Consider the following 121,896-nt stretch of genomic DNA (forward strand, 5'->3'; position numbering starts at 1 on the left):
GTTTGCACAATACCAACCATATTAATAAAAAGGATGTACTTTTAAAAAAGTATAAAAGTTATTAAATATGTCAGTCAGAAATGTAATTTATTGTCACATTTAGAACACACAGCCTTGGTAATGTTAATGCTGTGCTCTGTTAGATAATCGTTTGTTATTAGGTTCATTGCTTATTTACGTTTTCTTGTGTTTCAGTAACTGTGGGCAGTTCAAATGGGAAAGAGATGGCATGCTAAAGGTAAATGACGTTTACATGTTGAATAAAGAACTGCATTTCTGTAGGTAATTATAATAGCTGTGGCATGAGGTCACAAACGGAACACAAAACGTATTGTGTAAAAGGTGGTGTGTTTTTTTAAATTGGATGGTGCTTTACTGAAGATATGTTCTGGAAAATCTCTGATTATGCATCTTTCTTTATTTCTATTCTGTAGCGTTAGTTTAAACATTGTTTAATCTGACTTGTAAAAAAACAATTGAAACCCTGATAGCCTGCTGTATGTACCTCCATCACACCACCAACTTTAAATAAGGGGTAAATGTACAGCAGTTGATCATCATTGACAAATAATCCACAACATTCCTGCCAACCTCAGACTGTAACAAGCCCCAGGCCCCAGAAACCTTTTAACTGGGTAATTTTACTGCGTAAAAATGTATTCAGGTGAATTTTGGGAGTTTGATACTTTTATCAGGTTTTACAGGTAGGCTACATTATTTTGTAATTTCATCCATCAAAAAGCTAAAAGTAGGCCTACTTAAATGTGTTTGATGATATACCGCAGTGTTTTTCAACCACTGTGCCTGGGGACCTTTGGTGTGCCCCTGAGAAGGGTCAAAAGTGTGCCCCTTGAAACTGCTTGAAAGCCAGTATTGTATTTATCATTTTAAAAATGATTTAAACTAGTGAAAACAGCCGATCTACAAGCACACAACGCCTCGCGGTGCGAGGCCTTGTGTGCTTGTAGATCTGCTATTTTCACTACTGTTGTGCGACAGCCTTGTATGATGAAGCAGGGCTTTACTTTGCGAAGAAACGTACACATTTGAAACTTGGAGATACAAGGTTTCTTCCCGACAGTGACGATATTTACACCCCCGTATTATGTTGGTGTGCCCAGGGATTATTGTGACATGAAAAGTGTGCCCATGCAGAAAAAAGGTTGAGAAACACTGATATAGCGTGTATCAACACACCATGATCCTGCATCATTCTGAAGGGGGTTATTTTGCAATAATGACCACTTCTCTGTACAATGTCACGCTAATTACGCATGGTGCAAAGAGAGTTTATTCATGGCTTACGAACCTCTGCATCCATAGCAGAACAGCGGTCTGTTATTCAGAAATAACAGACTGAAGAATAGTTGATTTAAAAAAATAAAAGCCATGTAATGATCCTCTTCAGGATCATTACATCATTAATGTCACAAGCCAGGCCTGCGAGTAGAGTTCTTCCATGTAAAACTCTGGTTCTCAACATCAGGTCTGGTGACCCCCAGGGGTCCAAACGGACACCTACAGGTCTGTAACTCTGAGAGTTAAAAAAGTGATGAGCATTTGACAGTGGAGATTGGGGTTTCAGTATAATATAGTTCTGTGATTCTCAACCTTTTTAATTTGAAAGATCCACAGTTTGATATGCATTAGACAGTCCACGGCCCAACATTTGATATCATTTTTCATCTCTTGAGATCCCAATCTACACTGTCAAATCCCCAGTGTTATTTAACTGTGAGAGTGTAGAAATGGGGGTCCGTTTGGTTCCATTTGTACACTCAGAGCTACAGAAGCGTAAGCGGTTCCATTTTGTACACTCAGAGCTACAGAACCGTAAGCGGTTCCATTTGTACACTCAGAGCTACAGAACCGTAAGCGGTTCCATTTTGTACACTCAGAGCTACAGAACCGTAAGCGGTTCCATTTGTACACTCAGAGCTACAGAACCGTAAGCGGTTCCATTTGTACACTCAGAGCTACAGAAGCGTAAGCGGTTCCATTTGTACACTCAGAGCTACAGAAGCGTAAGCGGTTCCATTTGTACATAGTTACAGATCCATAAGGTCAGACCCATGTGGTCCCCGGACACACCGTTGAGAATCAGTGGTGTGTAGGGATGGGACGATATGAAAATGTCGTATCACGATTATTGTGACAAAAGAAATCGCAATTTACGATATTATCGCAATAATCAAAATCCATTATCCTGGGGCGGAACATTTGCAACAACGCGTTGTGAGCTTGTAGATCTTCTATTTTTCAGCAAAGACATTTGATAGAGAGTGAAAAAAAGTCTGTATCGAGTACGTATATATTAAGTACCTTTTACCAATTATAGAGGGTTTAAGTGGTACCGGATATGCAACTCGGCAAATAAAAGGTGAATTGATCCCAGTGCATGAAGGAGGACGATATCACAATAAATTAAATCTCTACGATACGATTATTGAGTGTTTTTTTATCACGATAAGCGATAATATCGCTTATCGTCCCATCCCTGGTGGTGTGAAACATCATCACGTCAATGATCCTAACTCATATTTCATATTTCTCAATCCCAGGAGAAGAAAGGACCCAAGCTAGGTGGCGAGCTGCTAATGCCTCGGGGAGAGGAACAGGCCAAATTCCTGAACAGCATGAACTGACAACAGCCCTCCCCCAATGGTTACCTTCATCTTGTCATCTTCCTTGCTACTCACAAGGCGCTCACAACTTTGTGTGTCGGGGAAATTTGAGTATTTTTAACCACTTAAAAATGAACCGAATGTTCCACCTATTTTTCTTGGAACGTTCTCCTATTATGACATGCCCAGAATAGGGACAAGACACTAGGGTTCATATGATTTAAGTTTGTTAATGTTGTTAATGTTACATTTCCTTGAATAATTGACTACGTGCTATTGTTTTATGTTAATTATGGAGATCTTCCTGTGTGCTTTCTTAATTAAACAATTTGTTCTCAACTTCTGACCTCCTGCTGGATTTGCTGGAAATGAACTTATTAAAGTAAGTCATTTGAAGAGAAATGCTAATTTACTTTTGTGTTTTTTTTTTTTTTTTGCATTATTTGCCATCTAGTGAGTCTGTGTTGCTGTCCGGTAGAAACCTAATATTTTCAGTTTTTTGCCATTTTTCATAATTCAGTGCTATTGATTACCCTTCATGTCTGTGTGTTTTGGTTAAAAATGTAAATGTTAAACCAATGAAAAAAGCTTCTGACATAACTAGCTAACTCCATTGGAACCTCAAATTGTCTGCCAGACCAGCTAATTCCACCAGAGGGGTCAGAGTTACAGTAGCTGGTTTAGCTCTCTCCGCTGGGTGACAGAGCAGCTGCAGAGGCATGAATTAGCTTGGAAATCCATTGTCAGCTGTTCTTATCATTGATAGACAAAACCTCCTAACTCCACTTGAGCTGGACGTTTTTTCATCCTAAAATATTAACATTTTGGAGTTGGCTGGTTTCTACCCAACAGCAAAGATATACAGTATCTAGTTGTATTTGTTCATAAAATGTTCGGTACGTAAAACAAATCATCCTAGTTGTGAGAATTCATTTGATCAGAAAGGAGTGGACGTCAAGTCAAATGACTTGAGAGGGTTTTTCTTTTTCTTTTTTTTTACTTTTTTTCCCCCCTGTTCATATTCTGTTTTTGCATTTTTCTCCATCTCCTCTGTTTTCTCTTCTGCCCAGTTCTTGTGTAATATTTCCACTGGAATGTGGAGAGCCTCACATGGAGCCCAGACATCATCCATCCCATTGCTGATGAGTTCTCCAGGGCACTACATCTTCTGCTCTTTTAGTTCATCCACCCACTCTCCTCCCTGATCCACACATACTGCAAATACCTGGTAATGCTCATATGAATTATGACACACCAGGGCTACAGTATTTGCTATGGAAACCATGTCTTTATTTGTAGTTGTATTACAGTAGTGATCTTTGCTCAGTTTGCTGACAAAGACAACACTGCCACTGTCTCTGGAGATCCAGCAATTATCTGAGAATTCTGAAATATCTCATTGTGTAGTTTTCAAATGGAAAACAATAATATACCGTTATAGTAGTGTTAATGTATGGAACAGTAATATAAAAAGCATGCATACTTTAGCAGACAGATTGCTGTTTTAAGACTCTTAAGCTGAAGTTCTAGATTGCGTTCTTTATTACAAAAAAAGAAAAGAAAAAAAAAGTATATATTTTACAATTTGAGACATATTGCACCATTTAGGTTTCCTTGACAAAGCTTTATGAGGTGAATAGTGGACTGTTGTGAGGGGAAGGGGGGTGGTCTGTCAAGGAACATGAATCATGAGAAGGCAGCAGATTGACCACTGTACAACTGCTGGCCTCTTTCCAAGGTTACTGAGCATGCTCAGTGGCTCCAGTAGTAGCGTGGGTATTGGCCGTCGTAGTGGTACTCGCGCACCTGCTCGTTCTTCTCCCTCGTTCTCTCGTGTTGCTCTGTGGAGGTGGAGATTTGGGTCGTTACTGGCAGAGTTACTGAGAGAGATTATTTACGAATCTTGACCTTTTGTACGTAAATGAAGAATAATCATATAACATTTAATAATGTATTTATTGGAATTTGTTTAGGTTTTCTCAGTGATGACAAGAAACATAATATTTGTAATACTTGCCATGTAGAAGTTGTGCTTGGAATGTACTTCCAAACTCTACTTGTACTGTAGTTCCAAACACTACTGCAGGGTTCCCCAATTAGTTTTCCTCAAGGGCCGAATTATGTCTAGGGTACCAAGCCGAGGGCCACAACATTGCAGGGGGCGACGGTGGCGTTCCCACTACTCCAGCGACAGTTTTCGTCGTTGTCGGGTGAAAATCTTGTATGTCCAAAACAGTTCGTTTTGAATTTATCATATTAAAAATGATTTAAACAAGTGAAAACAGCCGATCGCGAGGCGTTGTGCTTGTAGATCTGCTGTTTTCACTACTTTTGTGCGACGGCCTTGTATGATTTGCGAAAGAACGTACAAATTTGGAGATACAAGATTTCCACCCGACAATGACGATATACTAGTGTTGTTGCTGCTCTTATACCACCATTATTACTGGGGTTGGTGTGGGCCAGACAGTTGCCCCCCGCGGGCCGCAAATGGCCCGCGGGCCAGCTATTGGGGAACCAATAGCTGCCACTAAACAATCTGCTAAGTTTTTTCATAGAGATGTTTCTTTTCACAGAATCAAAGGTCTTATGGTCATGATTCATCAGGCTCCCGGGTGGCTTGGTTCTAAGCTTAAAATAATTGATATAAATATTTGTGTTAATCTTTATGGGAAAAATGAATGGACAATTTTTTGAGTGGCACCAGTAAACCCACTGCTATGCACTATAGTTCCAAACATTACTGTGTAGTTCCAAACACTGCTGGATACAGTACTTCCAAACATTACTGTATATAGTTCCAAACATTGGATCATCATAGTGGGAGCTGATCAAGCACATGCGAGATCAAAGCGCGTTGTAAAGCTTTCTCTTCCAAACGGCTCTGGCGGTTACTGGCATTTGACACTTTCTGGATATATATTTAGCACACGATTGCATCTTTATTCTCAAGGCCCTCAATTTAGAAGCTGCTGTTAACCCTTTTCCCATTTAACAACTGGCCAGGCAACCACACAGAGAGCACTGTCTGCTGCGGATCGACGCAAATGGACACTTCAGGTTTAGTGTGAGACCTCAGGCTGTCATCTGCGGCTCAGTGGCTCGCGGGGATTGTGTCTTACCGTCACGCTCCTCTTCCACGTAGTTCTCAAACTCGTTCCTCTGCTCCTCGTTGTACTCGCGCCTCCTCTCGTTCGCTGACATCCTCACCCTCTGCTCGGCTGTGGAGGAAGAGGCGGGAGGGAGTGAATGATGTGAGAGACATCGGCGGTATGGTGGGGAAGAGGCTAGAGGCGTTTTGTTGTTGTTTTTAAGCAATGTAATGCTGGGAGTTCTAAACTTTTCCATGCCAAGGCCTCTGGTTGTGACCTCCCACTGTCAAATGGCTTTACCCCAAAAATAGCAGATCGACAAGCTTGTGATGTGTTGTGAGCTTTTTTTAAATCTTTTTTAAAAGGGCTTTTATGAGGGCTTTTATGCATTTATTAGATAGGACAGTAGACTGACAGGAAGAGAGATGGGGAGTGACATGCGGCAAAGGTCGTCCGGATCGGGAATCGAACCGACATCAATGCCTATGTGGCAATGCCTATGTGGTATGCGCCCGGTCCAGTAGGCCAGCGGGCGCCCCATATTGGCTATTTTTGACAACTTTTTTATTTAGACAATGGCATGTCCAAAATAAGCAGGGATGTAAGCTTAAAAGTAGTTAAACTGGTACACTAATCGTATGAATTGGAAAATACACCTACTACTTTACTATATATGTATTTTATTATTATTATAAAAAAAAATGGTGGGTGCCCTCCCTGGCACCCACCATTTTGAAAACCTGTGATGTAATTAGCATGCTACTACAGTGCCTCATAAATTATGCTTGTATGAGCTCTTGCATGCACAGGGGATTACAGAGCAGTTACTGTGTACATTTGACATTAGCACTTTATGCCAATATTTCAGTAAACATAGTCACACACACTTGTTTTCCTACCAAGTACTGTAATGTTTTGGGGCTTTAGCTGCAGGTCCTCTCCCATTCAGCTGTGGTGGAAGAAGTACTTTTACTTAAGAAAATGTAGCAATACCAAATACTGTTATGTAAAAGGCCTGTATTAAGAAATTGAGTAAAAGTATTGGATCAAATTATACTTGCAGTACAAAAGTAAAAGTACTAAAATGTTTGTCTTAACGTTTTCAAGAATAGCTGATCTACTAAGTTACTTTCCACCTCACATGAATAATGGAGGCCAGGCCTTTCTGTTTCTAATCTATTTCTCTGCACCTTTTTTCCATTTACAGTACCTTCTCTCTCTCATTCCTTGTCATGCCTCTCTCACACTCGTTTTCTGTTTATTGGTCGCTACATTGCAATCCTCAGCTCCTGCTGCATTCTCCCCTGCTACCTGTGCATCACTTTGCCACCGGGGTCACAACTTCAAAGCACCTCACTCGCCCACACATGCACAACATGCGTGGCAGGCTGTGTCCCCTCAGGTTCTCATGGGGTTGTGTTGGCAAGGGATATAAACAAAAGACCTGGCTTTTTTGTTCAAGGCTGCGGACTCATTTGGTGCGGTTTCAGCGGGGAGCTGTGAAGTGGACCACAGGAAGCAGTCTAACTTTAACTGAGGGAGACAACATCACATAGAAACTACTCCATAGTACCCTGTGACTCCCTCTGAAGCTTCCAGCTGTGTGTGTGATAGAGAGAGAGAGAGAGAGAGATAGAGAGAGAAGTGTCACTGCTCAATAGTAGGGCACATGTGTACATTTCAGGCAACTTCTTTTCTCTGCTAAGGTTTCACAGCTGATGGTCACTACCTCAAACCGTCTCGGCACATAGACATCAAAGCCCCTGCCCTTTTACTCGTCTGTAAAAAGTGCCCTCTCCAGACATGCATGCCGTTTTTACTATGGTGAAAGAATTGCAAATGCCCCTCTTTCCATGCCATACCTGAAGGCAGCATTCAAGAAAATGACCTTGTCCAAACTCTCCTGAACTTGAATGCAGCGTCTTATATTGAAAGAATTATTGAAAATAGCCGAAATATTCTCTGCACATCCCTGGTCTCGGCCATAAACAACCTGTACACATTCAAGTCAACACAACAACACACCCACACCATGATCTACCAAGACCACCTGCCCTCTGCCAGATCTGACACATTTCAACTGCCTACACACTGAGACCACTTCAACCACACTGGCTAAGTTGGTGCATGTCAACCACATTGCAAGTTGTTAAATACCCCCTCCCCACACACACGCACACAAACAAACCCCAGACCATCCACCAGCTCTACCTTGGTACTCATCCATCCACCTAACAGAGCGGCGGCTGCGACGCTTGAAGAAGTTGGAGGCGTCCGACTCGGGCATGAAGACGTGCCGCGCCGGCCCTAGGGTTCAAAAGGGGTGGGTGGGGGGGTAGCAGAGGTCAGAAAGCCACGGTACAGCAGGTCACATATAAGCAGTGGCAGGTGCGGTCATGGGAGAAAACCTAATATATGCCCAGCCGGGTTGTGTTTAAAAGGAAAAAAAAAGTGCATTCACCTTTGGTTTCCTCTGCCTTGGGGTCATCTCGTACCGCAGCGCTTTCCACCCCGCTGGAGACTAGGAGAGAGGAGAAACAAACGTTTTTTTTTTCCCACATCGCAAGCAGATAAAGATTTGGTTGTCCGTCCTCTAATCTACTGTTAAGAATTTGTGTCTCGTTATTACCACGCCCTCTCTACCCCCACCTACCTGTTCTTCAGCCCCCCCTCCCTCCCTCCCTCCCTAACCCCTGACTTTTATCCCAGGCCCCTTTCACTAACCGGTGAGGATGAGGAAGGTGGCGAGCAGAGAAAGTATGGTGACTTGCATCCAGGACATCTCAGAGGGGACAGTGGTGCTCTGCTGGATCCACAGCACAACTGAATGAGAGGGAGAGAGAGATTGAGGCAAGGGAGGGAGAGTGGGAGGAGAGAGAGAGAGAGAAAGAAAGAGTCTAATGGGAGAAGGGGGACAGCTGGAATTTCACTAACCCAGGGGAGGAGGAGTGGTATGGGGTGAAGTGAGGGGAAGAAGTAGGGGCTATGGAATATAACCTGAGGAAAAGCAGAGGGACAGCGCTCCAGTCGGTGTGTTGTTTTGATTACTGTAAGACATTCAAAAACAAACACTTTCCTGGAAATGCACTTGCATGACCATTTAACAAATCTCGAAACTTTTACATTTCAAGGTCTCCCCTTAACTCTGATTGTGTACCAATGGAACCAAATGGACCCGTTTGGGTCCATTTGGTTCCATTTGTACACTGTCAGAGTTACAGACTTGTATGGGTCCATTTAGACCCCCATAAAGGAACCCACAGAGTCCCTGGAATCCACTTTGAGAACCACTGCTTTATAAAACGCTGCAAAGTAACACATAGTGAGCTTGTGGATTGGCTATTTTGACTTTATTTTCTTTTTTCTTTATCACCTACTGTATGACATGCCCACAATAGACATGCCAGGTTGAAGGTGGTTTAGGAGTGAATGGGAGATTGCTAGAAAAGAGCTGGCATAAAGACAGTACAGTTCAGATATAAAAATATCTAAATATTCAATCAAGCAACTTAAAAACTGTTTGGGGTGCGTACAGAAGTCCAAGAAGATGTAAAAAATAAGTGATTTAAAGTAAAATTTCCCTTTAGCTAATAATATAATCATATTAAAATTAAAACTTAAATAAATGTATTAAACAGGATTTAAGAACAGTGTTGCAATAGGCAGCACAGTGGAGCAATGGAAATACAATATTTCCAAATAAAATATTTCCATTGCATTACAGAAAGGGAATACGATGGAAAAAGGAAAAGCCAACATGATTGACTAGTGATCCAGAGAGCCAAAGGTTTCTGAAAGTTATGAGACTGGATAGTTGGACAGAGAGGGAATAACTTCCCTCCAGAATACCTCCAGGAGGACACTCTCACATTCAGGTTATCTATCAGATAAACCACCAAACAACTCACTCACTCACACACTAACGCTCACGCTTATCTACGTTTATCTATTCACTCGCTTCAGCAACTGATCCCAAAGTTCACATGGTATTGGCCATTAGCATTATACCAACGCTGACGGAGCCCGAATTTCATTTCTCCCAAATTAAAGCTGTTTATTAGCGTTTTCTTTGCCTGTTGTCATGGTTACGGTCCGTTCCTCCAGGCCATGGGATCTGTAGCCCCACACACACACCCCTCTCTCTCACAGTTAGGAATGCTCTCTCTCTCTCTCTCTCTCTCACCAGGTGCGTTTGATGTGTGTCTCATCTTCCAACGGGTATGAAAAAAACTATGTGGAGCAAGCGCATTCATACTTATATTCACCTAAATTTGCTGTTAAATTATTTGCATCATAAATATACACTCCTCCATGAGCTGCTCCTTACATTATGATGCTCCCACATATTCTCACGTACGCACCACAGTAACTTTCCCCACAACCCACACTCTACACATATTTTGGAGCACATATCTTCGAACGGGTAAGGTCTAGTTTAGTATATATTTTCATTTGTTGTGTTGCTGCTGTCAGAGGTTTTACTCTTATGTACCTGTCCTGTACACAAGACATAACAATAAAGACCACCTCGTACCTTTTAGGCTTAGACCTTGACAGTCTTTCTTGATGTCTGCATTTATGAACACTGAGGTTCCATGACTTCAGCTTAATTTATACTTGCATACCATTATGTCTTCTGCCAAAAATAACTGCTTTTCAGTTAAATGTTTTTTAGCGAATGACACAGCCATATGACGAATGTCTGCTGAATTATTCTTGGTGTGCAAAGTTTTGTCTTGGCAGGAACCCATACTTTTTGGCAGCATCTCACAAAACCAGATCAATTGTAAATCTACTATTGTACCCTAAGCGCATTAGTTACCATAGGAAAAGGACATTTCTGATTTAGTATGTGTCTGTGTTATATGCACTTGTCTGTGCTACTGTAGTTGAGAATCTATTTCTCTTAGAAGGAAAATGGGCAAGGGGATGGCTGTTTGGCCAGCCTGCTCTACAGATGTGGCTACAGATTTTGGCAATAGGTGTGTCTGCAATTAAACCTGTGTGTGTCTCGAGCGCACACACACATGCTTTCATATCATGGGGATACCGGTTGCTGGAAGGGATGCACTCAAGAGCATGATGAAATTAGAGATCAAACATCACTGTTTTCCTAACACGTGGAGTTTTCCTGCATTAGCGTCAGACTCTGAGCCAGAGGTTCCCCTTTTGAACAAAGTGGCCTTTCTCTCCGTTTCTCATGGCTCAATACATTAGAACTTGCCTCGTACACCCATGCCGAGTTCTGCAGGCAGGTATTTCTTTTTGTTCCAGCATGAGAGACGTGGGCCTCAGCCAGGGAACAGCCAATCTCCCATTTCAAAAACACCCACCAGGGACGTGCTGGCCATTGGGAAAAGCGGGACAACTCCCGAACGGCCGGTTCATTCCCGGCCGCGGTCCCGGCCGGCCATTAGGAAAAAATGTAAAATAAAATGTCGGCCTTCGTTCCATTTTGGGAGCTGGGCGGCCAACAAAGTAAATCGTCACTGTCGTGGTTTCAAATTTATACATTTTTTCGCAAAGCAAAGCCCTGCTTCATCAGACAAGGCCGTTGCACAAAAGTAGTGAAAACAGCAGATCTACAAGCACACAACGCCTCGCGGTGCGAGGCGTTGTGTGCTGGCGTTGTGTGCTTGTAGATCGGCTGTTTTCACTAGTTTAAATAATTTTTAAAATGATAAATACAAAACAAACGGTTTTGGACATACAAGGTTTTCACCCGACAACGACAAAATATAAATCATGTACAGTAATTGGCCCACTGGCTTGTCAGTGTCACTTGTCATGATCTGAAATGGCAAATCTTTTAGTAGCAGCAGCAGCGCTATAGAGAGAGCTCTCTCTATAGCGCGCAATAAGGGCCTCTCCAACTCTTTTTCCCGGGCTGAATCAGGGGCCCAGCACGTCCCTGACACCCACTGCGCATTTTTCGGTCTATTAGTCTAAACGCTAGGCTAAAATTGGTCTCAAAGTGAAGGTTTTTTAGACGTCTAAGCTTAGATTAGACATTGATGGCTCACTGGGCAGACAGATAGAAAATGTTACCAGAAACCCTGGTAGCAGTTTCTCACTCGCAAAGTCTGTCCCTTCATTATGTTCATTTGAAAAGACAAAATGCATTTCTATCACATCCACCCTGTTTCTATTATAATTATAAATGCCCCCTACAGTAGCCCCACCCCCAATATCTGCATATCTGTCTGGGACAAGTTTTCATGAAGTTTTAGACCATATTCATGCGGCTTAGAGAGGATGGGGCTGCCTGCAAATCATGTCTGCAAAAGAATCATATTGGACAAGAGGTGGCGTTTCAGATGAATACAACACCATGTGTGTCACACACACGCACACACATGCAATTAAAGTTTTAACATAAGATTGAATAAACCAGTAGAAAGCTGCTCGGTATCAAATTACAGTTCTGTTTATTACTACAAATATTACAGCAAGAACTGAAAGGATTAAAAAGATATAAAACAAAAGTCGAGTTAAGGCAATAAGGTGCAAAATAGATTAGCATTTTTGTGTGTCATTAATGAAGTACTACAATTTTAAACGCTGAGACAGTTTCTCTGCTTGAACACATTTCCAATTCAACAAAAATACCACACACCACCATGACACCTCTGAATCATCCCATGGCTTGTCCGCCTCTACCTGTTCCCTGCATTTTCATCTCTCCAGTTCCTTACTCACTTTCACTCTCTCCCTAATGCTTTGACTGTCTGAAACACACAGTCCTGTCTAACATATTGAGAGCAATTCTTCTGTGTCATTTGTCTCCATTTTGATTTGCATAACAATCAAATACAACACAGACCAGTGAGGGCAAAATTATAGCCTGACCCACCTGCTCAACAAAAACGACATGTATTAATAAATGTGTTATGAGCTGAATATTTCCCTCAACATTCTCTCAACTTCTAATGTCACTTGTCATGTGGGTCATTCAATGAGGTAAAAGCCTGAACCCCCCCCCCAGCAACACACTGATGATTGGCTGTTGCGGATTGACTGGTCCACAGGTCAGTCTCTAGAGATTATTAGTTAACAATAACTATCTCCCAAAGAGCTTTCATTGATTTCCTCCTTCACAGGCTGGTCCTCTCCCCTTGCACCAGGCGGCCCCTTAAGGCCCATGTGTCCTGCAGCAGAAATATAAGTAAAGCGTAAGTCTACTGAACCTCACCCTTTTTTTAATGTATTATACTGTACAATTGCATTTAAGTAATAAAATCACACATCACACCTTGAAAGTGATGCTGTCAGGCAAATCATATTTCCTGAACGCAATCTCTTTCACTTCCTTCTCAATATTCTCCTGGGTTGTTCCCTTCACGTCAATGTAATAACAGTTGGCACTAGCATAGTGGCAGGAGATGGCCTGTAAACACGCACGCACGCACGCACGCACGCGCACACACAACACACACACACACACACACACACACACACACACACACACACACACACACACACACACACAATAGAGAGGGAGAGGAGGGGTAAAGCATTGTATAATGATTATTTATTTATTTTTACTTTCCCAAAGAGGTGAATTGACCATACTTATACGGCATCCATTTTGGTCTTATGTCATACCTCTGGGGCGGGTGGGAAATGCCACCCGGACCATTATTCTCACACTTTTTGCACGACCAATGAACACTTTTTGATTGGCACTGCACTGATAAGTATTATTATTTGTTTTATGACGAGATAACGGTGAGACACTTATGAAGCACTGACTTTAATGGTTTACTTTATTTGTTTGTACCTCCGTTTACTGTTGATCTGTATTGTTGATGGTTCTTTTTTGGCTTTGTTTGCATTGTTTTTTGCTGTACACAACAGTACTTCTTTCTTTTTCATACTCTTACCTGTAACTATGTAACCTTAACTGCTGTACCGTCTCTGGGTGACTGCTGGATAATAAAGGTATCTATCCATCTACATTAGGTGGCCAAAAGGCTGCCGTGTGACTATGGAGAATCTGTTACCTTGCGGAAGCCCTCCGTCTGGTTCATCCCCGAGCCATGGATCAGCAAAGGGTGGAAGAACACTGTGTCGCCTTTCTCCATCTCCAGGTGCACCCTGGGATGCTGAGGGTCATAGTCTCGTATACCATGATACATCTTATTTACGCCACCCTGGAGGGAGTAGAGAGTAGCATTGTATGCTCTGTAAAGTGTTTATATGTGTGTGCATGCACGTTTATGCATTTGATTTGTGCATGAACAGTACATATTCATGGGTTGCATTTGTAGTCCTACACCAGCCATTTTGAGGACCAACACAGGTGTTTTGATTAGCATAGAACATTGGTTCTATGCCAAGATCAGCCAAATTGAACACCTGTTTTGGTCCTCAATATGTCCGGTTTAGGACTACAAATGCAACCCATGAATAGCTCTGCGTGCGTGCATGCGTGTATATACAGTATGTTGTATGCATGAGAGGGCATACCTCCCAGTCTGGGTAGTCATGCTCTTTCAGGGTGCCGGTGTGTGTTCCTGGCAGAACGACCAGGCAGCCATTTTGCCTGGTGACCTTCTCCATGGCCGTCCACGAGCATACAATCTGATCAGCCGGACGGAAGGGAAAGTAATGCAAGTCCTGATGCATTGGGTGGCGGGACGTCTTATTACCTGATTTAGAAATGGTAACAAGCCATTAGACAATACATAATGTAACTAAGTAATACATGTGTAAGTAATGCATGTGGTCGGTAAACTACAGATCACAATATCCCATATTCATGTGGAAGGTATTACAGAATGAAAACCGGCACATCTTGTCCACGTATCCGTGTATCTCTGAAGGTCACGCCTGACACTGTGGTTCCCCTGACACATCACTGTGACATCACCTATGTAAAAGTCCATATTGGGTATTCCCCAGAATCCCTTTTATGCCCATATATGGAGATCCCTGATGTCATCAATATTAAGCCCATATCTAACATGACTTCAAATGGGAATGCCCATATATGGAGGAAGACAGCCCATATCTGTGTGGCTGGTTCAGACAGGGATCTCCATGTATGGGTACCAGGGGTCTCCTCTCCATATATGGGTAACTGGTATTTAATGAATATGACTCCTACAACATGACTCCTACATAGTTTCCCATTTTATTACATAGTTATAAAGTTAAGATTATCACTATTTCAGATTTGAATCTGAATGCCAAATTAGGCTAGGTGAAAATGTACGTATGAATTAGGGGGCTAGGTGATAATTTTAGCATAAGATGAAGGTTATAGTGAAATGCAGGAGGTGCTATAGAGTCCATGCATGTACTGTACCTGCATCTGGAGGTTTGTTGATCAGCATGGTGTGCATGGCCATGATGTTGGGACCAGTAAAACATTCCACATACCTAAGAATCTGAGCAAAGAAAGAATACTTCTTAAATGTTCAAGTTTCATCTGTGTCGCTCTTTACTGTTAAAGGTGTGTGTGTGTGTGTGTGTGTGTGTGTGTGTGTGTGTGTGTGTGTGTGTGTGTGTGTGTGTGTGTGTGTGTTAAAACATTGGTTCTCTAAGTGCTTGGGGGGTTCCAGGGAGCCCCCAGCAAAAGTAGGTAACATATAGCATCACAATTATGTAACCCCTTTATCCATTTGTTATACAGTATCTTGGCTAATCAGAAACAGCCGTGCTGCGAGCTTGTACATCCGATATGCTTGAAAATATTTACAAAAATGTCTACCTTTTCAAGTGTGGGTCCGCAGTCAAATACATATCAATTTGGGGGTCCTTGACATGAAAAGGTTTGAGAAGCACTGTATTAACATAGGCCTATAAGGCCGGATTTACACTGCAGTGAAATCCAGCCCAAATCCGATTTGGTTCTAAAATCCGATCTTTTGGCCCGACTTTTCACACTGCATTTGCAAGTGACACAGATCTGATCTGTGCGTTTAGACTGATTTTAACAGCGGCAGCCCAAAGCTGCACTTCGTCGACATATCTGCTTTGGTTACCGTGGTAACGACGTCGGCGTCATGACGTTACGTAACAACGTTTACATTTAGGAAATGCGACATAACAGACAGGCGACAACAACAAAACAAACACACGTTACAATATTGTAATGTGTGTCTTTTCTTTACTCTTGTGTTTCGCTCTTCTCTCTGGTTTTATCTATTTAGATCACGTGTTTTCTCTCTCCTCTCTTAGTTTTTCTCATATGTTCAGCGCCACGCTGTAATCAAATAGTAAACACTCGCGCTCTGTAATGACGTCATTCGGAGCTCCGCGCTCAGGTCGCGCAGCAAGTGACGTTTGGCCAGTTTGATGTGACTTGCGTATAACTCTATGGGGTGGATGTGGTTACTGGTTTCAGACTGAGACAGATGTCCTCAGATCCGATATGGATCGGATTTGAAACCACCTCTGGATGTGGTTTTTCAAAATCGGATTTCATGTGACCTGTCTGCATTTAGACCATTTAAAAAAAATCTGATTCCACTTTTGATGTGACTCAGATCTGATTCAGGCTAGATTTCAGTGGCAGTGTAAAGCCGGCCTTAGTTACCTGTATGTGCCAACAGTACCTGCGGTAATGTGCAATATCGGAACAATTCAGGGTCTTCCTGGAAGTCCTGGAGCTTGGAGACCGCCTTCTGATCTGGGACAAACTCAGACCTCGCGATGGACACGTCTCTCATCACTACCAGCCCGGGAACATTCACTTCTCGTCTGCAAATACGCTCAAACTCACCCCTGAAGAGCATGCACGCGCACACACACACACACACACACACACACACGTGCGCACGCACGCACACACACACACACACACACACACACACACACACACACACACACACACACACACACACACACACACACACACACACACACCAGTGTTGTTTTTGACAGCAAACTTTGATTTAGTTTTAGTCATAGTCTTTTGAATAAAATGTAATTTAGTTTTAGTCATAATTTAGTCCCCTGGAAAGTTTTAGTTTTAGTCTAATTGTAGTCGACTAAATATCATCAAAGATTTTAGGCGACTAAATCCACAGTTGATTTAGTCAACTGAAATGTATTTTGGCAGGCCTTGATGACATTGTAATGGCTGATTTTACACTTGGTTGCATGCTGAAAATAGTCGATCTACAAGCTCACAACGCGTCGCAACGCGACGCGTTGTGAGCTTGTAGATCTGCTATTTTCAGAGAGCAACCAAACATGAAATGACTCTTCTCCACTAGTCCCTCCATAAAGTTTTAGTCTAGTTTTTTATTTTGTTGACGAAATTGTCAATATATTTATTAGTCTTAGTTTTAGTCATCACAGCTTAGTTTTTATTTAGTTTTTATTTCGTTTTCGTCAGTGAAAAAAACACAGTCGACAAACATTTTTCGTCATAGTTTAGTCGACAAAAACAACACTGACACACACACACACACACACACACACACACACACACACACACACACACACACACACACACACACACACACACACACACACACACACAGAGGGATAGAGACAGAGTGTGTTCAGTTCTCCTCAGGGAAGATGGGATCTGTTCTCCTCTGCTCTCTTCAGCACCAGTGAATAAACACAGCTGGTTTCTCCTTGTGTCTCCCTCTGTCAGTAACAGAGTAGGAGCACCGTCTAGTCTGTCTTACTGCCTCACATGGCATAATTCATTTGAACTAGAAATGATCTGCATGTCTGCAACGCTAACACTGCATCAATTAAATACCATTTACTTTACCGGTATATGGTAACCGGAAGGCTCGCCTGACGAACATACACCGGGGCGTTTTACTGAGGAGAAGGTTAGAAATAAGTTTAAGGTTAGGCATAGTTTTACTGAGGTTAAGATTAGGGATAGGGTGAGGTTTTGGCACGGTTTTACTGAGGTTAAGGTTAGAAATAAGGTTAGGTTTAGGTAGAGCTGTCACGATAAATGTAAATTAATTTCGATTAACGATTTATTCTTCATCGATATATTTTTCAACATGGAAACGATTATGACGATTTTGCAAAATAATTGTGACAGGCCTAGGTTTAGGCATAGTTTACTGAGGTTATGTTTAGGAATACCAGGTAGAGACGGCCCAGAGATTGCCGGAATTGCGCCCGGGGCGATTGTGTTTTGGGGCGAGCGTTTTGGTATTTATTTATACATAATTATTCCCCAACAATATTATTATTTACAGTACACCGTACAATTTTATAGCCACATAGCACGCAATATTATCTGGCTCTGTTTTCCTGTAGGAGAACTAATTCCGAATGCCAGAAAACTCGTCCTCTTTCAAAGTCGCCCCAAACTCGTTTCCCAACGGGTCTGTGGCCTTAAGCTAGATGAAGATTAGACTAAAATCAAATTTGTGCTTCTGGGGGTCCCTGGAACAAAAAGTTTGTAATAGGGGTCCATCCGTGGAACCAAATATTTTGAGATGGGGGTCCACGGCCAAAAACACATTTTGGGGGTCCTTAACCACTGATAGGCACCTTCTACAAATGTCTTCTAAATCATAACAATTTTCTGAAAAAAACTTATGTTGCCATCAGTGTTTCTCAAACTTTGTCATGTGAATGACCCCCAGAATGATATGTATTTGGCTAGGGACCCCCATCACAAAATATTTTGTTCCAGGGACCCCCAGAAGCAAATATTTGATTTTAGTCTATTCTGCATCTAGCTTAAGGCCACAGACCCGTTGGGAAACGAGTTTGGGGCGACTTTGAAAGAGGGCGACTTATCTGGCTACCCTAATTCCATCTATAGTGATCTGATCTGACAGTTTGTGGTGATGTTAATGTGTTGTCACCGCACCTGAACCTGTCGATGTCCTCCTCAGACACCAAGTTCTTGATGAGGACGAAGCCATTCGTTTCATAGGACAGCCGCTGCTCAGTGGTCAGCAGGTCATTGTCATGTGTGTACCTATGAAAACAGACTGTTATGAAAACATGCTGCAACAACGTTGATCTATGGACTACCATCCCAGATACATGGGGGTAATGTGTGTCAAAGGTGAAGAAGCAGCTGCTTGTAATATAACAGGTAAGGGCCTAGTGTACCATATGAGGATACTAGATACAAATTATGAATAGAAATAGAAATATTACGGCAGTGTTTTTTTCTTTTATTTTTTTTACATTTACAGAAGTGAATAAAATAAAACATAAACTTACCTAAGCACTTGTGGGTGATAGTAGGCAACTTGGCCAGAAGTGGGCGAGGCTTGCTAATAATGAAATCAGTCAAGGGCTGTATTAAAAAGCTTGTTTATATTGTCTACAAAGAATATGTCTATAATATAGAATATTATATATTCCGCTTGCAGATCATAGGTTCGCTACTTCAACGAGACAACGACCACGAAAACAATATAGACAATGCCATGTCTATGCATGAAATATCCAAAACAAACACCATGCAGAGCTGGCAAAATCCTCGGAGGTGGTCTGATCGCTCATCGTAAATATATACAACATTTAAAAATACATGTGAATTACATGGAAATAGTTTCGCAGCGGCCTGCTTCGTATTTCCAGCACCGGGCTCTATTTCCTGGCTCCGCCGACACGGTGTGCCACAATCCAGGCATAGCTTCGAGAGGCGAGCGTGCACATCATGTACAAGCTGTTTGTTTATCATACACAATAACATCTGAAAAGGATACGACAAAATCACAAGACCTTCGGTCCAGATGACTGAAGACGACTTTGAGCCTCTCCGCAGCACGCGACATTTCCCCAAAATGAATAACCTTGTATTAACACTGTTAATAACAGTTACCGGTAACTTTGTCTCTTTATGTCTCACAGAGTCACAAGCAACTATCGCGCAGTCTGTCCTCTCGTCATCATCAGTCGTCCTCTGCTACACTCATATATCTATGGCTACACTTATGCAATTAAGTGAAGTGGGCACACTTACATATAGGTCAGAGTGCATGTGGTGGAAAAAAGTAGTAGAGTAAGGTGGGGTAAAAGGCCCCCCCTAAGGATAATGTCTATTTTATGACCAATTAAAATACATTTTGATATTAATTCAGTATGTACATGTTAACAATGCTTTACCCAATACACCTATATGGGCACCATGTTGAAAAATTAGATACATTTGATTTTATAGTACAAAAAGAAAAACATGTAAAAAGGGCCTATTGCCCCACTACTGGGGTAATAGGCCCCCCTCTATGGGGTAATAGGCCCCCTTCTATGTCCTGGAGCAGAATAAGTGCTACAATCATGAAAATTGTCATGAGCATTTTCCATGGGTCACTTGACAAGATAATTGTCAGAGGAATTTGAATTTTCAAGATGGTGGCCATTTTTCAAGATGGCTGACACCTTAGTGGAGCAGTTATGTGATATAATAGTTTATTTGGTGATATAAGTATGAAAATTGGCATGAGCAGTCTCTGTGGGTCACTTGACAATTAGCCACCCACAGCTACTTGAAATTTCAAGATGGCGGACATTTTTCAAGATGGCGGACACCTTGTGGAGCAGTTAAGTGATATAATGGTTTATTTGGTGCTCCACTAAGGTGGTGGCCATCTTGAAAAATGGCTGCCATATTGAAATTTCAAGTAACTGTGGGTGGCTAATTGCCAAGTAAGTCTGGGTTTCCGAGGCTAATTGCCAAGTGACCCACAGAGACTACTCATGCCAATTTTCAGGCTTGTATCACCAAAATACCCAGGGGGCAAAGGAAGGTGTGCTGCATTTTCCCCCCGACATAAAAAGTTGTCCACCAAAAATATTATCTATGACCCAGTAGGATCACAACCTATATGGACAACCCGGTCAATTTGTACAACAAAGTCCAATATGGCCGCCTCAATATTAGCCCCTATTAGTTTTAATGGGGGGCAACATTTTAAACTGAGGGATATTTCCACGAAACGTCACAGGTTGATCAATGGTATACATATGAAAATTTTTTGTATTGCAAGTTTCCATGAAATCCAATATGGCCGCCACAATATGGCCGCCATAATGTAAGGACCCAGAAAATAGGTTTTGCCTCTAACTTCTGAACCAGATGAGCTAGAAACGCAAACTTGGTGTCTATTTCATGGTGTCTGACCATGGGAGACTCAATGGAATAGCTAATTTTATTATTGGGTGTGTCTGGACCTTTATTGTGCATATTTGCAAGATGGTGGATTCCCAAAATAGAGCTTTAACATAATTTCTACCATGATTGTTGACTGCTTTTGCAAATACGAGCAATATGAATCCATTTGCTAAGATTTATGGCACAGAAGGGACTTATACCTGTATTATTCTTGAGTTTGCAAGTTGTCAAAATGGCTGTAAACGAGATATTATATTTCCTGTCCGATTCTACTGTATGTAGTTGTAGCAATGACTTCAGATAAAATCAGAGACCAAAACAATGTATCTTAGAAATTATTTTTTAATAAAAAAAAAAAGAAAAAAGAGATTATCTCAATGAAATGAATGCAACTGCCTTTTTGGGTCTTTCACACATAGACATGCACATGCTTTCCAACAACTTCAGCTTCAGGGAAATTATAATGAACACATGATTAAAACAGGCTGCATTATAATGCAAATAATTGCTAGTCACTATCACTGTCATGTGTACCTATCCTGCTGCATCTTGTCTCCAGTCCTTGGCAACGACACCCCAAGTAGCATGCAATTCCCTTCTTCGCACCTGAAGTTCAATCACCCGAGAGAGACTTGGAGTAGAACCGCTGCTCCTTCACTTGGAAAGGAGTCAGCTTAGGTGGTTTGGGCATCTAGTACGGATGCCCCCCGAGCGCCTTCCTAGGAAGGTCCTCGATGCACGTCCCACTGGGAGGAGACCCCATGGCAGACCTAAGACCAGATGGAAGGATTATATATCCAGACTGGCCTGGGAACGCCTCGGTATACTCCCAGAGGGAGTGGAGGAAGTTGCGCAGGATAAGGAAATCTGCGACCCGATTCCGGATAAGCGGTTGAAGATGGATGGATGGATGGATGGCACATGAACAGTTTTTCTGGCAGCCTTTGATACAGCTACATGATATTGCCTTGTCCATTGATATAGGCCAGGCTGGCTCTGTAGATGTACAGGGGACTGCCTTCCCATCACTGAGACCATCCATATTCAGTGAAGCAAGGGATGTCTGGCTTCGCGATGTGTGCAGTTTTATCTATTATGGCTGCAAGAGCAGCTCTTTTCAGGTGCAGGCCAAAGGCATTTTCTGTAGGTGGCAGCAGCTTCAACAGGGTTGATCGGTTATTTAGGAACTTGTACACTCTCAGCTTTGCCAGGTCAAAGTCCTCCGAATGGTCAGAATGGTTTTGATGCATATACAGCTATTGTGAGGTCTCTAGCCTGATTCTTGACATCCTCTGAGAGGGAATAAGAGGAATTTTCACCAAACTCCTGAAGTGCAGGGAGATCTAGACCCATGCTGGTCTTGAACCATGCCTTCTTTCCAGTGAAAAAGGGATATCTGGTGGTATCTCTGCCACTCAGGCTGTGAATAAAGGGCAGGGCACGACACTGTGCGAGTCCAAGGGCTGAGACCATGTGATGGATAGGAAGATATGCATCCTGCTCTGTTCTCACCCACAGCTCTGGAAGGTCTAGGAGGTGGGTGGCAGCATGATATAGATGCCTATATCATGCTGCCGCCATGGGAAGGCAGTCCCCTGTCCATCTACAGAGCCAGCCTGGCCTATATCAATGGACAAGGCAAGATCATGTAGCTGTATCAAAGGCTGCCAGAAAAACTGTTCATGTACGAAGAAGGGAATTGCATGCTACTTGGGGTGTCGTTGCCAAGGACTGGAGACAAGATGCAGCAGGATAGGTACACATGACAGTGATAGTGACTAGCAATTATTTGCATTATAATGCAGCCTGTTTTAATCATGTGTTCATTATAATTTCCCTGAAGCTGAAGTTGTTGGAAAGCATGTGCATGTCTATGTGTGAAAGACCCAAAAAGGCAGTTGCATTCATTTCATTGAGATAATCTCTCTCTTTTTTTATATTTTTTTTTATTAAAAAATAATTTCTAAGATACATTGTTTTGGTCTCTGATTTTATCTGAAGTCATTGCTACAACTACATACAGTAGAATCGGACAGGAAATATAATATCTCGTTTACAGCCATTTTGACAACATGCAAACTCAAGAATAATACAGGTATAAGTCCCTTCTGTGCCATAAATCTTAGCAAATGGATTCATATTGCTTGTATTTGCAAAAGCAGTCAACAATCATGGTAGAAATTATGTTAAAGCTCTATTTTGGGAATCCACCATCTTGCAAATATGCACAATAAAGGTCCAGACACACCCAATAATAAAATTAGCTATTCCATTGAGTCTCCCATGGTCAGACACCATGAAATAGACACCAAGTTTGCGTTTCTAGCTCATCTGGTTCAGAAGTTAGAGGCAAAACCTATTTTCTGGGTCCTTACATTATGGCGGCCATATTGTGGCGGCCATATTGGATTTCATGGAAACTTGCAATACAAAAAATGTTCATATGTATACCATTGATCAACCTGTGAAGTTTCGTGGAAATATCCCTCAGTTTAAAATTTTGCCCTATTCACCCCCCATTAAAACTAATAGGGGCTAATATTGAGGCGGCCATATTGGACTTTGTTGTACAAATTGACCGGGTTGTCCATATAGGTTGTGATCCTACTGGGTCATAGATAATATTTCTGGTGGACAACTTTTTATGTCGGGGCAAATGCAGGTTTCCCAAAAAAAGGCTGGTTTGACCCAAATAACCCTTTATATCACATAACTGCTCCAATTAGGTGTCAGCCATCTTGAAAAATGTTTGTCATCTTGAAAGTGTCCATTTCAAAGTGACCCATGGAAACTGCTAATGCCAATTTTCACGTTTGTATCATTAACTGAACGATTCTGCCAAAAATAAGCAGTTATTCTCTCCATGGGGCAAAAAGCCTCCGGGGGCTTCTTACCCCACACGAGGGGGGGGCCTATTACCCCAACGCTGTCATTGCAAAGAGTGTCATCTTAAATCTTAAACCTTTTTTATTTTTTTATTGTTTTAAGTTGATAATTTATCATAAGGCCTTCCTAATGATATACAAAAAATAAGTGAAGAGGTTCAACTTATTTACACCGAGTTTGGAACATTTTCACAGTGACAAAGAATTAGATCAGTTTATCTTAAATGTGTTTGATTGAGAAAGTTATGACCTGGATTAAGGTGAGACAATGAAATGTTGTATCCATGAAGAGCTAAGGATGCCAGGAATGTGCTGAAATATTTTTTTTTGCCACCTTGTAGTTCTGTAGTCAAATACAGCTGGGGGGCTTATTACCCCAGGGGGGCCTTTTCCCCCACTCTACCCTACTATAGGCCTACTCACATTTCTTACTTGAGTAAAAAGTAAATACTATGTTACAACTAGTGAAAGTCCTGAATTCAAGATTTGGGCTACTTGAGTATTAATTAGGCTACACCAATATTGGCATCAAATAAGCTATAGCCTACATTAAACATCTTTTGAAAATAGCAGATCTACAAGCTCACAATGCGTCACATCTAGTAGTAGGCCTAATTAGTAGACTAACTAGGCCTATAAGTACACTATTTGCCTCTGAGATGTGGAGTGGAGTAGACGTTAAAAAAGTAGCCTATTGAAAATTAGAAATATGCCTATAGTAAAGGTAGGCCTACCTCAAAATTGTAAGCTTATAAGTAAAAGTAGGCCTACTTACTTTAAACGTTACTTTACAACACTGATAACTGTCATACCTGCCAACCTCATTGGGGGGGATTTATTTATTAGCCTACTAATTACAAAAGTGACATAAAAGGTAGGATCTCCCTTAAGTTGGCCTTGTACCAGTGATTTGTACTGTCATGAAATTAAACTGTACCTTTTCCTATGCAGCCTTTTAATAAATTTTTACAACCACAATGTTAACTTTAATCCAGTAGGAGGCGCCACATAACAACTAACAGAACACATTGATGGTTAAAAAATGTGCACAAATTGCACAATTTATTAAAGCAACAATACCCTACTGTAGCCTATCTTACTTATGGGACAGATGTCATATAATTATTACTTTCAGCTAGTTCTATAGAGAGTGATCTACTGGCCTAACATCTTGATCTACAGTAGTGTAGTACCCTACTGTAGCCTATCTTACTTATGGGACAGATGTCATATAATTATTACTTTCAGCTAGTTCTATAGAGAGTGATCTACTGGCCTAACATCTTGATCTACAGTAGTGTGGTTGTGAAAGATTCCCAGCTCCTCCTGCCATTGACATTGAGTCAAAGTGCATGTCCTCCTAGGCCAGTGTTAGTGTTAGGCAGCCAGGACTGGCCGGCCAGCGATATCTGGCCTGGCAAATTAGTTAATATTTTACAAATTACGTGACAGTAAGCTAGTAGTGATATTCAAAGTGGGCCTGGGGACCCCCAGGGATCCTCGGAGGGATCCAAGTGGGTCCCAGCTAAATTACTGATAGTTCAGAACTGAATTGACCCTAAAAGGTCAGTACAAGAGTGTACAAATGGTCACTATTTGTTGTAGTTACAGAGAATGTACACATTTGTACGCTCTGTTATGGGGTCCATGACCACAATTTGCATATCAAACTGGGGTTTGTTGAATTAAACCACTGGGCTATAATGTCCAAATAGAGAATCTACCCCACCTGTAGATTTTCTTTATCCATGTTCAGAGAATATGCATCTGTTTCATAAAGTTTCTCCCCATTAGAGACCTTGAGCTATAAAAGAGCTTGTTTATCTCCATTCGAAAGGGAGTCTGTCTGTGTCCAGATATTCTTTTTTAACCTTTTAATGAATAAATCCCCTTTGTGCAACATTCAAGGATGAGGCCAGCACAAAATGATTACCCCACGCATTTCTGTCTGCACCTGTAACATCTGATTAAAGATATACTCTACATAGATCCATTATTCAAAAATGAGGTCACATAGCATCTTACCGGAAATCCCTCTAATTTGTGAAAATGTTTGAGTTGGTTGAAGCTGACCTGTTGCATAGCTTTGCACTCTGTGCTAAATTACAAGACTTCTGGGTTTATCTTTAACTTTTTTTCAAGAATATTTGAAGTACAGATACAACCTGATCCTGTATTAATCATTTTGGGAGTATCAGAAGTATTACAATCCCTAAGATTATCACAGCAACATCTTTTGTCCTATGGTTTAATCACAGCTAAGAAGCTTATTTTAATGGGCTGGAAAGGGAAGGAGGTGCCCACAAGGAAGAGATGGCTGACATAATTGACAGACACTCTTCATTTGGAAAGAATCTGGCGACCACTAAATTCCTTCCTGGAACAGGAGCTGGCCTCCTGATTGTTTTTTCTTTTTTTTTTTTATTGAATTGTCCTTCCATCATGTCCTTATGTTTAAAGTAAAAAAAAGCATTTTTTTCAAACACCTGTAACATTTGATTACACACACAGTTTTATCAGTATGCAGTTATGCCACACTTTATAGCAACAGCATTTGAAGATGGTCAGTCAAAGTTTCAGTTCTTAAATTAACCATTGATTATGTTCTGGCCCACCATCTAATGACTTAGCAAAAAACTGTTCCAAACATACTTGCCAACCCCTGTGCCATAGGTGCTCAGGTGGTGCAGTAAAGTCCCTGCCCATCACCACCACAGTGGGTTTGAATCCACCGTGGTGCATCCGGCTTTGTTGGGCATTATACAAACATAGTTGGGCTGTGTTTGTGGAGGGAAGTCGGGCGGGGAGGGCGATATTGGTCATTGCCCGTCAGGGCCGGATCTAGCCTTTAGCACTTGGTGGGGCAGGAAGAAATGATAGGGGGTTCACCTCCAGCCCATGCCGCGAAGCAGCGTGGGCGGAAAAAACACCCGAAAAGCATAGAAAACTAAGCATTTTGGCACACTTATAGGCTACCCATAACACGCAATACAAACAACAGGTCTTACACCTATCTATCTCTCTCTCTCTCTCTAATATCTTATCGGTTTATCTATCCATAGTTGTAGCATAACATTTCAAATAGTTTAATATTTTTGAAATTTTAGATTTGTGCATGCCATCATGATTGGTGGGGCAGACAGGGCATTTAGGGGGGAAATGCCCCCCCTTGCCTATGCCTAGATCCGGCCCTGTTGCCCGTACTCCTACAGGCTGGTGCGGCACCTGTAGGGATTGTTGGGCGGAGGAGTAGGACGAAGGCCCTACATACTTCCGGTGGGGGCTCCTCACTGGCTGGTGAGTCAGTAGGACTGTTGGACACAACAGCAGTGACAACACAGAAATGTGTGTGGGGCGGAATAAATTGGCATGGCGACTAAATTGGGGAGAAAAAGGGCGTTTAATACAATTGTCTACTCACTTTTTAAGTGCATGTCCTTGAGCAAGACAGTCTGACACCCCAACTCAAACCCTAATACTCCCTTTCACATCACCAAGGTTCTAATGCTTTTCTTTTGAGTGAATTTTACTGCTGGGAAAACAAATCAATACGTTTCAAGATCTAAATTAATCATAAATCACATCTGGCCACCCAGAGGCACCTATAGTATTCCAAATAGGGCCAAATGGCTTACTGTTGTAGACAATGGCAACATTTGTGGAGAGAGTAAATAATCAGGATCCTTTAAAGCCTTTTCTCAGAACAACACATATTAACAAATGTCATGAAGTAGTCGGCTTGTGCAAATGTGTAGGTGTTATAGTAGGCTACCCAACAACATACCATGTAACAGCTTGAGAAACAAATGTGTGCTCTTTTTAGAATTAGAATTACTCTGTTACAAGTAAAATCCCTGTATTCAAAATTGTAAAAGTACAAAAGTATTGGCATCAACATATAGGCCGACAAATCAAAAGTAAAATGACTCATTATGCAGTGTCCCATTTCATGAATTTTCAAATGTATAAAATATATAGGCATACACAAATTAATTCTGCAATCCTACAGAATTGACATATGCATGTACATTTGGATGCAAAGAATGAGTTGTGACAAAACCTGTGTTATACAGGTTTTTTGTATGGTGTAAACAACAATAATAAAACTAGGCTATATAATCTGTGTTAATATAATAAGTGGCCAATTAAATATGATACATTTTTTGTTGTTTATTTGGGCAGTTGGACAGTTTTGTTAAATGCCATAGGCTAAAAAAAGGATTCAAAATGATTAACAGCATATTTTTCATTTCGTTAGCCAGCAGCTGTTGTCTGGTTATTGGTGTTCTAGTGTGCGTGCGTGCGTATGTGCGTGTGTGTGCATGTGCGTGTGTGCGCGAGAGAGGGGTAGCCTAGATGTTACATTTTAACATCTAGGCTGCATAATTGCTGACCATTTACAATGCATGGACACATTGGACAGACTGTGAAAGGATAACGTTATTTATTGCTGTAAACCAGTGGTTTTCAACCAGTGATCCAGGGACCACCAGTGGTCCTTGGGGGGGGGGGGGTTCCAGGTGGTGCTGGTCCCCAGCTAAATGATGGAGAGTTGGTACCAAATGGACCCTTAGAGACTTTAACTCTTGAGAGCGTAAAATGAAACCATATGGACCTGCAAAGCTCTCAAGAGTTAAATTATTGTTAAACTAGAAGCAGTGCTCTTCCGAGCACAGGTCTCCACCAGGCCAGGCGTCCTGGTGGTGCTACTGTATAATAGGCCAATGTAAAAAGGGTGGCATGTGTTCTTCACCTATAGACCTTTCATGGCTATTGGACGCTGCATGCATGATTTGAAGCATTGTTTTCCAAAAATGTGTATTGCTAAAGTCTACCTGCTGGTGGCGCTATAACAGGCCAATGTGAAAAGGATAGCATTTGTTCCTTGACATATTGGGAATATGTGTGGCAAATTTCACGGTAATCGCAAGCTGCATTGATGATTTAAGGCATTTTGTTCAAAAACGGAGCAATCCTGCAAAGTTTGGAAGCTAATATTAGCCAATCAGGATGGAATATGAAAGATCAGATGGAGATTCAGACTGGATCACATGACTATAGAGATACTGTGTACCGATTTGTGTTATTTTTGGAGAAGATCTGAAGGAGTAATATCCAAAAATGTGTTTTACATAAGTCAGCCCAAAGGTGGCACTATAAAAGGCTGATGTGAAAAATGCAGGGAAAGGGTTTTTCCCTTTTCTCTAGGGAGTGCGCTTACAAAGTTTGAAACTGATCGGTGGCGTTATAGGTAAAACCACAAATCGGCCTGTTATAGCGCCACCATGAGGCTGATTTCAAAAATTTGAAGTGGCATTTCTTCCTCGACCTAGTGGGAACATGTGTGCGCGATTTCATGATAATTGCACTTTGCGTTTAGGATTTGAGGCATTTTGTTCAAAACGGCCCAATCCTGCAAACTTTGGAAGCCAATCTTAGCCAATCAGGATGGAATATGCAAAATCGGAAAGATCTGTGTCAATCACATGACTGTCGAGATACTGCCTACCGATTTGTAGGATTTTTGGACAACATCTGTAAGAGTAGCACAGAAATGTGTTTTGCAAAAAATCGGCCTCATGGTGGCGCTAGAACAGACCCATTTGAAAAACGTGGGTCAGAGGTTCTGAATTGGCATCCAGGGAATGTGTGTGCTCACTTTGGCAGCGACCGGGCCAACGGTGACTGAGATTAGGTGGTAACAAACTGCGAGGACGCACGGACGCACGGACGGACGCACGCACGGACACACGGACGGACGAAGGGGAAAACATACTCTCCCCCATGCCTTCGGCTGGTGACAACAAATGATATGAGAAGGGTTGAAAACCCCTGCTGTAAAGTAAACTGTAAAAGGTTCAGGTTGATCAGCACCTGTCCTACGCAGTCAGTATGTTACTCTTATTTTGAAGTCAAGTCGCTCTTATTATGAAGTCCAGTGACCGGAAGTTAAATGCTTATCTACGCAGGTCTGACTTGACGAGCGTGTTTAGAATATGATAGAAAGTGACGGAGCTGTGCAGTTGGCCTGGTAGCAGCACCGCTTACTGACTAGAAGCGGAGGAGGCGTCAGAATGCGGGCAGCCACAGCCTGCACCCCTCCCGACTCATATGTCGACACTATCCTCTTGTCTTGTGGCCACTCCAAACTTGCGTCCTGCCAAAGAAAGAAGAAGTGAGGTTTCGGGGCCGGGGTGGGGATCTTATTCCGAGCCGTGCGGGGGAGCATTGCTTTTGATATTTGTACCGTGAAAACGGCGTTCTTCTTCATCATCCTGGGAGAATATCGTTAACCGGATCGAGCAGGGAGCCGAGCTTGTGCTTTTCTCCTTCGGTGGGTGGAGAAGCAGAGAGACGGGCATCCGGGCCTCCGAGGGAAGGTCTGGAAGTCGGCTTGAAACAACGTTCATCTTGTAAGGTATTGAGCTGAGACTGCATTGCCTTTATTTAACCCTTATTCCGTTCCGTCTGCGTCGTTAGTGTTAATAAAGCTCCTGCGTGAAATGACAGCACAGGTAAAGTGAAACTATGCTGTTTTTTTGTTTGTTTTACAGTAGCGTCTCTTTTCTCTGCGATTAATACAATATCTGCCTGCATGCATGGTGGGGTATCTTGCGTTGTCTGTAGTGTGAAATACCGTTTGATTTATAACAGAATCGAAAACGAAAACCTCTGCGTATAGCGTACGGCTGCTGACCTATATCCTAGTACGCACCTTTTATTTTGACAACAACACCTTGATATAGGCTACCATACCCAGTTGTCAACACCTTACTTGGCCTACACAGGAAAAACCATTTAGTGGTATAACTACTGCGAGTGCACACATGGAACCAAAGGGACATTTGGTCCTATAATTCTACACTCTCAAGAGTTACACATGGATCTTTACTGTTTTAGCCAAGGAGGATTCATTATCCTGTTGTTAGTCTAGACTCTGTTGTAGTTGTAGGCATTTCTTTCAGGCATATTCATAATTGGCAGGCTTATATTCATTCATTCGGCTGCATATGTCTGACATTTTACACAAGTGTGCACCAGCCCTCCAGCTAGCTTTAAGCAGATGATAATCTGTTCTGATTGCCATTCAATATGGGAAACAGCTGCGCATATTTCATTGAGCTGATGACACTGCTGGTAAATATTATAATACTGAGTGTGGCTGACTGTCTGGACTGTCATTACTTGTAAAATGACCAGTTAATTAAATGAAATTTACCTAGATGTAGAATTCTGACCCACATGGATCAGCAGGTAAAACAATACTAGCCATCACCAGGGTTGAACATGAAGCTATGTTGTTTTCGAGCATGCGTTTTATTTTTACTACTAGTCTAGTATATCACAATGTTATTTTACCAAATACCTCAATATCGATATTGTGACAATATTGTGGGGATGGCTGGTGCTTTCACACGTTACAGTAGTGTTGATAAATAATCATCAGTAGACCTACTGCTGCCTATACCTGTATAATAACTAAGAACAGATAGAACCTGGCAGTATGATCAGAAAATCACACAACTACCTGTAAAGCAGCCAAATACCAGAAAAGGCCAACACGTATGATATATCCCAATATTACTATATCCAAAATCCCAGATGATTTGTCTCATGTCATGATGATGTGCTCATATCAATATCCAACACTAGGTTGAGTACTTGACAGATGACACCTGCTGGAGCTGTGTGCATGTGTTAAGAAGACATCAAATTTACATGAAGCTTCCGCTGGACTTGAATCTTTTGATTGATTGAATACTTTATTAGCTTTTCGCATAGGAAAATCACATGACAGTACTGTTCAGATATTCTGTATGTTCTACACTGTCCTTGATTTGGGAGTGTGTGTGTGTGTGTGTGTGGGGGGGGGGGGGGGTATTGTTCAGGTTACCTCTCTCCCAATGGCCTGCGGCACTATTGACCCACATTGAGAACCAGGCTGTTGGTCGTGCAAGTGTTCCTCCTGGGACAAGCTAATTATACTGACCCAAACCATCTTCCTTCTCCCTCTGTTGACACTCTCCCTCTCTCCTCGTTACATCAGCCTCAGCACTATGACATTCCCATAGCACCAGGCCATATCATGCCTTTCATATTGATCATTCTGTGCATTAGGAGGCCTCTTGAGATAAAAGCATGTGTGCTTTTTGTATCCATACGTGTATAGGCGTGCTCTCTCTCTCAAACACAGACAGACACACACACACACACACACACACACACACACACACACACACACACACACACACACACACACACACACACACACACACTAGAAATAGAGCTATCGTCTACTGTAGGTACTCATGGGAGAAGAGGGCTCTTGTTCCTAGTTGTAAATCCCAGTCTTGGGTGATGGTGTTGATAATGCATGGCACAGACTAAAAGGCACTCATCATCCTGTCATCTGCCACCCACTGTGCCGTTGCCATTTCTCCACTCTCTCCATCCTCTCTGACACAACTAGACTCCCTCTATTTGTTCTCTGCCTCTTAGAGTCTCGACAATGATTTGTGTTCAGAGGCCCTTTATTCAGTGTCTTTCAGACTCTGTGTCCATCGATTTGTGTCTGGCAGTGTCCTCGCCTCTCTCTGTCATTGTCTCCGCCAGGCCGTCTCTGGCCGTCTGTCCGTAAACAGCTAATCTCCGGCACCGTTGGCCTGAGCAAAGCGAAATTGACCACACACCAGAAAAGAACCTCAGCCCCAAATCTTTCACATGGGCCTGTTATAGCGCCACCAAGAGTGCCAATTACTCCTATTGATTTGGTCCAAACATCACGCAAATCGTTACACAGTATCTCTATAGTCATTAAACCAAACAGGTATTTCAGATTTTTCATATTCCATCCTGATTGGTTAAGACTGGTTTCCAAAGTTTGCAGGATGCAGCAGTAGTGGTCCGTTTGGAACAAAATGCCTCAAATCATGAACACAGCATTCACAAATCAAGATGTGATGTGACATGTGTACATTAATATAAAATAAGGCATATAAATTTAGTAGATAAAAAAATCGATTTGATTAGTCCTAGCGCGATTATTTGATTAATCAAAAAAACAGAATAATCCCTAATGATAGTTCCAGCCCTACTGTCATTTCCAAGCGGTATGATACTTAAATTGTCTCTTAAGAGAAAAGACATTCAGGCAACCTCCTAAACAAGACATTCTGGTGTTGTGAGGAATCCCAGCCCTACCAATTAAGCATCACTTTCCAAAAATGTAGCCATCGGCATTCTCAGCATCCCTCTCTCTTTCCATTGTCACATGAAAAATCTCGTCCCACATTCCACACATCGGCTTATTGCAGTTCACAAATAGCTTTGCTCAGTGGCAGCGTGTCGCTGTTACTACATGACACCCGACTCTAAGCCTCACCCTAACCCTAACCTCTGTGGAGTGAGTCGCTAACCCTCCGGTCGAAATGATGGTCGTTCGAAAGAGCGCGATTTTCCTTTGCTGGTCGTTCGAAAGAGCGTGATAGTAAGGTTTTGCTTTTTTCCTTTGTTATGAAAGGCAGGCACTAGGCATATTGTGTTTATGGAAATATGACATCAGTCACATGCTGGAATGTGTCTCAATGGAATAAATATGACAGGATAACAAATACGTGTGCCACTGCCAAGTGCCAACCCAAAGAATTGTTGAAATATCGGTAATATCTGGTGTCGCCGAACGGGTGGTGAAAAAAGAAAAGCTGATCTGAGCACCCGTAATGTACATGTTATTATTTAACCAATGAAAGATATTAACAAGAGCATGACTAAATGATGATTAAATTAGATTTCCTTCCATTTCCTGATAAGTAGCGGTTTTGGATACCCTGACAGTGAGAATATTATTTGTTCTGTTCGGTATGCTAGGCTGCTGTAGAGAAAAAAATATCTCTGCATTATATCTGGAGACCCTTAGCGCGAAGATCACCATCCCAAAACACTGTTGCCATTGACGATGATGCCAGAAGCTCTGTCTCTTTCCTTTTGGTCTCTCATCTCACACGCTCCTCTCCTTTTATCAGTGTGTTTTTCTTCTCGCGTCAGCTCCAGAAGTCCTTGTTATGTGGTTGTAGCGCTGTGTCCACAGGCCATACTATTTTATGTAACTCCCACACTTATGAAACGCTACATTGATTGGGCCGGCCATACATGCATTCAGAGAGAGAGAGAGAGAGAGAGAGAGAGAAGAGAGAGAGAGAGAGAGAGAGAGAGAGAGAGAGAGAGAGAGAGAGAGAGAGAGAGAGAGAGAGAGAGAGAGAGAGAGAGAGAGAGAGAGATGAGAGAGAGAGAGAGAGAGAGAGAGAGAGAGAGAGAGAGAGAGAGAGAGAGCATCCTTAATTTGCTTTCTCTTTCTCTCTCACTCTCACTCTCTCTCTGTGTGTCTCGTTGAGTTAGCATTTCTTTGGTTTCCAAAGGAAGAATCTCTGTCAACCTCTCTGTGCTACAGTGTACACAGTTTTCTGATGTGTAATGTAAACTGAAGGGTTAAAGTAATTGTTGTGGAAATGTGAAATGTGACAGGTGGCTATTGGAATGCTCTCCACGGCTGTCACTCTTTTTTGTGAGAGGTGGGGGGAACTGGGAGAACGAAGGGGTGAAAAGGAGGCCTTTTAGACATAAAATAATAGTGTTCTACTGTTAGGAAGTGTCTCTGGGCCATTGGGGGTGTAATTTTAGGTTAAGTAGTAATTATGTCTTCTTATTTTGTCAGGACCTAGCTAATTCTAGGGCTTTATAATGAGTATAATTATTGTGACACAAGCCACCCACTCCCGTGTGCATACACAGACACAAACACGCACGCATGTGTGTACATACTGACACACAAATATGGACACATAAATGCATGTGCCCACAGAAAGTCACTGAAAGAGTTCTCAGAGCGAGTGTTGTTATTTGTTCCATTTCTTGCACCCTCCCTGTCAGTGTTGATGACACAGGGGTAAAGGTTTCTGTTGGAGACTGGGGTTTGATTCCTCCATGGTGCCTCCAGCCTGGCTGGATGTTCCAATGCACTTGGGGAGGGCCATCTCTTGTAACTCCTGCCAGGATGGCTGTTCCTCCACCCGCACATTATGCCCTTCCAATTAAAATTTCAATTCAGAGGAGCTTTATGGGCATGAGAAAACATACGTTTACAATGCCAAAGCAAGTGTCAAAATAGTGAAACTCACTTTCATCACTGTCGGATGAAAAGAAGTGCCAGCGACTCTTGTGTATATTGGAGGAGATACAACCTCCCTAAAGGCTGGCTCTACTTGCGAGCCAGTGTTGCACACCAAAAATAGCCGATCTACAAGCTCACAACGTGTCGTGCTGCGGCTATTTTTGGTGCACGACACGCCGGCGTGCAATGCAACCGAGTATAACTCGGGTCTTAACCAACTGTAGGGGTAAGCAGCTGTGACAGGGACTGTACAAAAACATGGGGCCAAGAGCCAATTGGCAGTAACGAAATTGTGGAGAAAATGAAACGACAACAACTAAACGGTTAATTTAAAAAAGTGTCCCCAGCTGTTTGAATGGATTGCTCTCAGCATGGAAGGAGATGTGGAGGAAGGTCTGGCATAGTGCAACATCCCTTCCCTAGCTAAAAGAAAAAACGGGACAGCATGTCTCTAATAGCATACACGAAGGAGTTAGCATTTAGCTTGAAATGGCAGTGCAGAGGGGAAAGGTTTAATGAATGACCACCCAAAGATGTTTGCTGCTCATGCACAGTTCGACATGACTCCTGCCATGCACCAACAGCTGTGCTCTCAATCCCTGCGTAGGCATGCGTCATTCCTGCGTGTTGTGAGCGTGCTGCATGCTGTCCGCACACATGCAATCTACGCCAGCTCCTGGGATACATTTATAGATGCGATTATAATTATGTTTATAACCCTGGCCACCCCTACCCTATCTCCACCCTAAAACCTCCATTTGCATAACACACACAGGCAAGAACATTCAACAGTCTCTGCTGTTGATGGCCGACTGAGTTGTACCCACACTATTGGTGAGAATGTATATTTATACACAATACGCACATACAGTCATATGAACACAGGCATGCTAATGATGGGGGCTATGTCAGCCATGAAAGGAATGTAGAGACGGGGGGGCTTGGTGTATGCCGGTGTCAGTTTGTCTGTTTCTCTCTCTCTCATGCCCTCTGAACACGTTCTGTTTCTAGTGTCTGCCTCTGTTTCTCTCTCATACAGACAGTCTGGCCAGTGGTAATAGATGCTAAAGGCAGAATGACTAATCTGACTATTAAGCATCATGTCAGCTGTGCAGACTGAGTCTGTGACTGTGTTTGTCTGGTTAAGTTGTCTGTGGTTGAAACACACACACACACACACACCTATTGTCAGCTTCCTTCCTGCCAGTACAAGGAGTGAATTGAGGTCATACAGCAATAAAGCAATTCTAACAAGCCGAGTGCTGATGATGAGGATGTACTGTATGTGTGCGTTTGTCTTTGTACACTAGACAAAGCCGGTCTTTTATTGTATGAACGTGATGTCAGCCGGTATGAATGCCTGGGGTGTCGAAAGGGATATTTGGTCTCGTAGGAGGCCGCAGGGGGATAAACTTTCGCTTCCTTGGAAAGCGTGAGGCGAGCGGAGTGATGAACGGGTTGGGGGGGGGGGGGGGGGGGGGGGGGGTCTTGAGGGAGCTTGATGGAGTCGAGCCCGGTGACCCCCTACAGCGGTCTGAAGAGAGGCATTGTGAGAACTGGAGCAGTCCCATTGGACTGGGCCCAGATTGTGAGTCACACCACCACCAACTGGGTACCATGCACAGACCAGCCCTGTGTGTGTGTGTGTGTGTGTGTGTGTGTGTGTGTGTGTGTGTGTGTGTGTGTGTGTGTGTGTGTGTGTGTGTGTGTGTGTGTGTGTGTGTGTGTGTGTGTGTGTGTGTGTGTGTGTGTGTGTGTGTGTGTGAGAGAGAGACTGGGTGGGGGAATGCATTAGCCTAGTCTTTGTTCAATCTTTCTCTCCCTCCCTCACTTTCTCTCTCTCTCCCCTCAATTAAATTCAATGGGGCTTTATTGGCACAGCAATCATTCGTTTACATTGCCAAAGCAAGTGTGAAATAAAAACAAATGTTTGTTGTTGCTGTCGGACCGAAACCATCTCCATATTTCAACCTTTTTATATTATTATTATAATTTTTTTTCTTTTTGTAAATGAATGTCCTACTCCATCATACAAGAGTGTCACTCAAAATGTCTAGAGGGGTTGTTGTGGCTGTGAGCTTGTAGGTCAGTTTTAAAACGATAACGGTAATTAAAAGGAAGGTTTTCTTTTTTGGACAAGGTTTCCACCGGACAGCAACGTAGTACAACTAGAAAAATATTGTTCCTTCGAAACAATTGTGGGCTCGCTTCAAGCCAGAAAACAATGGCTATAAAAGTAAAAAATGTCAAGATCGCAGGCAGTGCTCTCTTTGACGTTACTGACGTCAAAGATTTGTCCATTTTGTTCCAAAAATGTGTTGTGCAAAAGTTGACCCGCTGGTGGCGCTATAACAGGCCAATGTAAGAAGGGTGGTATCTGTTCCTTGACCTATTGGGAATGTGCTTGCAAGATTTCACGCACATTGCAGGCTGTGTTCATGATTTGAGGTGTTTTTGGCTTTGGTCACTTTATCGCTGCTTGCAGCTATATTCATTATTATTATTTTTTTGTGTGTGTGCACTTCATAGGCATATTAGATAAAGGTCCTCTTCATAGGCATATTAGATAAAGGTCCTTAGATTGTGTGTAGAATGTTTCATGCAAATTGCAAAAAAAAAAATCCTAACGGGTTTAAGCGTTTCACAAACTGCTCAAAATGATATAGCGCCCCCCTTTGGCCAATTGGGGTAAGATTGGTTTTAGTGATATTTGGACTAACACTCTACATCTTTGCCAAATGCCATGAACATGTTACTTTGCATGTATGATTTAGAGGCAGAAGAATAATTTGCATAAAACTGCAATATTCATTGAATTTATTTTAAAAAGCATGTTTAAATTTTAAAGAAATCCGATCTGACAGATCTTTAGATATTGGTCCAAAGTTCATGTAAAAAAAGGTTTTGTGGACGTGACGCGAAAATTCCAGATTAAAAGCGGGTTTAAGCGTTTTACAAACTGCTCAAAATGGCGGAAAATCTAAGGGCGGAGCTTACTTAAAAAAGACACAGATGTCTTCTGCTTGAGTCAAAGCACGCGTGTAAGCAAGTTGCATGTCTTCAAACGAAACGAGGCATGACTTATGCCCGTTTAAAGTTTGAATTTTCAAACGCTTTGTATAGCGCCCCCCTTTGGCCGATTGGAATAAAATTGGTTTCAGTGATACTTTGACTAACCCTCTACATCTTTGCCAAATGCCATGAACGTGTAACTTTGCATGTATGATTTAGAGGCCGAAGAATAATTTGCATAAAACCGCAATATGGATTGAATTATTAAAAAAATATATTTCACTTTAAAAGAAATCCGCCGAGACTAGTTTGACCGTATTGGTCCAAAGTTCATGTGAAAAAAGTTTTATGAGCGTAACGCGAAAATCCCAGGAGGAGATAGATTTTTACTGTTTTTCATATAATTCCAAATTGTGGGAGATCTAAAGGTCAAAGGTCAAAAGTCAGAGCGTAAAAGTTGTTCGGCAAGAGGAGACGCATACGTGTATACAGGTTTCATGGCTGTACGTATATCAGAGCATGAGCTATACCTGTTCAAAGTTCGCACTTTCGAAGGCTTCCTACAGCGCCACCATTTGGCCGATTGCTGTAAAAAATAATAGCACACTTCGCCACTGTAAGCTGGAACACATTGATGTTTTTATTTTCATTTTCTGTCTAAGTATGTAGGAGTAGAAAGGAACCGAAGTTTTGAGGAGAACTTGATATGACGGTTAGATATTGTCACTAGAAAAATATTGTTCCTTCGAAACAATTGTGGGGCTCGCTTCAAGCCGGAAAACAATGGCTATAAAAGTACAAAATGTCAAGATCGCAGGCAGTGCTCTCTTTGACGTTACTGACGTCAAAGATTGGTCCATTTTGTTCCAAAAATGTGTTGTGCAAAAGTTGACCCGCTGGTGGCGCTATAACAGGCCAATGTAAGAAGGGTGGTATCTGTTCCTTGACCTATTGGGAATGTGCTTGTAAGATTTCACGCACATTGCAGGCTGTGTTCATGATTGAGGTGTTTTTGGCTTTGGCCACTTTATCGCTGCTTGCAGCTATATTTATTATTATTATGTTTTTGTGTGTGTGTGCACTTCATAGGCATATTATATAAAGGTCCTTAGATTGTGTGTAGAATGTTTCATGCAAATTGCAAAAAGAAATCCTAACGGGTTTAAGCGTTTCACAAACTGCTCAAAATGATATAGCGCCCCCCTTTGGCCAATTGGGGTAAGATTGGTTTTAGTGATATTTGGACTAACACTCTACATCTTTGCCAAATACCATGAACATGTTACTTTGCATGTATGATTTAGAGGCAGAAGAATAATTTGCATAAAACTGCAATATTCATTGAATTTATTTAAAAAAGCATGTTTCAATTTTAAAGAAATCCGATCTGACAGATCTTTAGATATCGGTCCAAAGTTCACGTAAAAAAAGTTTTGTGCACGTGGAGCGAAAATTCCAGAATAAAAGCGGGTTTACGCGTTTTACAAACTGCTCAAAATGGCGGAAAATCGAAGGGCGGAGCTTACTTAACAACGACACAGATGTCTTCCGCTTGAGTCAAAGCACGCGTGTAACAAGTTGCATGTCTTCAAACGAAACGAGTCATGACTTATGCCCGTTTGAAGTTTGAATTTTCAAACGCTTCGTATAGCGCCCCCCTTTGGCCGATTGGAATAAAATTGGTTTCAGTGATACTTTGACTAACCCTCCACATCTTTGCCAAATGCCATGAACGTGTAACTTTGCATGTATGATTTAGAGGCTGAAGAATAATTTGCATAAAACCGCAATATTGATTGAAGTATTAAAAAATTATATTTCACTTTAAAAGAAATCCGCCGAGACTAGTTTGACCGTATTGGTCCAAAGTTCATGTGAAAAAAGTTTTGTGCGCGTAACGCAAAAATCCCAGGAGGAGATAGATTTTTACTGTTTTTTATATAATTCAAAATTCTGGGGGATCTAAAGGTCAGAGGTCAAAAGTCAGAGTGCAAAAGTTGTTTGGCATGAGGAGACGCATACGTGTATACAAGTTTCATGACTGTACGTATAACAGAGCATGAGCTCTATCTGTTCAAAGTTCGCACTTTCGAAGGCTTCCTACAGCGCCACCATTTGGCCGATTGCTGTAAAAAATAATAGCACACTTCGCCACTGTAAGCTGAACACATTGATGTTTTTATTTTCATTTTCTGTCTAAGTATGTAGGAGTAGAAAGGAACCGAAGTTTTGAGGAGAACTTGATATGACGGTTAGATATTGTCACTAGAAAAATATTGTTCCTTCGAAACAATTGTGGGCTCGCTTCAAGCCAGAAAACAATGGCTATAAAAGCACAAAATGTCAAGATCGCAGGCAGTGCTCTCTTTGACGTTACTGACGTCAAAGATTGGTCCATTTTGTTCCAAAAATGTGTTGTGCAAAAGTTGACCCGCTGGTGGCGCTATAACAGGCCAATGTAAGAAGGGTGGTATCTGTTCCTTGACCTATTGGGAATGTGCTTGCAAGATTTCACGCACATTGCAGGCTGTGTTCATGATTTGAGGTGTTTTTGGCTTTGGCCACTTTATCGCTGCTTGCAGCTATATTCATTATTATTATTTTTTTGTGTGTGTGCACTTCATAGGCGTATTAGATAAAGGTCCTTAGATTGTGTGTAGAATGGTTCATGCAAATTGCAAAAAAAAAAATCCTAGCGGGTTTAAGCGTTTCACAAACTGCTCAAAATGATATAGCGCCCCCCTTTGGCCAATTGGGGTAAGATTGGTTTTAGTGATATTTGGACTAACACTCTACACATCTTTGCCAAATGCCATGAACATGTTACTTTGCATGTATGATTTAGAGGCAGAAGAATAATTTGCATAAAACTGCAATATTCATTGAATTTATTTAAAAAAGCATGTTTCAATTTTAAAGAAATCCGATCTGACAGATCTTTAGATATCGGTCCAAAGTTCATGTAAAAAAAGTTTTGTGCACGTGGAGCGAAAATTCCAGAATAAAAGCGGGTTTACGCGTTTTACAAACTGCTCAAAATGGCGGAAAATCAAAGGGCGGAGCTTACTTAACAACGACACAGATGTCTTCCGCTTGAGTCAAAGCACGCGTGTAACAAGTTGCATGTCTTCAAACGAAACGAGTCATGACTTATGCCCGTTTGAAGTTTGAATTTTCAAACGCTTCGTATAGCGCCCCCCTTTGGCCGATTGGAATAAAATTGGTTTCAGTGATACTTTGACTAACCCTCCACATCTTTGCCAGATGCCATGAACGTGTAACTTTGCATGTATGATTTAGAGGCCGAAGAATAATTTGCATAAAACCGCAATATTGATTGAATTATTAAAAAATTATATTTCACTTTAAAAGAAATCCGACCAGACTAGTTTGACCGTATTGGTCCAAAGTTCATGTGAAAAAAGTTTTGTGCGCGTAACGCAAAAATCCCAGGAGGAGATAGATTTTTACTGTTTTTTATATAATTCAAAATTCTGGGGGATGTAAAGGTCAGAGGTCATAAGTCAGAGCGTAAAAGTTGTTCGGCATGAGGAGACGCATACGTGTATACAGGTTTCATGACTGTACGTATAACAGAGCATGAGCTCTATCTGTTCAAAGTTCGCACTTTCGAAGGCTTCCTACAGCGCCACTATTTGGCCGATTGCTGTAAAAAATAATAGCACACTTCGCCACTGTAAGCTGAACACATTGATGTTTTTATTTTCATTTTCTGTCTAAGTATGTAGGAGTAGAAAGGAACCGAAGTTTTGAGGAGAACTTGATATGACGGTTAGATATTGTCACTAGAAAAATATTGTTCCTTCGAAACAATTGTGGGCTCGCTTCAAGCCAGAAAACAATGGCTATTAAAGTACAAAATGTCAAGATCGCAGGCAGTGCTCTCTTTGACGTTACTGACGTCAAAGATTGGTCCATTTTGTTCCAAAAATGTGTTGTGCAAAAGTTGACCCGCTGGTGGCGCTATAACAGGCCAATGTAAGAAGGGTGGTATCTGTTCCTTGACCTATTGGGAATGTGCTTGCAAGATTTCACGCACATTGCAGGCTGTGTTCATGATTTGAGGTGTTTTTGGCTTTGGCCACTTTATCGCTGCTTGCAGCTATATTCATTATTATTATTTTTTTTGTGTGTGTGCACTTCATAGGCATATTAGATAAAGGTCCTTAGATTGTGTGTAGAATGTTTCATGCAAATTGCAAAAAAAAAAAATCCAAACGGGTTTAAGCGTTTCACAAACTGCTCAAAATGATATAGCGCCCCCCTTTGGCCAATTGGGGTAAGATTGGTTTTAGTGATATTTGGACTAACACTCTACATCTTTGCCAAATGCCATGAACATGTTACTTTGCATGTATGATTTAGAGGCAGAAGAATAATTTGCATAAAACTGCAATATTCATGGAATTTATTTAAAAAAGCATGTTTCAATTTTAAAGAAATCCGATCTGACAGATCTTTAGATATCGGTCCAAAGTTCACGTAAAAAAAGTTTTGTGCACGTGGAGCGAAAATTCCAGAATAAAAGCGGTTTTACGCGTTTTACAAAGTGCTCAAAATGGCGGAAAATCGAAGGGCGGAGCTTACTTAACAACGACACAGATGTCTTCTGCTCGAGTCAAAGCACGCGTGTAACAAGTTGCATGTCTTCAAACGAAACGAGTCATGACTTATGCCCGTTTGAAGTTTGAATTTTCAAACGCTTCGTATAGCGCCACCCTTTGGCCAATTGGAATAAGATTGGTTTCAGTGATATTTTGACTAACCCTCTACATCTTTGCCAAATGCCATGAACGCGTAACTTTGCATGTATGATTTAGAGGCAAAAGAATAATTTGCATAAAACCGCAATATTGATTGAATTATTAAAAAATTATATTTCACTTTAAAAGAAATCCGACCAGACAGTTTGACCGTATTGGTCCAAAGTTCATGTGAAAAAAGTTTTGTGCACTTGACGCGAAAATCCCAGGAGGAGATAGATTTTTACTGTTTTTCATATAATTCCGAATTGTGGGAGACCTAAAGGTCAGAGGTCAAAAGTTAGAGGGTAAAAGTTGTTCGGCATGAGGAGACGCATAAGTGTATACAGGTTTCATGGCTGTATTTATAACACAGCATGAGCTATACCTGTTCAAAGATCGCACTTTCGAAGGCTTCCTACAGCGCCACCATTTGGCCGATTGCTGTAAAAAGTAATAGCATACTTCGCCACAGTAAGCTGAACACATTGATGTTTTTATTTTCATTTTCTCACTAAGTATGTAGGAGTAGAAAGGAACCGAAGTTTTTTGATACTTGATATGCCTGCCTAGTATAGAAATAATGACAATATCTAAAGTGTGCTCGCCTTATAGGCGAGCCCACAATTAAAGGTCCTAATGAATCAAAAGCGCTATGTAACATTGCAATCAAGTATTACGTTAATTACAAATTAACGTAAAATAAATTCTTTCCTGGCACGGTCTCCCATCCAGAAGCCCCCCTTTGGTAAACGGTCCCATCATGCATTGCCAGGTGGGGGGGTTGGCTAGATTGGCTCCTAATCTGGAGATTAACGGGTGGCATTGTCGGAGCGGCATCAACCCACAGGGATTATTCACACTCTCATTCACAGCATGGCTCTGCTCACACACAAACATTCACACACATCCAATAAATCTGTGCGCGCGCACACAACGCTCCCGCTCACATACCAACCCTCACATGCTAAAACCTGGTACTCACTTTCCCCCCAGCATAACGTTCGTACACTTGAAGTGTTAGTGGTGGTGTCTCCTTACACTCTTTCCTGACGGAGATAATGAAATATTCATGGAATTGTGCCTACACACTCTCTCTCTCTCTCTCGCATGCTACCCCAGCGGGGGCAGGCACATTACTCTGACAGACTCATTGTTGACATTGACTGTGTCATCAGGGAATGACAGGGCAGAGGCGTGCAGCACATCCTATCCTATCTTGCACAAGTCTTGTCCATGGCAATGTGCCTTGGCCTGCTCGGCTCACTCTGTGCTTTATAGTCACTAGACCTTACCCGTTCGACGATATGTGCAGAGTGTGGGTTGTGGGGAAAGTTACTGTAACTGGTGCGTGCGTGAGAATATGTGGGAGCATCATAATGTAAGGAGCAGCTCATGGAGGAGTGTATATTTATGATGGATACAAATAATTTTACAGAGAGAGAGAGAGAGAGAGAGAGAGAGAGAGAGAGAGAGAGAGAGAGAGAGAGAGAGAGAGAGAGAGAGAGAGAGAGAGAGAGAGAGAGAGAGAGAGAGAGAGAGAGAGAGAGAGAGAGAGAGAGAGAGAGAGAGAGAGAGAGAGAGAGAGAGAGAGAGAGAGCATTCCTAACTGTGAGAGAGGGAGCTGTGTGTGGGGCTACAGATCCCATGGCCTGGAGGAACGGACCGTAACCCTGGCAACAGACAGTAGAAAACGCTAATAAACAGCTTTAATTTGGGAGAAATGAAATTCGGGCTCCGTCACCGTTGGTATAATGCTAATGGCCAATACGATGTGAACTTTGGGATCAGTTGCTGAAGCGAGTGAATAGATAAACGCAGATAAGCGTGAGCGTTAGAGCGTTAGAGCGTGAGTTTGCTCCTTTATTAGTAGGATTGTCTTTGATGGGTGATTTTAACCACTTTCAGCCTGGCGTCCCTAGATCTACAAGCTCACAACACTTTGCTTGCCGTCACGTTGTGAACTTGTTGATCTACTCTTTTTGCCGTGCAATACCATGGTAAAATGGGGCTTAAGTGGTTAACGGTGTAACGGTGCAATGAGATTATGTTCCTAGATTACAGGATCTGGTATTTTAAGAAGATCTGTATGTAATCACATAGTAAACAGTGTCAGGACTACAGCCCTTTGTCCCTGGAATAATCATTTTAAATGTCCCAGACATGTCCCATTACCTAGTAGTAAGAACCTTTTGTACAGCACCTTAAGCGCTAAGACAATGGTCAAATTGTTCAATTTCCGAATAAACACAATAATAAGGAATAATGCTATTCCTGATTGTTAATTTTTTCCCTTGTTGTAGCCACCTGTTTCTGCGGTAATTTACTATAGAATTATGGGTGGGACACATCCAGAGAACAGCTGACATACAAGCTCACGTTGCGACGCCGGAACTGCCGCACACACTGCGCAATGCACGATGGGACGTTGGAAATGTGTGGATATACTGTATGTTTATGATGATCATATTTATTATGATTAATGCTGGTACAATGTCTGAGAAACCAGAACACAATTATATCCTTACTTACTTGATAAATGCAGCTTAGAAACTCCCTGAACTCAATTAACGTTACAGGTTACTTTTTGCAGGGATGTATGTGCATTTGTCGGTTTGTGAACATGCATAGTTCTTGTGTGATTACTGACGGTCACCATCATTTGACACACTTTGTTAGGCACCGATGGAAGATAATGCACGCCCAATGAACAATGATTACCCTTGTTGCTGACCGGGCCAGAGCAATACATTGAATTAGGAATGCACAATATTGAAAACTTTGGTCGATATCCTATAACCGATTAATTCGGTTATAGGACAAATCAATCAATACTGATATTTTAACACCTGTTATACAGTAACTGTTATTGGTGTAGCAGAAAAACCCAGTGCATTCGTACTCTGTGTGTTACGGTAAATGTCTGCAATGAACAAGTAACAGGATTAACCCATTTAGGACGGAATCCCCTTTTGTGGTTTTTACGTTTCAAGATGGGAACCCCTTTTGGGGTAGGTGTTGATATGTACAGTATATTCTAGCAACATCATTGTTTTTGTAATTTTGTAATAAATATTTGAAGTTATTTATAGGATTTATAAAGGCTTTTTAAAAATCAGACTTGGTCCAAAATAAGGCCCAGCCATGGTCGATGTATTTTATCCGATCGGCAAAATGATGTTTCTCAAAGAGTCAAGAAAGACACTAAAGCCTGATTTATACGTTGTTGTATAAAGCTCGACACGACACCGCCATACTGTACAACAGGGGTTCCCAAACCTTTTTGTCTCAGGGCACCCCATAAATATTGTTTTAATATGAGGCACCCCTACATTATAATTTTCACTCCTCGCACCTTATATTTATAGCATATCGTCGTTGTCGGGTGGCCTCGCATCGCGAGGCGTTGTGTGCTTGTAGATCGGCTGATTTCACTAGTTTTTTGCGACTGTCTTGTATGATGAAGCAGGGCTTTGCTTTACCAAAAGACGTACACATTTGAAACTTGGAGATACGAGGTTTCTGCCCGACAGTGACGATATTTCAGTGATTATGTTGCGAGGAAAATGTTGAGATAATAGGCATTTTGGTTAGAACTGACTGAAAATAACGTTGTACTTCAAGTTTAAAATGATTCCAAATATTTTTTCAAGTGTCCAAATGAATTCCAAATATTATCAAATTATCTCGCGGCACCCCTGGACTGCCGTCGCGGCACCCCAGGGTGCCTTGTCACCATAGAGTATATATAAAATAGAGAGCGGACGAGCCCCGCCCCCACTATCATTTCAATGCAAGTGCTCAGTGGCGTTTTGAAGCAACGGCTACATGCTAGCATGTAGCTAATCCAGGTGCATTCTGGGGGAAATTGGAACCAGCTCTGGTTCCAAAATGACGTCACGCTGCTCTCCGCTCAGAGGAAGGATTGTCTGGAGTGGAGGGGGCGGGGCCAAAATGCGCGTTTAGGCTGCAGTTCCAACTTTGGCCACCATCGGGGTTGCTTCAAATCTAGCCCTCGGTTCTGGGGGCTTGCTTGTCACCCACTTTGAAAACCCCTGCTGTACAATACCCCATCTATGTGAGTCTGGATGGGATACCCAGTCACTCGCTCAGTCCCGTCCCAGGCCTGCTCCCACCCAGGTCACACCTGGCGTTTCACAAAGACTAGAAGAGTCATTGTGGGATGATCAGTATGCTGTGACGGGGGGAAAAAGGTCCTTTAGCACACCACAGGGACACACACCTGTCCTCCAGGGCTTCAGGGTGAATGAGACGTGGGTTACAGCCGGGGTTTTTACTCTGGGGGTGTGGTAGGCCGTGAGAAGAACGACACTGCCTTAATGGGAAGCCATAAAGAAGGCAGAGGAAAGGAGGGAGGAGGAAGAGAAGGAGATGAACAGAGGCCCATAGTGGAGGGAGGGAGGAAGATAATGCAACATGATGTCCTATTGTTCAATTGTGCTGGTGGCCTGTGATCCTGAGAGGCTTTTATTTTGTCTGGCTTTTTTGTTGTTACCTCCTGTGTGTGTGTGTGTGTGTGTGTGTGTGTGTGTGTGTGTGTGTGTGTGTGTGTGTGTGTGTGTGTGTGTGTGTGTGTGTGTGTGTGTGTGTGTGTGTGTGTGTGTGTGTGTGTGTGTGTGTGTGTGTGTGTGTGTGTGTGTGTGTGTGTGTGTGTGTGTGTGTGTGTGTGTGTGTGTGTGTGCGCGCGCACGCGCGCGCGTCCTTCCTCTCTGCATGTGTGTGTGGACACATGTTGCCCTGCCTCTCTCTCTCCTCTGGAATGTGGCGTTATCCCAGCTGTGTGTTTGGATCGGCCAGCCAGACGGGGAGACAAACAGACACATTCCTGGCTGTGGTCATCTGTCCGCGTGTGCACCCGCGTGCGCCGGAAAAAACCTTGTTAGGCCACGTTACTCGCGGTATGGCCTTAATGAAGTCGGAGAGTGAAAGTAAATACACTGGTGTTACGTAAGAGATGGGTTGCTAAAGGAGCCGTGTGAAGATGAATGGGGGGATGTTGATTGTACTCGCAGCATATTGATTTCAATCCCAGGCCACAAAGACTCAGTAAAAGCAATACTTTTATTGCTTAAAAAAACAAAAGCAATACTTTCAAGTCTATACATGATTGTGGCAGTGTACGCTTACACACACAAAGGTGAGAGCCAAGGTTTAGGTCTTACCTACAAGTTGAAGGCTCATCACTAGGTATGGGCTTCAAAACCCTCATTTTATAAATACTTCTAGATAGAGTCTTGCAGATCCGTGAACTGACGTCATGTCTCGAGCATTCTGGCTAGCCATCGTCACAAAAAGGGACCGCCCACTTGTCCCTTTTCTGTGATGTAGCCATCATTGACTCTTGTCTCGAGAGATGAGAGGCTAAAGGTCATGCCAGAGGCAATCTACCTAATTCATCAGGTACAGAATTGTCTGGGGACTCATCCTGTTATTTGCATCACTGGCATCATGAAACGCACACACATTCACAGACTGCATGCTGTTCTTTGTTTCCTTCCTACCCTACTTTGTCATGTCTGGGCGCACAACGCACATTAACATCTTTTGTACTGTATATGTGGTATTTTACAGTGTGTGTCTGTGTGTGTGTGTGCGTGCATGCGTGCGTGCGTGCACTGTTCAGTATAACGTGGGTTATATTACACAAGTTACGCGGCCGCTCCATTCCTAGTATTACACAAGTTACCCAGTATGATTCTTTGGGCTTTGTGTTTGTCATGTTTCAAGAGAGTGAAGCGTGAGGGCTGTGTATGTGACAATTTGCATGTGTGAGTGTGTAAAACAGTATATGCATGTTTGCGCTCTCTGCGGCCATTCCCCACTGCAGCACACGCGTACTGTGTATTCAGCTGGGAGACAGTGCAGTGCTCATACCTAAAAATAAACTCCCTTCACCCTTCCTCCCACTACTCATTACTGTCTCTCTCTCTCTCTCTCTCTCTCTCTCTCTCTCTCTCTCTCTCTCTCTCTCTCTCTCTCTCTCTCTCTCTCACTTCTTCTCCAATCTACCCCTCCAACTCTTCTCTTTCTCCCTGAAGTATGTGAGGTGTCACATGGCAGACTTTGTCCTTTGCCGTCCTCTTCTCCGCTCCTCACAGTCCCTCTGTAGCCGAATGTATACAATGTAGTGCGAACGTGTCGCTTGCTGAACATTTTTAGATAATAATTGCGACCGCAGTTAAGAAAACCGTCACATCTTATCCGTACGTCCGTGAGTCAGTGAGTAACACCTCAATGTCTATAGCTGCTGACCTGTTTGTTGACATTGTGACATCACATTGTTGTGCTGTCACCTCATCAAAGATCAATCCCTGGATATCCATACATGGAGACGACTGGATCATCATATATGGAGCTGATCTCTACATCTGATTCCCAGATGATGCCCTGTTAGGGCAACCACACTAATACAATCCCTTTTATGCCCATCAATCAATATTAAGCCCATATCTGGGAATGCCCATACAATAGAAATCCCCTTTATGCCATCATATTAAGCCCATATTGCGTAACCTCGCCCTTGTAGAGTGTAGATTAAACTTCTCTCTCTCTTCTACAAAAATCCTGCAAGGGATGTCGATTTACGTGTAGGGCCTTTACTTTTGCCTACAGTATTGCCATTAGTATTCTGTGAGTGTGTTCACATAATAGCCTCTTGTGTACACACACGCTCACACACCAACACACAAGGTTATTTCAGATCATCCCGGCCTCAGGGTCGGTCGCATTGAAGTCAACTCTTTTAATTTATTTTGTTCTTTTGGAATAACAACTGCACGGGGCCCTTATACCACTCACGTGTGTGTGTGTGTGTGTGTGTGTGTGTGTGTGTGTATGTCGGTGTGTGTGTGTGGAGCGAGAGAGAGAAAGATTTATATATTGGTGATGGTGAATGTGTTGGAATGCGTTTCTTCTTTAGGCCTGGTCAGGAGGACCCCAAACTCCTTTGGACTCTAGTGATATATGGTTGGCTTTGCTGTAGCGCTGATTTGTGCTAACACATGCCATCACATACACTGCCCCAGCCCCCTGCTGCCACTTTAGGGTTATTAGCCACTGAAGGCATTATTCACTGAGGAGTTTGCCTTCTGTGAATATTTTTGGATGATGGTCAGCTAGGAGGAGGGGATTACCCTATGTCCAGTGGCGTCAGTTCAGCAAAAGCTAGGGTATGGCAAAGATGGGAATCCTCATGGAAAAGAGGCATTGCATTTTGTATAACACGGTTCTCTTGTGAAAATAGCAGATCTACATGCTCACAACGCCTCGTGCTGCGAGGCGTTGTGAGCATGTAGATCGGCTATTTTCACAATGTCTGAAAGAAAAGAAACGAGTTTTGTCCGTTTTTTACACAGGTTTCTACAGTTTCTTGGGTTGGATATGGCAGCCTGGAATGGTTGTTCAAGTGCAGCTAAACTTCGCATGTTAGTAAACTTGCCACAATTAACAATAATGCATTGCACCTGTGCAGCTGACCTTCGGAACCTGGGAATATACCATCTTGTCAAGATGTGGAGAATATAATTATAATACCTTGTTAAAGTGACCATTTTGTTAAAACTTTCATTTGTAGTTACTTTACTGTAATTTAACAACATAATAACCAGCACAGATAGACAAAGAGACATTCATGGATTTATATTTAAAAGTAACTTTTATTTTCCCCCCTGGACCCAGGGTATGGCAGCTGCATACCCCTGCCATACCCAATTGACGCCCCTGCCTATGTCTGTGTGTGTGATTACCGTATAGCAATGTGCTGACCTCTTGTCCTCCCCTATTTGGCTGCAGGCCACAAAGTTACATCCATATCTATACATCCATAAATTTGTGTGAGTGCGTGCGCACACACTGTGTCATGTGTTTGAGTGAGCTTTGATGTTGCATGTACATCTGAGGTTCAGGTTTCTTGGTGACTGTGATAAACCTGCTGGCCTTCTGGTCTTTGATGTGATTCACGTCGTGTTGGACAGCTAACGGTACTTTAGTTATGAGGCACACCTGCGATACTTCGGAGGAGACCCTCTGGCGTGTGTGCGTGTGTGCGGTGGTCTCCAGGTGCCTGCGGTTGGTGAGTGCATGTGCATGCGCGCTGTGATCTCTATATCACAGGGATGATGCTAGCTGGCCTAAGGCAAGGCCCTCCCATTGTCTTCTCACATGTGCACACTCAAAGGAAAGTGATAGCCCACTGTATTTTGAAGTCATTGTGATGCTCATATATGAGCCAGGCCTATAGCTTTTATTTTAATGGCATCAGACCTTTACCCACAATGTAGGTTCTTCTATCAGGACCGAACCACTAAACTTGACTTACAGTAAACTTCTTTGAATCCTCTCTCTATTTGTTGCCTCCTTAATGGCCCCTCTCTGTTTTTGCCCTATCTTTGACTTTGTGAATGCCCCCCACCGCCTAGCCTTATTAGCCTACCTACAGCCTTTCTCTCTTTTTCGCTCTATATCTATCCCTTTTCTCTTTTCTGCCGTTCTGCCTGTGTTCATAGTTGCTAGTACTGTACATGCCTGGAGTTACCCGGGTGATTTCATGGCTCTTAGACAAACACAAAGAATCCTTTCTGCTCCTCCCGTTGAAATATGCTCACTCCGCCAGACCCCCCTCCTCCTCCCCCCACCACCCCCACCCCACCTCAACTCACACACTCGCACATTCAGACAGATCTCTCTGTGATCGTTGCACCCATCCCCGTGTTCAATTTCTTCATTTCCTATTCTCTTGCAAGCCAGAGCGGAATGGGTGGGGGTTTGCTGAGGCAGCCTAAGAGAATTCTGGGATAGATTAGACCTCCTAATCTATGTGGAGTAGAGGACGGTCTCCAGGAACTTGGTTGCCATGGAGATGAGAGTGGCGATGAACGTGCAGTAGAAAGTAAGCAGGGAAAGTTTGAAAGGTGAGTTGTTGTGAAACCGATATAACAAGCTTACAATGCAACACACTGTGAGCTTGTAGATATTTTTTATCTGTTATGGGGTCCAAAATGGCATGAAATCTTTTCAAATAGGGGTCCGCGGCAAAATCCATATCAATTTGGTGTTCTTGACGTGAAAATGTTTGAGAACCACAGTAGTATTACGCTACCAGGGATTGAAGAATACACATCGCACAGGAGGTTATTTAGCTAACAGTGTGCGTGTGACTGTGTGTCACTGAATGTGTATAGTACACTTGTCTTAATTCAGTGTTTCTCAACCTTTTTTCTGCATGGGCACACTTTTCATGTCCCAAGAATCCATGGGCACACCAACATAATACGGGGGTGTAAATATCGTCACTGCCGGGAAGAAACCTTGTATCTCCAAGTTTCAAATTTGTACGTTTCTTTGCAAAGTAAAGCCCTGCTTCATCATACAAGGCTGTCGCACAACAGTAGTGAAAACAGCAGATCTACAAGCACACAACGGCGTTGGGTGCTTGTAGATCGGCTTTTTTCACTAGTTTAAATCGTTTTTTTTAAGTGATAAATACAATACTGGCTTTCAAGCAGTTTCAAGTGGCACACTTGACCCTTCTCAGGGGCACACCAAAGGTCCCCAGGCACAGTGGTTGAGAAACACTGTCTTAATTAAGCCTCATTGCCTGATACCCTTCCCCCTCCTACCTCCTTTGAAGTCTCCTCCTCGGCACTACCCACGATGCACTAGTCTTGGAGAAAGAAGAAGTGACGAGCGGGAGGGGCGAAGATGCTCAATAGCTGTTTGGGCCACGTGGGTGTTTGAGCGGGGCTCGAATGTAGAATTGTGGGTCAGGAGGAGTGGACTTCACGCAGCAGAGCGCACATGCATCACCCATCCAGGAGGTATTATATGGAAAAAGAGGACATTCTTTTGTCGAGTTCTTCGGGTTCAGGCAGGGCTGATGAAAAGCTAGACTCACAGACGAGAGCGAGAGAGAGAGAGAGAGAGAGATGGGGGTGAGAGCCTATCATTGGCAGCAGTATGCTGGATTGCTTTTGATGATGAATTCCCTGTGCGCTCCTCTCTCCCCATCATTCACATGTACCAGATGCTGTAACCACACTCCTGTCCCCCTCCACGTGTCTCTAAATCCAGCACGCACGCACGCACGCATGCACGCCACACACACACGCCAACCCCCTAGATCTGTCACATGAACGTTTCTTTGTTTTGGTGTGCTAGAGAGATAAATACCCGTCTCTGTTACAGCACTCTGTGTATAATACAAAGAGAGCTTATCGCTTTGTGTGTGTGTGTGTGTGTGTGTGTGTGTGTGTGTGTGTGTGTGTGTGTGTGTGTGTGTGTGTGTGTGTGTGTGTGTGTGTGTGTGTGTGTGTGTGTGTGTGTGTGTGTGTGTGTGTGTGTGTGTGTGTGTGTGTGTGTGTTCTGTTTTTATGTTCGTGTTCTGTTTTTATGTTTGGAAGCACAAGCTCCTGTGGACAGTCATGTCAAAAGGAAGATCCTTAATTTGCAAACAGAGGAGAGCGCAAGCTTGCTCAATTCTCAATTTTCCAGTGGCGCAATTAATCTGATATCCTGTGTGTAGTGAATGTGTATGGTACACAGATCCATAGATATACCGCATGTAACACACACACACACACACACACACACACACACGCACACACGCACACCCACGCACCTCTACTCAAATGTAAGTCACAGATCATGCATGTCAGGTCGTTCCTCCTCTCTGGGTCTGCATGTCAAGTACAAGAAGGGGTAATAAATGCATCTCGGTGTTCTCTTATTTTCAATTCCATTTCAGGCATACACAGCTCCTCTACCAGTGTCATCTTGGCTGTTGCAGGAGTTGAACCAGTTCCCTTTTGGTGACTGGACAGTCTCTAGGAACAATACGTTGTAAAATGTAGTTAATTTTACTCGATAAGGGTGTATACATGTAACCAAATTGACCCCTTTGGCTATGGGGCCATTTGGTTAAACGTGTGTGGTAGTGATCACTCTGGATAAAGATCTGTTAATTAAATGCCTAAATTGACATCGTTGTGACCCAAATGGACCTGTAACTGTAAGAGTATTTTTGGGTCCATCTTTTTGCACTGGGGGTGAAAAGAAAAGGCCACTGTGCCCCTTTTCAATGTGTGTGACAGAAAAGGTGAGTGTGTGCACATGCCCATACACGTGTGTCCACTTGATGCGGAACACAAGCACTGCTAATAAAATGTTCAACTGCTAAATCCTGTTAGTAAAAGTTACCACACTTGTTTATCTCCTCATCTTCTCTCTTGGTTATTTAATTATTTTTTATGGTGTGTGTCTGCTCTGCCTGTGTGTGCGTGCGTGCGCGCGCGCGTTGTTCTGGGTGTCTGGAACTAATCACATAAACCCCTGGACCGATAAGTGTCAAACTTTGTATGCTTGCTCTGCCTGCAGTAGGCTACAGAAGTACCTCCACAAACCTTCTTCCCCCCCCCAAAAAAAACCCATTTTGTATGTTTTAGACTTTTGACATTTTTGTTTTGTAATGGAAAGCAATGGGGCCCCTGCACATGCTGAATCCTTGGATAAATCTGGAGTCTCTTATGTCATAGAGGCGTCTTAGAGATAGACGATGGTCACAGGCCGGCCAAACGAAGTCCCAGATCCACATTGGAGTCATGCTGTTCCCACTTAGAACATACTGTGTGGTGTGTGTGTGTGTGTGTGTGTGTGTGTGTGTGTGTGTGTGTGTGTGTGTGTGTGTGTGTGTGTGTGTGTGTGTGTGTGTGTGTGTGTGTGTGTGTGTGTGTGTGTGTGTGTGTGTGTGTGTGTGTGTGTGTGTGTGTGTGTGTGTGTGTGTGTGCAGATCTACATGCTCACAAACGCGAGGCGTTGTGAGCATGTAGATCGGCTATTTTCACAATAAAACTGTGTTTGTTATACAAAATTCCTCAACTCTTAGTGCTCGTCAGGGTGCTGGGGTCCCCAGTTCAAATATGATTATTTCGAGGGTCACGGACTGAAAAGGTTGAGAACCACTGGCATACACTACCTGTCTTTTGGTGTAAGCGACTCGTTATTGAGCTGAATTATTGTTATATAGTCCTGGAAATCGGGTTAAATATTCTGGAAAAGTTTTGGAAAAGCTTTGGAAATTAATTGGTAAAGATGTGTGGGAACCCTGTACATTTCGTTTAGATGTTGTTATTTACTTCATATAACACTGAGTCACAGAGTATATGATTGTGTGTCTGTATGACCTGCATGGTGTGTATGAGCCCACATCCCTGCTTCATCATTAGCCCTCTGTGCTTTAATGAGATCAACTCCTGCCGAGATGAGAAGAGAAACGGGTCATGTTCCACACTTCTGCATGCACGGCGCACGCACGCACTCACATGCACACGCGCACACTAGTAAAGACATCAAAGCAATCCCGCCCTATTCCCTGCCTGGTTTTGTGGGGGAGTTTGAACACACACACACACACACACACACACACACACACACACACACACACACACACACACACACACACACACACACACACACACACACACACACACAGATACACACACACACACACACACACACACACACACACACACACACACACACACACACACACACACACACACAATGACATCAACGTCTAAGGATAGACATAGACTTGTGCTTTATTGGCAGAGCAGCCTAATAGCTACACACACACACACACACACACACACACACACACACACACACACACACACACACACACACACACACACACACAGATGCAGTAGACCACATTGACATCAGTCTAGTGGTTTTACTAGCAAACGGGTGTATTCCACTGTACAGAATTGGCCTGCTAACTTGCGTGTGGCTATAATGAGCTGTGTGAGTATGAGTATGTGCGTGCGTGTGGTTGGTTAACAACGTCAGTGGGGGCAGGGTAGCTACTAGATTGCGGTCACACACTCAGACACTGATTGATCGAATGAATCCAGGGAATCCAGCACACACTCATCTTGTCGCGAATGGCCGTGGAATTTCAAGAACGGCTGAAGCGTGAGCGTGTGTGTGTGTGTGTGTGTGTGTGTGTGTGCGCGTGCGTGTGTGTGTGTGTGTGTGTGTGTGTGTGTGCGTGCGTGTAGATGAGGTTAACCCATGTCTGTCCAGACAGACCCATCATGGCATCATCCCATGACTATGCAGGAATCTAATGACCTTGCCGGGAGGGAGGGAGGGAGAGATACTAGAGTGTTGCTACTTGCAGGTTGTTTATCTCAAGTACCATGCATAGTAATACATAAGGACCGCAGGTCTACACTAGAAACGTAGGGGGAGAGGGATTTCTTCTGTTTGGTCCGTTTGGTGTCCGTTCTTTCTCCCCGTATAGGCTAGCGGACAACACCCAACCCGACGTATTAAAACCAATTAAAACTTACGTACGCATAAACTACCCGTTTCGAACTTTTGTCAACCGTGGGGGCAGTAGTGAGGAAAATAACCTTTCCTCTGCAAAAAGAGTGGAAAGATGTCGTTCTTCAACATCTGTAAATATCAACCATACCTCTGGTACAAACATGGAAAGCTCTGTGGCGTGCCGTGAACGGCGTTCTCATCAAGAGCCCATGGTAAAGTGAAACGGCATTGAGCCTTGATGGAGTCTAGCCTAATATGTTGAAAACGACCCCATCATAGTTTCCTTTTTGAGCGGTGGTTACACCGTCTCCTATACGTGGCCGTGTGTGTATGCGTGCGTGTGTGTGTGTGTGTGTGTGCGTGTGTGTCTGTATGTAGCCTGCAGGCCTGCAGTACCTTTTATGACCACACATGTTAAGGGAGGGGCGCTGTTGTTCAGGCCAGGCTACTCAGTCTCATTGCGTTTCGAATCGCTCTGTTCTGCAGCTCTGCTCTCGTGCGCTGCGAGGTGCAATACAAGCGCGCGGTCCCAACTGGAGCGGAGGGCGGGTCGGCCCGCACAACACACATAACGTAGAGGAACTATGCATTCCAACATAATTAACGTATGTGCTCTCTCACCCGTACACACACACAAAATCAAACGTACGGAACTATAAACGGCCCTTACGTGGTTCTCAAACTTTGACATTTGAAGGTCTCCCCTCAACTTTGACAGTGGACAAATGGAACCAAATGGACCCGTCAGGGTCCATTTGGTTCCATTTGTACACTGTCAAAGTTAAAGATTTGTAAGGGTCAATTTAGACCCCCATAAAGGAACCTAGAGAGTCCCTTAAATCCACTTTGAGAACCACTGGTTGGTTTATCTGAAGGTGTTGGCCAGGTAAGGAATGCCAAGGCTGCGGTGCGTGGAGGGTGTTTGTGTGCCATATCATCGCCCAACTGCATTTCCTGTCTGTGTCACATGTCACCCAACACCCCTTCCTCCCCCTCAGCTGGCAGTGCATGTGTGTGTGTGTGTGTGTGTGTGTGTGTGTGTGTTATCACAGGGTCAGTAGAGGTACCCATTCCACCCCCCCCACCCCCCGCCTAAGGGGCGTTACCCCGGCAACACAATGAACAGGGAAGCTGGCCTGGGGCAGAGACAGCAAGGTGTTTCCTGTGACCTGGTTGACTGCTGTGTCAGCTTGTGCGGCCATGCACACGCACACACACACACACACACACACACACGCACACACGCACACACGCACACAGAGTTGACGTATACACTCTAATACAGTACGTACAGTACGCAGGCTTACCAGTGGTGTAAAGTAACTAGTACATTTACTGAAGTACCATTCTTAAAGGCCCAATTCACCTCTGGGACAACTAGATCTTATTTTATCGTTGTTTGGGACACGATCAACAAAGTCCTGAGTTAATTTTTGTGTTCAATCTGTGTTTTGAGATATTTTAGTATTTCAGCATGTACTAGTGATGCATTTTGCTTCATCAGTGATGTGTTTTGCATCATATGATGCAAAATGCATCACTAGTACATGCTGAAATACTAAAATATCTCAAAACACAGATTGAACACAAAAAATAACTCAGGATTGTGTTGATCGTGTCCCAAACAACAATAAAATAAGATCTGGTTGTCCCAGAGGTGAATTGGGCCTTTAAGTACAATTTTGAGGTATTTGTACTTTACTTTCCAATTTCCAATACTTTTACTTCTACATCTCTACTACATCTCGGATCCAAATATTGTACTTTTACTCCACTACATGTATTTGAAACCTTTAGTTTCTAGTTAATTTGCAGATATAAATGATATTCTAAAACATACATTAATCCACTTTAGCCCTATTTGGAAAAAAGCAGATCTACAAGCTCACAGCGCGTAGAAAATGTGAGTACTTTTTCACCACTGAGGCTTACACATTTGCGAGCTTGTAGATCAGCTATTTTCTGTACGTGACTCCATCCATCGTACGACAAAGCACATAAATCAGGCTACTGCTGTTGTGGAATGCGGTTAGCTCTGGGTCCTTCCAGTCTACTACTACTGACCCACTTAATGTCACCGCGGTCGGCCACCAAACCCACCAATCACAACACGGCAAATTGGGACCGCGGTCCTCGAGGGTGTGGGCAGACCGAGGACAAGCGTGTGTGTACGGGCGGAAGCCGTGTCTTCATGTGCGCTGTGAGTGTGCTCGCGCGCGCTTGTGTGTGTGTGTATGCATCGTCCAGTGTCGCCCAGGCTCTAGAGTTGTTAGATTCAAGTGATGGATGTCACGTGGGTGGGTGTGATTCTTATAGAATGTCTTTGCCATTCTTGAACCACTTTAAAGATATGTAACTTTAATGTCCTGCTGGGGCAACAACTGTTGATTTTTTTTTACCAATGAGCTAATATCTCCCCTGTTTGTTCAGGGGAGATATTGAGTTTTGACCTTATCACTTGGTCAGACTAGACCACAGGATCTATCTCAGTGGTTCTCAACCTTTTCAGGCTGCAACCCCCAAAATAATCATATTTGAACTGGGGACTAGGGGTGGATATTGGCAAGAATCTCACGATGCAATACGTATCACGATACTTGGGTCACGATGCAATAGTATCACAATATATTTTGCGAATCTTTGGGATATGATATTATTGTGATACTATTACGATATATCAGCTTTAAAAGCTGAAGGCGCTGCTCTCTCTAATGTTGTTGTTTTCGTCGTTCGCAGCCATTTCCTCGAGAGATCTCACTCACTGAACTGTGGGAAGGGGAAGTAGCTACTAATAGTACAGTGACATCTAAAGGCAGCAGAGTGTCAGGAACGGACTTCTACCATTTGGTTCCTATGCATGGGAACATATTTTATTTTCCTCAAAGTATCGCAATACTATGGCCTGAAGTATCGATACAGTATTGGCAAATAAACTATCGCGATGTATTGCCATATCGTTGCATTTCGCGAAAATTGCGTCATCTGCATTCTTCCGTATACGTTGTCTCCAGATCATACACTACCGGCCAGTCACAGCGCGGATCATACACTACCGGCCAATCACAGCGCGTCTTGCTGTCTTTTCAGGAAGTAGCTTGCCTCAACAGCAGTGTTTACTCTGGTGTAGGAGTCTAGCCTGTTACTCCCCAACGCCTGGTCGCAGAGGCACGCGAGACCACGGATGCGTCTCGGCGAAGCGCAGGCAGACGCGGTGGACCGCGGCCCCGCTCCAGTGGTCCGCGGCGACCCCGGGCGAAAAACGGCCGAAAAAAGCAATACCGCTACTGACCAGTAGTTGAGCAACTTCCATAGTATAGCTTTAAAGTCCTTAAATTGTCACTTTATAAATGTGCAGATATCCTGTATACACTTTATACTTTATGTTTGTCTGTTGAGTGAGAAATCAATGTTAACATTTAGCTAAACATCTGGGGATCCCCCAGGTTGAGAACCAACTGATCTATCTAAATGTCTCAATAAAAGAGCATAGAGACCAAATACACAAAGCAAAATGACATAATGTAGCTTTAAGCCCTATATACTTTGTTGTATGGCAAATAGCCAACCTTGTACATCTGATATTTTTGCCATGAAGATTCATTTTCGCCTTACATGGCCAAAATAGGGACGTCAGGTTGATAGTGGTTGACAGAGCTGTCTGCTTAACAACACTCAACCGATCAGAATTCTTGCAGTCTAAAGTGCCCCAGTGATGAATCCCTCGTGTACGCATGGTTCTCTGTGTGTTTGTATGTATGTAATTGGAGAATGCTATATTAGTTTGATTCATCGTATTTTATTTTTATTCATGCTTTATTCATGTGTTTGGTGTCCTGCGCGGGCTGGGGAGAAGAGACTGGCAGCAGTCTTCGTGTGCTTATGAATATTGGATTAAAAGGAATGCTAGTTTATTCATGAATGTGTCTATTTTTTGCTCGTTCAGAGCACTTGAGCCATGAGGGGATTCTGAAATCCCCCACTGTGCTCAAGAGATTGCTTCTAGATCACATGCGCACGCGCACTCACTCACAAACACACACACACACACACACACACACGCGCACACACACACACACACACACACACACACACACACACACACACACACACACACACACACACACACACACACACACACACACACAGTATTCATTCATACAAACAACCCTCTGGCTGTTGTTGATGTATTATTAGTACAGTGATGTTGACTTTTGTCCCTCCGTGTCTGAATGTGTGTGTGTCCTCGCAGGCCGCACGCTGCCCCGCCATGGAGAAGATGAAGAGGTTCAAGCGGCGTCTGTCTCTGACGCTGCGTTCCAGCCACACCATCGATGAATCCCTGTCAGAGCTGGCGGAGCAGATGACCATCGAGGACAACGGCTCCAAGGACAACGGTTAGCGTGTGATTATGGGAGGGAAATAAGCAATCGGCTACTTCCAAAAGATCTTGACAAGATGTGGAATATTTGGGAAGAGACAGCAACATATAATAAACCCATCAGCAGTCCAAGGAACTCTGTTCTGTCGAAGTTCAATAAAGCCTTCATTTATTTATCCATGGCAAAGATAAAGAATAAACTCCACTGACTTCTGGTTATTGAAGGCAGTTAGAATCAAGCTGCTGGCTCACTGCCGGACAGGAGCAAAAGCTGAGTGGGACGAGATAGAGAATGAGAGTACAGAATGACTCTTTGCAGCTGCAGCAGTTGTAATGGTGTGAGCTCAACTGCTGCTTGCTATCTGCTTATGTAACAAGAGTCTTAGAAGGGACAGCCATTCAGAGTTTATATTACACGCCACACGCACGCACACTCTGCAGGGGAGTTTTCAGGTGTCATTTGCAAGAATGCTCGTACAAATGAGAAGACAGCGGACACCGGACAGTGAATTCAGTGGCCAATGCATTGTCTCCGTATATTATGTCTATGCACACACGCTTGCAATATAAACGTTTGGCCTTTTGTGCTTTTGCCACACAGCACAGCAACTATTGATAGGATTTTGGATATTAATTTAAAAAAAGCACCACACGTTCGAATATGTGCAAATATCCAAAATGCATTGTGAGCCTTCATTTGTTAGACCTTCTTCAGGCATACTTCATGCTGCTTTAGTCTAATGCAACGTCATGTGTTTCAGTAGTACCAGGCATTCATTCTGTTTTTTACAAGAAATGAAGGGCCCAACCAATCATTCATTCTACTATCCATCTATTCATCCATTCACCCATCCATCCATCCACCTACCCATTCCATTAATGAAATCCATGCATCTCCTCTTGTCAGATTCATATTGATATTTATATTGATATTGCTATAGATTGACCCATAAACCCGCTGAGTGGCGTTATGTATGGTTTGGCTGTGTTTGCAGAGCCCATCGTGCGGAACGGCCGGCCCCCTACCTCTCACAGTATGCACTCGTTCCTGCACCAGTACACGGGCTCCTTCAAGAAGCCCCCGCTCCGCAGACCCCACAGTGTCATCGGAGGCAGCCTCGGGTCGTTCATGGCAATGCCTCGCAACGGAAGCCGTCTGGGTGAGACTGATGCACACACACACACACGCACACACACGCACACACACACACACACACACACACACACACACACACACACACACACACACACACACACACACACAGATATTCACATGCATGCAAGTGTGGCTATACATCCTGGCTCTATCCTGTAAAAAAATATGGATTGGTTTCTATGCTGCGTATTTTGGCCGTTGTATGGGTGCCGCCATCATTGTTTTAATGGTACCCAAGGAATGCTGTTGGCTGCCAACGGTCACGTGCAAACGCAGGGATACATGGGACATTGTCTTGAGCTTGCTGAAAATAAAGCACACAAAGAAGAATCATCACAAGCCTATGATCACAAGCACCCTCCTACAGCAGACCCTGCTTTAATCAATTATAACATAAATTGGACCATATTTTCACAAAACGCAAAGCATGGTGATTGAAACAAGGCTTTAAACTAGCGACAGGAACCATAAAGTATTTATGACAATCTTTATTAACCCTATAATGCCTATCCCGAACAAGTTCGGCTTTATTTCAATCCAATACAATATTCTATTTGCTATTTTACTTACCCCGAGCTGCTTGGAGCAACGTGGGTGGTCCTTGCTCGTCCAGCGCTAGCCAACGAGAGACGCTAGATGGTCCGACGATTTATTCCATTGAAAATGGTTTAAAATAAAGTTTAGAGCCCCCCAAAAAAACCTCAATATATACTGTCGGCGGCGCGACGTATTCCAGGGTGCCTATCCCGAACTAGTTCGGGATATTTAATAAAATGAATTATTTAATCGGAGGCCTCAACGAAGCCCCGGTCTAAACGTCCATCCATGGTCCAGGCCAACACTCGGCCATACACGGGCCGTAGTCTAACGGCCGCATCGCGCCGCCCACTCCAATAATAAATCACATCTTTAGACAGGATTTTCTCCGGATTGTGTTCCCAGACCCAAAGAAAACGTTTTTTGCGACTGAAATAGCTTTAGATCGGGCTTCTAAATGGGTTAGCATTTTGGCTATGTGTCAGCTAGCTTCCTCCTCTCGTCACCCATAGCATTGGCTGGAGTGAAATCCCAAGGCACTTGGGACAGTGTCGACGGAAGCTAGAGTGAAGGTCTATAGAGAAATTTCTGGCACTCTAGCGCCCCTTGTGGCCGGCGGCACTGTATGAGTTAAGGTAAGAAAATCAAATGTAAAAGTTCAGGGGAAATGAAAGGAATCCTATGGAGAACATTCTTCTGGTGCCAGAACAGCGCAACTAGCGGCCAATCATAGGAACTTTCAGTTCTGTGTTTGCTTCATTTTAAATCGGGACAACTACACCCCTGGCTCTATCATGGCATTGCACCTTCTGACAGCTTGCAGACGAAGGCATGGAGAAGATAGGCATAACCCAGCCTGCCCATCCTGCAGAGTCGTGCAGACACACACACACACACGCACGCACACACACAAGGAAGTTAGCAGTGGGAAAGCAGATGGCGACTAGGAACAAACAGGAAGTGTGACACAGCCATGAGAGGTCTGTCCTCCTGACTTGGCGTGACGCCACCATGGCACACACCATCACACTGCTCTCACCACACACACACTGCTCTCACCACACACACACACACACACACACACACACACACACACACACACACACACACACACACACACACACACACACACACACACACACACAGCATGCGACTAATAACCCCTCATGTCAGGTGTTATTGGTATGACTCAGCCTTCCCTTATCATCCCTACCACGTTTGTTTTCATCCATGTGAGATAGCCTGCTGCACATGCGTACACATAATTTACCCATGTGCAATTTCCTGGGAAACAGACTTCTACATCAACATTCTCTCTTAGACCTCTCATTATGACCACTTTGTGACCAACTATGTGTATGAGTGTTATCCCTGCCGGGGACCAGTATCTCTTTAAAGCAGACCCTGGCCTAGTTAATGAGACGTGTATCCACAACCAGGCCAGCTAAATGGGACACATTGTTGTAGAACAGTGTTTCTCAACCTTTTTTCTGCATGGGCACACTTTTCATGTCCCAAGAATCCATGGGCACACCGACATAATACGGGGGTGTAAATATCGTCACTGTCGGGAAGAAACCTTGTATCTCCAAGTTTCAAATTTGTACGTTTCTTCGCAAAGTAAAGCCCTGCTTCATCATACAAGGCTGTCGCACAACAGTAGTGAAAACAGCAGATCTACAAGCGAGGCGTTGTGTGCTTGTAGATTGTCTGTTTTCACTAGTTTAAATCATTTTTAAAATGATAAATACAGTACTGGCTTTCAAGCAGTTTCACGGGGCACACTTGACCCTTCTCAGGGGCACACCAAAGGTCCCCAGGCACAGTGGTTGAGAAACACTGTTGTAGAACACACTGCTACACTCTGCTGCTCCTTAAAGGTGATACACCATGCATTTAAAAAGTATTTATGTCATATTGTTTATGTCCCAAAAACGTTTTTCAAATGGTTTGAGGCTAAATTACCACTCCTGAATAGAGAGCCTCTCTCATTTTTGTATGGCTCTCAGAGCATTTCAGCTGCAGTACCACCTTTGGCCTGAACTGCGCCACCCCCCCCCCCCCAAAAAAAAAATCCTTTTGAAAAAAAAAAAAAAAAATTTAAATGTTTTTTTTGAAAAAAGTTATTATTATTATTATTTTTTTTTTGTGATGACTTCACAATCGGCAGATGACGTCACAATCGGCAGCAAATCTGGACAGCCTGTTTTCAGAACCCGTGGGATACTTTTAACCTTCGCCTTCTCAAAACCAGAGAAAGACACAACGGTCAGAAATGGGACTTTGTGAGGATAGAAGGTGCTAGTGGGACCCCAAAAAAAGGTTTTAAAATAGGAAAAGTGAAATTTCATGGTGTATCACCTTTAAGACAAGAGACGAGGACAAAGTGACAGATGGGAAGAGAACGAAAGAAGGTTGTGTGCTTTTTGAGGACTGCCGGAAAGAGAGAGGAATATAATAAAGGGCTACGTAGAAGTTATGGCCAACAGAAGAGGGGAAAAAAACACAAAGAGAACAATTTAGTTTAGCAAAAGAGTGCCAAAGAAGAACACAAGACAGGAGGAGGTAACGACAAAAGAAAAGGGGAGAGAAAACAAAGTCGGGAGGGAAAACGGGGAAGGAGGGGAAATATGAATACTTACACGTACTGTAATATAGAAAGGGAAGACGGTTAGACATGAGAAAGAAGAACAGGCAGGTGAGCACAAACAAGTCATGTTTCAGGGATTTCCAGCAAAATTGATTGATTGATTGAAGAATGTATTAGAAGTTTGCAATAGAAAAAAAGTACAGTTTCATGACAGTACAAATCACTGGTACAAGGTCAACTAAAAGGAGATCCTAGGAAGCCGAGGCTTATTTCCACAGGAACCACACTTTAAAGCTATACTGTGTAAGTTGCTCAACTAGTGGTCAGTAGCGTTATAGCAAACCGCGGTCGCGTCTGCTTTTTCCGGCCGTTTTTCGGCCGTTTTTCACCGCGGACCGGGCCTTCAGACCACCGCGTCCGCCTCGCCTCGCCGAGACCTATCCATAGAGGTCTTTCGTGTCCCTCTACGAGCCTCGGTTGGGGAGATACATGCTAGACTCCTAGCCCATTGTAAACACTGCAGTGTATTTCCTGAAGAGCTCGGAAGTGTATGATCTGGGCTTTGATTGGCCGGTAGGGAGACACGTGTACAGAATGATGCATATGACGTAATTTTGCCGGGAAAAACAGCCCCGGTCACGGCCACCAGGACTCAGTAGAACACATATAAAGAAAAGGCTTTGGGAGCTGAAATGAACAGAGTGGGTGTTCTAAAACTTTAGAGATTTAATAATTAGGACAATTTTAAGATTTGTTTTATTAAAAAAGTTACATAGTATAGCTTTAAGTATCTCATATAACATTGAAAGACAGACGGATAGAACATAGTACTTTATCTAGGATAATATCAGTTTCAAAAGCATAACATCAAATACAAAGGCAGAAAGAAAAAAGGGAGGGGGGGGGTGAGCATGGGGGCTTAGTCTATTTACAAGTCACGGGTAGCAGCTGTCTGAAGGTGACTTTTCATACCAATTTTGAAGGAGGCTAGGGATTTGCTCTCCTTTAAGGCTTGTGGAAGGGCGTTCCACATGTTGATGGTATAGCAGGAGAACGAGTTAGCGCCTTGTTTAGTGTTAAATCTACGTTGATGATGACACACACGCACGCACCCAAAAGAGGGGGAAGATGTAAAGACAGGAGCACCGATGAGAGAGATGGTTGGCTGGAAACAGCAGCAGCAACATAAGTAAAGGATAAATACTGGCTCCGCGGGGGACGGGGTTGTCCATATATAACACCCCGATATCAGTTCGATTACCCGGCTACTAAATAAAATTAATAATTTGACTCAAAACTAAAAACAAAACAAAGTATTTCCTTGTTTACAGATGGCTGGAAGTGTTCCACAAGTGTTGCGCTGGGCGTCCCCCTAGCGCGACACGGTCGCCTTGGAAAACAAGGAAGTGCTGATTAGATGGAATCCACAATCTATTTCTCGCTTAAAATATTTCTAAAAACATTCTTGAGAGCAACGTTTAATTCTAAATGTCGCTGTGTGGTTGTTTACATGGCTGATATGTTGGATACAGCACAAGATTCACACAGTGCAGCTTGACTGCAGCAGGTGCTCTGAGTCTTTGATTAGGCAGCGGTCTGTTATAGAGCGGAGCGGTCTGTTATCCAGAAATAACGCGTGTTTCCTAAACCCACCAGGCTTGAGTTAAGACACGCCTCGCGGAAACGTGAGGACGTTCAGGAGTGGCTGAAATCCTTGACACATGGAGGGTGGATAAAGTCAGACCTAGGCATGAAGACAATCTCAAAACTTGTACTGAGAAAAGACTGCATTTGCACAATGCACAGCTATTCATTTGTCACTACAGTGCTCAAAATAAACTGTAAAATAATAATAATAATAATTAGGGATGCCCCGATCAGGGTTTTTTTGCTCCCGATCCGATACCGATCAAATATTATTGCTTCCGATTCGATCCCGATCTTTCCCGATCCGATCTTTTGGCAAGGCATTAAGAAAAAAAAAATCTATTCATTCTATCACTTAGTGCAGCACTGAATCAACAAATTAAAAACAAAGCTTATGAGTAGTGTATAGTGATATAGGCCTACTAGTGCAGTGTTTCTCAATCATTGTGCAGGGGACCTTTGGTGTGGCCTTTGAAATTTGGCAGTGAAGTCACGATTTAAGGACTTTAAAAACCTGTTTAATACCTCAAAAAATAAAATAAAATAGACCATTACAGCATCAAAAATAATCAACAAACTATATAAAAACTGGTAAAACATTGGCCATTTTTAAAGTTGAAACAAAATAAGTTAAGAACCAATTAACCAGTCTGCTCAGTTGACAGTGCAGAGAGACATAATTGCCTTCCTTTGATCCATTAGAAGGGGCCAATTACTACTTATTGGCATCAGCTGCCAGCTGGACAGAGTCTGACACAATCACCTTCCCTCTGCAGTGCTCTGTCTGTCTCATTTCTCCAAAAGCCCTTGAATATGATTGAAAATGATTAAGGATTACTGTGATTATGGTAAGCTTACATTTCATATCGCATTCACCTTACCTGTAACTTTCAGTACTCCCAGAAAATATTTTTTTGAAAAAAAAAAAAACTTTTTTTTTTTCGATATTTTTTTCCCGATCTCCGATCTTATAAAAACGGCCATATCGGCGGCCGATCCGATCACGTGATCGGGATCGGGCAACACTAATAATAATAATAAACTTACTTTGTACTGTGCTTAAAAAATGGAAACTGTTAAGCTGGTTGCACACTGCTGCGTTTTTCGTTGCGAAATGCGTTTTTCAGGGCAAGGAGTGAGAGAGAGATAGAGAGAGCAAGGGACAGAGTGGTGCGCGAAACGGGTGGCAGTGTGCAAACGTGATTGACATAACGTGAGGTTGATTTTTTTATTTGCGTGCTCCGAAATTCACTCCGATATTCGGCCCGAAAAACGCAGCAGTGTGCAACCACCTTTACTCTAAAGAGAAAACAAAAACGTACTGAGAAAGCTATTAATTTGTCACTACTGTGCTCAAAATAAAAACTGTCACTGATTATCAGTTAAATTATAGTTTGGATATGGCATGGCACTTTCATACTTAAGATTATTGAGAGGGGCGTTTCCGCGAGGCGGGTCTTAACTCAAGCCTGGTGGGTTTAGGAAACACGCAGAAATAACAGACCACTGATTTCAGCAACTGAACAATCAGAATCAAGCATTCAAACAAGCCGTGTAATAAGGTGAAATAACAATCAGTCAGAGACAGAGTTGATAAGCCAGAGCTGAACCAGGTACAATTAATGTTGCAAAGCAGGTCAGAACCTAAATTCTCCATGGGGAATTATGACCAGTTTTGTACTTATGTTTGCAGAAACTAATATGTAGGTCTTGTGGCATGTTTTTGTAACATTGTGAAAACATTGAATGGACTTTCTGTTCAAATGAAACCATGCACACGACACTGCATGCAATGTGCAATGCTGTCCTCACATCACATATTAGTTTGCCAGCATCACATATGAAAGGAATCCAGTAGAATTACAACCCTCTGCCTGCAGTATATTCTCCCATCACATGTGCAGAGCACACTTATTACACCACATGTACAGATAAATCTCAGCATCTTGCACACACTGTCTGAGCCACTATGTTGAGCCGCATTCCCAGCTTTATGAATCTGATAACCCCTATATTCCCCTTTTTATTTCTGTCCTTTCCAATTTGACCACCGTTGAACATTCTGAAACTTTTGCAACCCTAGGTACACTGTAAAATCCTGAGGGTTAGAACCGTAAGAAAGAAATATTTGGATTTTAGAATGTACGGAACAGTGCATTCTAAAATCCAAACTAAGTGTTCTTTCTTGCGGTTCTATGATGTCTGATGACAGGCTCCCATACTGGAGTCGTTGACACGCTGATAACAGGGGTAGGAACGCTCATCCGTGGTTACTTGTTACAGTGCATGCGCTTGGTTCATCAGTGTGTTCTGCCTATTAAGCTCTGCCTCAACCCCCCACTGCTTCTTGAAGGCACATACTGTAGGTAGTAGTGGTAAGTATGTAGTTTTAGTTTTATGGTCTTGGAGGAAGAGGCAGGACAGGTTCGAGTGTTTAATCTTTGGCCTTAGGGGTGGTTAGCAGGGCCTGAGAGGGGTACTACTGCCTGGGATGAAAGAGAGGGAGAAGAGTGGGGGGTCTCACCGGCTGGTTGTAAAGTCTGTCAGAATGGAATAAAGGCTCTAATTATTACCTATTTTCCTTGCACTGAACCTTGCATCGATCTGTAAAAATTCCTTCGACTGGCAAACTTTTGACCTAGATACTGTATGTCTTAGTAATACGTTAACCGTGCGGTTAGAAACTCCTGGCCTCGTTATCCGAAGTTTAACGAGGCAGGCAACAGCCACACGCCCTGTCAAAGTGACCCTCTCAGCAAAACACAGAACACAGAATGCATCCTTGGATGTCATTCGGGGGCCACTGAGCATGCCAGCTAAAGGCCTATAAATGTCAAACGTGTTCAGTGTCATGTCGTGCTAACCTGTCTATCGCCCACTTTACTCCGCAGACATCGTCCACGAAAACCTGAAGATGGGTTCAGACGGGGAGAGCGACCAGGCGTCGGGCACGTCCTCTGACGAGGTGCAGTCTCCCACGGGGGTGTGTCTGAGGAACCGGCTCCACCGACGCATCTCCATGGAGGTGAGACCATCCATCCATTTTCGACCGCTTATCCGGAATCTGGTCGCAGGGGTAACAGTTCCAACTGAGACCTCCAGATTTCCTTATCCCGAGCAACTTCCTCCACTCCCGCAGGGAGTATATCGAGGCGTTCCCAAGCCAGTTTGGAGATATAATCCCTCCATCTGGTCTTTGGTCTGCCACGGGGTCTTTTCCCAGTGGGACGCGCATCGAGGACCTTCCTAGGTAGGCACTCGGGGGGCATTCGTACTAAATGCCCCAACCACCTAAGCTGACTCGTTTCCAAGTGTAAGAGCAGCGGTTCTACTCCAAGTCACTCCAAGTGACTTCTCACCCTATCTCTAAGGGAGATACCAGCCACCCGTCTGAGGAAACCCATTTCGGCCGCTTGCACCCGTGACCTTATACTTTCGGTCATGACCCACACTTCATGACCATAGGTGAGAGTAGGAACGAAGATTGCTCGGTAGACAGAGAGCTTTGCCTTCCGGCTCAACTCTTTTTTCTTCACCACAGTGCGATTTAGGTGAGGTGAGACACGCTGCAGGATTGATCACAGAGCCAGTCCTGACTCCTCCTCGCGAGTGGCTGGTCTTCCACGTTTTCTCTCAAGTGATTTCATCAGGACGATGAGGAGCGTGTATCAGGGACTCGAGGAGGGGGGAAATATAGATCCCATACTCACTCACACAAATACACACATGACAAATTGTAAAATACATCATTTAAAATGTATTCATTTGATTTGTTCCACTTTCAGAGTTAAAGCTGCAATCCAGAACCTTTTTGCGTATGCATATAATTATTATGATTATTTTGTATTTTATTTTTCAGTGCGCATGGTAGTAGTAAGCCTTGTAGAGCCATGAGGCCCATAGGGCAGGAGTGTTTCTGTAGCGTGAGGCAGAGTCTTTTGGTATGACCCGGCCGGGGATCGAACCCCGACCTCCCAGTTCCAGGGCGGACACTCTAACCAGAAGTCCACTGAGCTGGTTAGGTGTGCATGGTAGTGTATGTAAATACAATATAACTAACAGTGTTTGGAGGTGGTCTCACTGCTCTTCTATCTATAAGAAATATAGACCCTGTGTTTTTTGTAGGAACACTAGTGGTTTAAGTGGTATTGCCTCCTAGAGCTTAAAATCTCAGCCCGAGCCCGACGGGTCCGCGCGGGCTGGGCCGGGCTCAATTGGTCACGTATATGTCGGGCTTTGGGTTGGGTCAGGCTTTTTTAATCTTGTAGGCAAGCGCAGCGCGGTATCATGCTGTCTCTGTGACTGTGTAAGCTGCACGCTCATAACTCTGTGGCTGCACCGCTGTGCTGTTGCGCAATTTGAGACAGTTAAGTGTGTGTGAGTGTGTTTGTGGCAGACAGTGGCCGCTGTGGCGTGTGCATGCATGCACTGGTCGAGCGGAGGACATCGTTGAAACAGTCCACAGACACTTTTGTATATCCTAATAATAATAATAGACGTTGTGTGAACGTTGTAGCTATAATAGCCTGTACGCCTGCTGCCTGATTTAGCGGTGTTTATTTGTTCCATAATTAGAACGGTGCTTGCTGCAATGTCTTTTTTATATATAAAGACAGTTGGAAAAGGACTCTGTTCTTAACAAATCACCTAATGAGAAAAAAAAGGCTGTGGCAGCTATTAAGCTTGTTTATAATGTCGGGCTGTGGGCTGTGTCGGTCTCCAATTGTCAATTATGTATCAGGCTTTGGGTCGGTCCCGGGCTGACGTTCTGCCGGGCTGGGTTGGGCCGGGCTCAATTTTTTTTTAGGCCTGATTTAAGCTCTAGTATTGCCTGAAGTTCCAAGCTTAGTATCTCCCCTGCCCATGTTCGCGTTCCATTTTAGCTCACTGCTAGGAATTTGATCTCCTGACCTGCGCAAGAGACCTGGGTTCAAATCCCGGCAAAGACATAATAAACCTTGTGGATTGCAGCTTTAAATGAAAACTAAGCATTTTACGGTGTGGAAAATATCGTCTGTAACCTCCTCCCCTCTTCACCACACTATCTCTCTTCCCCTCTCTTCCATTCTTCTCCTCGTCCTCCTTTCTTTTCCGACGCTTCCCCAAGTGCTGTGGGTCAGATGTTGGGGGGAGGAGCAGGGTGAACACTGTAATAGGCTTTCACTGTCTGAGTGTCACCATCCTGACGGGAGCCCTGCTCCCTGAGGAGAACAGCCATTAACCAGAGGAGAGAAGGAGGTAGATAAGGGAGAAGGAAGGACAGTGAAAGTGAACTGGTTAGGGTGGGACGATACGCAATATTATCGTTTATCGTGATAATAAAAAACACGAGATAATCGTATCGTGGAGATTTAATTTATCGTGAAATCGTTCTCCATCTTGCACTGGGATCAATTCACCTTTTATTTTCCGAGCTGCATATCCAGTACCATTTAAACCCTCTATTGGTAAACGTACCTATAATATCCGCACTTGATGCAGTCTTTTTTCACTCTCTACCTTATCTCTTTGCCAAAAAATAGCCGATCTACAAGCTCACAACGCGTCACAATGTGATGCGAGCTTGTAGACCTGCTATTTTTTCATATCGTCCCATTCCTAGAGCTGGTACTGTGTTTATGTACCAGCACATTAGAGGGAGAGAGTGAGGAGAAAGAGAAGGCATCAGCTGAGAGGCTAATCTCTCGACATGCACATGTGTGTGTGGGGATGAAAAAGAAGAAAAAAAACAATCCTCTCCTTGGCAGAACGTCAGGGAATTTCAACATTCCAGAGAGCAACCTGATGAATACAAACTGAGGTTTGTGAGTCAAGCCTCTGTGAGTGTGAACCACAAGCAGTGGTGGAAAATGTACTACTCACTCACATTTTTTAAAGTGAAAGTAAAAGTATCGATACTGCAAAGTAGAGTAGTAAAAGTAGAAACTACTCATTATGCAGAATATTCCATTTCACAAGTTTTCAAATTAATAAAATGTTAAACAAACAAACAAAAATCTTTTGAAAAATGGCTGAAATGTATATAGGGCTGAAGTGGTTCATTTATGTTTTGTAATAATCAAAATCTTCAAAGTAACTAGTATAACTAAAGTTATCAAATAATTGTAGAGGAGTAAAAGTAAAATATTTGTCCCTGGAGCAGAAGTTAAAGTACAGAAAATTAGAAACACTCTAGTGAAGTAAAAATACCTCATAATTGTACAAAAAACCCCCCCAAAAAAACAGTACTTGAGTAAATTAACTTAGTTAAGCCCTTTGCACACAGGACAGTTGCGTTTTTTTCGTTTGCGGCATGAATAAAACGCATTGGATTTGGTGTGCAAGGCTGTGCGGAATCGGCGCTGCGGATCCAAAAAGGAGTCATAAAAGGAGTGATGAGTTTTTTACCGCATGCGACAAGACGCACGAATCGAACTGGGTTCGATCGAGAAAAAAACGCACGGCGGCAGCCACTCGTCGCACGGCTAATTCGGAGCCGGTGTGCATGAGGTCATAGAGAATCATTGTTTTCTTTAAAAAAAATGAAATTATCCGTTTTATCCGTGCGGATAAACGCGCCTGTGTGCAAAGGGCTTTACTTTACACCACTGCAAGCGTGCCCAGCAGCTTGTGGCAACTACTGAGAGATGTGATGTTTCTGTGTTTGTCCTCCATGAAGAAGAAAACCCAAAGAGAATAGAGAAACTAGTGGGCAGTATTTACTTTAAAATGACATTATAAGATTCCATTACTTGTTAATGGTCTGTCACTCTCAACTGTTATGTTGGCCTAGATCGTCGAGATCACATTAATCTTGGCACAATTGCTTTCTCTCCATAGATACAGGCTACCATACCGCAAATGACCAGTTTGGACAGTTTTAATAAATCACATTACTGTGTATGGATGGATGTGCAAGGTGTGTGAAGTGAGTCTGCCCCCTTGTGGTCTTTGAGTGTACTGTACCCTTTGAGCATTTGAACATCATCTTTGCATCTGAGCTGTTGCCTCTGGCATTCATGTGCAGACTGCATGTACACTGACCTACTTCTCCCCAAAAGAAGAGGTGCTTGAACATCGGATGATAATCAGAAGACTATCATCTTGAAGGACACGCGCACGCACGCACGCACGCACGCACGCACGCACGCGCACACACACACACACACACAGGTTTATTTGTACTTAATCTTTGTTACATAGCCACATAGCTGTGTTACATAGCCACGGACAAGGACATAGGGTTCTCTGCCTTTTGAAGGATATAATTGCATCACTAAGGGCCTTTGTTGCTCTGAGCTTAACTGCCCAATGTATCGTTGTGTTTGCCAAATCAGTGCCAAATGTCTTGTGTACACAGCCAGTAGGCCAGGGAAGTAAATAACCCAATATTTTAGACATAATGTATCTATTGTGAATATCTTTCACATTTTGTGAATACTCGATGCCGGGCATAGAGTCAGGTACTGTAGGCATCGAGGACTCGGGGGCCGGGTCCTCAGCGACACACATGCTGAGTTTGAAGTCGGTCAGTCGGAACAGTTCTCGGGATATGCCAACTCCAGACGGACACACAGACATTTATAGTAGGAAAAAATAATGATTTGAGATCCACCTACATCATATCATATGTATTATCATGCATTATTTTACAGACGTCATTTGTTGTTCAGCAGTCACTTTCATGTCACATTAACTAATTTAGTGCCCATGAAATTAACGGATTATAAAGTCCACGATGCCAGTCTCAGGTTGGCATCACCCCCGTTATCTTATTTTGAAGGCCAGAAGTCCACAGCGCAAACACTTCCGGTCTGACGTCATCGCGTCCTGCGCCGGAACCGATCCTTGTCCACGTGGAGTTGTGTAATGGCGGACCGGAGCTTTTATCCATGTGTAACATAAGCGAGCATCTGCCTCCATCTTCGCTTCTAAAGTGTAGTTTTGAGATAATGGACATTAAAGATGAGATCGGCCGTCCACCTCAATGTTATGGATGGGACTATTTTGTGCTCGTGGAGCCGTGATGATGCGAAATCAGCGACGGATTTCGTCTCCGGACCTCCGGCCATTGTACTCGGTAATGTATCCGCCGTTACAGTAATATATTACTTTTCACGAGTATACTCGGGATTGGCACTCCGGGTACTCGAGTACTTTTCACGAGTCTTCGCGGGATTGGCACTATATGAGTTAATACACGTCATCCCCTCTCTCCGTCTCTCCGTCTCTCTCTCTCTCTTGAGAGCAGGTTATTTCAGACAGAAAGCGTGTAGGTGTGCTTGATACATGCCCATATTGCCTAGCAGTGAGAAACGCTGTACTTGCGTGCACATGTTCCCAAACACTGGGTCGGGACCCATTTGTGGGTCGTGGACATATTTCTTTGGGTCCCTTAAGTTTTTGTTTCCTACATTTAGTTTTGAATTATTATTTCAAAACATTTTCAAAAAACATTCCCAAAAAAACTACATTTTCCATGAATGAATATATATTTAGTGTAACAGTATTCAACGCTGTTTTAATTCCATGTTTAAGCTACTACCACAGTATGTGTCCGTTGTGTCGGCCCTCCACTGATGTTCTGTCTGTTCTTTTTGTGAATGTGTGCTGTAGGACCTGAACAAGCGCTTGTCTCTCCCTGCTGATATTCGTATTCCTGATGGCTACCTGGAGAAACTACAGCTCAGCAGCCCTCCCTTCGACCAGCCTCTCAGCCGACGCTCCCGCAGAGCCTCATTGGTGAGTGTGTGTGTGTGTGTGTGTGTGTGCGTGCACGTGTGGGCACATACATAGGGACACAGGGACGTGCTGGCCATTGGGAAAAGCGGGCCAACTCCCGAACGGCCGGTTCATTCCCGGCCGGTCCAGGCCGGCCATTAGGAAAAAATTTAAAATAGAATGTCGGCCTTCGTTCCATAGGCGGCCAATAATAAATCGTCACTGTCGGGCAGAAACCTCGTATCTCCAAGTTTCAAATTTGTAATTTTTTTCGCAAAGCAAAGCCCTGCTTCATCATACAAGGCCGTTGCACAAAATAGTGAAAACAGCAGATCTACAAGCACACAACGCCTCGCGGTGCGAGGCGTTGTGTGCTTGTAGATCGGCTGTTTTCACTAGTTTAAATCATCATTTTTTAAACGATAAATACAAAACAAATGGTTTTGGACATACAAGGTTTCCACCCGACAACGACGAAATATAACTCATGTAATTGGCCCACTGGCTTGTCATGATCTGAAATGGCAAATCTTTGAGTAGCAGCAGCGCTATAGAGAGAGATCTCTAGCGCAACGAGGGCCGCTCCAACTCTTTTTCCCGGGCTGAATCAGGGGCCCAGCATGCCCCTGTAGGGACATACTTGTGTGTGTGTGTATGTAAGGGTTTGTATTACTCGTCCTTGTGGCTGTGCATGCGCACAAACACTACAATGAGGACGCCACCTTCATTGCTCTTCCGGTGTTCACATTCCATCAACCCCATCTCCCTTATACCGGTTACCATGGCAACTAGGTCTCGTGCAAGCCCAAGTCAAATTAATTCTGGAGTCGTGAACAATGCTCTGTGTTCAATGCGTAAGCCAATAGCGGCCAATAACACTGACACAGCTGTTTATAATAATATTTTGGTCCCCACTCCTTGAGGTGTTTTTTTTGTCACTATATATTTGGCACATGAAATGTGTCCTCTGCATTTACCCATCTTATAACTTCTAGGAGCAGCAAACGCCATTGTTACGACAGTATATCAATGTATATATCCCCAGGACCACATACAGCTTGACCGTCCATTTAAAACAGATGCCTACAGTCCTTCAGCATCAAGCACAAATGGGGAAAGAAGGTCTTCCTGTTCTGTGAAATAAACATAGTCCTGCTGTTAGGGCAGTAGTAAAGGTCCAGATGTGCCACATCCCACAGAGTGCCTTCAACCTTTATTTTCTAGTTATTTATGCACCTTTTCTTCCTATATTTTCCATAGTCAGAAATCGGCTTCGGGAAGCTGGAGACTTACATCAAGCTGGACAAATTGGGAGAGGTACGTAATGGATCTGAAATGTCATTTTAAAGAACAACAAACGACCATCTAAAAAGAAGGGGAAAAAATGCTTTGCTTGACCAAAGCTGACAATGACCTATATTGACTGCCATATGATCATTGAACTGGTTTCTGTTTGAGGCTTTGACTTGTATCACGAAAGTAACCCCATCTCTGTGATTTTCACATTATTGTACATCACAGTTTGGTTCAGTTTGGTGTGTGTGTGCGTGCGTGTGTGCGTGCGTGTCCACAGTAGACCACTTTTGGGGACAAATATTGGACATGAAACCAGTTGATTGGGGTGGCATGTCAAATTGGGGACAAATATGTTATTGAAGTCTCATAAGGGATTGGAATGAATGTAAGTCAATGCTGTGTGTGTGTGTGTGTGTGTGTGTGTGTGTGTGTGTGTGTGTGTGTGTGTGTGTGTGTGTGTGTGTGTGTGTGTGTGTGTGTGTGTGTGTGTGTGTGTGTGTGTGTGTGTGTGTGTGTGTGTGTGTGTGTGTGTGTGTGTGTGTGTTCCGCAGGGGACCTATGCCACAGTGTTTAAAGGTCGCAGCAAGTTAACAGATAACCTTGTGGCCCTGAAAGAGATCAGGCTGGAGCACGAGGAGGGAGCACCCTGCACTGCCATCAGAGAGGGTGAGGGTCCACTCCTCCTTCACCAACACTCCCTTTACAACACTTTCCATCCCCTCTTCGCGTTCCCCAAATCCCTCTGTAAAAACAAAAAGAATACATCTGCACACTTGCGTCAAAACAGGACTAGGGAAACCTGTGTGTCAGAAATAAACCATGAAGAATAAGAGAAAGGGAAACTATTGTCAGTAATGAAGCATGAGACCATTTAATGGTCTCATGCTTTATTATTGACAATAGTTTGATCTTTGATGGAACTTCCTCAGGCCTTTGACCTTGGTCTCTTGACGTTATGATCTCTGGTCTTTGGATTTAAGCTTTAGAAATCATGCAGAATTATATATGTTTTGTCTGTCTTTCTATTTGCCTGTTTGCTGTCCAAATAACTCAAATCAGGGTATACGATCTTTAAATGCCCCTTCACTGTTGGAATGGGACTTCAAGTGACTTATAACTTGATATTTACATTGTTTTCTTGTTTTGCCCTATTGCTGCATTGTCATGTATTACACTTATATGACACTTACATGACTGCTTTACCTTTTTTTATTTTCTTTGTGATTGGTTCTCATAATATTTGAACATGTTTTGGTTTAATGTATGCCCTGAATCTCAAATAAACAAAACTGTGAAAAAAAAAAAAAAACAGAAATCAATAAACAAAACTGTGAAAAAACAAACAAAAAAAACCAACAGAAATCATGCAGAATTATCTTCTCCTAAATCCTTTTTTAACATCACTTCAGAACATCAGTGCAGATTCTTTCTTTATCATCAGAGCTCCAAGTCTCCATTATATTCCATTATATATTTTAAATCACTCTTAAAAACCAGAAACCTTTTCTTTGTTTCATTACCTTTTTATCATGGTTATTTATTTCATTAATTCTCATTTGTATTAGCTAGTTTTCACTTGTTTATTACCTTGTGAAAGTATTGTTTTTATTGTGTATTCTGTCCTATGTTTTTGCAGCACTTTAGTGACTCATGTCTAGAGAAGTGCTATATAAATACAGATAATACATCAGTACAAGTAGATTCTCTCTTTTATCCGTCTAACAGACTGTCTAATCTGTTTTTTTTTTCTCAGTGTCGTTACTGAAGGACTTGAAGCACGCCAACATAGTGACATTACATGACATAGTGCATACCGACAAGAGTCTAACGCTTGTCTTTGAGTACCTGGTAAGTTCTCGTTGTCATGTTATCGTTGCATGGGGGTCTTTGTAGTCCCCTTACCTTTCGTAGTTCTTCTAATCTACAGGGATCGGGTGTCGTTTTATGCATTTGTTCCTTCCTTTGCAGGACAAGGACCTAAAGCAGTACATGGATGACTGCGGAAATATTATGAGCATGCACAATGTCAAGGTGAGGAAGACTGGTTTTACATGTTTTACATGTCTGTTAAGCCTGAGTTAGTTGCATGTGGGTGTCACAATGTGTCACAGTATGACACAGAGTAAGCTTGTAGATCAGCTCTTTTCTGCGTCTGTGTGTGACACAGACGCATCTAAAAATAAATCAAAGTAGGTCGGGAGTGGCTTATTGTCGGTATCAGCCGGTAACACGCGGGAGTCTGTCCCCGTTACAATGCGCTAGACCCCTGGGAGATGGACTGCTGAGGTGGAGCGCCACACCTACCATCAGCTCCCAGTACTTGCCGCACGACTTGCCAAGCCGTGCTACTCATACGCTGAGTTGGCGGTGCCCGGAATCGAACCCATGACCTTGCGGTACAAAGGCGAGAGCTCTACCGACTGAGCTACCCGGGCACAAAAATAAAATAAATCAGACATAAATTTTTCTGTGTTTATTATATAAAATGTATAATTTCTGACTACCACTGGGCAATATTGTCAAATTCCATAGTGCATTGAAATATGCAAAAGAGATGTGGAAAGTGTCATTTTGTTTCATTGCATCTCTCCTGTTTATTTTCCTTGAATCTGTGTTATTCATCGGACTAATTGAATGAATAGATAGATACATGGAGCTGCATTGTTGGATTGCATCTTTGTGGAGGTTTATAGGACACTTGTCAATACCTAGACACAGTGTGTGTGTGTGTGTGTGTGTGTGTGTGTGTGTGTGTGTGTGTGTGTGTGTGTGTGTGTGTGTGTGTGTGTGTGTGTGTGTGTGTGTGTGTGTGTGTGTGTGTGTGTGTGTGTGTGTGTGTGTACACGTGCGCGCACGCGTGCTAATACTCCAGATGTTGATGAGGACAGTAGAGAATTGACAAAGTGGCATGTACATTTGACCACAGTCTGCAAGAGGCATTCAGTACCACAGTGCTTAAGTGCCAACGTCTTAAGCATTCTATTATGCAGCTCGGTTACAAATGTAAACTGCTTGTGTTCATATTTGAATTATGTCCATAAATCAGTTGTGAGAGGCCTGCAGATTGCAGGAATGCCCAAGCCAAGAGCGAAGGCATTGGCAAAATTCTATTCAGCGTCTGCGTCTGTCTGTAATTTGGCTGTCGCCATATATGGAGGAGGCGATGCTTCCTGTACCCATGATCTGTATCCTGAAATATTGTTGTTGGGTTTCCCAAGCTTGTGCATATACCATTGTTTGTGTTTAGGAAGTTCTTGTTAAATGTGAACTCAAATAAAGATGACCTGGAAATTACCTAAAAATGACACCTATATCAGTGGTGCTCAAACCTTTCATGTCAAGGACCCCCTAGAATTATATGTATTTGACCGCGGAACCCCATCTAGAAACATTTTGTTCCAGGGACCAAGTCTTTGAATATATCTTTTTGAAAGTGAACATTTCTGGGGGGTCCCTGATACAATATTTTGAGATGGGGGGGGGTCCCTGGAACAACATATTTTGAGATGGGGGGTCCGTGGCCAAATACATGTAGTTTTGGGATGGCATGGAACATTTTGAGAACCACTGACAGAAACATAGTTAAAAAAAAAAAAAAAAAGCAGATCTACAAGCTCGCAGTGCGGCTATTTTTTAATATTTAAAGCATCAAATATTGCGTAATAATGTGTTCAGGCCTAAATGGGTTGTTAAATGTGTGTGTTAGATCTTCCTGTTCCAGATCCTGCGGGGGCTGTCGTACTGCCACAAAAGGAAGGTTCTACACAGGGACCTGAAGCCCCAGAACCTGCTCATCAATGAGAAAGGAGAGCTCAAACTGGCCGACTTTGGTAAGCATGGCCCTCATGGGAGGACCACATTCACTTATTTAAAGGGTGTGTTTTTGTAAACCTATTTTCTAGGAAGAAGTCATTTTTGGGAAGAAACATTAACCTGTGTTCTAATGGATCCAATGTTGTTGTTATTTAGTCTCAAGCTCTTGAGACTAAAATGAAAAGTTAGCACTTTTTATTGGTAAAATATTTATAAACCACATGGATAGATTTAACAATTTCGATTTCGATTTAAAAAAAAAATCTAAATCTAAACCTATATCCAAATGTACAGATCGGCTATGTTCGCATAGTTTGATGAAGTAGGGCATTAATTTACAAAAAACATATTTAGTTGAAATATGGAGGGTAATGTACCATGATGTTTCTGCCCAACAGCGCCAACATGTTTTTGTTACCAGTACTTTCTTTCATCTATCGAAAAGTCTCATCATTTGTAATAACAAAAGACAAAAAGAAATCATGTAAACATCACATTTCTATAATCTCTCTGTGTGTAACTTGTTTCTGCCAGGTCTGGCGCGGGCTAAGTCTGTCCCAACGAAAACGTACTCCAACGAGGTGGTGACGCTTTGGTACCGGCCCCCTGACGTCCTCTTGGGCTCCTCAGAGTACTCGACACAGATAGACATGTGGTATGATTCTTACAGTACTCTATCTACACGCGTAGACACGTGGTATATTATTTTTTATAACTTATTTATAGGCTTTTCATGTATAAAAACATACAACCCCACATAATACCCCAATGTGGTATCATTCTTACAGTACACAAGTGCAAAATAATCGCTCTGTACCTCATCAACTCCAGTCCTGTGGGCAGACACTACTACTAGTTTCCTATCCACCTGTTTCCGCAAGACTTTACTGTAGCATTATCTGCGGGACAATTCCGGTTAACAGCAGACATACATTTTAAATCACATACAAGCTCACGTCGCGTTGCAGATGCAACCGTTGTGAGCTTGTAGATCACACTCTGCTGCGACGCCGGAAATGCCGCTCGCCTTCTGCGCAATGTACGATGGGATGTTGGAAAGTTGTGGATAGACCACTGAAGTCCTGACGTCACTGCCGCTAGAGGGCGCTATCCACCTGGGTCCCGTTGTTGTTATTTGTGTTGAAATCCCCATAGGGGAATCTTAGATTGTCATATAAGAACTGTGTTCCAAAAATAAACAAATCATCCGGGCATTTCTGTCAGGGGGGGTGGCTCTGTATCATTTATGATATTCATTCATACTTGATATAGCCTGTTTCTGGAGGAAATGTAATCGATTCTGCCTTAACAGTCGGAAACTACACTTCCGGGTCTGAAATCACTGCCCCTACTAGCTGCGTTCATGGGAATTGTAGTTGTTGTGTTTTGTTTGGCTCGTTTCTAGCGTGTATTGTGTACATTTCCACCTTTAGACTATGCTGCATATCCATATGCGTAAAATCACCGGGGTGGTGTATTTATTTTTAGAACACTTATATGAGGCGATCTAAGATTCCCCTATAGGGATTGATTTCAACACAAAACATAGCAACGAGACCCAGGGGGATGGCGCCCTCTATCGGCAGTGACATCAGCCTTTGTGGTCTATTCACATAGCTAAATGCCTTGCTCAAGATCTAAGTTACACTTTACAAAACGTTTAGTAACAGACCATGTCAAATGTAACCACTTGAGCCCCAAAGATTGTGCAACAAATAGCGTAAATTGGCCGACCTACAAACTTAACTTGTAGATCTGCTATTGATCTGAACATGTTAAACTTTTGCCTATAATGACATGCCCAAAATAGAGACACCAGGTTGAAAGTGGTGTATTTTCTGAATCTCGCTGCTCTCTCTGTAAGGGTATCTAGGCAACTAGGAATATCAGAGTGGGACTCATTTCAGGATTCACACGATTCCATCGTCTCTTGGGCTGTGAGGACCCTCATTTCTGTAGCCAATCATCATTTGGCATCCCTATTTTGAGCATGTTATTATCACCAAAAATTTAAATACGATAAAATAAAACTGAATCAGTGATGTCAGTCATGTCCACATTTGGGCACTGTTTATTAGTAGGACAATCAATCTACAAAGTAACTAGTAACTAAAGGTTTTCAAATAAATGTAGATGTAGTGGACTAAAAGTAAAAGTATTGGAAATCGGAAATACTAATAAGTAAAGTACAAATACCTCAGAATTGTACAGTACTTAAAGGAGGACTTCACCACTTTTCAACCAATCTTCATATAATAGGTCCTCACTAATGTTCATGATAAAATATCACAATTTTTTTTCTACTCAGTCTGGGTCTCATAGGAGAGCTGTGGGTGGGTCAAATCCTTCCACCGGTGACATCATCAATGGGAAATGCAAGCTAATAGAAACTGCAGACTTTCTATTCCTGAAAAGTTGCAATGTTAAAGTGGAAGCCATTGTTCTCGTGATAATAAAAATCGTTTTTTTTTTATATTGTTTAAAAAAAATCTGTCAAACGATGATGTCACCGGTGGAAGGATTTGACAGCTCTCCTATGAGACCCAGACTGAGTAGAAAAGAATTGTGCTATTTTCTTATGAACATTAGTGAGGACCTATTATATGAAGACAGGTTGAAAAGTGGTGAAGTCCTCCTTTAAGTAAATGTACTTAGTTACTTTCCACCACTGCCATCTGCACAAACATATTCCACATCCTGGCCTGGTTGACATTGTTATCTTGTGGGTGTGTCTGAACAGGGGAGTTGGATGTATATTCTACGAGATGGCTGCGGGTCGGCCACTGTTCCCCGGCTCCACCGTGGAGGATGAGCTCCATCTCATATTCAGATTACTGGGTGAGTGCCTCCTCCAGCGCTGTTTCTCAACCAGTGGTTCAAGTATGACAGTGGTTCTCAAACTTTGACATTAGGTCTCCCCTTAACCCATTTAGGCCGAGAATTATTGAATGCTTTAACCAGCCGCGCTGCGAGCTTGTAGATCTGCTATTTTTGAAAAAGTCGTGAAAATGTGTGCAAATCTTTGAATATATGTATTTTCAAAGCGAACGTTTGTAACTCAAATTTTGCTTCTGGGTGGTCCCTGGAACTAAATATTTTGAGATGGGGGTCCGTGGCCAAATAAATATAATTTTGGGGGTCCTTCACATGAAAAGGTTTGAGAACCACTGACATAGTAGTCTCTCAAGAACAGACCAACTGAGCTCCATTTATGTGAAAAGGACCTTTTCTTTGACGATGGCTAGCCAGACTGCTGACATAGAAACAGTTTTTTTTTAATCTTAGAAGACACTAATAGAATCGGGTCAAAATTCAAATTTTCACGATTTTTCAAAAATAGCAGATCTACAAGCTCGCAGCGCGGCACTCGGTGCCGCGCTGTGAGCTTGTATATCTGCTATTTTTCAATAGTTAAAGTAATAATACACAGTACTGTGTACCCGTTATGAATGGGTTAACTTGGACAGTGTACAAATGGAACCAAATGGACCCGTCAGGGTCCTTCTGGTTCCATGTGTACACTGTCAGAGTTACAGACTTGAAAGCGTCAATTTGGACCCCCATAAAGGAACCTATAGTATAGAGTCCCTGAAATCCACTTTGAGAACCTCTGGTCCATGGCATAAATACAGGTGGTCCATGGTAGAAAGGCTGTGGGGGGGAAGGCTTGCATAATAGCACTGAACATAGGCAATCTAAAAGCACACAACATATCACACTGTGACGCGTTGTGAGGTTGTAGATCAGCTATTTTCGGTGCCAATTATAAATCCAGCATTAAGATTTCATTATGTTGAATATTTATCAAAACATTTCAATTAAATAGAAATGGCTGTGTTATGCCACCTTATAATGTAAATATAGACTGTATTATTGTGGGATGGTGTGGTCCTTGAGCATTGTTTTTAATATGCTAGTGGTTCAGCTCAAAAAAACTATTGAGAACTTCCCTTTCATATTTTGTGGCAGTGCCAAAGCACTCAGGAAGCTCTACCATTAGAGTATCATATTTAATACCAGATTTAACACATGTTGACATGTTTTTGTTTTAAATCCTATCTAACATCTGATTTGTATCTCTAACCTTCTGACTTTCTCACGCTGATTCAGGCACGCCAACAGAGGAAAACTGGCCAGGAATATCCACCATCGAAGAGTTCAAATCCTACAAGTTCCCCAAGTACAAACCACAGCCCTTGGTCAACCATGCACCCAGGTGCAGTGCTGTTTGTTGGTCTTCTTTGTTAAGTGTGTGTGTGTGTGTGTGTGTGCGTGCGTGTGTGTGTGTGTGTGTGTGTGTGTGTGTGTGTGTGTGTGTGTGTGTGTGTGTGTGTGTGTGTGTGTGTGTGTGTGTGTGTGTGTGTGTGTGTGTGTGTGTGTGTGTGTGTGTGTGTGTGTGTGTGTGAACTGTGGGCAGGAAATCCTGTGGAACATTTCAGAGACAGCACTCCACTTCCTTCCTCCCCTGAGCCACTAATTTCTCATCAGTCACCAGTACAGGCTGAATGTAATTCCTGTCTTCTCCGACTTTATCTGGCTTCCATGTTCCCCTGTTTCTCCTATAGGCTGGACACTGAAGGCACTGAGCTCCTGTTGTCATTTCTAAGAGTAAGTGTTTTCTGACTGTCCTAAATTAATAACTACTCCTTCACAAATTCCTCTTGCCTGTTAAACTTCTCAACATACAGATGCTATACCCACAATAGCCAGCAGGGGTCACTGTGCTGTTATTCTTATTCCAGCCTCAGTAAAACTAATGTGTTATCACTACAGTATGATTTTGAGATTATGGCAATTGATAATAAATACATATACTATTGATGGTGACGCTGTTCCTATGTGCAAACTTCTAGTATGAATCCAAGAAGAGGATTTCAGCAGAAGAGTCCATGAAGCACATGTACTTCAAGAGCCTTGGCATGCGGGTGCACACTCTGCCTGAGGGTGAGTAGCGCATCTATGTCCATTTTTACAATTGAAAATATAGCCAATAGATTAGGCGTCTTCAACGTTTTCAGGCCATGGACCCCTTAGTTGCCCCCTTAGTTGAGAGAGAGATGAAGCAGGGACCCCCACCACCTGTTCATATATTCCATATAGTTTCATTGTTTGACAGCACAATCATCAGTGTATTTTGGATTCATGTCAGTTTGTGTTTTCAGATATTTAACCACTTGAACAGTCATTACTTAATAAAGTTGACCTTTCACTCTGTACTCTTTTCCCCCTCTACACCAAACCTCTGCCAAAAATAGCCGATCTACAAGCTCACAACGCCTCTTGTAGATCTGCTATTTTGGGGTAAAGTTCTCAGAATATGGACGCTAGGGTTCAAGTGGTTAATATAAAAAAGGTCCCGGACCCCTGCAAAAGAGGGTATGCGCATGACATCATCATACCCGGAGGTTATGCGGGAATGCCTACTGAGTGTCAAAAAACTACTTTCTGGCCTTGACAGCCCATACTACATCCAAACAGAAAGGTCCTATCTGAAAGGTCCTTTCTGATTGCATTAAACAGCGTTAAACTCACTTTGCCAATTGCCACTCGATTTGCCATTGACTTTATGCATGCGCGTACCCTCTATACCAGGGGTAGGCAACCTTAGGCACGGGTGCCAACATTGGCACAGGGGAGGGTGATCACCGGCACACTGGCAGAAGTGTGAGAGAGAGGATTTTTATTTTAAAAACAGATCTGTTTTTTTTAAACGTGGTCAATTAAAGGAAGTTAGCTAATTTATAGAAAATTACATTGTGCAGAAATGTGCACAAAATTGTACATTCATTAAAACTCTGAACTGGGGAGGGAGTTGGGAAGATAGGTAGATTATTGCTCTGAGTCTAATGATCATTATAACAATGTCCTGCCAGTCAAAATGTAAAAAATAGTTGTCATTTTTTTTTAATGTGGTCAATTAAATGGAGTTAGCTAATTTATATCAAATTTCATCTTGCATAAAAATTCTACATTCATTAAAACTCTGAACTCAGACTGGGGAGGGAGTCGGGGAGGTGGATTATTGCCAATTAAAATATGTAAAAATATTTGTCATTAAAATGTATGTTGACACGGCACACTGACACTCTAGAAAATAAAAACATGGCACTTAATTTCAAAAAGGTTGCTGACCCCTGCTCTATACTATGTTAAATAAATAAAATACACCTTAAATAAAACATTGAAGGCGTTCTTCATTTTAGTTATAGAGGGCAATTATGTATTGAAGGGATATTTGGCTTATTAGCCAGGGATCATTTTGATGTGTGTTTTTCTTTTAATATATCCATTTAAAGCCTCTTATCGATAGCATAATCGATAAGCAAGTAATCAATAGTTGCTGCCTTACATTTACACAGCTCACAGGTATTTCATGCATTATAATGTCTGACCACATCCCTGAAGCTCCTCCACTGTTTTGCAGTTGTATCAATATTCACGTTAAAAGAACTACAGTTGCAAAGAGACCCTGGCTACCGGAATTCTTCCTACCCAGAGTCAGGTGGGTCTCGTGCGAAAGCACACACACGCACGCACGCACGCACGCACGCACACACACACACACACACACACACACGTGTAGATGTGGTTTAGGAGGACACTTTGTCCGGTGTATGTGTATTAACCGGACATCTAAAAAAAAGGTGGATTGGGCTCTCTAGACCAATAGAAACACTTCTGCTATTTCAGAATTGTCCATGTTTTAGCAGGACACCAGTCCCGTCGGGTGTATGTGTATTAACCGGACATAAAAAAAAAAGTGGATTTGGGCTCTCTAGACCAATAGAAACACTTCTGCTATTTCAGAATTTCCATGAATTAGCAGGACACCAGTCCTGTCCTGCTAATCCAAAATGTCCTGTTAATGAGGTGAGTATTCAGGCCAATTGTCCCGTTAAACCACATTTACCAACACACACACACACACACACACACACACACACACACACACACACACACACACTCACACTCACACTCACACGGCAATCACTTGCGCTTGTCTTCTGTCCTCTCTTCCAGGTAACGGCAAGATCAACAGGAGGCAGAGCATGCTCTTTTAGACGTGTGCTGCTCACTCGTGAACCAGAGGAAGAGGATAGTTTACTGACCCAACCTGGCCCTCATCTCTCGCATGAGCCCACCTTCCCTCAGACGGACCACCCCGACACACACACACACACACACACACACACACACACACACACACACACACACACACACACACACACAGATTCACACCTTACCATCTCTCTTCTCTGGCACTCACAAAGAGCAAGCAACTCTGCGTTTTTGGATTGAGGTGAAATTTACAGACTGTGTTTATTTATTGAAAGACGGGGGCGAGGTTGTATTTTTGCTGCTAAACTACTACTGTCTGTATTTAACATGCCGTATGTGTGTGTATATGATGTGAACTCAGACGCCCATGCACAGCCCACCGTTCGATAATGGTTATTATTGTTGTTCCTCTGACTATTCTTTTAGTGATGACTCTGCCGATGTTGATGTCCAAAGCTGTTATGGAAGTTGTTACCCTTCTTTGTGCTCGTCGGCGTCTTTTAGAGCCCGAATGCCTGTTTTTGTTAGTTTTTTTTAAATATTCTAAAAGTAAAACTTTTGAGTGTTTTTTTTTGTTTTTGATCCTGGGAGCTTCTTTCACCATGGCGTGACTGAATTTTATACCCGTTGCAACTCGAACTGGAAAGGGGGTTACGTCTGGATCCTCAAAACCGGAAGTGGTTCCCCTGGACTCCGGAACATTCCAGAACATTTAATTTGCCCGCCTCTTGCGGAGCCCTCCTCCCAGAACTGTGCTGGGTGACAACAAAAAACAAAACGAGGTCTTGTACTATGTAGCAGGTCATCACTAAAGCACTAAGAGTCTTTTGAGAGAAGAACGGCCCTCAGGATCTTTTCAACCAACTGCATGTTCCCCCCCCCCCCCCTCCCCCCCCTTCCTGGCTAAAGCAATGGGACCACAAACAGGGGAGGGGAGGGGGCAAACGGGACCAAATCTGGAGGGGGGGGAATAGTTTCTCCCCAGGACGTTTCCGGTCTCCCTCCCTCCCGGTTGCCATGACAACAGGAAAGCAAGGATCAGGGAGGAGAGAAAACACGGGAGCTCGACAGGAAGTCATGTGACATCCCACAGGAACCCGTCAGGCTTTTCCTTTTTTTTTTCCAATCTCCCCTCTTACCCCCCCCTTTACATTGCCAGGACTTCAGCGCTTTATTATATTATGCAAGCTATACTTTCCCCCCCCCCCCCCCCCCTCTTTTGCATTTGGAGATCTACTGTAGCAACAGTACGACTTTGTGTGCATCTTCAATGATCTTGTGGTCCCTGCATTTCCTTTTTCCTTTTTTAAGGGTCTGATCCGTAGCGAATCAGGGAAGATGCAAGAGTGACTGAAGCGTATATCAGGACCCCTCCTCTGTACACAAGCGTCGATATGGCAGAGTTTACCCACCAGTATTAAGACATTGTTCTCCATGTCTGAGCCCTTTGACCTCCTCCCATGTGAATACGGGAGAGTGTTTTTTGCAGGTCTTTCTGTCCGAGTGTATTAAAAAAAAGCAACTGGGTTCAGCACCGTTGGTCCGAACAGTTTAACATTCACCAGGTTAGCATTCACCAGCGTCGGCAGGTTAGCATTTCACCAGCTTAGCATTCACCAGCGTTAGTTTTACTGAGGTTAGGGAGGGTTAAGGTTAGGTCCCCCCGACTTTCGGCCAGTGGCGTCAGTTCAGCAAAAGCTAAAGGTATGGCAACATGACTGGTGTCTTGCAAGACACCAGTCATGTTGCCATAACTTAGCCACAGGCATGATGAATTTGTTTAAGAAGAATTCTTTCTTCTTCCTGTAGCCAAGGTAAGGCAGCTGCCATACCTTGCCATACCCAATTGACGCCTCTGCTTTCGGCACCTCCGCACAGCCAATCACAAGCTTCCGCTGCCTTAACCCAGTTGCCTTTTTGATACACTCGGACTGAAAGACCTGCAAAAAAACACTCTCCCATGTGAATACAGTATCAGTGTGTGTGGCATGTTTAGGGGCCCTGTGCCAGTTCGCCTCTCAAAAGGAGTTCAAATAGGGGTGGGCGACATGGTGATAATTATCGTTGAGACGATACAATGTCTCCACGATATGCCTTTTCAGAGGTATCGTATATATCGTGATACAATTGAGGGAGCCTTGTAAAAGAAATCCTGTTTAAGCGTTAATACAGAGATTCATTGCAGAATTCAATTTAAACCTGCATTTTGGTCTAATCAGTAGTTTTTCAACTTTAAAATGTCAAGGTCTCCACTTAACTCTGACCGTATACAAATGAAACCAAATGGACCTGTAAGGGTCCATTTGGTTTCATTTGTATACTGTCAGAGTTGCATACTTGTAAAGTTCAATTTAGACCTCCCAAAAGGAACCCAGAGAGTCTAGTTCTTGTCAAGTAACTTGAGAAATAACCGTAAAAACCAACGTGACAAAAGAATCGTGATAAAATCGTGTATCGTGATACAGCTTGGGAAAATATCGTGATATTGTATTCTTCCATATCGCCCACCCCTAAGTTCAAAGCAAAATTGTTGTTTCACACTCTGCTTTGGACCACCGCTCTCTTATCTCCAGGCATTTGTACACATGAAAAAAAAAAAAAGATTTCAAATTGAAATTTTAGATTTACAGTAACACACGGCTGTGTTGTTTTCAACTGACAGTGATTGAATATTAATATTGTAATACTGTACTTTTTTTTTCTTTTTTAATGACTCCGGTGTATCTGGACTTGTCAGAGCTTGTGTGTGGGTGTGTGCAGAGAGTGACTGTGACAGTGAGTGTACGTGTGCCTGTTGCATGGAATGCCTGCTGTGTTGTAAACACAGCTTCTCTGGAACACTGACGCGTGCGGTCGAAACACACAGGTGGAAGGTTGGTGACCGTGTAACTCTTTTTACTGGAACTATTTATTTCTCATAATAACCATCAAAAGTAAATTTAGTCTGTTTCATACAATGTTCAGTGCCCGTGTCTTTCATGGTGTGAATGTACAGTATGCAAGGTCGTAAGCTTCCTTGTACGGATTTTAACCACCTAAGCCCTGCCCTTCCCAACCCGGAGTCCAAAAGATTGTTGCACAAAATCATATATTTTCCTGACCATTTATAATTAAGTCCTTGCTTTGAGCCACTGTCTCTGGCTGTATGATCTCAATGTGAAATCGCCATCATACAGTATTTGGGGGCGGGGCTAGATGGGAACCACTGACCCACAGTGAGCTTGTAGATTTGCTATTTTTGAATATTTCTGGCAAAGAAAAAAAGTACTATGAAGTTGAATAGCATTCAATGCCTTGTGTTTTATTCCAAAAACAGTTTTTCCTCAAAGTCACAACAGCAAAAATATGGTAAGCAAATCATTTAGAATACATTTGATCAATTCCTTTATAAAAAAAAATAACCAAAAGCTATTTTACAAAAAGCTTTTGTGCAATATTAACCTGGAATTTTGTCTCTAAAACAGATTTTAAGCCTAATAGATAATACACAACTCTTACATTTCAGAAGGCACAGCCGGTACAGAGTAAAAAGCACAGTGCATACGATATAGTATAAAATCATACAAAAACAAACCACTTAAGACAGCTAGAACAATACAAAGAAGTTCACAGCCTCAAATACACTTAACAAAGCAATAAAAAAATGACCATACAAAGATTTACAATGCATTATAATGCTTGGCCCTCGCAACTAACTAGCAGATGCACTGCTAGCAGTGTGGAACGGGCTGTGTGAATGTAAAATATCGACAACTGACCATATTTTAACATGGTGGCCATTTTGGTCTTACAGAAATACTGAGGGTGTGAAGGTGGGTTGGGATTCTCATCCCCTACAGTATGATGTAAGAGCAAAATGGCTGATGTGTAAATATGCAGCCAATTTGTATCATTTATACCATTTTGGATGAGATGAGCCCAAAATAAAAAAGTAAACATGAAACGAAATGTTAACTGCAAATGATCTTCGCAGAGAGCAAGCCTCAAAATGAAGCCCTTATTTCCTTGTCGCACATTAAAGCTATTCAATAGAACAGGTTCATTCTGGTCAATAGTGATATATATATTTTATATATATATATATATATAAACGCAGCCAGAAGGTGGCTGACTCTCATCCGTTATACTGATGGAGCTTCATGGTCATTCTTCTTTAGTCCTGGATTTGCCCTGATCTGGCCCTGCTGGGCCTGGTTTGTGTTTGGATTAAAGTCCTGGTGCTTCGGGTAAAGATCAGGACTTATGGGGTCCAGGGGAGAGCAGTAGAGGGGAGGAGGTGTCCAGACAGGACAAGGGCATAGGGATGGGTCCATTCAGCAGAGTGGGGAACTACAGGGAGAGACAATGAAATTCATATAATTCAACTAATATTCACATATTCAAATTTCAGATTATCAAAGTCAAAACCAGGACCCGAGATGCACATTGAAAGATGTCGATAGACGTGTTTGACTTAACCCATTTCGGGTACACATTATTGTGTATCATTATTTTATGCTTTAACTATTGAAAAATAGCAGATATACAAGCTCACAGCGCGGCTGCGAGCTTGTAGATCTGCTATTTTTGAAAAATCTTGAAAATTAGAATTTTGACCCGATTCTATAAGTGTCTTTTGAATCCTTCTAAGTTTTTTTGGAAAAATCTATATGTTTCTATGTCAGCAATCTGGCTATAGCCATCGTTAAAGAAAAGGTCCTTTTCACTTAAATGGAGCTCAGTTAGTCTGTTCTTGAGAGACTACTATGTCAGTGGTTCTCAAACTTTTTCATGTGAAGGACCCCCAAAATGATATTTATTTGTCCACGGACCCGCATCTCAAAATATCTAGTTCCAGGGACCACCCAGAAGCAACATTTTACAGTTACAAACGTTCGCTTTGAAAATACATATATTCAAAGATTTGCACACATGTTCACGACTTTTTCAAAAATAGCAGATCTACAAGCTCGCATCGCGGCACTCGGTGCCGCGCTGTGAGTTGTATATCTGCTATTTTTCACTGGTTAAAGCATTCAATAATTCGAGGCCTAAATGGGTTTTTAAAATGGCTTTCTACAGTGGTCCGCCCTGACCCACCGTTGCACCATGGGAGAATGTGGAGCGCCACTTCCTGTTGTGAGAGAGTTGCTGATGGGAGTGGGTGGAGCTCCTGACCCCTTCCTCCTCCTCCTCCTCTCCCTCCCCCTCCCCTCCTCTCTCACCAACAGGAAGCTGCCCCCTCTGCTTGTCCACGCTAGAAAGGAAACATCTGTGGCTTATTTTGAAACCCGCGCACACGGCGGTGAATCACACACCGCTGAGGCCCTAGTCTGCAGAAACACACAGGCTACCAACGGTTTGAGTGGCAAATCTGTCATGTGAAGTGACTTAGAACAACCTACGGTTGCCAAGAGTTGGGATTTCGCTTTACTACTACTACTACTACTACTAGCCTCCACCCACCCACCCACCCCGAACTGCCCTTTCCCTAGAACTGGAACAGATTTAGCCCTCTGTGTGCAGTAGTTCAAGGGGGTCAAATACATCATTCATAATTAGATAACCACTTCAGCCATAGCCACTTTTTCGTATGACAAAATAGGTAAAACAGCCAATCTACAAGCTCACCGTGCGAGTGAGCATGTAGATCTGCTACTTTTTGAGAATGTGAAAGCTTGAAAAGTTCTGAAAATATCCGAAAATCTGCCCCAAATTAGGTACGCCAGGATTAAAATGGTTAAATGAACGCTCAGGGATTTTGCCGTGTACTCAACCTGTGTGTTTGCGTGCGTTACCTGGAAGAGGGGTCCATGGCCCTGCAGGCGCGCAGGGCTCAGGGGTCCCACGGGGCTGAGGCTGCTCCAAAAGTGGATGCTGGAAAGCAGGGGACTCGGAGTGAGGAGGAGGCCAGATGGAGTCTAGAGAGAGGACAAAACCAAACCGCAAATTGTTAAATTGTGAACGCACCGCATGTTAAAAAACAAGAGTTATGTTGTTTACAATGAAAACCCCATTTGAAAGGGCCTGAGTTATAGGAACGAACACACTGCGTAGCATGCCGTCATTCACCCCTACCCGCTTGCTTGTGTTCTGTGTGTTGTTTTAGTGAAGACCACGGCTGGAGGGGGGAAAAAGAGGAGGGGGTGCCCTCAAGGAAACTCCCCCATTTTTAACCACTTAAGCCCTATAGAACTCATTGCACGATGAATAGCGTACTACAAGCTCATAACATTACGAAATAATAATAATAAATGTTTTGATTTTTTTCTTTTTTACGTTTTTTTTGTTGTTGCCCAAAATAGGGATTCCACGGTTAATGTGGTTAAGAAGAGAGTCTGACTTTGCAAAGTCCATTTACAGGTTCCTGTTACAAAATACAGTGTGGTTTCTCCTCTATCTTATCCTTCTTCATGTGTTTTTGCAGTGCAATATGTAATCCTGCAGTACTGGGCATATGTAAAGTTCTTCTGCCATACGCTCATACATTAAACCTCTATCTTACCATGCGAAGTGTTCTCCGTTACAGAATTCCTTGTCCGTACTTTGCACTGCATAATGCGGAGAGTCTGTTTGACGAGATTGACACTGAGAATTTTACAGTGTAAGAGTGTTTTTGTGCTGCTGTAATGAAGTTAGACTGTCCCTTCTGGTGTATTGTTGACAGTAAAGGATCCAGCCACACGCCGGTGAATCAGGAGCTTTAGGAACATATGGCTTCACTTACAGACCACCCCGCCCTCTCTCTCTCTCTCTCTCTCTCTCTCTCTCTCTCTCTCTCTCTCTCTCTCTCTCTCTCTCTCTCTCTCTCTCTCTCTCTCTCTCTCTCTCTCTCTCTCTCTCTCTCTCTCTTTCCGCTCACCTCTTTCCATCCCCTCCCTGTCTACAACTTTTGCTTCTTTTTTCCTTCGCATTCTCCTCCTTTAGCCAGGAGGCTCCTCCTCCTCCTCAATCCTTCTCTCCTCTCCTTCTCGGTCTGCATTTACCTCTTCTTACCTCAAGAAAGACCAACCAATGCCTCCCCCTTTCTTTCTCATGGCTGCTTCACTTCTGTGTTTGTGTGTTCCCTACCACAGTGGTTCTCAAACGTTTGCATGTCAAGGACCCCCAAATCGACAATGTAATTGTGCCAGCGACCGCCATACAAGATTTGTGTTGTTAGAATGTTTCAAGAATATTCCAAATTGTTCATGTTCTTTTTTTTTATGGAACGCGTCGCATCACGCCATGTTGAGATGGTATATCAGCTTTTTTCAAATAGCAGATGTATGTATAAGGTTAAAGTGGTTAAATGGATTTTTATGCCATATTAACTAATTTAGCTGTGAGAGCCGCTGTCACACCGTACCTGTGCGGTGAAGAAAGCTGGTGTCAGAGACCCTGAGGGCAGCGCCGGGCTGTTGAGTGCAATCGACCCAATGTCACTTCCTGCCAAAAGAAGGGAAGGGGCCGAGATCTCCAGGCCTTTGGGTTTCCTGGTTTTGGAGGGGCCGCCGCCGGACAGGCTCCTCTTCTCCGGCGTGGGCGTGCTCCGCAAGCGCTCCCTGTCCCTGTGACCGGCCGACAGGTTGAGAGGCTGCGCGTTCTGCTCCCCCGACTCGTCAGTCTCTGGAAAGGGGCTCCGCCCCCTCCACAGCGCATGGGCGGGGCTCTGTGGCGGAGAGGAGGAGCACGACGAAGAGCGGACCCGCCGGGGGGAGTGCCTGGACAAGTGGTGGTGGCCCTCGCCGGAGGAGGGCGGGGGCGAAGCGGAGGGGAGGGACACCGCGGGCGACGCGTGGCCGCGGTTGTTGTTGTTGGGTACGAAGCGGATGACCGAGGAGCTGTCGTCGGCGTGGTCGTGCCGGGGCTCCGTCTTGATGGTCCGGTGCAGGTCTGGAGAGTGCTGTAGGGAGCTGACGGTGAAGGAGGAGTAGAGGCCTGAGTGGAGGTACTCGTTTCTCCCGCCGCGGACGGCGTCCTCGTCGCCCTCGCCTTCGGACAGCGCCCCGCCGGCCTCCTCGCCACAGCGGCCCATCTCCACCGCCGCCGGGTCCATCTTCAGGATCTCGGGGAACGACACAAACTTGTACACAAATTTCTGGCCGATCACCTTCTTGATGATGTTCTGGGGAGGTGTAGAGAGAGAGAGAGTGTGTGGCTGTAAACCTTTGACCACTTAAGCACGTTCACGTAGCTTGGAACTATTTTCTTTTGTTTTATATTTTATATTCTCACTATTATAAAGAACCTACATTCAACACGATTTTCATTTATTTGACTTACTGTATGTGTTTAGTTATTTTGTGAGATTATATTACATACAGTTTACAGCATATCAACAAATAAATTATACCATTTTATCAATAAGACTATTGATCGGTGGGGAAAATGTACAAGCTACCCAAGCAGTATACCAAGTATTAATGTAAAATATAAATAATTATACAAGTTTAAATTAACTGCAATACTTAGGTGATGAATACATGATGAATGCATCAAAAACTATGATTCAGCAATATAATATATATTTTTCTGAATAGTGATTCTACATACTGCTTTTTTCCTTATGGAGACACAAAGATTCTCCTCAAATTATTGGCTTAGGAATGCGACAAAAACAGCATCAATGAATCCAAGTCTCCATGGGGTGAGTGATCGATAGAAATTAAGTCATTTGTGGGGTGAACTACCGGTATTCAAATTAAATACTCTTCCTTGTAAGAGAGTATTACTTTAGTGCAGGGTTCCCCAATAGGTGGCCCGTGGGCCATTTGCGGCTCGCGGGGGGCTACTGTCTGGCCCACACCAACCCTAGTAATAATGGTGGTATAAGAGCAGCAACAACACTAGTATATCGTCGTTGTCGGGTGGAAATCTCGTATCTCCAAATTTGTACGTTCTTTCGCAAATCATACAAGGCCGTCGCACAAAAGTAGTTTAAATCATTTTTAAAATGATAAATTCAAAACAAACGGTTTTGGACATACAAGATTTTCATCCGACAACGACGAAAACTTTCGCTGGAGTAGTGGGAACGCCACCGTCGCCCCCTGCAATGTTGTGGCCCTCGGCTTGGTACCCTAGACATAATTCGGTCCTTGGGGAAAACTAATTGGGGAACCCTGCTTTAGTGTATTACTACTTTTAGGTAAGGTAAAAGACGTGAGCATGTCTTCCACACCACTGACCATATCATCACAGTGGAAGGAAGCGCGTTGCTGTTACCTTGTCATAGTAGTAGCGCAGGGCTCGGCTCAGCTTGTCGTAGTTCATGTTGGTCTTGTTCTTGCGCAGGCCCCACAGCTTGGCCACCTCCTCGGACTTGAGCAGCTTGAACTCGCCGTCGTTGGACGTCCAGCAGATCAGGTGCTTGTGGCTCTGGTCCAGTAGCAGCTGCAACAGGAACTGCCACAGTGTGATGGCACTCTCCATGACTGTAGGAGGAGGTGGGAGATGATCACATTATATGCCAGTGGTTCTCAACCTGTGGGTCGTAAACCCCAGGGGGGTCCCCAAATTATTTTGGGGGGTCCCCAGATGATTAACTTATTTCTCACTCAACAGTAAACAAACCAACCTAAAGTTTAAGCGTATATACACATTTCTAAAGTGACAATTTGAGGACTTTTCAATACCTCTAAAATAACAAATTAAATATTGGTCAAATAGAGGCAGAAATTGTGAAAATAGCCGATCTACACGCTCACAACGCCTCGCAAAGCGAGACATTCCGGCGGTCACAATTGTTCTGCACAGTCGTCGTGTTTGAAAATGTTCATACATGTTCAAATGTTTTCAAAACCTAGTGTAAAGTGTCCGCTGTTTATTTATTTTTAGTGTGGTTGCCCCTAATGGTAAGATGGAATTCATTTGAAAGTGTGATTTCCAATTGCATCTTTCAAGTTATATTTTTGAAAGTATACATTTATTAAATATGTCAATCATTTCCTTGTATATTGATGTTATTTTCCCTGTGCAACGCGTAAAAGGCAAACAGAAATATGTTACCATGTTCAATGCCAAAAACTGTATTTGTATGACAATTAATCGTCGAGTAAAATGCCATGATGGTGCCAGCCCTAGGGAGGGGAGGTATGGAGGTGGGTACGATGCGCATGTGTCCAAAATACACCCGGATCCCGTGACTTCCTCTGACGAATGAGAAACCACAAGTACAGCAATGTTGAAACCCCCCTACACACACACACTCATACACACACACACACCAAACACACAGCAACTTTATGTTATTACTACCTGTGGTAAATCACAGTATAGTTATTAACAATGGGGCAGTAATATATATACAACACACATTTAGTGTGTTCATTCTTGAGTAAAACTGTAACAATGTTGATGTTAGTGGCCAAGGCATACAGCCATCTCTTAAGCAGTATCATACTTCAATAGTGTGCGATAAATAATTTTGACTTTGAATAAAGACTTCACCCTAAACTAAAGAATGGTGCATGCATATCTCATTTTGAAATGACTGAAATGTCTTGATATGTCCTTCCAGAACTTAATAAAGCTACCGTAGTATAAGCAAAACATATATTTATGAATGAAACTAGCCCTGCGTGCATCAAAGGCTTGTGGGTATTATAGATAGATCATGCTCATGTGTGTGTCTCTCCACGTTGCATACAGGTGTCATGCACCCGAAATAGCAGATCTACAAAGCTCACAACACATGCAGAGCGACGTGTTGTGAGCTTGTTGATCGGCTAGTTCCAGTGCTCAACACCAGCGTGCAACCAAGTAAAAATGAAAGCCTGTGTGTCAGGGACGTGCAGAGGATGTTAGGCAAGGCCTGGCATTTCTAAAAGGGCCTTTTGGTGGAAATTTCGAAAATAGCAGACCTCCAAGCTCACAACGCGTCGCGCTGTGACGCGTTGTGAGCTTGGAGGTCGGCTATTTTCAGTGCTTGATACCACACTGAACTAAGCATAAGCAAGTGAATACCGGAGATGTGGCGTAACGGCATGGATTCATACACCGAGAGGACAATTCTTTCAACATAGGATGCTAAGTTCAGGAGAGTTTGGACAAGGCAATTCTCTTGAATGCTGCCTTCAGGTATGGCATGGAAAGGGGGAATTTTCATTTCTTTCACCACAGTAAAAACTGCATTCATGGTCTGGAGAAGGCACTTTTTACAGACAGATAAAAGGGCAGGGGCTCAAGCCCCCTTTGATGCCTATGTGTGCACGAGCCTGCTGTGTGTGAGCGTGTGGTGTGCCTGACTGAGAGTCTGACCAGGGCCAGACAGTGGTGCATTTAAGGATGTTTCCATGGTGATAGAAGAGGATGTGGTCAGTGACCTGGTGCCAAGACAAGTCCTGGATTAACCAGGGTATTTACCTGAAACTGACCGACTGTCTCTGTCCATCAACACACTACTGTCTCGGTCTCCTATGGCTCTCTGTCTGTCTGTGTCCTTTATTACTGTTATTTCTTGGCACGTCTCTCTCTGTCTGTCTGTTTCACTCTGTCTCAATATCACCCTGTCACCCAATTAAACCTGTCCAGGAAAGGTAAAGTGGATGGGGTTCAAATGATGCTCCCTCCCTGTTCACAAAGGCACACACACAGGCGTGCAAAAATGCATGCCATATTATATCAATCGGTATTGCATGAATGCTCTCATGCACACAAGTAGTGCAAGCATGCACATACAGAGGTTGTCAATCAAGCAAACACACACACACACACACACACACACACACACACACACACACACACACACACACACACACAAAGGTTTCCTGCATAGGTTGCATGCGTGCGTTTGTTCGAGAGGGAAGACCGTAAACCCTGACTTTAGACTTGCATAGCAGTGTGGTGCGCAAGACATTGCACATTTTCAGAGCACATCCGAGTATAAATCAGGCATAAAGCTGTCCAAAGGAGGACTTCCTGTCATTCTGTTTCAGGGGCGTCTTCCCAGGAAAAGTCCTGCCCTCACTGAAAGGTAGGAATTCCTGTCACTGGGAGCTGTCGGAAACACTGGAACCTCGGCAGGGGGACAAATGCAGGGTTTCCGCACACACAGACAAATGCACGCACGCACGCACGCACGCACGCGCGCGCACACACACACACACACACACACACACACACACACACACACGCACACACGCATTGTAGGTAGGACACACAACGTTCCACACAACAACATATGGAGAACGCATCCATGTTCCCAGAGGACATGGCCTGATGTCATACTGTACATATGATGTATGTCCTGTGGTCTTTGGTGTTTCACGCTAATGAGCCCTGACAGAGAAGAAACAAAGCAGCAGGAACAGTTTATTTTGGGCTTTCTGTGGAAGAAAGGGGGTCTCTGCACAGAGGCTGATGAACACTTAATTTTGCTCCTAGAGCAGGGGTTCTCGAAATTGTATTTCAAGGACGCCGTTAACTCTGAGAGTGTACAGATGGTTCCATCTGCGCGTTCTCAGAGTTACAGACCTGTAAGGGTCCATTTGGAGAAACCCTGAGGTCCACTGCTAGAAGAGCTGCAGGAATTCAATATCACATAATAAGTTCTTAAGACGACGGATAATAACTACTGTACATATATGGACCTTGTGGAATTAAAGTTCTACTGGCAAAATGACAGCATGAGAACTGAAGTGACTTGACAGCGATGGGATTCTAATTGTGTACTCTCCTTTGTGTGTGTGTGTGTGTATGTGTGTGTCCAAGCGCTGCTCATGTGTTTGTGCCATAACAAATTACGCTCTCTCCAAGCGCGCAGCAGCCAAGCCAACGGAAAAATCAACTCGCAGTCACAATCATACGTTATGCGCGCTCATCCACATTGGACACCATAGTGATGTCATAGTCTAGTCGTAGTAGTGGTCTAATGTGTTATCAAACCAGGTGGAAACCTGTGTAAGTCTTCTTTTACAAGAGTTGTAGGCTATATATCAGTGCTTTTTCATGTCAAGGACCCCTAAAAAGATATGCTGGGACCCCATGAGAGAAGATGTTTACGGCTCCACAGTGATTCCCAACCATTTTAATTTCAAGGACCCCCCCAGTTTGAGTTTGACATGCATTTCAGGCTACGAACCCCTCTGAGACCCCAATCTATATTGTAAAATCAATGTTAATTTAACTCGGAGAGTGTACTAATGGTGTCCATTTGGTTCCATGTACTCCCTCAAGGACCCATGGCCCTGGGGGTCCCCGGACCCCACTTTGAGAACCAATGGTAGGCTGTATATATTATGCACAACCACCCAAATTCTCTGGTAAAGCACGCAGAGCCGTTCTGGTGATGTGATGGGGAGGCTGGAACTCAAACGGCTCTTTGTTTAAACACCAATGAGTCATTTTCAAGATGTTGTCTGCTGCCAGTTTCAATCCGGAAGCGCATGGCAATTAGTCTGCGAGCTCCAGACAAACCAGAAAGTCTACTACGACTTTTAAAGGGGCCACGAATGCATTTATTTTCCACATCAACGCACTGTCTCCGGGACCCGCGGGTCCGAATCCCAAGCAGAAGAACGCGAATGTTTACCATGGATTTGTTGCAGCTTCAATTTAACTCCGAGAGTGAACACAATGGAACCAAATGGATCCGGATGGGACCGTTAATTTGGTTACATTAGCACACATGGATCCACATAGGCTCTATGTATCAGTGGTTCACAAAGTTTTTAGCTCAAGACCCAAAAGAAATTAGACATTTGCCCAGGACCCAAATTTAGTGAGAAAAGCAGATCTACAAGCTCACAACGTGTAGCTTCGCGCCGCTACCCACTACATCTTAACTATTATTATATTTTATTTATGGAATGTCTTAGATGTGTTTGTTTTTTGTTTGAAAAATGTATCTAAAATAAAATTATATATTTCTATTTTCCCACTTCCTATATTTGATTTTTTTGTAGGAAAAGAAAATTAGATTCGAGTCGACTCATGACCCAGAAAAATTGGTCCGTGTGTGACCCACAAATGGGTCGCGACCCACTGTTTGGGAAACACAGTGGACTACTACTACTACATTACTGTGTAGTTGTTTACCCCACTTGTGCAAAAGTGGCATCCCTTCACATTTCAAGTCCATTGTGTGGCGATCGTTGCTCTCCTGTCCGAGCCTCTCATATTTCAACACGATATTTTTCTGGCAGGCTGAGGCTATACTGAACTTGAGATCACTTTTTTTTGGCTGCCCACCACACACACACACACACACACACACACACACACACACACACACACACACACACACACACACACACACACACACACACAGTCACACACTCACAGCGAGATAATTTTCGCAAAAGTTATAGCCTAAAATGGAATTACAAGAAGAGATTCATTTTTTTTACACGTACCCTGTTGTGGACGGCCGTTTCTCCTCCGTAGATGTTAGTTAAAGGGCCGTGGGTTTTCCATGCTGATGCCGTCTACTCTCTGGACTGCGGGTCTGCAGACTGTAAGAGGATCCGGAGCTTTTTTCTCTCTCTCTCCTTCGGAGCAGGAAGTCGGAGCGCGCAGACAGAGAGCCGGCTCACTTCCTCTCGCGCATTATTCCCCAGGCGCTCGGCCGTCTGTGTAAACACGCTTTTCCTTCTCTCTCTGCCCGAGCGTGCGTGCGTGCGTGCGTGCGTGCGTGCGTGTGTGTGTGTGTGTGTGTGTGTGTGAGAGAAACGTGTGTGTGTGTGTGTGTGTGTGTGTGTGTGTGTGTGTGTGTGTGTTAGGGTTACACAGAGTGGCGTCAGTTCAGAAAAAGCTAAGGTATGGCAACATGACTTACACCAGTCGTGTTGCCATACCTTAACAACAGGCGCAATGAAAAGTACATTTTATTCTTTACCCCTGTAGCCAAGGTATAGTAGCTGCCATAGCTTGCCATACCCAATTGACGCCTCTGGTTACACACACACACACACACACACACACACACACACACACACACACACACACACACACACACACACACGCACACACACACACACACACACACACACACACACACACACACACACATTCACTCACTCACTCATTCAATTTGGGGCTTCATTGCTATGGGAAACATAAGTTTTACTTTGCCAAAAGTGTGCTCAAAGCTAAGAAATGTACTACATGCATGATGTACACTTAAAATGGAATACAAATGTCTACTAAACTGAACAGGGCTGTGTGTGTCACATCATGAAGGGGCCCTTAAAGTAGCCTATGCAACTTTGAAGTCAAATCTATCTATCTCTCTCTGTCTCTCAAACTCAATTCAGCATGAGTGCATGGGCATGGTTACATTGTCAAAACATGTGTGAAATACAACAATAAGAAATATATACATGCCTAGCCTACTACAAAGAAATACAAACAGAAACAACACACACACACACACACACACACACACACACACACACACACACACACACACACACACACACACACATACTCACACAATATTATTGCAATTCCGCCAACCATACCCTCAGTGCAGGGCCAGCTGACGTCACCTTCTTCCTGTTCACCGGGAGGGGTTCCTGTTTCTACACACACGCACGCACGCACGCACGCACGCACACACACACACACACACACACACACACACACACACACAAACACACACACACAACATCATCACATCATATCAGCTCTATCCTGAGTTGGCTTTTGTAGATATAATATATTGACATTGACATAATATTCAATATATTGAATATTATTCAATTATGGTCAGCCAAAATGCCAAATAACTTTTTGTTGTCAAATGTACCCCAAATATTATGTATAGGATTTTTTTTTATTCGATGCATCCCTGAATTATGTTTTTATATGATAGACTCGTAGCTTATTTGTGTTAATTTCACCTCTGAAAGTAATGAACTGCTGTCATTAAAAAACGGGAAAGCATCTTTCCTTCTTTATTTCATTATCCTCACATGTCTGCACTACCGGCAACCAATAGATTGATTGATTGATTGATTGATTGATTGGAGACTTTATTAGAGGTTTGCATAGGAAAAGGTACATAAAGTACAGTTTACTGGTACAAGGTCAACTAAACTAAAATGATAAGAAAGCCTTAATTGGGGTACCGTTTTACAACTCAGACTCATACAACATTAAATGACAAAAACCAGTACTATTCAGAAAATATCATTATAAGACAGTCGAAAAACAAAAATAAACAGTAGAAATAAGGTCAGGAGGAGGTAAGGATAGGCTTTGTCTTTTTTTTGTCTGTATAAGTGACTTTGCAGAGCGGTTTTAAAGGAGGGTAGGGATTTACACTCCTTTAAGGCCGTCCGTAGGGCATTCCACATTTTTTCGCCATAGGACGAATTTAACCCTTTATTCGAGCCAAATCTGAGTTGGACATGATGGAGCTCCCTGGTGTTGTAGTTGTGAACATCCCTGTCGTTTTGGAAGTATTTTATCAGTAGGCCTACATGGGTATCTTATTATTATAATCTTTTTAATATTTTTTATCCCACGATTTTGTTTGTTTGTCACCCAGTGCCAATTGCCTAAAGCTGTAATCCTGGTTTCTGCTCTCCCTCTGCCACACCTGGGGAGCCCCGGCTGGCCAGGGGGAGGCAGTATAGAAACCAGGACTACTTTGATTGATTGAAGACTTTATTAGAAGTTTGCATAGGAAAAGGTACAGTTTCATGACGGTACAGTTCACTGGTACAAGGTCTACTAAAAGGAGATCCATGAAAAGACTAAGCTTATTTCCACTGGAAACCATTGAAGTATCTCATATAACATTGAATGACAGACAAATAGAACACAGTACTATGCAGTAGATATGTAAAGAAAAACAAAATAGAAGACAGTAAGTCAAAACAAACAGTATATACAAAGAAGGGGCAGGGGAGGGTAGGGTTGGGCTAGATTCTTTTTTACCAGTTGCGAACGGCTGCTGCCTGTAAGTGGTTTTTCAGGGCAATTTTAAAGGATGCTAGTGATCCACACTCCTTTGTGGCCTTCGGTAAGGCTTTCCACATTTTGGTGGTATAGCAGAAAAAAGAGTTTGACCCTTTGTTGGTTTTGACTCTGGGTTGAAAGTGATCTGTGGCGCTGCCTCTGGTGTTGTAATTATGGACATCCTTAATGTTTATAAAGTATTTTGACAGGTACTTGGGTATCATAGTGGTGTAGTGTGTAGAGTACTGCATGTTTTTGTGAGGGTAACTACCCTAGGATTCACGGGGAGAACATGCAAACTCCACACAGAAAGGCCCTTTTGCCAAACCCACCTAGGGTGTGGGCGCTGATACCTATTATAGCTCTATGTGATAGCCTCGGAAACCCAGACTTCTTTTGGCGATCTGGGGCGCTGATGACGCGGAGGAGGAAACACACCCCCAGCACCCACAGCGTCCCCCAGCGGGAATCGGACCCAGGACCTTCTAGCTGTGAGTACATGGGTAGCTTAGTGGTTTAAACCAGGCCCATTGCAAGATGCATGTACTCTGTCAGCTATACCATGAGCCATCCCAAACTTACAAAATGATCAGGGGTAAAGTGAGCCAGAGATGGAAGGTTAAGGAGCAGCCTAATGAGTTTATTTTGGGCTGTAAAGAGCCTGTTTGTAAGGCCTTTGAGGCGCTGCGATACAGTACGTACGTGGACTCCAAAGTCAAAGTGGGTTTGAATAAGTGCTCTTGCAAAGTGTTTTTACTGACCAGCGGGGCGATCCTCTGTATAAAATTAGTTATTTGGCTGACCTTTTTGATTACCTTCTTTAGTAGTCATTTTGTCACTGAGTTGCCTCAGGATGCGTCTAGGTAATTTAGTTTTTTCTTGTGATTACATTGTCACCCACTTTGACTGTGAAGTTATCGACACTGATTGTAATTTAGCTCCTAAATTTGGTAGTAATTTATCAACACAGTCAGTGGTATTTAAGCCACCATTGGTAGACTTTCAAATGTAAATGATTGCAATGTATTTTCACTTTCTATAACACTTGCTATGTATACATATCATATGCCTTATGCCTTAACATACTCATAATGAATTATAATCTGTTTACAACACTATAATTTTACAAACTCATAATCTAATAATACTTTATAACAACAATCCTAACTCATACTATAAAGCATTTTACAATGACTCATTAGGTCAAGTATTATTGCGACAGTTTACTATCAGAACCGTTACAGCTTATCTAGCCTGGCTCCAGCCAATAGACCCGCCCACTCTCTGAGTGAACTGCATCTAGTCTTGACATCAGGCTACAGCTTATCCGTATATGTCCGTCCGTCCGTCCGTCCGTCCGTGTACACGTTTGTAAGGTCTATGCTAAGGAGTTTGCCGCTCTGACATCATACTCTGACGTCACTGTGATGTCAGGGGAACCACACTACCAGAATCCCTTTTATGCCCATATATGGAGTTCCCTGATGTCATCAATATTAAACCCATAACAAGACTTGGAATGCCCATATATGGAGGCCAGATCGGCCACATAGCACACTAACAGAATCCATATATGGCCAAGACAGATGGCCAAGACAGCCCATATATGTGTGGCTGGTTCTACAGACATCTCCATGTATGGGCATAAAAGGGATTGTATGTATGATGTCAGATGTCATAGACGTCATAGGACTTTCACATAACGAATAACTGAGTAAGCATGTTTGAGCTCTCACAGCATATCTCCATATATAGTACATGGATCTCCATACAGTATATGGGTACCAGAGGTCTCCATATATGGGTAACTGGTCCGATATACGACATGGCGCGACCTCGCCATTGGTCGCTTGTCACCCTAAGGCGTCTTATTACGTAATACTTAATTACTGTGCACACTCCCAAGTGTTGTCAAGGAATCAATCATAGTGTATTATAATTTATAAATATAATATAATGCATTATAGAGTGAGTATAAGAGTCACTATAAGTGGTGAATGGGTCAATGCTTTAACATTTCTCCAATGTTTGTAGCACCCTTATTTCAACGTGGTAAACATTATGTATTTGTAAGAATATTAGTGAAAAACAAAATGAAGACCATAATCAGTATTCTGTCTGTCTGTCTGTCTGTCTGTCTGTCTGTCTGCCTGTCTGTCTGTCTGTTAAGTCACACAAAATCTGTGTTTTTCTCAGCTCTTGACTTCAAGCTATGCAATTTGAGAACACATTCTTTTCTAAATCCTAAGTATAGTGATAGTCTAATGTCTGAGGCATGTCAGGTGAGACGCTTCCAGTGCTTGCAGTGCTTCCGCACATTGTGTGGCCTTAATTGAGCAAATTGACCTGCTGTGGTACAAAAGTCTAAAATGTTTGATTTTGTATGATGCATATTTTTTTACAGCAGTGTGGCACTTAAAGGAGTAGTTCACCCCCAAAATGACTTTTTTCTATTGATTACTCATGCCATGGAGAGTAGAGTTCAATAATATTTTTTGGTTTTTGTCACATTCCTAAGACAAACATTTGATTCGAGTAAATTTACCCCCATTGATTCCGGATGGAGACCCGTTTCGAAACGGGTCCCCATCCGGAACAAATGGGGGTACATTTATTGTTATCACATTTTTGTCTTAGGAATGCAACAAAAAACTAAAAATATTATTGAACTCTTGTCTCCATGGCGTGACTAATCAATAGGAAAAAAATCATTTTGGGGGTGAACTACTCCTTTAAGGGGCCAGCTGTCTAAAGCTATGTGTGTGTGTGCATGTGCGTTTCCAGGCAAGCCTCATCAATGCTTTGTAGACAGCAGAACACACACTGACAAATAGACAGACAGACGGACAGACAGATAGACAAAATGACAAGGCAGGCAGACAGACAGGATGTACACACACACACACACACACACACACACACACACACACACACACACACACACACACACACACACACACACACACACACACACACACACACACACAGGTGGAAAGTCGGGTCATATGTAGGGTGACCAGATCCAAATTGGTTATTCGAGGGACAGAAGTATTGTTTGTGTGGGACAATGTGGGACGGGCAGGCGGGGTGGTTAATAGCAACTTAGGCTACTTAAGTTATTAAATGCTTTGAGGTCATTTGATACTGCCTATCGTTTTGTTTGTAACCTGCTGTAGCCTAGGGGATATTTCTCATGTTATTTTGCTTAAAGCATCCAATTATTAGGAGGATACAGTACCCAACCCTATAATGTATTCGTGAGAGAGCAATGCTGTACGTGTCTAGCTCTAGCTTGCTCACCTATGAACACCGGCGCATTATTATTACTGGAGCCTGCCAGTCTCAATGTGGGACAGGGTCTCAATTTGTGGGACGCCTGAAAAGTCATGGAAATATGGGACTGTCCCACGCAAAGGGGGACATCTGGTCACCCTAGTCACATATGACAATGAAATTTACTCCATGTAGGCCTGTGTACCTTATAACAATAGTGCTGCGTTTCTACTGTAGGCCTATTATTACCCTATGTTGGAGTAGAACACCACTGATCTGTTAGGATATGGTTTCCTACTCCAGTTTGTACTCCAGCTGTGCTGCAGTACACTACTAAACCCTTGCAGAGTCAGGGGAGCTGAGAAGATCTTTGGAGTCTCCCTACCCTCTATTCAGGTCAGGACATCTACCAGAGCCGATGGCTATAGGCACTGAAAGACCCCTCATGGCTCACCGACCCCTCATGGCTCACGCCCTCTTCACAAACTCTTTGATCCTCTGCCATCGATTCTGGAGTAGGCTATCAGAGCATAAACAGCTTCCTCCCCTGCTAGAAAAACCAGCACAGACCAGCACAATTTTCATGCTGGTCTGGCTGGTCTATGCTGGTTTATGCTGGTTCATGCTGGTCTGTGCTGGTGCTGGTGCTGGTCTATGCTGGTCTGTGCTGGTCCCATGCTGGTCCACCAGCACAGACCAGCACCAGCACAGACCAGCATGAACCAGCTTAAACCAGCATAGACCAGCACAGACCAGTACAGACCAGCACCAGCACAAACCAGCACATGTTGTGTTTTACTGCTGGTCTGTGCTGGTGCTGGTCCAGCATAGACCAGCACCAGCACAGACCAGCATGAACCAGCATAGACCAGCACAGACCAGCACCAGCACAAACCAGCACATGTTGTGTTTTACTGCTGGTCTGTGCTGGTGCTGGTGCTGGTCCAGCACAGACCAGCATGAACCAGCATAGACCAGCACAGACCAGCACCAGCACAAACCAGCACATGTTGTGTTTTACTGCTGGTCTGTGCTGGTGCTGGTGCTGGTCCAGCACAGACCAGCATGAACCAGCATAGACCAGCACAGACCAGCACCAGCACAAACCAGCACATGTTGTGTTTTACTGCTGGTCTGTGCTGGTGCTGGTCCAGCACAGACCAGCATGAACCAGCATAAACCAGCACAGACCAGCACCAGCACAAACCAGCACATGTTGTGTTTTACTGCTGGTCTGTGCTGGTGCTGGTGCTGGTCCAGCACAGACCAGCATGAACCAGCATAAACCAGCACAGACCAGCACCAGCACAAACCAGCACATGTTGTGTTTTACTGCTGGTCTGTGCTGGTGCTGGTCTGTGCTGGTGCTGGTCTGTGCTGGTCTGTGCTGGTCTAAGCTGGTCATATACAAATAGGGACAAACACCCATTTTAACTAACAGATTCCAGTGGCGCCGAGGATAAGTGCAGGACTGAAGTGCCAGAGGTAGTAAGTTCGAATCCCACTCACACCCACAATGTCAAAAATAATGTCACAATCTAATATGGTCAAATACAGAACAGGATTCAAGCACCAGAGCAAAGAGCAAATTAAACCAGCAAAGACCTGGTCCACTTCTCAGGGGGGTCCCCCGGGGGTCCCTGACCACACCAGCACAGACCAGCACCAGCACAGACCAGCAGTAAGCGCTGGTCTGTGCTGGTTCATGCTGGTTTACATGGTGGGACCAGCACAAACCAGCACCAGCACCAGACCAGCACAGACCAGCACGAAAACACAACATGCGTTGGTTTGTGCTGGTGCTGGTCTTACTGCTGGTCTTGTGCTGGTTTTTCTAGCAGGGTCCTGACTGCTTAATAACCACCAAGCCACCTTTTTCCGCTGCATAAACGTACCATTTAAAGAAAAACAGTTTAAATGCCCCATGATAAGTAGACTATATTATGTCCTGATGTGGACTCAGGGTTTGTGTTTGTTGCAAATGTATGTTATTTTGCCCCCTACAGAAATGCAAATCTAGAACCGAGGTCGCCAAAGATTTCCCTCATAATGGGGTTGTGGTTGGTATTTAACAGTTTGGGAACCCCTGGTGTAGATATGTTCTCCATTTTCAACTGTCTTTATTTTATTTGTGACACTTGCTTTGGCAATGTAAACGTATGTTTTCTCATGCCAATAAAGCTCATTTGAATTGAATTGAATTGAAATGAAATTAAATGAATAAGTGCCGGGGTCACCCAAGGACTTGAAAATAGCCGATTCTACTTGTAGACCTCCTATAGCCCTGTGTCCCCGCCCACTTCTTTAAACCATCACTACAGCGCCAAAACCGGGCTGCCCGCAGCGGCCACTAGAGATGGGATTTATGGTACTTTGAAGTGAGCCGGATCTCTGAGATCCGTTCCTTCCTTTCAAAGAGCCGTTCAAAAGACTGGTCCATTCTAGTTATGGTTACTTTGTAGATTTTGATTATGATTGAAAATCACTTCAACCCTATCCACCTGTTTCCGCAAAAAATTACTGGAGCATTATTTGTAGCCTGTAGGACAAGGGGCAAGTTGGGCAACCAACCAGTGCAATCTCAACCCAGCCCAGGCACTAGATCCCCAACCCTAACCCTAACCCTAGTCAATGTTCGGAATGGCGGTGTTTCGGAATGGCGGTCTGACACCTTTCCGACCACATGTTCATTAGAAAGGAACGGCTCCCTACTGCGAACCGGGTCCCATCGTTCATTTCAAAGAGCCGTTCAAAAGACTCGATTCGTCCGCGAACGTCCCACGCCTAGCGGCCACTCGTCGCCGGCCAGTGTGGCTTCTTCCTGGATCACAACAACAATAACACTCAATGATGACTGCCGTTACCGGCGACAACCCGTTATGGAGGAAAGTGCATTCCTTCACCGGAGTCATCCCGCGATCAAGACACGGCCACCGGGCAGTGGCGATCCGCGAACTGATCATCGTTTTTGGGGGTGGCAACGAAGGCATAGCAAAGGACGTGCATGTGTACAACACTGGTGAGCTATCGCTAATGCTAAACCTGCTTACATTCACAACAATGCAACCGCGGACGGAACGCTAAACAGACAGAGTTGCTAACTAGGTAGCTAGCAGCTAAAATGGTCTCTGTCTCTTATTGTGATTGCATGCATTATTGCAGCAATGTTATCATGCTCTACTCTAGCTAGACTGGACGGACAGATCACAGATGTGAGACTGGCAAGTATTTGTTGACAAAATGGCTCTGATTAGCAGTGGTGGAAAAAGTAATAGGCTATTTTTTTTACTTGAGTAAAAGTACCAATACTCATACTGCAACGTAGAAATACTCTCTAGGGTGCCCTTAGCTCCGCGATGGACCAGAGGGTGTCAGACCGCCATTCCGAAACACCGCCATTCCGAACATTGACTAGGGTTAGGGTTAGGGGTAGGGTTAGGGTTAGGGTTAGGGTAAGGGTTAGGGTTAGGGGTAGGGGTAGGGTTAGGGTTAGAAGTCAATGTTCGGAATGGCGGTGTTTTGGAATGGCGGGGTGTAACCGGACCAGAGCTAGGGTGCCCTCAGACCAAAATACCTATGAGAGTGGAATCTGCGTTCCGCCAATGCATTTCAATGAGAAGGGAGCGTTTTTTTGCAGAAATCCTCTGCTGGCATGAAACTGCTTCACTCTCATTGAAATGCATTGGTGGAACGCGGATTCCACTCTCATAGGTATTTTGGTCTGAGGGCACTCAGACCAAATTGCAACACTAGATAAAAAAAAAAACAAGAAAAAGAAAATCTAATGTTGCAGTTTGCGACTATGTTACAAGTAAAAGTAAAAAAATATTGGTATCAAAATGTACTAAATGTACTTTTGGTACTAAGTACCAAAAGTAGAAAGTCCTCATTATGCAGAATATCCCATTTCACAAATTGGTGTTTTTTGTTGTTGTTGCTATAATTGCTATTTTCAAATGGCCTAAATGTATATAAGGCTGAAGTGATTTGTAATTGTGACCAAAATCTATAAAGTATATAAAGTATAAAGTATAACACAGTTCTTACATAACTTAAGTAAATGTACTTAGTTACTTTACACCACTGCTGTGCTGATCAGTAGGCCTAGCTGTATCTGTATCATATCATTTGTACTTTGCCTGATTGGAATAACACAGTTGTTGTGCATTGGGGTGTCTGTGTCCAAACCTTTTTGGACTGATTGGTCCCTGGGCTGGACTTTGGACATGTTTGTCTGATCTATGGTGAATGACATTTGTCCTTCTATCTATCTTATCTAATCTTATATATCTAGTTTCCAGACAGTGGTTCCTCCCAGCAGTTAGAGGGGACATCCCCCCCGGCTGTGCTGCCCATGGGTTTGTGTGTGACGGTACTCGCATTCTGGTCTTTGGAGGCATGCTGGAGTATGGCAAATACAGCAACAGTCTCTATGAGCTGCAGGTGAGGTTTTATTTGTACTTGGTGATGCTAGTGCCATTGTTGCGTAGGAGGTTTTGAAATGTATGACATGGTCTCTCCTTGTCGGGTGTCACATAGGCCAGTCGCTGGCTTTGGAAAAAGCTGAAACCAAGGCCACCGAGAAATGCCTTACCTCCCTGCCCTCGCATTGGCCACAGCTTCACCCTCGTTGGGAACAAGTGTTATCTGTTTGGGGGCCTTTCCAATGACAGCGAGGACCCAAATGGCAACATACCACGGTATTTATAAATCAGTTAATCGTAATTGCATAAAATGTCCAGAATAGGCTCTGTGCATAACTTTAGTCCCATTTTCCCAGAAGGTGGCATACCTATTTTTCCTGTTCTGTTTCATTCATTTCCCCGATAGCTTCATTTGATTCGCTCAGCAGCAGGAACGGGAAACAAAAACACAAAAAGTGTTTCTCGTTCTAATCTGCTCCAATCAAACAGTTATGCACACAAGCACTATAACAAGTTGATGGCATGGTCCACACCACGACTATTATAAAGACAATGGCGAACAATAGTTATCGTTACATTTATTAATTGTTATTGTGCTTGGTGTGAGTGACCCTTTAGTCACACTGTTGTCATTGAGTTCAGTTGTCTCCTGTTCTCAGTTACATGGATGATTTCTATGAGCTGGAGCTGCAGTCATTGTCAGGTGCACGAGGCTGGAGCATTCCAGAGACGAGGGGCAGTGGTCCGTCAGCACGAGAGTCCCACACCTCAGTGGCCATCACAGGACCGGGATCCCCCAAACTCTACATATTTGGAGGAATGCAAGGCCACCGCTTAGATGACCTCTGGCAACTTGATCTTGGTACCTCTTCTCTTCTTTTCTAATGCCTGATTTATACTTGGTTGTATGTCAGTGCTGAAAATAGCCAATCTATATGCTCACAACATGTTGTGACATTAGTACATCTGCTATTTTCGGCATGCAACTCCGGCGTGCAGATAATATAAACGTAGCAATAACAGCGCAATAAATAATATGTTAGCTCAGCAATAACACATTGTTGTCAAAAACTGTAAACACAGTGTTATCTCTTGTACCAATGTTTCTCATTTCATTATATTTCTCTCATCTCTCCAACCAGACACCATGGTGTGGTCCATACCTAGAATGAAGGGGATTCCTCCACAACCCAGAAGCATTCACTCAGCCAATGTCATTGGAAACAAGTAATGATCTACAAGCTTATTACACTTCTATCTGTTCAAGTAACTGTTGAATGCTTGAACTAGAACCCATAGGGTCGGCATAGCTCAGGGGTAGAGAAACCGTTATTAGAGCACGAAGGGTTCCCAGTTCGAATCCGGGCTCCCCCTGAGTTAATGTCGAAGAGTCCTTGGGCAAGTCTCTGAACCCCTAATTGCTCCCGGTGAGTAGGTTGGTGCCTTGCATGGTTTCCTCCGCCACCGGTGTATGAATGTGTGCATGAATGGGTGAATGTAATGCACAATCTATGTAAAGCGCTTTGGATAAAAGCGCTATATAAATACACCATTTACCATATATTATTGTGATGCCATTTTTTCATTCTTCTTCCAAGGCATGAATTACATTCTTTTACAGTAATTGAACAGAGAATTACATTTGTTCAAATCAATGTCATATACCGGCACCACTTGTTCCCTCTGTGAACAGGATGTATGTTTTTGGAGGATGGATTCCTGGTCCAGGGACACACAGACCCAGCTCCTCAGCAGAAGACTGGATTTGTACCAACTCTTTATGGGTGCTCAATTTAAGTCAGTACTTCCTTTTCAAAGCATCATCACATGCTCACTAAAACATTATACAACTGGTGAGTTGGAAATTTTGTGAATTTGATCATCGTCTCCTTTTCTAGACACTATGACTTGGCGGAGTTTGGGCCCAGAGCAGCAGAGCCAGGAGGAAGTCGAGTCCCAGCAGAACCAAGGGCAGAACCAAGGGCCACAAGGAGAGGACCCTTACCTCGGATGCCCCAAAGCCCGGGCAGGTCACTGCACTGCTGTCGTAGGGTCCAGGCTCTATGTCTGGAGTGGCCGTGATGGCTACCGCAAGAGCTGGAATTATCAGGTCTGCTGCAAGGACCTCTGGTACCTGGAAACAGGTGAGAATGGGACCGAATTCATATTATTACTGAGTTTTAGTTTTGTTTTGTTTTTTTGTAAATGCCAGCAAAACCAACATCACTTTCATAGCCCCAGCAAATGAGTAAATGTGTATTATCAATTATTTTCTTAACGATTATTCTGTTGATTACTTTTTTTGATTAATCGAATAATCGAAGCACTTAACTCATTGACTGCCAAGGCCCGAGTTTCCCGAGTTATTACAGTAGACCCAGGCTGCCACAGCCCGAGTTTCCCGAGTTGGAAGCCATTTTGAAAAAAAAAAAAAAAAAAAATCAAACATTTTTTTTATAAAAAAAATTCTAGAAATGCCTCAAATGTATTAGGCATGATCGCAATTGCGAAATTGCATGTTTAGCCCCATAACAAACACATCTTTCAAAATGTAAAAAATGGCTGTTTTGTCTGACTTTGAAGGCTTGTATCTCATGAATGCCTGAACGGATTTCCAAGCGGATTTTTTTGTTTGAAAGCTGTTAAAAAGTACTACACATATGGTGCATGATCTAGGCATGGGCGTGCACGATCCGTGCACTAAAAATTGATCCGTGCACTAGAAATTTAGGAAGGTGGCAGTGTTTGTTTTGTCTGACTTTGAAGGCTTCTATCTCATGAATGCCTGAACGGATTTCCAAGCGGATATATGGTGCATGGGCGTGCACGATCCGTGCACTAAAAATTGATCCGTGCACTAGAAATTTAGGAACGTGGCATCCTGGTACTTGGCGGCCATCTTGAAAAGGGCATTCAATGAGTTAAAAAAGACGTCTACAAAAAAAAAAAAAAAAAAATTGGGGGAAATATAATCATATTCCCAAAATATTAAATTATATATTATTGTTTCTCAATAATTGATTAAATCGATTGGTTCGATTAACTGCACCCCAATTCTATATTATCAGAACGACCTGCTGTCCCAGAGGCAGTGTTACTTGTGAAGTCCACCGACTGCATGCTCCATGTTGCCTGGCGCCCCCTGCTGGCAGCGGAGCGCTATCTCCTTCAGATCCAGCCTGTTTCTCCCCCCAGTTCGGACCCGGCTGCTGCACCTGACACAACGGGGAGCAGGTTGGATGCTCAACACTCCGCAGGTATCAGTAAGCATGATTATTATTGAAATGAAATTTGACATTTTGCCACTTTTTGGCATTTCAGTAAATGTGTATGCTTTGCTGCCTTCCAAGTGACCAGATGTCTCTACCTGCAGGTGAAGCCACTACTGAAGAAGATGAGAAGACATCAAAACGCGTAGCATTGGTAATGTGTAGCCTGGCTGTGTGTCGCTGCTGAGCGAGAAAAATGAAGGCTGTTTTCTTGACGTTTACACGTCAAGAAAACACATGCAGAGATGAGAAGAGTGTAGGAGAGCGGAGCAAGAGGAGGAGCCGAGAGGAGTCTGGAGCAGTGGTTCTCAACCTGTGGGTCGGGACATTTTTACAAAATGTAATACCTCAACTCTTAGGCCGGATTTACACTGCAGTCAAATCCAGCCCAAATCCGATTTGGTTCTCAAATCTGATCTTTTGGCCCGACTTTTCACACTGCATTTGCAAGTGACCAGATCGGATCTGTGCGTTCTGACTGATTTTAACAGCGGATTTGAAACCACCTCTGGATGTGGTTTTTCTAAATCGGATTTAGTGGCCCCGCTTCCCCCACAGTTTTGCAGTCAGCTCTCCTCACTCAACTCGTCTCACACCTGAAAGTAGCTGTCAAGGTGTTACAGTTGCGGTGGTTAACTTGCTGCAGATGAAAAGCGCGCAGAGCCTCTGAATGGCTGTGAGTGACAAATATGAGTCACTCTACTGACTCTAGACAAAGGTCTAATGATAATGATTTAATACTATGAATTTCAAAGACTATGACCATATTAATGTATTGAATACTATTAATAGTAATATACAATTATGTTCAACTAACATTAAATCACTGGTTTATTCAGGCAAGTTTGGTACAGTTTAATGTCTTTGGAGAACAAATGCAATATCTTAAAATATGTTTATGTTATATGTACTCTATGATATATGGCAGAAGCTGTGAATAGTCAATGACCTATGTTGCTGGTATGGTACTATTTCATATGATTCATGGCCTTATGAACCATTGACCAATGTATACACTTTTCCTCACATATTATTCCTTTGTCCATATCAGGATGCGTCTTCAGAACGTCAGAAGTATGCCATGGACGTTTCAGATTGTTCAGGGGACGCCCATTCAGAGGGAAAGGCGGCCAATGAGAGACGGGCCAAGGGAGGCACAAAAGTGGAGCAGTGCTGTAAGTCTGTCTTAGGGCCTCCACAGACTATCAGTTTGTGCACGATGTTGTGGGATTTCAGGATTTTATGACCGTGACGATAAACAGCCCAAAATCGCTCATGATGCGCAGTTTTTATTCCATAGTGTGAAATGGCTGGTGATTATGTTAATCGGCTTTTTACAACCCTCCCGACGGTTTAGAAAATATCTGACATGTTTGAAAATCAGCACACAGTGGGGTATAAATCTTATAGTTGAAATAGGGTGTCAAGATATCTCTCCCAAGTTTTGACAAATAGACACCTGGTGCCGGTGCAGTGCACAATAAAAAGCCATGGTGCACCCCCCGCACGACAGCAGGCAGCTGTTGCAGCAACATGGGGAGGAGGGGGAAAAGATGTATCCACCGCCAGCGAAATTAAAAGCTAGAGTAAAGAAGCATTTCAGATTAAGGTGAAAACCATAGAGTTATGACACAAAAAACTGCTGAAAACCTGTGCATTGACATCCAAAAACCCCCGCTGACATTTGCATCGCATTGTAAACAACTGTGCCTCAACGTGTCGTTATAACCACATGAGTTAACTTGCGGTCACGTCGCGATAGATTTCCGTTGTGTTGTACAGTACTTTTGATGGATTTAACTAACATAAAGTTCTATCCACTGTCCCTGGCTGGATCATCATCACAGAGACATACAGAGAATGCAGCAGCCCCTCCCCTCCCTCCCTCTCTCCTCTCGTCAGATTTCACCACAGCGCTGTTGGTGAAGAAGTATTGTAGTGTGAATGGTACTTCTCGCACAGCGTGACACACAACCCAATAATCTTCAAGAAAGAGGATCGTATAGTGTAAATGCTCATACGATCCGATTAATTAATAATGAAATTGGATTGTACGCGAAGTCTTTTTGTCTGTGGAGGCCCTTAAAGTGTCAATCAATCTGGTGTCTCCCAATTAGTGATCTGACACCTTTTCTGTTCATTGTCTGTAGCTTCCAGACAGCAGAGAGACACTTCCCAGACATCAGCAGATGATGCCAGCACAGCTCAGAATAAGTCAGGTAAATATTACTCCTAGCTTGATTATAAAAAGATAAAATGGCATGTTGGGAATTCACAAATTGTATGGTGTAATGAATCTTCTTCGCATTCTTATAGAAAAAGAGCCTGCTACAACTGATACCCCAATGGAGACCAACATAGGCGCAAATCAGGTGACGCAATTATGACTGGGGAGTTTTATTGAATTTCCCTAGAAGGCGATTGGGGATCCTGAGTTCTGAATTACAATCAAATGCAGTGATATTCTTCGCCCTTTCACAAAGAACCTCTTGTAAAGTGATTGAGGCAGAAAATAATCAATTGCCAATTACATTTCCTCCAGGTTCCAGAAAAGCCTGACGACATGGTGTGGTTTGACTGTGGGGTGTTCAAAACCCTCTTTTCTGAGGTCACATGCTATTATCTTCCACCTGAGAATGACCAGATAACTGTCAATGGCCGGCACACAAACACTAAAGAGGTAAAGCCCTCACTGTTATTGACCTTGTATGCTTTCTGCACTTACTGCTGGAACCATGTCTCTTTAAAGCTCATGCTCAGCTCTTAACTTATCTACTGCCAGAGAAAATGACAAAGATTTTCTTACCTTTTTCAAGTAGTCACAGAATATTTATCTCCATACGATTGATCTCCCGATCGTTGGTAAAGACATAAGTTATCTCTGTGCTTCAGCAGGGGGAAAAACAAGTCTTTTCGACCACTGGTTGTCTGTGAGCCATTGAATACAGAACAGCTGTGTCAGCTGAGCTTGGTGATGTAAAAATAATATCTGTAGTGTGAAAATTGCGTCCGCAGTGCCTTAATGAAAACATGGGTCATTCCTCCTGTGTCCACTCTCCCCACTTACAAAACCCTTTGGAAATGCATTGGGTGCTTAAAGTTAAATATTTCGAAAACTACAAATTATTTTGAAGTGAAAATCCAGATTTTTTTTAAAAACTGGGAATCTGGTTTCTATGTGAAAGTATGAAGGAAATAGGAAGGGTCCAAAGTTTTATCAATTAAGATATAATAATTCACCCACATTCTCTCCAATCTCGCCCGACTCACCAGCTCAAGAAGCTGCCGGGGCCTCTGGACTATGAAGGGAGGGAAAAGCAGCAGCTGGTCCCAGGGCAGGCCTACAGGTTCCGAGTGGCAGGCATCAATTATTTTGGCCCGGGAGACTTCAGTCCCACCAGTGAGTTCAAGGTGTGCCAACCTGGCTTTCCCGGAGCGCCCTCTGCTGTCAAAATTAACAAGGTGAATGAAGCTCAACATTCTCTTCAGTCACACAATGTGAAGAGAATGTTTCAATTTCCCCGCATGCCATGCAGTACTCCCTTTCTCCTTTACTTATGTTTTTTTCTCTCTGTGTCCTCTTCCCACCGCAGGCTAATGATTCTGTTCACATCGCATGGGAAGCACCACCCTCTCCCTCAGGCCGGATTACGGAGTACTCCATGTATCTGGCTGTCGTCAAGAAGACCCAGCTCAGATCTAGCAGCTCGGATGGCCAGATGGCCTTCATCCGGATCTACCGTGGAACCAAGACCTCCTGCACAGTTTATAACACGCACCTGGACAACGCACACATCGACTACTCTGCTCCTAACCGACCTGCTGTTGTCTTCCGTATCGCTGCAAAGAACGAGCAAGGCTACGGCCCTGCAACGCAGATCCGCTGGATTCAAGGTAAAGGGCTCTTATTTCAGCAGGTATCGTGACACTTTTTAAAGGACTAGTTTGATGAGTACTCTCGTTCCATTATGAAAAACGGAAAACACGCCTGAATGGCACATTTTATGTAGGCTGGTGGCGTTAGACCGCATACGTTGAGAGATTTCCATGTTCTCCAATTGAGAATGATCAGTTGCCCTTTAAGCAACCATGGTAATGTGCAATCTTAACATACTCTCACCCTGCAGTTCTGGGGTTGTGACATAACTTGGTGTCAAATTGTCAATGCATTTAAATCACTGAACATGACCTCATCGTGTAATGTGCTCTTGAATTATGCATGCCTTCCATCAGATACCAGTAAACTGCGAGCATCTGCATCCAGGGTCGATAGTCACACTGAGGATGCTGCTGACAGGTAATGTGATCATGCCTCCCCATATATGACTTTTAGTGTATATTAAACATTTTCTAATTTTATAAGTGTAATAATCTAAGTGTAATTATTTTCGTTTTGATTCTTCCCTTGTAGCTCGAGTTAAAGCACCATCAGGTATGGAAGAAAGACAATACAAGATGTGCACTCAGGATGTTGGCTGTGTCATTACACAGATAACCCATGACACTAAAAAGTATACAATTTGACACACACACACAAAGTGCTAAATAATTTTAACTTATTTTTTATATGTGTATAATCTGTATATTTATTTATTCTTTATTTGAATCCCAATTTGCTTCCACAAAGTGGTCGCTAGTCTTTCTGGGGTCCAAACAAAACCAACAACAATACATTAAAATCAATGTAAAGGTGAAACGGTGAAATGGAACTGTGAAATGTCTAAAATAGTAAACAAAAGTGATCTGGAATGAAAAGGAAAAACTACGTTGTATCCACGGCTTTCCAACGCCCCATAGTGCATTGCGCAGACGTTGTACCGAGCTTCCGGCGCCGCAGCCGAGTGTGATTTACAAGCTCACAACGGGCTGCATCTGCGACGCGACGTGAGCTTGTATGTCTGCTGTTAAACCGGAAGTGTGGTCCAAATAATCTCCAGTAAACTCCTGCGGAAACAGGTGGATAAATAAAATAAAAAGAATCAGGTTCAATCAAGGTTTGAAACAGTCTTTATGTTTATGGGGTGCATTTTCTAAGCAGAAACTCAATAAAGCAGTACAAATTCTTCATGGACACCAGCTGACCAGTGCTCACTATTATACCCACATCGATTAAAGTTCTCAGTCACCCAGCATGTCTTCTATGGAAGCATGTTGCGCAGCGAAAATAGCCGATCTACAAGCTCTCCCTTGTAGAAGACATTTATAGAATCGGGTGAAAATATTCAAAGACTTGAATCGCAAACCGCAGCGTGGCACTCGGTGCCGCACTGTGAGCTTGTATAAGCCTCAATCTGTGATTTCTTCACCTGGTTGGCAATATGTAGAACAGCAGGAACAATATTGCTAAAACAATCAAGCTTCATTTTACGTATTGTGTGTTAATTGTTTAGGAAACCACGCTAATGTGGGGAGGGCTTCTTTCACGCGGTTTCACAAATCGCATAATAGGACTTGGCACATTCTTTCAATCGTGAGATTTCGTTTTGCTTTAATCCATGTACCCATGACAAGTTCTAGTTTTTCACAAAATACATTTTGTGTATGTATTGTTTCAAATTCAAATTCAAATTTTGGAACAGAAGACCTTGCCACATTGGCATATTTAACACCATATTACCCCCACGTCCCAATTCCGGATAAGCTAAATTTGAAATAAAAGTGGACCAAAGCAGCTCACTTGTAGAACACTGCAAGGTATTCTTTTACTGTGACTCTCACTGAAATATACTTGCTGTGTTCTGCCAAATGTAACTCTTCATTCAAGCAAGAGCTAAGAGTGAAAAACCATTTGATATTTGCAATAAGTATACTGTCGACATCATGACATGTTTTGAATGCAGCCTTAACTGCAATCTTAAAATGGTCCCATCCAGGTTATATACCTCTATGTAATCTGAAAAAAAGCAACATCTGAGTATGTTTCTTAGTTGCCCTTCTCAAATGCAAACAATCTAATTGCATGCAAGATCTACTGATCTACTCTGTTAAGTTGTTGAAGTGTCATATATTGTATATTCCACATTATTTTAGAATGATAAGACTCTACTACATCATTTAAAAGTTCAATAATATTTTTTACTACGATGTAAAGAGCTGTGAATCTTTTGTTTTAAATATTTTGTGATTTTATTTATGTAAATAACAAATATGTTTTCATTTAACCACTTTTATACAATTGTGTAGTTACAGTACAATTCATGACATTTCATTCTTCAGTTTTATGTTGGTGTTGACAAAAAGGTGCTAAATGTCATATTCATTGAATTGGTTTGTATTTTTGTTCAAATAATTTGTTCAGTTGTATTAAGCCACTTGATGCAAGCCATAAGATTCTTCTGTAAAAGGTCTGTTTCAACTCAAAATCACTTGTTGGTACTGTTCCTTCTCATTTTCTGTTTGCCTATTTTACAATATAGTATTTTTTCTTGTATTGTAGTCCAGTTATTTTCATACTGTATTAAAGGCAGGGTGCAGCCCTTGCATTTTTAACTCTTGTCCTATATTAATTTCATACATGTCACAGGTCATTTTTTATATCTCTCACACAGGCCTAATGGGTGGACAGTTGTACTGTAGTGTTCTTTTATGCATTCATGATTTGATGATATCATGATTGATAAATGCCATATGTGAACTGCCTTGAGGGCTTCTTCAACCATAAAGAGAAAAACTGACTGTACAATTTGACTTAATTTGAATTTGTAATATTCAGAGTGATTGGACATTGGATATCAGTCCTTCACACAGTAATGTCTGGATGACACAAATGTAATTTGTTTACTGTAACGTTATTAATTCACAATTCATCCAGACCTTTATAACGTGACGTGAGCCTGTAATATTAACAGAAACTGACAGTCTATAATATAATAACGTATTTACAGTAGGCTATGATTTGTTTTATTTGAAGCATCTTCAGGTATGTAAGAAA

The 121,896-nt window shown here is 43.1% G+C and overlaps 6 protein-coding genes across 6 annotated transcripts in view; 3 read left to right on the forward strand and 3 right to left on the reverse strand.

The window, feature by feature from the left end:
- The window catches only part of mcm10 (minichromosome maintenance 10 replication initiation factor), a 13,590-nt gene extending 10,763 nt beyond the window's left edge, over positions 1-2,827 (forward strand). The window contains exons 16-17 of the mRNA XM_080754471.1: positions 196-238; positions 2,562-2,827. Coding sequence (XP_080610597.1) covers positions 196-238; positions 2,562-2,645 — 127 coding nt within the window. The 3' untranslated portion in view covers positions 2,646-2,827. The remainder of the gene's footprint in view (positions 1-195; positions 239-2,561) is intronic.
- Positions 2,828-4,376: 1,549 nt separating this feature from the next.
- On the reverse strand, positions 4,377-8,498 carry ucmaa (upper zone of growth plate and cartilage matrix associated a; the record flags this gene model as incomplete). The annotated part of the gene is made up of 5 exons (XM_080754176.1): positions 4,377-4,465; positions 5,747-5,845; positions 7,928-8,023; positions 8,178-8,237; positions 8,441-8,498. The coding sequence occupies 5 exons, from the start codon at positions 8,496-8,498 to the stop codon at positions 4,377-4,379; spliced, it is 402 nt and encodes a 133-aa protein (XP_080610302.1).
- Positions 8,499-12,127: 3,629 nt separating this feature from the next.
- Positions 12,128-19,590, reverse strand: phyh (phytanoyl-CoA 2-hydroxylase). Its single transcript, XM_080754056.1, has 9 exons — positions 19,378-19,590; positions 18,887-18,939; positions 18,525-18,635; positions 16,279-16,447; positions 15,027-15,108; positions 14,186-14,367; positions 13,720-13,869; positions 12,969-13,103; positions 12,128-12,864 (listed from the first exon to the last, which is right to left on the reverse strand). The coding sequence occupies exons 1-9, from the start codon at positions 19,444-19,446 to the stop codon at positions 12,811-12,813; spliced, it is 1,005 nt and encodes a 334-aa protein (XP_080610182.1). The 5' UTR covers positions 19,447-19,590; the 3' UTR covers positions 12,128-12,810.
- Positions 19,591-29,843: 10,253 nt separating this feature from the next.
- On the forward strand, positions 29,844-88,758 carry cdk17 (cyclin dependent kinase 17). Its single transcript, XM_080754175.1, has 17 exons — positions 29,844-30,086; positions 60,207-60,351; positions 61,331-61,495; positions 69,157-69,290; positions 74,861-74,986; positions 76,226-76,282; positions 76,813-76,927; positions 78,015-78,109; positions 78,230-78,292; positions 79,968-80,091; positions 80,609-80,729; positions 82,815-82,912; positions 84,185-84,290; positions 84,640-84,682; positions 84,928-85,018; positions 86,499-86,576; positions 87,095-88,758. Exons 2-17 carry the CDS (start codon positions 60,225-60,227, stop codon positions 87,133-87,135), a joined length of 1,584 nt encoding a protein of 527 aa, XP_080610301.1. The 5' UTR covers positions 29,844-30,086; positions 60,207-60,224; the 3' UTR covers positions 87,136-88,758.
- A 1,655-nt stretch (positions 88,759-90,413) lies between these two features.
- On the reverse strand, positions 90,414-101,538 carry elk3 (ETS transcription factor ELK3). Its single transcript, XM_080754603.1, has 5 exons — positions 101,449-101,538; positions 96,320-96,528; positions 94,461-95,219; positions 92,911-93,033; positions 90,414-91,462 (listed from the first exon to the last, which is right to left on the reverse strand). Exons 2-5 carry the CDS (start codon positions 96,524-96,526, stop codon positions 91,367-91,369), a joined length of 1,185 nt encoding a protein of 394 aa, XP_080610729.1. The 5' UTR covers positions 96,527-96,528; positions 101,449-101,538; the 3' UTR covers positions 90,414-91,366.
- Positions 101,539-110,110: 8,572 nt separating this feature from the next.
- On the forward strand, positions 110,111-121,393 carry hcfc2 (host cell factor C2). Its single transcript, XM_080754057.1, has 17 exons — positions 110,111-110,291; positions 111,567-111,715; positions 111,812-111,972; positions 112,356-112,558; positions 112,839-112,923; positions 113,390-113,493; positions 113,595-113,840; positions 114,765-114,953; positions 115,070-115,119; positions 116,017-116,140; positions 117,116-117,184; positions 117,282-117,337; positions 117,508-117,645; positions 118,239-118,427; positions 118,559-118,859; positions 119,199-119,262; positions 119,377-121,393. The coding sequence occupies exons 1-17, from the start codon at positions 110,120-110,122 to the stop codon at positions 119,384-119,386; spliced, it is 2,310 nt and encodes a 769-aa protein (XP_080610183.1). The 5' UTR covers positions 110,111-110,119; the 3' UTR covers positions 119,387-121,393.
- The last annotated feature ends 503 nt before the right edge of the window (positions 121,394-121,896 follow it).

The sequence above is a fragment of the Nannobrachium achirus genome, assembly GCF_963921795.1.
Source record: "Nannobrachium achirus genome assembly, chromosome: 23".
Taxonomy (NCBI): domain Eukaryota; kingdom Metazoa; phylum Chordata; class Actinopteri; order Myctophiformes; family Myctophidae; genus Nannobrachium; species Nannobrachium achirus.

Bases quoted from the DNA above. Each gene is read 5' to 3' on its own strand.
- phyh (XM_080754056.1), bottom strand. From the start codon at position 19,446: ATGTCGCGTGCTGCGGAGAGGCTCAAAGTCGTCTTCAGTCATCTGGAC. The intron at 18,636-18,886 runs GTAAGTTTATGT...CTGTTTTCATAG, and splicing joins TATCACCCACAAGTGCTTAG to GTACACACATGACAATGACC. The intron at 14,368-15,026 runs GTACAGTACATG...TTTCTAAATCAG, and splicing joins CAACAAACCTCCAGATGCAG to GTAATAAGACGTCCCGCCAC.
- cdk17 (XM_080754175.1), top strand. From the start codon at position 60,225: ATGGAGAAGATGAAGAGGTTCAAGCGGCGTCTGTCTCTGACGCTGCGT. The intron at 76,283-76,812 runs GTACGTAATGGA...TGTGTTCCGCAG, and splicing joins AGCTGGACAAATTGGGAGAG to GGGACCTATGCCACAGTGTT. The intron at 84,683-84,927 runs GTAAGTGTTTTC...GCAAACTTCTAG, and splicing joins TCCTGTTGTCATTTCTAAGA to TATGAATCCAAGAAGAGGAT.
- elk3 (XM_080754603.1), bottom strand. From the start codon at position 96,526: ATGGAGAGTGCCATCACACTGTGGCAGTTCCTGTTGCAGCTGCTACTG. The intron at 95,220-96,319 runs GTAACAGCAACG...ACACCTCCCCAG, and splicing joins TGCGCTACTACTATGACAAG to AACATCATCAAGAAGGTGAT. The intron at 91,463-92,910 runs GTAACGCACGCA...CTCTCCCTGTAG, and splicing joins GCCATGGACCCCTCTTCCAG to TTCCCCACTCTGCTGAATGG.
- hcfc2 (XM_080754057.1), top strand. From the start codon at position 110,120: ATGATGACTGCCGTTACCGGCGACAACCCGTTATGGAGGAAAGTGCAT. The intron at 117,185-117,281 runs GTAAATATTACT...GCATTCTTATAG, and splicing joins CACAGCTCAGAATAAGTCAG to AAAAAGAGCCTGCTACAACT. The intron at 117,646-118,238 runs GTAAAGCCCTCA...CCGACTCACCAG, and splicing joins GGCACACAAACACTAAAGAG to CTCAAGAAGCTGCCGGGGCC.